General features: G+C 44.9%; 9 protein-coding genes and 1 non-coding gene across 15 annotated transcripts; 2 read left to right on the top strand and 8 right to left on the bottom strand.

The window, feature by feature from the left end:
• Nucleotides 1–3,659: 3,659 nt before the first annotated feature.
• LOC105898181 (solute carrier family 13 member 5) lies at nt 3,660–9,206 on the bottom strand. Its single transcript, XM_042708799.1, has 11 exons — nt 9,084–9,206; nt 8,639–8,775; nt 7,844–8,237; nt 7,595–7,788; nt 7,329–7,451; nt 6,843–7,052; nt 6,424–6,521; nt 5,561–5,676; nt 4,990–5,151; nt 4,550–4,687; nt 3,660–4,436 (listed from the first exon to the last, which is right to left on the bottom strand). The coding sequence occupies exons 1-11, from the start codon at nt 9,180–9,182 to the stop codon at nt 4,299–4,301; spliced, it is 1,809 nt and encodes a 602-aa protein (XP_042564733.1). The 5' UTR covers nt 9,183–9,206; the 3' UTR covers nt 3,660–4,298.
• Nucleotides 9,207–14,427: 5,221 nt separating this feature from the next.
• Nucleotides 14,428–18,961, bottom strand: LOC105898222 (rab proteins geranylgeranyltransferase component A 2-like). Of its 3 annotated transcripts, none has more exons than XM_012825241.3 (2): nt 18,829–18,961; nt 14,428–16,581 (listed from the first exon to the last, which is right to left on the bottom strand). In XM_012825241.3, the coding sequence occupies exon 2, from the start codon at nt 16,565–16,567 to the stop codon at nt 14,528–14,530; it is 2,040 nt and encodes a 679-aa protein (XP_012680695.2). In that variant the 5' UTR covers nt 16,568–16,581; nt 18,829–18,961; the 3' UTR covers nt 14,428–14,527. The 3 variants fall into 3 exon arrangements, with proteins under 3 accessions (XP_012680695.2, XP_031429044.1, XP_031429043.1); XM_031573184.2 differs by lacking the exon at nt 18,829–18,961 and adding an exon at nt 18,328–18,409; XM_031573183.2 differs by lacking the exon at nt 18,829–18,961 and adding an exon at nt 18,076–18,268.
• Nucleotides 18,640–23,923, top strand: slc46a1 (solute carrier family 46 member 1). Its single transcript, XM_012825242.3, has 6 exons — nt 18,640–18,921; nt 19,475–19,866; nt 19,999–20,459; nt 22,207–22,290; nt 22,502–22,658; nt 23,186–23,923. Exons 1-6 carry the CDS (start codon nt 18,640–18,642, stop codon nt 23,250–23,252), a joined length of 1,443 nt encoding a protein of 480 aa, XP_012680696.1. The 3' UTR covers nt 23,253–23,923.
• A 202-nt stretch (nt 23,924–24,125) lies between these two features.
• On the bottom strand, nt 24,126–29,683 carry sarm1 (sterile alpha and TIR motif containing 1). Its single transcript, XM_012825219.3, has 8 exons — nt 28,417–29,683; nt 27,680–28,298; nt 27,301–27,513; nt 27,011–27,102; nt 26,571–26,897; nt 25,984–26,173; nt 25,741–25,862; nt 24,126–25,568 (listed from the first exon to the last, which is right to left on the bottom strand). Exons 1-8 carry the CDS (start codon nt 28,869–28,871, stop codon nt 25,454–25,456), a joined length of 2,133 nt encoding a protein of 710 aa, XP_012680673.2. The 5' UTR covers nt 28,872–29,683; the 3' UTR covers nt 24,126–25,453.
• Nucleotides 29,684–33,432: 3,749 nt separating this feature from the next.
• On the top strand, nt 33,433–36,715 carry vtna (vitronectin a). Of its 2 annotated transcripts, XM_031573182.2 has the most exons (9): nt 33,433–33,586; nt 33,823–33,942; nt 34,205–34,804; nt 35,088–35,227; nt 35,335–35,491; nt 35,582–35,734; nt 35,887–36,125; nt 36,159–36,426; nt 36,523–36,715. In XM_031573182.2, exons 1-9 carry the CDS (start codon nt 33,526–33,528, stop codon nt 36,642–36,644), a joined length of 1,860 nt encoding a protein of 619 aa, XP_031429042.1. In that variant the 5' UTR covers nt 33,433–33,525; the 3' UTR covers nt 36,645–36,715. The 2 variants fall into 2 exon arrangements, with proteins under 2 accessions (XP_031429042.1, XP_012680666.2); XM_012825212.3 differs by having other exon boundaries at nt 35,887–36,426.
• A 2,066-nt stretch (nt 36,716–38,781) lies between these two features.
• scarf1 (scavenger receptor class F, member 1) lies at nt 38,782–56,046 on the bottom strand. The gene is made up of 11 exons (XM_031573181.2): nt 55,561–56,046; nt 54,652–54,713; nt 54,142–54,243; nt 47,243–47,777; nt 45,009–45,227; nt 44,661–44,789; nt 44,255–44,358; nt 43,904–44,018; nt 43,458–43,582; nt 40,478–40,615; nt 38,782–40,160 (listed from the first exon to the last, which is right to left on the bottom strand). The coding sequence occupies exons 1-11, from the start codon at nt 55,824–55,826 to the stop codon at nt 39,010–39,012; spliced, it is 2,946 nt and encodes a 981-aa protein (XP_031429041.1). The 5' UTR covers nt 55,827–56,046; the 3' UTR covers nt 38,782–39,009.
• A 156-nt stretch (nt 56,047–56,202) lies between these two features.
• Nucleotides 56,203–65,192, bottom strand: rilp (Rab interacting lysosomal protein). Of its 2 annotated transcripts, XM_031573180.2 has the most exons (9): nt 64,490–65,186; nt 63,522–63,645; nt 62,779–62,900; nt 61,247–61,429; nt 60,790–60,959; nt 60,429–60,551; nt 59,157–59,255; nt 58,839–58,870; nt 57,786–57,857 (listed from the first exon to the last, which is right to left on the bottom strand). In XM_031573180.2, exons 1-8 carry the CDS (start codon nt 64,838–64,840, stop codon nt 58,864–58,866), a joined length of 1,179 nt encoding a protein of 392 aa, XP_031429040.1. In that variant the 5' UTR covers nt 64,841–65,186; the 3' UTR covers nt 57,786–57,857; nt 58,839–58,863. The 2 variants fall into 2 exon arrangements, with proteins under 2 accessions (XP_031429039.1, XP_031429040.1); XM_031573179.2 differs by lacking the exon at nt 58,839–58,870 and having other exon boundaries at nt 56,203–57,857; nt 64,490–65,192.
• Nucleotides 65,193–65,508: 316 nt separating this feature from the next.
• On the bottom strand, nt 65,509–83,177 carry prpf8 (pre-mRNA processing factor 8). The gene is made up of 43 exons (XM_012825225.3): nt 82,972–83,177; nt 82,156–82,275; nt 81,898–82,066; nt 81,611–81,775; nt 81,268–81,486; nt 80,495–80,707; nt 80,280–80,405; nt 80,085–80,190; nt 79,795–79,985; nt 79,559–79,678; nt 79,248–79,437; nt 79,034–79,153; nt 78,709–78,843; nt 78,464–78,593; nt 78,152–78,348; nt 77,763–77,969; nt 76,624–76,787; nt 76,375–76,501; nt 76,049–76,241; nt 75,733–75,920; nt 75,246–75,484; nt 74,969–75,115; nt 74,632–74,842; nt 74,385–74,501; nt 73,981–74,228; nt 73,501–73,680; nt 73,111–73,246; nt 72,785–72,954; nt 72,273–72,402; nt 71,026–71,172; nt 70,730–70,890; nt 70,438–70,629; nt 69,990–70,227; nt 69,712–69,840; nt 69,476–69,589; nt 68,954–69,127; nt 68,640–68,833; nt 68,188–68,427; nt 67,927–68,068; nt 67,643–67,783; nt 67,021–67,160; nt 66,527–66,729; nt 65,509–66,194 (listed from the first exon to the last, which is right to left on the bottom strand). Exons 2-43 carry the CDS (start codon nt 82,262–82,264, stop codon nt 66,040–66,042), a joined length of 7,017 nt encoding a protein of 2,338 aa, XP_012680679.1. The 5' UTR covers nt 82,265–82,275; nt 82,972–83,177; the 3' UTR covers nt 65,509–66,039.
• Nucleotides 77,247–77,377, bottom strand: LOC116221964. Its single transcript, XR_004164385.1, has one exon. It is a non-coding gene; the product is annotated as a small nucleolar RNA SNORA2/SNORA34 family (small nucleolar RNA).
• Nucleotides 83,178–84,252: 1,075 nt separating the features above from the next.
• On the bottom strand, nt 84,253–115,367 carry ulk2 (unc-51 like autophagy activating kinase 2). 2 transcript variants are annotated; one of them, XM_012825226.3, is made up of 27 exons: nt 114,207–115,367; nt 111,804–111,896; nt 111,635–111,676; nt 104,314–104,346; nt 102,626–102,662; nt 100,503–100,676; nt 100,180–100,253; nt 99,971–100,072; nt 99,592–99,650; nt 99,236–99,318; nt 99,041–99,091; nt 98,795–98,880; nt 98,286–98,457; nt 97,807–97,867; nt 94,692–94,841; nt 92,525–92,670; nt 92,047–92,130; nt 90,966–91,237; nt 90,657–90,835; nt 90,230–90,339; nt 89,712–89,846; nt 89,098–89,309; nt 88,625–88,803; nt 88,149–88,267; nt 87,509–87,666; nt 87,257–87,392; nt 84,253–87,036 (listed from the first exon to the last, which is right to left on the bottom strand). In XM_012825226.3, exons 1-27 carry the CDS (start codon nt 114,294–114,296, stop codon nt 86,972–86,974), a joined length of 3,102 nt encoding a protein of 1,033 aa, XP_012680680.2. In that variant the 5' UTR covers nt 114,297–115,367; the 3' UTR covers nt 84,253–86,971. The 2 variants fall into 2 exon arrangements, with proteins under 2 accessions (XP_012680680.2, XP_012680681.2); XM_012825227.3 differs by lacking the exon at nt 89,712–89,846.
• Between the last annotated feature and the right edge of the window lie 3,424 nt (nt 115,368–118,791).

The raw sequence follows: 118,791 nt of genomic DNA, 5'->3' as shown, positions 1-118,791 counted from the left end.
ACACACACACACACACACACACACACACACACACACACACACGCAGAGAGAGCAAAGCATTCAAAAATATGATATTCTATTGACGGTGCCAGGTTTCATGTCAGACTCCATTTCCTCTTCTGGTCCCGTCCCACCTTGCTAGTCCCTGACATGTCCATGCGGTCACGGCCAGCTCTGTTTCCTCCGCACTTTCCACCACTTGATGGACGTGTCTAATGGACTGTGTGCATCTTCTTTTACACTTTCATCCATCATATAATTAGGAGAATTTCACTCCATTTGTCTACCCTGCTTTTTTCAGGGGGTTTGTGTGTTTGCCTGTGCAGATGGCCCTCAAAGACATACACTGTACACAGAAGAGCAGTGTGTGGAGAAGTACAGAAATGCAGTACAGCTGTACTGTCCACTGTCCAGTGTCCAGTGTACAGTGTCAATGAGTCACACTCTGCTGCCAAAGGATGGGATGCAAGTGTTTATCATGCCATCATTTGACTGTGAAACTTCCCTGTCCAATTCATGAACTTATTTGCATGTAGTGCTCAGAAATGGTTCAGGAGGTAATGACAGTCTCCCAGCGCCTTTGGGCAACGGGTGATGCGATGCCAAGACATACTTGTGAAGAGAAAAATACACACTGGCCTGCGGGTAGGGTTAAATTGATCCAGTTACCCAGATTTGTTACTGACACTGCACAACAGTGGGAACGGCCGTAGAGCTGCGTTCTCCTTAAACATCTGTCGTGTGCAGTGGCAGCTGTTTGAGGCAGACACAGGGACAGAAAGACAGTGACACAAGCGGTCACTGGTAAATGCAAATGCTGGACTGCAATTATTCGAATAATCCCCCCAGTGGCACTTTAGCATGACTATAAGAATTAGAAGGATTAAATGTTATATTTACATTTCCTCACGCTCTCTTCTGGTAGTTTTCTGATACTGTTCACTCTCTTCTCTCTCTTTTTCTCGACTTCTTTCTCTCTGGCTGCCTATCTCTCTCCTTAGGCCGTGCGCTAGCCTGAGGCAGCAGTGGAGCCCTGGGAGAGCGACCTGTTGTGACAGGCTTCCAGCACACACTACTTAAACCTCCAGCGCCCGGAGTCTATTATCTCCTGACAAATGAGAAAAACACTCTCATTTCAAAAGGGACACCGGATACTCCTGAACCATCCCGAGCACCAACCTTCCCCCATGTGGGACTCTCGCCAGACATCGCTGCCCCGGGACTGGACACCCTCTCCCGGCCGTGCTCTGCGCCGCTGCCCCTCTCCCAGACACCTTTGTGCCAGGTGTAGTAGTCACACACCTATCTAACTCTGATGAGGTGTAAGTGATGCACAGTGTTGTGTATTGTGAAACAGCTCATTTCAACACAGTTGCATACAGTATCAATTTAAATGCTTCTACTTTTGCGGTTATGAAGAACAGACCTGACTGGAATTATACATACTGGAAATATACCCATAACTTTGCTCCAATAACTATCCAATACACAACAAAGCCCAACCAGTAATTTCCAATGCAATTAAATGTCATAGGTACATCCATGCCTCTACATTTACACATTCAGCATACAGTCAATATATACATCATAATAAGACAAGTATTAAAATATATGAAAATATATGGCAGGTGATGAGAAAACATACCACTGTTAGCTTGGCTGCCCAGTGATTTGTTGATTAATTATGAAAGCTCTTGGTTCTGCTCTGCTGATATCTTAGGAGCCCAATGTTTTAACAAGATCCTCAGTGAGAGATTCTCAACAACAGTCCTACCTTTGCAGAGGCAGCCTCTTTTATATGTAGACTGACAGACAGGAAAAACAACTGAGCGAAGAGGGATTGTGTGTTTATGTATGAGTGTGTGTGTGTGTGTGTGTGTGTGTGTGTGTATGTATGTAAAAGAGAGAAGTAGAGAGAGAGTGAGTGAGAGAGAGAGGTGAGGGGGTGGGAGGCTGGGAGTATGCAACTCACCTACAAATGAGTTCTTACCCTCCCAGTGACCAACCCCTAAGGTGGTTATGAAAGTCATGTTCTAATAAAAAAAAGCAAGGATGAGGATAGACAACCTAAACCTAAAAATTAAATGAATTATGTCTTCTTTTACAGTTTGACAGCTGGAGGCGTGCACTGGAATGTGGCTCTTGTAGCTTGGAGCTTTGGTACGGTGAGAAATACAGTTCAGAAATATAGTTTTGCCACTGCTGCTAAATAGATGAAGTATGCTTATCGCTAAGTCATATTCAACATAACTTGTGTAGATTGTCATCTGCATTATATATTGCAGGAAATTCAAATTGGATCTGATCAACAAAAGCTCTGTTAACTCACAAATAACAACACTGTCCTTCCTTCATTTCCCTGCTGTCCAAGTAACAAGAATGGCAGTTGTCGTTGCTGTTTCTTTGATTACTGTGTTCTGCAAGTTTTAATGCACAGAGTTATTGAATGTTATTCATTAAAGTGCACGAATCACACATGCACGGAGTTATTGAATGTTATTCATTAAAGTGCACGAATCACACATGCACAGGTGGACATACCAGAGAACACCTGCCAAACACACTTTGACCACCATCGAGCCTTTCCTCAAGTACCACAAAGCCAAAATCACTACACCATGTAAATGCTCATCACCATTACGCTGACTGGAATGTGTGTGATCCTCATCTTAAGCCGTACTGATGATTTATGACCTTGTAGTTTAAAGTTTTTAATGAGGTGCAGTGATTTATAGCCCACTCTATGGGCCTTAAACTCCCATTTAAACATGCTCAGCCGCACAACTCAACCCATTTCCAGCAGGTGCCTGTTTAGGGCTATTTGCCATATGTTGGTCAAATTTTTTGGCGATAACTACTGGAAATATTAATAGACTATTATGTTAATTTCACCAGAGGTGCTGCATTCAAAGCCGACATGTCCTCTTCTGTTGTCAGTTCTGAAACGCACAGCTGTCCGAAATGCCACATGAATCAGATTAGAGACACTGAGAAGAATGCACATCCCTTCGGATACCTGTGTGAAACCTGCTACCACTCGAGGGTACAGTATTTAGACAATTACAGTATAGTTCTCTTTCTTATCGGTCTCTGAGAGACTGTGAAAATCTTGCCTTACCTGTAAACAATGCTGCAGGTCAGAGCGTCAACACACCCTCTGATAAGGGCAGGGGTACACTGCGAATGCCAGATTCTCACTCACATACACTACCTGAACCCAGTTAAGCATGAGATGACATGTTACTGTCAGGAGACAGATCTGGTGGACACTCTAATGACCCAGGGCTCTGCTGCCTGCTAAGAGCTGGGTTTCCTGGCCAGACTGTCACCATGGTGACCACTATATCTGCATGGAGAACCAATGTTGATCCCAGTTTATTGTTTTCCCTCACTTACAGTTTGGTACAATTTGGTATATGCTGACCTCTTTGAAAGGATTTGCCTTCTGGTTACTTGGGTCAATCCAAAACGACGGGAGTACATATCTTTGTAATCCCGCGGTGGACATGGGGATTGAAGCCTGTCATTAACTAGTCACATAGGAGAATGACAAACAGTCGTGTATTATGATGCAAACTAAAGAAGAACAAGGGGCATTTATCAATACTTCACATGCAACTGTGAACACCGTTACAGTGCACTTTGGACAGTTTTGGACAGTTTTGGACAGTACAACATCAAATGATAGACAAATGTTGATGAGCACGAATCAAAAAAGTTTTTTTTTTCTAAGACAGGAGAAAAGTGCAGAGATATACGTCAAATGTCATTTATTAAGCAGACCTTTGCCAGTGGTATCTGTGCTGTCCACATGTTGAATGTATGGCATATTGGATAGCCAACTGAAACAAACCACTTTGCTGTGTTTTGGGATCCAAAAATGGATCAAATACTTTCTCCACAATTTTGCAGTAAAGAACTGATTGACTAAAAAAGAATTTAACACTGTGACAGGGCAGATGCAGTCAGACTGGCGAACTGCTACAACCTAACTGCTTTTTAAAGTTTCCCTTTCCACCTAGTAACATATAACATATACAATACATATGGAAAGTCCAGAGATGAAGCCGAGGGCAAAGGTTCCCTTTTCAGAGCACAGATGAATTAGCACAAGTTGAGCACAGCACCTATGGGAGCAGCTCTGCAGACGGGTTTATGGGTCCAGAGTGCAGGGGCCCCTCAGGCTTAACCGAAGCCAACGGTTCACAAGTCTCATTGTACATTGAGCGTGTAGCTTCGCATCTCTCATGCCGTCCTCCCCCTCTTCTCCACTAGGGGCAGCAGAGCACAGCAGAGCATCAGGGCTGTGATGTGGTTGAGTTGGTGTTGGCCCACGTTGGAAATTCTTTCAACTGGAACATCGCCACACCCCAAGTGTTCAGGGCAAATTGGACGCACAAGACACCCAAGAGGTTCAGCACAATCCCAGCCTTTGCCTGTAGGTAGGTGAAGAACAGCACAACATACAATCACAAGTTACAAAAAGCAAAGCATGTGGGTGCTCTTCTAATTGAATTATAGATCCAGAGAAGCAGTTCAGATGCTTTACCATGTCTATGACTTTGAGGTTCCCGTATGAGAAAGCAATAGCATTGGGTGGGGTAGCCACTGGCAGCATGAAGGCCAGGGAGGCGCAGATGGTGCTGGGCAACATGACGTACAGCGGGTGCAACTTGATGGCAACAGCCTAAGGATGGACAGCACATCATAGCAAATATAACTATAACTATCATGCTTATTATCATCTATTGTTATTATAGGATAGCAACTTGATGGGAACATTAAGGACCTTCATTAAGTTCACTAAGGAGTGGAGAGGGTTTATGAGCACTATGACATATTCTCATTTAACGGTTAACCCTGACGTTTCATAATTATCACAATGTCTAGCTGAGAGTCCTCGGTTTTCTACTGATTTCTGCTAAAGTCAGGCCTTTCTCACTATAGTGCTTCATCAGCTCTCAGAGCCTCTGGTCCATATCCTCTTACCATTGAGGCCAGTATGGGCAGGAAGAGAGTGGTGGTGGCGGTGTTGCTGGAGCACTCAGTGAAGGTGGCGATGAGCATGCAGATCAGGAAGGCAATAGCAAAATCTGGAACGTTCTTCAGGGGCTCCAGGGTTTGTCCGAGCCACAGAGACAGTCCAGATGTCTGTGTGGAGAAGCATCACGGGATGTCCATATTCAGTAGGGTTCATAACAAAATGCAATGTTGCAGATGCAGTTGAGATAATGGTGCATAATAAACTTTTCGAGAATGTCCTCATAAGACAGAACATAGAGACTTATCTGATTGTGTTTTAACTAATATATAACTCAATGTAAATCATTTACCTCAAGTATGTAACAGTCACAAATGGTATAGACAGACATGAAACTCAAACTACGTTTAAAAAAAAAAAAACTTGGGAGAGTCATGTGTCTTTAGGCTGGAATCTATTTAAAATGTACCACTCCAGCTCTGGCAATTGGCTAACAGGCAATTTAAAATTACACTGCAGCAGTAGTATTGTATTGGCCCTGCAGTATTACACTGCCTCATTAGGAGAGAAGGGGTATACCTCACTGCCGCGGGCCAGAGCAAAGCCCCCTCCCAGCAGTAGGAGGATGTTCCAGGGCATCTTCTCATGGACCACCTCCCAGTTCAGCAGAGCTGGTGGGGCCTTCTTGCTTTCTCCTACATGATAAATCACAATCTGTCATCATTATCTTTAGTGGTGAGAGGACTGTTCGGGGGGACTTCAGAATGATCCCATCCGTCATGTACAGCATTCCAATCAGCCGTTTCACAGAGCAGTTCTCTGGCTTGTTTCATGCGGTGCATTACAGTTCAGAGGTTCACAACATGATTCGATCAGTCATGTAGGTCAGCGGTTAAGGTGAGTGACAATCAAGGACAACGGCCAAACACCCTGGGATAATGAATCATAATCGTAACCCAAAAACATTCTCATATACAAAATAAAGTTATGTGTCTATAAAATGCAACCTGATTGCTACAAAGTAATGAAATGTACCAGAAGACTGTAGTTTCTAAGCAATGATTGTCCAGTAAACAAATAAATGAGAGGAGAAATGCTCCCATGTAATTCAAGCTGAGTTAAGTGGTGTCCTTCAAATGAATCCTGGTGACATCCCTCCAGGTCAAAGCTATTTCTCAAATGTAAGTAATCCTAACAGGTAGCCTTTGTTTGGTAAACAGAGCACTTGTCAATATGATAAAGTGAATTGAATATGAGCTTATAAATATGAGACAGAGAGAGTTTGAAGACTTCCTTGAGAGTATCTATCCAAGCACTGGATACATTTTGTAAAATAAAGCACTCAGGGACACTTTTGGTCAACAAAGTCTCAGAAGTCTTCGGGGAAATCATTGGTACTGTGAACAAGTGAGTTCTCAAAGTCATCATACCATTCATATCACCTGACCTGCCCCCGACACAGAAGCACCTTGGCAACTGTGAGGGAAGGACAAAGAAGAGCGTGGACATGAAAATGGCGACAGTGCCATCGGTGACATACCTGAAACACAAGACACCGGGTCATTAACACTTAAACACCCCATGCATGAGCGACATAGGAATGAGGTGAGTACATGATCCTCGCAGCTTGTGATTGATTAGAATACTGATATGACTTCTGAATATCCATAAGATGGGAGTTATTTCATGGATAAGAGACACTTATAAAACAAAGTTATTGTTTTATGAAATGTGATGGATTTGATGACGACTATAGCAACACGCAGTATTTCAAAAACATTGCATGATTTTGAAACACTAATTTGTATTATTCACTTTCATGATTAAATGGTGTTTGGGGGTGGGGTGGAGGGTCACTTACTCCTTTTCTTGGTTGAAGAGCACCGTAGCCCAACCAGGCATGAAGCCTGGCTCTCGGGTGAACCAGAGCAGCACCAGCAGCACAAACACCAGCAGCACATTGCCCTCCGCATAGGTCATATTGCCAAGCTTCTTGTATTCATCCTTAATCACCTGGTACGCCGCCCTGTCTCCTTCAGATTTGGATCCACATCCAAATGATTTCTTGAGGCTGAGGAGTCATACAATGTGCAGTACCAACCAATTAAGGATCAAACATAACAGGTGCTGGTTACACTTTATGTCTGTGACAGGATTTTTAAGTAGTGCGATTAAATGTGTGGCAGTAAACATCCAGACATCCTAAACATCTTGGGTTTGTGTTATTCTAGGCACTCAAGCAATCAAGCTATTTCCTCACTATCTCTAGTCAATCTAAAGAGGTGGATTAAGCTTGTTGTTCTTTCTTGTGAAAAGTCAATCCAGCCATTGACATTCAACTACATACTTGAATCCCAGGTACATGAACTGAAGCCAAAGCCAGGAGATCACCAGCATCAAGACCATATTGGGAAAGCAGAAGCCAAACCAGGTGGCAAAGTTGATAACACCGCCATTGGCTGGAAACAGTCTTCAGCAAGAGAGAGAGGGAGGGAGAGAGAGAGAGAGAGAGAGAGAGAGAGAGAGAGAGAGAGATTTTAGTCGAAAAAAAAGCACAGAGGTATTCTGACAAGTCGTGGCATATTTTTGGCAGAACACATAAATGAATCTCACTCATCCATCTGTCCCTTGAGGATGAGGTTGGGAGTGGTGCCAGTGAGGGTGGCAGTGCCCCCGATGCTAGCCGAGTAGCACACACACAGGCTCATTCCCTTTGACAGGTTGGTGTAGTACTTCTCGCGTCTTAGGCGCCTCTCGTCAGCACGGGTGTATCCGTCTTCTGCGACTTTCTCTGAAGTCAAATCAGCCTGAGATTAGTTACCTCTAACACACCCAGTCACTGTGAAGAGTCAGTTATCAGTTCGATCTGAGGAAGAATAAAGTTTTTCCAACACACTTCATCAGCATATCCTTCTCTTTTCTTAAAGGAGAAGATGACTGACGGGCCAGTGATAACTGCGACCTGTTTTCAGGGCTGTACAAAAAATCAGACTGAGCACCTATAGACATCCCAAAAACACACCAACCTGGTAGTAACAACCTACCGGTGGTTATGCCCTTGTCCTCCTTTGTCTCGTCCATCTCAAAGCCCTCGTTGGCCCGGCCGCTCTGGAACTCCTTCTCGTCCGCCTCGGCCTCTGTTTTCTGGAGCTGAGCCAGCACGGCTTGAGCAATGGGCAGCATCATGGCTGTGGAGGCCGTGTTACTGATCCACATGGACAGGAAAGCAGTGGTGCCCATGAAGCCCATCATTAGCCTACAGGACAGGAGAGGAAAGAGAAGAAGAAGGTAAGGAAAGGGAAGAGGAGGAGAGGATAGGGGAAGAGGAGGAGAGGATAGGGGAAAGAGGAGGAGAGGAGAGGAAATAAAGAAAAGAACAGCAAATGAAATGGAATGGAAAGTAAAGGATTGAAAAGGAAAGGAAAGGAGCAGGGAGAAAAGCAGGGGAGAGGAGAGCAAAGGGAAAGAAAAGAAAAGAACAGAAAAGAAAAGGAATCAAAGAACTCATTTCAGGACAGGAGACGATTTGACAGGAGAGAAGCCGGGAGACGGACAGGATACAGAGAGAGAGAAGGGTAAAAAGGACACCGAGAACCAACAAACAATAAAGGGCCCTCCTGAGCTATCTCTAGGACAGATAAGATAGCAGCCACGTACAAGGCTGGTTTCACCCCGACCAGGAGCAGCACGCGGAGGGCGATGCGCTTATGAAGGTTCCAGTTCTCCACAGCAATGGCCACCAGCAGACCCCCGATGAACAGCATGTTGGAGTCTTTCAGATACTGGACACACACCTAAAGACAAGCCACACACACGATTACTCATCAGATACTGGACACACACCTAAAGACAAGCCACACACACGCTACTCATCAGAAGCAGCAAAAACGGGTACACATTGGTCATTCAAAGTTCTTTACAAATGAGCAGATGAAAGAACCTACAAAAACAGGAGATTGGAAAAACAGGAGATTAAAACAGTTAAAAGAAGATAAAAAAATGTAAGATTTAAAAGCCCATTCATGATGTCCATGAATCAGTTGTGAAGAAGACCCCCGGAGATGAAGGCACAGTGTTGCCCGGGGGCTTGAAGACAGCTCACCTCTGAGGACTCCATGATCCCCATGAGGGGGAAGAGGATGACGGGAAGCAGGGCAGTGACAGCCAGAGGTATGCACTCTGTGCACCAGTATATGGCCATCAGGATGATGGCAAAACCGCATTTCGCCTCCTGCAACACAAATCCCACACTCTGTCAGAAGCAACGCTTACACATGTCACTTCGAAGACACCGCGGTGGGAAACCACACAGGAACTTGATTTCAAGTCAATTACGAGTGATTTGATTTATGAAGGGTGCTTTATGTCACAGCTCATGTCTATATGTAACTGCTAAACACTTTAACGAATTTCACAGAGCCGCTTCGGGCCTGTTATTACGGGGTTTTATGATATTATTAGTACACCCAGTACATTTCAAGTGAAAATATATGAGTTACTGTGGCTTTCCATTTGAACAAACGTAGAATGTGATCAGCCATTAGTTATGCCATCAATCTTAACCATTCTTTACTCCTAGCTTTACAAAGTCATTTTTGTATACTCAAATTGTCAACAAGAAGACATTTGAATTCAAAGTTCAGATCTAACTGTGACTTACAAACAAAAGCGGATTTGAAAAGATGTCAGGTGAAAAGGCTGTAGAAATAAGATTGGGCCTATTTTTCCTTTGTGCTGTGCTCCTGTGACATCTGATTATTTACTTAACCTTCCCTAATATTTTTAAGAATGCTCCATTATAATTAACTAGCCAGAAATAAACAAAGGCAATGTTATCCCTCAGTCCAGAATTTAACACACGCATGTTAATTCATTTGTAAAGGTCTTCAATTAGCTTAATATGAGGCACATAAAAACCTTTTTGATCATGTTACTGCAAGACATTGCCATACTTGTGGAACCAGTTAAAATGTTTGTTTTTCAAAGAAGTGGTATGCATGTTCTCACATACTCACCGGCCTATCAATGACCAACGGTAAGGGCAAAATCAGAAGCGGTGTCACAAAAATGATCACGTAATTGCGATAGCTCCACAGCCATTTCAAACACCCTAACATTGCTTTAGCTCAAGAAGAATTCACCAAGAAAAATTAAATTAACATGGAGAAAAGGTTTGGATAATTGAGGATACGACCACACTGTTGTCAGACAGAGCAGCAGATAAAGTTGGTGTATATATATATAACGCACTCTGGCAGAATTAAACATTAACCAAGGGGGGCTGACAAATAAACAGAGTGAACAGTTTGAAAAACGGATGAGAAGATAAACAGCCAGAGGGAAGATGAAGAAGGGGCATAGGAAGAAAAAGGAGGAGTCAGAAAGAGGGGAAAGGTGGGAACAACAGTAGAGTGGACAAATGAGCAAAACATTTTTTTTTTTAAACTCAAGAGGGCTTTGAGACGGTTTTAAAAAATAAACTGTAGAAAGTCATTTTGAGGACAAAAAACTGTTATGACCTAAGCAAGTTTTATGACTATGACATTCATGCTTCTCTACATTCTTCAACTCGTGAATCAAAGTTTCATTAAGTCTTAAAATCCCCATGCATTATATTTGACCTAATAACAATAAAAACAACATGCAACAGCACGATATAATTAGGATAATGCCATGTTTGCACAACAAATGATAGATAGATGGCCATGATGATGAAAACATTCATGTGACATAAATCTTTTAATTTCACTGCTGGTGTGTCCACAAGGCAAAGAGCAATCACTAATCACTATAAGGCTTGATGGAATATTTCCAAGGCAGTAATTTGCCACATGTCAGGGCTGAACCAGGCTCTCTTCTGAGCATACCCATTCTGAGGGAAAGTTACATAAAGGGGACTGTTTATTGCCTCAGACAACCTTGGGTTGTTGTGAAGTAAGAGCTCAGCAGAAAACTCCTGAATACGTTAACTATGAACCATAAAAGACAACAGGAGGGATACAACCTGTGTATCAAGTACTATTTTGAATCCCCTTAATTTCATTTTTTGTTGGTCTATTTAAATGTGAATTAAAGTGTATCTCTTTCTGCTGGGAGCTTTTGCTTCAGGGACAAGTTTGGGCCTGATCTGGTGAGCGTAGATTGTGGAACGGTGATGAGGAGCAGTCATTTGTTCCAGACTAAAAATACATTTGTGTGTAGAATTAAAGAAAATGTCAGCATTATGAGAGCAGCCACTCTGTCTGTCACCACACGTGAGTGCCAATGAGTAATCTCTATTAAAGTGGCTCTAAGGAGTCTTGGTCCAAAACTAGCGAGCTAACCATAAGGCAAGCACAAACCTGGCAAAGACCAACATCAGCACAGTTGGCACTGAGAAAAGCTTGCTAGCATGCTAGCTGGTCTTTTGGTGACATAATTGGCAACGTCATGCTGTGAGGTCTTTTCTTGAATTTAGGTGGGGTGTGCCGTCCCCGACCACAGAAAAACGTAGTACATAGCCTGAAGGGTTAGTGGGAACAACAGGTGTTAATCTGTCCTTTATATGAACATATACCATCAAACGGAATCGGAAGATACCAAAACCAGTTGCCCATTAAAAACAAAAAGTAGGAAATTGTTGCATAGTGTTGCTTTAAGTCTTTATTTGTCCATGAGGAAAATCCTATTTTCAAAAAAATATTAATACTAAATGACAGGATTATTAATTTTGACTCATTAAAATATTATTTAAGCAGAGCAATCCCCTGTCACTGACCAAAATTGTAGAAAAAACATTTGTGGACTGTATGTTCAGAATATTATTGCCACTGGCATTTATTTGTATTTCCCTGCATTAGTTTGGGTTGCTACATATTTATCTTCACACAAACCCAGTACCGGCCAAACTAGTTCACATTTGTCATAACATGGTGGCATTTACAAGATCACAATTATTTACAAGACTTGTTTTGACAGATAACGCAAACAGCAATAACTGGAATCCACTACACTATAGTGAGTCATATTCTTTGATATTTTGGATCCTATTCATCACCACTCAACATCTTTCATCATGATTTTCAGAAAATGTGGCAACCCACCATGCAGGCACATTTGATCTGTCAACCATGGCAAGGCAATCTGTGTAGAAATTGAGGAGTATTTCAGGAGTATTTACCAGTCCACATTTTCACGGAGGGGGTTGATAATATTTCTATTCCAATATGACCATACCTGCGAGGGACAGTGTGAACCATTCAGGTGCTTCAGAGCAATGAAGACTGACTACAAACACAGGAGATGAAACATCATGAAAAAAAAAAATCAAGACCTGAGGTTGAACTACACAAATCATATTTAAATTGGATTTGGACCTTCATCTTCTTAAATATCAAAAAGGTTTGCTATTTTATTTGACTGTTTTCCATTTAGTTTGTTTTATCTTGTGTATATATTACTTTTCATCAAGAGAAAAACTCACTCCACATCCAATTAATCCAACTTTAAGCCCTTCAACCAATTTAGACCTCTGATAGGTCTTTGGTCTATGGTATCACCCTATAAAAGCTTCATCTCCGATACAAACATTTGATGGTAAAGATACAGACTTTATTATATTCAAACACAAAAACATACGTTAAATACTGGGTACATGCACAAAACATAGAGAGAGACAAACAGTTTTATGATATTGACACTTATGGCTGAAGACTTCCTTAGGTGTGTAACACACAGGTGTCCTGTGTCCAATAAATATTGTGCTTGCAGCACAGAATATAAATGTATGTGAAACCCTCAGAATTAGATACTGAAGGTATACACGAATCTCTTCAAATGAATAAATACTACATATCGAAGCGAACACAGTGCATCTTGGAGAGCCATCTAAAATGACACATACAGAAAACAAATTGATCATGTGGTTAAATATTATTTGCCAGATGCCAACTGCTTGGGAAAAAAAAAAAAAAAACACACAACAAACAAACAAACAACTGAAAAAGGCATGGGAACCAAATATGTTGCACAAGAACCTTTATAATGTTTATGTCAGTATTGGAGTTCAATTCAGCAAATAAATGTTTGTTTCAACTTAAGTACGGCCACCAAAGTAGGCATACTTATTTGTAAAATGATAGTCCCACAATGTATAGATTTTAAATGTTTAAAATCACAAACAGACAGCTGAAAGGATCTGTGAAGGTGGCAACAGACTTATTGACTTGACTCAAAGCTTTCTCACAGATTCACAGATTCCCCTGAGCCAAAACAAACTACAGCTGTGCAAACCACAAGTGGTAACCTGAATCAACACATGCCAATTATTCAAATCAGCTCAACTGGATGAGCCACAAACCCTACCGGGTACAGCAACCAAGGGAAACCGCTTGAATGACAACGGCACTTCAACTAAAACGTATCATGTTTCTCTAACATTGGTTTCAAATGGACAGGATACCACTCCTTCCATGAAGCAGGGATTAGCCAGGAAGTGATCTCAAAGTGACCTCCACAAAATTGAATGAGAAAATAAATGTCATACTCATTTCATGCATTCTTCTTTTCGGCTGAGTATGCTGAAAGAGAGGAGTCTATCATTTCATTGACGAAGCTGATATTGGGCAGCAGACTGAGTTTTTAGAATCAGTTGCGTGTGACAGCTCCAGGCACCATGGCTGACAACAATATACCCTGTCAAACAAGAATAGCTGTGAGAGAGAAAAACTGTAAACAAAGAACAAAAGGCCTTCTGAAATTTATAAAATGTGAGAACTATGCCCAGACAGAAGTAAAAAAGAAAACACATAAATAAAAAGGCAAAATGCAAAGAGATCAGACCCGTTCATAAACTGTTGACATTAAAACCATCAAAGATATTATGATTCCTCCAAATCCTCAGTAATTACTTCAGGGAGAGTAATCAATGTGGCTGGTAAAATGGTACTGCAAGACAAACTTGATTTAGCAATCAAGGGTCATGTCATCTATTCTGTATGATACTCTTGTGTAACCAAGCATGTCTTTGACTCATTTTGAGTACATACAGTGCGAAGATCTACATGGGGTGTACATATTTTGATATAACTGTATATACCTGTAGGTACCATTTTTAAACATATTACTTTGAAAACTGAGCTCCAGGTCACAGCTGGGTCATGCAAGTCTTGAAGCTTTTCTTGTGTTACTATATGTTTGTGTTACGTCCTCTTTTTGAGGCAACTGTGAGTCACTGCTTCTGGTGACACTATTTCCACAGTGGGGGGGGGACTTAGGGCAGTGGGTGGGCGGCTGGTAAGGCGGTAGGTGGGGGTTTGGCGGTAGGCGGTTGGTGGGGGTTTGGGTCAGTGGGTGGGCGGCTGGTAAGGCGGTAGGTGGGGGTTTGGCGGTAGGCGGTTGGTGGGGGTTTGGGTCAGTGGGTGGGCGGCTGGTAAGGCGGTAGGTGGGGGTTTGGCGGTAGGTGGGGGTAAGGCGGTAGGTGGGGGTTTGGGTCAGTGGGTGGGCGGCTGGTAAGGTGGTAGGTGGGGGTTTAGGAAGGAGAAGTTTCTGAATGAAGAAGAGTGAGGTTTACTCTTCAGATGGTGAGGCGTCCTCTTTCAGAGCCTCTTTAGGCGTTTCCTGGATGGGAGCCTCCACTTCTGCCGCCTCCTTCTCAGACTCGGGGTGGTTCTCTAAGCCATCAGCCTCACTTTGGAGAGGTGAGCCCTCAGTCTTGGGGTTCTCCTCGAAGCCTGAGCCCTCCCCCTGGGGTGCCACTCCTTCATATATGATGTCTTCAGGGTCGGGGGCAGGAGGGCAGAACTCCTCCTCTGGCAGAAGTTGGCGGAAAATCTTCTCAGCCAGCTTGACGGAGTAGTCACACCCCAGGTTCACGTCGGGGCCTGTGCAGACATGCACATTGCTGGGCAGGTCAAAGCCGTTGCTGCCGTCCATCCTGGAGATGTCCAGCATGTTGAAGTACATCGCCCACATCACTGTCGGTCGGCCGCTCCTCTCATCACCCTCTGCAAGTTCCTCGCCGGGACTGGGGGGCACATAGAACATTTGGGCGATGAGAGATTCCAGGTCCTCCCGGGCGGTTCCTTTGGAGGAGCAGGTGAGATGCACCAGGAATGTGCCGGGCATGCAGGTCATAGAGGAGGAGCAGAGCTCGACCACGTGCACAGCTGGACCACCAGGCTCTAGAGGAGGGGCCGTCAACAGGGAGATCTGTTGGTCAGAATCAGCGGGCAGCACCGACCTGTCCGTGATGAGGACTGCCCTAGAGATGTGCCCCTCCTCAGTGTTCTTCCACCGTTGCCTCACAAAGCTGTCCTCCACCACAAAATGGCTGCAGCTGATTCGCTGCCCCTGCGTGTCGATGACAGCTTTGCATCCGTTAGTTTCCTTGTCCACGACCAAACACTGGACGGAGTGGCGGAGGCAGTAAATCCCTCCGAACACGGCACTCATCCGGCAAAAGCACTGCGGTATCTCACCTAGGCCATACAAGGGGAACAGGAAGGGTGTGTTGCCGTAGCGACCCAGGCAACGCAAGAAGTGCTGAGTGGCTTTGAGGCCGTCCTCTGTGCACGTCTCCTTTGTCACCATGGCGATGGAGTGCAGGACAAAATGCTGAAGGTTCTCTGTGAGCTTCTTGGTTTGGAGGAACTCCCAGAATGGCTGGTCAGAGACCTCCTGGTACTCCTCAGGATGCTGCTCGAAGTCCAGGCAGAAGGTGAGGAACTTCATCAGCATACGCTTCTCCACCATGGTCAACTGCTTGCTGGCAAACACGTCTGCCCGAGAGCAAGGCACCTGCTCCACTCTGCCCTGGCGGTAGGTCAGGATGCGGGTGACTATTTTAAACTCTGTGTACCGGCTGACCTTAGACTGAATCAGGAGATCAACCAGGCTGCCGCGAGAGTAGATCAGCTTGGACACCAAGTCAATGTTGAACCTGCGGCCTTCCTTCACGAGATCAGCATAAGTTATTTTCTTTTTCTTCACCTCCTTAGCTGAACTTGGTGGGCCAGCTGTGGTGTCCTCCTGTTGTTCCTTCTGCTCTATTTCCTCTGATTGGCCGGCATCTTGCGAGGCCCCTTCCTCTTGAACACCACATCCGCCATCTTCCTGGGTGTGTTGAGTTTCACCACTGGTTGTGGTTTCCTGTGTGACGTCAGGACTGGACTCCCCCTCCCCCTTCCCCTTCGTTTCCTCTTCAGGTTCTGTGGGTGAAGGTGCTGCAGGAGATAATGTCTCAGTCGCTTCTTCGTTTTCCTTCACCTCTTCTTCAGCCTCTAAACTGGCATAGCAGGAGACCTCCAAGTTGGTAATAAAGGAGTCATCAGCGCTGAGAGGCAGAACCTCCTCCCCATCTTCCAGTGTCTTCCTCCACTCCGCCTCATCCTCTGTGCTCTGAGACCCCTGCTGACTCTTATACTCCTCAATCCAGGACAGTAGGCTGTTGAAGTTAAAACCGGCCCATTTACTTGAGTAGTAGTTCCGCCGGTCAATGTGCAAGACCTTCTGCCCCACCCTGGAGCATGCTGATGCAATGATGGACTCCGTGAGGCCAGTGCCAAGTATGACAACATCAAATTCAGATGGAAGATTGTCGGATGCCATCTTGAATTTAAAACCTTTGACAAAGACAAAGATTAAAGAAATCATTACAGGATGTTATTGTACCCTACAAACTCCAATACAGTGCTATTACATAACACTAAAATTAGATTTTGTAAGGGGAAAAGATACAAATCAGATTAGGTTCCTACGAGATTGCCTAAATCTGCATTAAGCCTTTAACATGAGCAGTGCTAGGATTTAGTTTGTTCTTCGCCAGCCAGTAACATATACAGTATACAACATAAGTGAGTACACCCCTGTAAAATATCACTTACATGTCAAATGATTCACAATTGATTGTATCACCTCTCAATAGTTGCATTATTTCTAGGTTGACAAGTATAGCATTTCCTGTTCTGAACAATCAAAAACCAATGCTTAAGAAAATACTGTTGAAAATACAGACCTCAAAGTAAAAACTCAATGCAACAAAAGTGAATTCAGAAAACCTGTGATCATTGAAACTAAATTGAGTACACCTCTCATTTCCAATTAGCCTACTTGCATGCACATGGTTATAAAATGACCTGTGAACATCACAACTTCCTCACTCTTGGACCTATGAGCTGTGTCTATCTGGATAATGACTCCACACGGGAAAAAAATGCCACAGGAATTGAAAATCTGATTGTGAGACTTCACTAAGATGGAAAAGGATACAGGAAGACTGGTGGTGACCAACTCAAAATCAGTTTAAACACAGTTGCAGCAGTAATCAGGAGGTATAGAACAACCCATATTACTACTAATCAGAGCCACTATGGCCGTCCTCCTAAAATGACGCCATGGACAGTGCGCTACTTACAATCTAGCTCTGAAAAACAGATGGGCAAGTGCTTGGCACAGGGGTTATCAATGGAAATCAAAGTTTCTGTGACCACTCGGACAGTGCGAAGGACATCAACCTATATAGACGGCGATTTGTGCCAAAGAGCATGAAAAGCCTGATGACTATTGGGAGCACATTCTTTGGTCAGATGAAACCAAGATCATTTGTTCAGCTCAGCCGGACATTCAGAGATGGCACCATGATTGAATGCCTGTGGATATACCAAAATACTGGCTGACAAGATGGCTCCAGAAGTCTCAAGAAGCTTGGCAGAAGATGAATATGCTAGCATGATAATGATCCAATACACACTACCAAAATCACACAAGAGTTTCTAAATGAAGAAAACTAATTATGTATGCTGCCTGACTTGAATTCAATAAACGACTTTTTGAGTATTTTGAAGAGAAAAGTAGAGCAACGCAACCCCTACAGCAAAGAGCAGCTGAAAAAGGTGGACATACGAGATAAAAAAAAGATTGGAATCTCAGAATAATGAGGTGCAGGCCTGACTGTGAGGCCTGTATTTTTAATATAGTACATCTAAACTGTTAGCTTTAAATTTGACACAATAGCAAATACCCTATTCAACTTAGGAGTAATGCAATTAGTGTAAAATGAAACAATTTTAAATCATTTGACATTTAAGTAATATTGCACAGACGTGTAGCCTACTCACTTCTCTTGTATGTCGACTACAACAGCGCCAAGGAACATAAAAGAGGGTGTTGACACGAAAGCATTTGATCTGCCCAAAATCTGCCCATTTTCTTAGGGCCCGTTCTCACTTTACATGAATAGGCTAATACAAAAAATATAGCATTTCTAGAGAGCAAAAAAAAACAAATCTTTTCAATCTCAGTTTACTCTACAAACTATGCTAACCATATAGTCCATCATATGAACGTGCATATAAACGAAATGGTTACACCATCTGCGTGCTTTTGTCCATGTCATGTCCACTTCCGGAGAGAAACAGTAGCTGGAGCGGTTAGCATATGGCACACGACCATCACGTGCCTAATTTTAGTTTCGCAAACACCAGGAACCTTGGACGGCTGCGTCGTCGTAGATGTCGAGCAATTTGAACATTTAGAGTAGTATAACGTAGCAAAGGTACAGGCAAAGTAGACACACTACGCTTTCAACATAGAGGGGAAATGCTTAGCTAACATTAGCTAGCCACAACAACCTAACAGTATTGCCAAACTGATTTCACTTTAAACGTCTGAATCAAAACGCCATGGAAGATTCTGACACCAATGCAATCCTTCCTGGCGGGGAAGATTCGTCTCAAGATAATTATAAATCAAGAAGAAATCTTTGTCTGACAGCTCCACCCTACTCCTGTCCATTTTCAGTGTCTGTCGAGCCTGTACTCTTTCTCTCAATGTTTTCATTGGCACTTCAAATGCCGCTTTGCACACAATACCTGTGGGATCGCATTAGTGAAGATCTGGGGTACAACGGGACAAAAACCGGAGGATGTAACAACAGCAGTGGGCCGCCCGATCCTCTCGAGAAGGTACGTAAAAGCAAAATCCTTGACGTCTCTGGTAAAAATGTAAACAAGCGGGATGGTTTCTTCTACGGAAGCCGATACAGTTCTGCATTCAACGACATTCACCCTGTTGCCAGTAGGAAGCATTACCAGTAAAGTAATATTTTCCCGTTTTCATAATTCCGTTTGGAATATTTTTGACAAAGATGAAAATGCTTTTACACCCACAATTATAGTATAACATTGAATTTGTTTAAATTTTTCAGTCCATGAAATAGATAGAAACAATTGAAACTAAGATAAATTCAATTCAATGTTATTTATATAGCACCAAAACAATCAAATGGTCTCAAGGCACTTTACAGAGCCAAGTGCCTGAACCCCCCTGGAGCAAACACAAAGGTAGAAAAACGTCCTGTTAACAGGAAGAAACCAGAACCTCGGCTCATAAAGGGGGGCATATTATGGGTGATAGAACAAGATGCATGAATGCACCAGTATACTGGTCTTTTAAACAATCTTTTAAAATAACAAGTCCTTAATGCAACAGAACATAACTTTTTTTTTCTTTTCCCAGGAGGTGGAGACCATGACGGCACACTGGAACTTGTACATCAATTTGGGAGGCTTTTTCGTCAGCCTTTTCTCTGCCACCCTATTTGGATCCTGGAGTGACTGTGCTGGCAGGCGCCCAGTTCTGATCTTACCCAGTCTTGGCCTGGCGGTTCAAGCTGCTGTTTATTTAGTGGTGCTATACCTGAAGTTGCCAGTGGCCTGGTTCCTCTTGGGTAGGTTCTGCAGTAGCCTCACTGGGGACTTCAACACTATCCTAGCTGGCTGCTTTGCCTATGTGGCTGACACGAGTGACAGAGTCTCCCGCACGTTCAGAGTGGCCATACTGGAAGCCTGCATAGGTGTGGCTGGCATGTTTGCAAGCATCATTGGGGGACAGTGGCGACGGGCACAAGGGTATATGCCCAATTTTTCCACCTTTAATTAATATCTGTAGCTGATTTTGACAGGAGATTTCATTAAAAGTCCAACAAGACATACAAAGTATGCATCCTCAATAACAGTTTGCATTTGTTTGTCCTGTTTAAGGTACATTAACCCATTCTGGCTGGTCCTGGCCACCAGCCTGGCATCTGCCCTGTATGCCTACCTCTTCGTGCCTGAGTCTGTGGTTCCCGACCCTGGGGCCAGACTGCTCACCACCAAGCACCACCGGGCCGTCGTCCACCTCTACAGCACCCCGGGGCAGGGGGGACGCAGGCTGAAGCTGTGGCTCTACTCCCTCTGCTTCTTCATCGTGGTCACTGTACACTTCGGCAGCCGGGACCTGTACGTGCTGTACGAGCTCAGCGCCCCTCTGTGCTGGGGCCCGGAGTTGATTGGCTATGGCTCGGCGGTGCAGCACCTGACCTACCTGAGCAGCCTGGCAGGGCTGAGGGCCATGCAGCACTGCCTGGAGGACTCCTGGGTGGCCATCGTGGGTCTGGCCTCCAACATGTGTGGGCTGGTGGTCATCTCTGTGGCCAACACCACCGCACTTTTGTTTACAGGTATAATATGGTCAAAGATACTGGGTGGCTAAAAGATGCAGTCTGCGATTCTGGTGAAAGTTTGTCGATATTTGAGCTCAACAGCTAATCAAATTACACCCCCTGCTTATCTGCTCCTGAAGAAATGTTTGATTGGCTGGAATTGTTTGTAGCTTGGTCCGAGCCTCTATGTTTGTTTTCCACTTACAGTCAGGACAGGACAGAGTTGTGTAGTCACAAACGCCAGAGGGTGCACACTGAATGGACAGCTAGGAAAAGACCGTGAGGAGCGATCAGCTGAATTTGCCAAAAAGTGTATTGGATTAGAACTGCAGACTGTACCTTTAGTATGCTTATTTCACTCATTCGGCTTTATACAGTGTCATTTCCTGTTGCACTTCTTATGATTATGAAGTTACAATAATCCTATTCACTTTTGTCACTATCCATATATTATTCTTCCAATGAGATAAACCATTCTGATGGGAAGATACATCATTAAGTTGTGTTTGGTTTGATGGAGGATAAACACAGGCGTAGAGAGATCATGATAACCGATGATTATGCCCCACCACTTGTTGACTTACAAGTCAAAGGAACCGAATGTTTGTACTGCACTGAAGGTAAATAAATGACTTCACATTATCTACTGTTATCTCAGTGCAGTGCATGGCAGGAAACTCAGAGATAAAGCCGGATCTGAAAGAGCAATAGACCCACATGTTTTTATGACTCGGTTCTTTCAGTGCAGGCTTTCCCCATTAAAAGGCTCATCCAGGGGTAAAGCTCAAGGGTCAGGTTGGGGAGTGAATTCGACTAAAGTACTCTTTCTGTCTGTTCTGCCATCTAGCGTTCTCCCTATGCTGAAATAATGAAGCTTTTGGGAATATATAAAGGCTGCTAGTTGAATTTTTTTAAATACAATACCTTCAGTGGACAGGCTGGATTGGCTGGTCAAGAAACAGCCAATCAGGAACCGCACATTTTAGTTGGTGAAAGTTTGGAAAGGAGCACTTGTGCAGAGAGACTGCTGCTAAGTTGTAAATAGATTGTGTAATACATTCTATACATTTCTGTTAAATACATTCTATACATTTCTGTTAAGTAAATTCTATACATTTCAATAGTGTTTTTTGTGTTTGCAAGACTGTACAAAACACAGTCAGTAGATCAGACCTTTGGTCGTTTTTTTTAGCTGTTAAGAATGTTACTATGTGTTTGGAAAAGGAGGGGGATGTGATTGAATCCCAAAGTGCTCTCTCTGACTGGAGGGGAACTAAGGCCTGTTCTAGTAGGTGCCAATCACCACAGGTTGTCCGGTTAGAACAGAAAGATGCCAAAGTCCCAATGAAGATGTATTTATTCACACACACACACACACACACACACACTGTGAATTCCTTGAATGAACCGTGAATATTGAATGTCATGAACCGAGGAACACTCGTGCAGAGAGACTGCTGCTAAGTTGTAAATCAATTGTTGATAGATTGTATATATCTGAATTTTGTTTTCTTTGTGTGTCCCGTTTGCATCACTGTGTGTTTACAAAACACAGTAAGTAGATCAGACCTTTGGTCGTCTGTTTTATCTATTAAGAATGTTACATTGTGTTTATTGTGTGCATGGGAATCATGTTTGCAATGTCGCAGCTCGCTCGTTGTTTGTATAATGGTGGAATGTAGCAGTGTCCAGAAATGTTTGTCCGTGTTCCATCCCTGTATGTGTTTTGTAAGCAATGCTAACACCCTTAGCATGTGTTTCTCAGGCTATGGACTCGGCTTCCTCTTCATGGCTTCAACTCCAGTTCTGCGATCAAAGCTCTCCAAGCTAGTGGACCCTTCCGAGCAAGGTAAATGAAATTGTGGAAACATTCATTTTAAGTCAAATATCAAGTACTTTCAGTCAAAAAGAATTACAGATGGGTGAACTTGCATATGGTGCATCCACCCAGCATTGGTCAAGAGCACTGTACTCTTTCGGCTTGGACTAGATCTTTGAATTGTGATTGGTACAGGACATTGGTTCATTACTGAGGTGAACTAACACCTGGTTGTCTGCAGGAGCTCTCTTTGCATCAGTGGCCTGTGTGGAGGGACTCTGTTCCCTGGTGTCTAACGGAGTCTTCAACTCCCTGTACCCTGCAACTCTCTACATCATGAAGGGCTTTCCCTTCCTCTTCGGGGCTGTACTACTACTTCTTCCCGCTGGAATAATTGGGTGAGGAAATTGTAACCCTTTTGTGCATAAACTACTCACAGGAGATGTACACCTGTCCATTGTAGTGACAAAATGATTGAATAGCACTGTCTGTACACCACATTCTCCACTCCACTGGTTCTCCTCTGCATATTAAACATTTCAAATCAACCACTAATTAAACTATTGGTTTGGCACTCTCTGTACTCTCTCATATGTATGTAAATCAGTGGTAATCAGTGGAATGTGTCTGTGTTTTTACTACATAGATATCAACAGTGTGCCAATTTTTTATTTGGCTTGAATTTCATGGCTATGGTTCCTGATATTTATTGTTATTTGGGGTTAAGACTGTTGACTCTCTCTGACTGCTGTTGAATTATTGATCCTATTGAATCAGTAATGCAATGCCGAATTTACATGTTGACTTCCAAGATAGTCAAGGATAACTGGGTTGTAATTCAAGCACATCTATTATTTTTTCCTGTAAGATGATTGCTTGTTGCCTGGGTGAGGGAATCGGAATGACTGTGATTATGACATTCCAGGACACTCCGTTGCCAGCAGAGGAGGACGGAGAATGCAGAGAGTTCCGGAACGTCTCCGGAATGCTAGAGTGGAGAGTGTTCTGCAGAACTGAGTGTCTGTCAAGCTCAGGTATGTTAGCTCTGGGAACCAAACAGCGGTGCACTATTGGATAATAATAGATAGTGGCTGACTGATGTTTAACCACACAAAAGGGAATGTGAAGCTGCTCCAAACCAATGATAACTTTTTTGCACTTAAGAAATGAAAATGGTGTGTATATGTTTGTGCATATTTGTATGTGTGCCTTCATTTTTACACAAAATTCTGCCATCATTTTACTAATCATTTACTTTTAAATAACTGTAACGATTGAATGGTTACAGTTAAAGTTTGTATTTTGTATTCCAAAATGTGAAGGTCTAATGTGAAGGTCTTACCACACTAAAAATAGTCTGGTCCTCTCACTGAGGTGTGTAATAATGGGATTAGACATACAGTAAACTATATACCTTTCCTTTTGGTAGCCTGCAGACTCGAGATGAAAACGTACTTGTTTATTATATTCATTGTGAATTCATTAATTAATATTTATTTTACAGTACCTTTATCGGTAAACAAAATCAGTAACATTGCGATTAGGGTCTAGACATGTCATCAGCACATAGACAGATTGCCTGTTCCTCTCCGTAATCCCACTTTGTGTGCTTATATAAGACTGACCCGCCTGAACTATGTGAACTATCGCAACACAACATATGACTGACTGACCGGGGGGGGGGGGGGGGGGGGGGGGGTGGGGGGGATTGTACAGAAGGCCAGTCTGTGTTTACCCACAGTGTGTAGTGGCCAACTGACCCACAGGGGGGTGATCAAATATCACATGCTTCCTGTTAACCTCTAGTGTGAACTGCTGACTGCAACCTGTGTTTACTTGAGATGAAAACAATGAAGACAATGTTGTAATGTTGAGTCTGGCAAACACTTGATCATTTTTATTACCTTTGATTTTTACAGCATTGTAAGATTATTGAATGTCCAAGTCCTATCTTGTATTAAATTCTATGCACAAACCATCGTCAATATTTGATCTTTATATGTGACAGACAAGAACAACAATTGTACATTAAGGCAACAGAATAAACCCCAACATAGGCAAAAGCCAATAACATCAGGACAGTGAAACTGCAGTGAATCCCCCTGACATATTATGTCAATAAGTGGTATTGTCTCGTGCCTTAAGTGTCTTTTATCTGTACTGGCACTTATTTTACACTGCGACACAGACTATCTACATAGCTAGAGTTGTCCAACTCTGTGGTTGTACTGCAAAACTATATGGTGTGGTTCATGTAGGCCTGTTTCTTTCTTGGTGAATACTGCATGTTTTTCCATTAACTGATACGTTTGAGCATTAGCAGACGACAAATTAGTAGATTAGTAGATTGACATGACGATTTATTTTCAGAGTGATACCGACCTCCTTAGTCATTGTTACTGCTATATTTTATTATATACACAGTTTTGTTTTAAGGGCAATCCCTATGCATTACACTCAAGTGCCTGGTAAGTCTGTTATATTGTGATTACATGTAAGCTATGCGTTTCAGAACTTCATGCCTCTCATGTTTAAATAATTCCTTCATATATCGATTGACTTTGCGTTTCAAACTGATATTATTCCTATATTCGCAAAGCAACTTCTAAACCCCCATCACATTTTGAACTCCAATAAAGAGGATGGGATAGAAAAGCATGCTGGCTACAGTCAAGGCACCTAAAATAAAATATCGTGTTCATACTCACACCCTGAGAGGTAGGCAGCACATCCTTCTCAGATCACCCGAGGCAATATGAGTGACAAGGTATTCGAAGTGTTAATCTAAGAGACTGGACCCCTGAGCTCTTCATATTTGACCTGGCCTAGAGGCCAACCTTGAACTAGAAGGTTAGTAGGACTGAAAGCCAAAGGTGGAACTTCCAGGATTTGATCCCCATTGGGTTAGATCAAGTGTCTGTATTTGCCTAGTAATACAACTAAGAGGCAAATAAGTTGAATGAGCTAATGAATTATTAAGTACATAGGTAGGGGTCAAAACACGGGGGAGTTGTATTATCTGAAGCTGGCCTCTTTCATCTCTGCTAAAACTCATCTTGTTAGTTACATGCAGGTAGACAGAGAGGCGGATTCGAACCCAGGGTTCATGGAAGGAACAGGCTTGATGCCACAGAGGCCACACAGACTGAATCCTGGGCCATGTGTACCAGGTCCTGGTGGGCCACCTTTGGACCTATTCCTGCTTTGGTAACTCTGGGTCCTTGGCTTTGTCCAGCTGGTCTTGGCTTGGGCTCCCAAGGAAGCGGAGGATCTTCTCTATGGTCGCCTCCTGATACTCATGGGACCATCTGTGCATTTGAAAACAGAGGGAGTTCTCATCGCAAAGCTTGTTCACAAGTAACACAAGTTATCTTTCATGAAAAAAACAAAGAGGCTGTATAAAATAATATAACAATAAAGCATATGGAATGAAATACATAGTTCGTAATGTAACATGTTTAATGTCCAAAGTTGACTTACTTGATTCCATTGAAGTTGAGGATGGAGCTCATATCATCTGGTAGTGTCTTGGGATCAGGCCACATAAAGTTATCTGTGACCGGAACAATGTTCTTCTTCCCATTGAGAGCTGTGACAATCTCCTGCACGGGTTAAGGCAGCCTTTTAGTCATTTTAGCAGATATCCAGATGTCACATGACGTAACGATAAGATGAAAATGAGATTTAGGAGCGCAATAAAAACCACCACAGTCCCCATCTGACCTTGTGCACCCAGTCCTTCATGGTCACATCGCTCATGCATTTGTCCAGGGCGTTGGCTGAGAGTACCAGGATGAAGTTGCGTGCTCGCTGCACACTCTGGATCAGTTTCTCCTCAAAGCGGCCAGCCTCCAGCTTCTCCACGTCGATGAACACACTGTAGCCACGGAGCTGGAGATGCACCTTCAGCAGGCTACGGAGAGGGAGCGAGAAAGGGAGAGAAAGACAGAGGGAGGTGCAGGAGGGAGTCTTGAATAACCAGTAGTATCATAAGAAGCACTGATGATAGCCATCCTCTGAATAGGAAGTCTATACAGTATAACTTATTTCAGTGCATTCCATGACATTAAGTAACTAATTAATACAGCACCCATATATGGTGTGAAACCAAAGTGATTCCCAGAACTTGCATAGGTGATGATGACAAAAATGTAAAAGATGTAAAACATCCCGTGATGAGGATTTAAAGGGAAAAAATATGACATAAAACAGGACAAAATGATAACAAAATATAAAAAAGAAAGCAGCTCCAACTATGGCCATTGCCAACAAAACATTAAACCAATTCCCCAGTATGTCCATCTCCTGACCTGGCCAGCTGGGAGCCAGTGGTGCGGCGGTAACTGATGAAGACGTCCGGCCCACAAGGCTGTGCATCAGTCAGGCAGGCCTTGTTTGGGTAGCGCAGGGAAGCCAAGATTTTGGCCCGGTGCACACCGTTCTCTACACTGCAGTCGGTCCTGAGCTGCTCGTCATTGATGTGCAGGATGTTTTTGCGGTCAACCCCTGACTGGACCAGGCCGTATGTGTACTGGCGAAAGCGTGGGTCCACGTCTGCCAGCCAGTCGGCCAGGTTGTTGGGATCACACGTGGAGTAGTTGGCATACATCTTGAGGACACGGAGATCTCTCAGAAATCTGCGGTCACACAGACACAGCACATACGGGTGTAACAGCTGTTGGACACGGTTCTGTACAAATGAACTCATTAAAAGGGTCCACAGCACATTTGAGGGACTGCAGGTAAGTACCTCTTGCGAGTAAGCCCTGACGACATGCCCAGATCATTGCGGAGGTCTTCGTCTGTGATGTTCAAGAGCAGGTCTCCATCCACCTGCAACTCCTGAAAAGGAACCATGACAATGATGAAAAAGCCATGGTAGCAAACAACATCCCTGACCTCCCTACTGATCAACAGCAACTATTTGATATCCCCCTTGTTTCAAACGTCACAAACCATTGGACATGTCCAGCTCAACACAACATGAGAGACTGGCAGAACAGTAGAGAGGAGGATAAATTCAGTCTCTGCTGCACAGACCTGAAAGCGCTCTGAGTAAGAACTGAAGCCAATCTGCTGGAGCCATCTTTGCACCTCCCCACTCTTCCAGTTTGGCACAGAGGAGAGGATGCGGCGTGGCACCTCCTCTCCCATCATGCCCAGGGCTCGCTTGGCAAGAGAGCAGGCAGTGGCATTACTGGAATACATGGCAATCCTCTTCAGGCTCTGCACTGCTCCAATCTCCTGGAAAATCTGGATGAAGATATACACCAGATGTGGTGTGTTTTAGAACAGATCATTGTTATTACTACTTGTAACACTTTTTAACCCCAGTTCCAGAGGAAGTCGTTTTCAGTTTCAGCAGAAACACCATGTTACAATTCACATGCCACGGTAGTTGACTGGAGCTGGGGCTCACCTTGGTGTTCCGCTGGCGAGATTTGATGCTGGTCTCCACGCACAGGTAGAAGGCGGCGATGCACTTCCCCTCCAGCCGTGTTCCATCCAGCAGGGGCAGCAGCTGCTGCAGGTCGGCGGCTGTGCGGCCCTGCATGCAGTCCGTGCTGTCCAGCAGGCTGCGGGCGAACTCGTCCGGGTCCAGCGAGGCGATGAAAGGCTCCACCAGTTCCAGCGTGCCGGACTTCACCACCTCCTTCTCGATCTCCTTGTTGTTGGCCAGCAAGGCCACGGCCAGGCAGGCGTAGAAGCGGATGAGCTCGTCCTCCTTGGAGAAGGCCAGGGGGAAGAGCCACTCGGCCGCCTGCTTCTCGATCATGAGCCGCTGGCACCGGTGACCTCCGTACATGGCGCAATTGGACAGCGCCACGGCACAGTGGCGCAGCACGGTGGGGTCCGTGCCGCGGCACCAGAAGAGCAGGGCATCCAGGGCCCCGTTGGAGATGAGCTGGGCGGACGTCTCCTCCGTGTGCTTGAACATGTGCTCCAGGATGCCAGACACGCTGCGGGCCAGCTGGGCATCATCCTGAGACCGGGTCAGATTCAGGATCACGCCCAGACCCATGCGTGTCACGTAGTCTCTGCACAATGTGGAGATGTCATACTTTGATTAGGTCTATGCTTTTCTAACAAGCTATCACTTATACATTTGACAGGTCATGGGGATAATGTCACCTGATGATTACACGAACATCCTACCTGTTTTCTGCCACCAGAATCTGCTCCAGTAATTTGGCCGACTCATAGGTGATTTCCACTGCAGGTGTCTGGAGATGCTGCAAGAGCACCTCCAAACCACCATCCAGTCGTATTCTGTTGCATATCTCCTCAGCAACATGGCGTCCAAATTCAGGTAAAACCCAGGCTTCCTCTACCAGCTGATAAATCTCAGCGATTGCTTGACGGGTCTTCTCCAGATCGGAGGTGTCCTTGGCTGATTTTAACGTTTTGACAGCTGATCGCAGTGCTGGCAGAGAAACATCTAGCATTGACTGGACGTCAGCGCTGATACCCGGTGAGACAGCCCTGATGTCAGGGCTTGATTTCCGGGTTTGAAAGCGACTGACATATTCAGGGACCGTGAGTCTCTCGGAACTGAACATTGAAAAATATTGGCAGAGCTTGCTGATGTACACGACGAGAGATAAGAGCATCTAATGGGCTAACTGTTTCCACTAGATAATCGTGTCACAGCCCTTTGACACAGAAACCAACGATAATATGGACTAATATAACGCATTAAAAATGAATTACTTTGGAAAAGAATGCATCACATAGCCTCACTAAAAATGAAGAGATTTTGCCTGGTTCTGATGCCTGCAATACGGGAATTTGAATAATCATCACAAGGAAACGCTTGTTCGGAATCGCAGGCCCATCATCCACCTGATACCAACCTTGCTGTTGTTTACCTCTTAATTTTGTCCGTCACTTTAACCAATAGAGTCCATACGTTACCAAATAGCACTGATTAAGATCCAACCCACAATAATAGCAAGTCAGAAAGCTGCCCAAACGTCCCAGCCGTTCCTCACAATTCGGATTATGATATTCAATTATGTCTTCGGAAGAATAGAAAACAAACAGCTGAATATGACTCCCTCTTGCTAGCACTAGCTCACACAAAACAAAGAAAGCTTCTTAGCCCTCAGTCTTGGCCAGTGTCTGTTATTTCTTTAGAAGACGCCAAAGACGCGAATTGGCGACCCTTGATATCGTTTTTCAGTATAAACTAAATATAGACACATTTCTCATCGTTCTGCACACCAAGCATCTCTGAGCATCCTCCCCGCTAGGACCGCCTTCCAGTGATACTTTGGCCCTGATAAAGAAATCTCCCTCAGCAACAGAGCAGCTGAGCGTCTAGACATCCCCATATCACGTTGTTGCCCCCAGCGGATGGCTAAAAAGTTGCAGCCCAGTTAATAGCGAGCGTGTTAACAGCGCTCAGCGTGGAAAAGTGTGAGAGGGAGTTAGATCTTTCAGTGGCATGTGGCATGAGGAAGTACATGCCCACTGGCATGAGGCGGGACATGCCACTGATCCGCCAATCAGCAGCATCGACTGTTGACAGTAAATTGCACGAACGAATACTGAGCGAAAAGTGTTTACAGGATTAATTTAAAGTTCGTGGTTAAAATGTTATAACTAATAACTGTGAATCATTCTATTGGTACATACAGGGAGGTGATCCATGGGGTCTGCTGAATATGGGGGCAACCAGGTGACAGTCACATGGCAATCAGCTGCAAAGATGTCAATGTTTAAAAAGTATTTTAGGTATCAGTGTGGATGTGAGCTAAATATGCTGACTTGAGTGTTCCAAAACTGTTAAAAGATCTTTGCTACCTGTTGACTAGCCATTTTTTGTAGAAGCTGGAAGCACAAATTCAGCACCTATGGGAAAAAAGGGACACTATACCACAAAACACTGTACTACACTGTCAAATTGTTAGTATGTCATGATGTCCTTACGTTTCCGGCAACTTCTACAGGATTAGCAAGTGTGATGAAGTCCTTTCTTGTTAATGCAATGCGATCAGTGTATGCCACCTCCTCCTCATCACTCATGCCAAGAGTGTTTTGGAGCTGTCAGAAGCTTTTTAAACATTTTATACAAGTTCAACATTAACTATGTACAAGTACAAGACCACATCAATGTAGTCATCAGCAACCCTTCACCAGTTCATATTCATTCATATTGATACCTGTTCATGCTGGGACAAACTCAGTGGCTTGCTCCACCAAGATTTGTTCGGAACAAAACTCCTGACAACTTCTGGAGTGGGTTGCCCTACTACCATTTCAGGAGAGAGGGGTGAGGTATCTATACAACAAACAAACCACAAATACACACCAAAAAATTATGAATTATGAATGTTTTTTTAGGCAGAAATCAATTTACCCCAAAAGAAAAAAAGATTACCGTCTGTAGTTGCAGCAGGTACAGCAGTACCTGGTAGGCACAAATAGCAATTACATACTAATTTCACAGACAACACAATGTCTTTCCTCAGTCCAACTGTTTCCAGTGTAGACAATGAATATTTCTGATAAATAGATAATGCAAAAACAAGTACCTTGTTCGCTAAACCTCAGGACATTCTGCCAATGCCAATGGCACCTTTTCATCTCCCCCTCCACTTCCACATTAGTAATTCAATGCAAAAGTAATTTATAAGTTGTTTAAGAATGCGGTTTTTAATACACTCACTACTGCCACTGGATACAAAATATATGGCATATTTTAAATGTCGAACCCGCATGTGCTCTGCTGTGCACATGACAACTTGTCTGCAGTACTTGCAGTTGTCTGTGTCTCCTCAGAGTTCTTCCTCTGAGGTAAACTCAAAGCATGTAACTGCACAAACGTTGTATTAAACACAGGTATTACAATGTACCACAAAAATAAACCTTGCAAACTCAAGGTATTCTTACCTGATAATGAAAGGTCTGGAGCGACTTTAAACTCCTGCACGGAGACAAATTATCCAACATTGAGAGATTTGGCCATGCAATTGGCTGTCAACGGTCGATGCCGCTGATTAGCGGATCAGTGGCATGTCCCGCCTCATGCCAGTGTACTTCCTCATGCCACATGCTACTGAAAGATCTAACTACTGGAAAGTGTCCAGGGCTTCCCCCGGTGCCCAATTCCAGGGAGTGGGGCAATAGTTAACCATTTGGAGTTTCTACAATACTTTGTATTTGCTCTGTAATCAGAGATCCTATAGTTTTGTGTTACCTGGTGACTGTACAAAGCAGGACATCCCTGAGAGACCTTCCAAGCACAACTATGTCTGCTCGAGAGGCTTATGACAGTAGGCTACATTTGGGCTAAAAGTGTAAAATTATGCAAGGTATTTGTTTGTAAAAACTGTTGACAGTGAGAGAATGTTCAACTACGGGTAAGAAAAGTGGGGGATGACCGGTTTATTTTTATTTTCAATGATTCATACTTTCTTCTGGGTTGTTGCAACTGATGAGTGATTCACTAGTAAAAGTGAAATGCTGCATTTGGGCCCAAAAAGGATATCCTGACATTCCTACCAATACAGTGGCACATAAAAAGAGCTTTACATATTTAGTATTGAGTTCAGTTTGTGGTCTAACACATACAGTAGCTATGACAATATAGTACATTTTGATATTTGTAGCATACTAAGTTAATTCCCTCAGTAATAAGTAGGATGCCCACACCAGATGTTATCTATATAGCACTACTACTACAGAAATGCAGAAAGTATGTCATCTGAAAAAGCTGGTGTGTGCCCTTTTAGGAGGGGTTTGTGGATAGCACAACCGGTTCATGAAACGCATGTGACCATTGAGTTGCACAGTTTATGACTTTAGCAGTACATGTCTTTGTCTTCAAGGTTGGACCAATGTTTTTCAGCATTAATATCCATCACAGGCATCAAAATGGAGAAAACCACCAATATACAGTGGATAAGGCTATTGATGTCTCTTTTCTGTTGTCTTCATTTGCACATTTGGCATTGAGGAAATCCAAAAATAACTTTTAACAGGTAATCAGTAATTGTATCGGAATACATTTTTAAAGTAATACTCCCAACCCTGGCTATATGTTATGCCTTGTGGTACTTGCTGCAGGCTATTCGTGGTCATGGAGTCCAGAAGGATGAATAAAAGATCTATGGCACTATCAGTCACTGATTGATATGTAGGTCATCAGTATTGTAACATACCTAAGGATTGCAAGAGCTTACAGCTCACCCATAATGACCTGTTTGATTTGACTTAGAAAACATTGACATTTTTTTTTCAGAAAAGCAGACAGTTCAGAAATAGTAAGTCAAATTAGTTAATTAGTCAAGGCTTTGTCAATCGCCCTAAATGTGCAGGCTTGCAAACTGCACACTGAATTGTGTGAGTAAAAAACATGTTAAACCAGAAGGGGAGGGAGAAGGGGAGGGGAAACAATCAGAAGCATGGCAGATGAAAGCATACACGTATTAGGATAAGCATGCTAGCGTACATGTGGTAAATGTACACAATAAATACAAACATAATATGGTATATACATGATGCATACAAAGCTGATAGAGGATAAGTTGGGGAGAGAGTATTCATGTGTTGTAGAACAGCTTAGTGGGTGTGCTCGTAAGGTTACTATTACAAGGGTAAGTAGAGTAATGGAACAGAAAACTATGTCAATGGTGGCAATTATTTACATTCCAGGTAAATGCTAGCACAGAGTATGGTTTGGAATAAGTACATGACAGTGTAGTGGGGGACTACAGCAGCATCCCACAGCGAACATAGTCTACACTAGGAGGGGAAGAAAAAGACAAAATGAGTGGGTAGAGTATGGTGGTGGGTAGAGTATGGTGATGAGGACTATGGATATGGATATGGTTATGACGAGGCAACACACGCTGCATGCTGTACCCAGGATCCATAAAGGCCCTCCTTCACAGTAAAACATCCGCTGTCTGTTGCCCAGTTTTATTGATATTGGAAATGATATATGTGTTTAGTTGTGATGAGATTAAATGAACCATTTCGTTACTGGAGAATTTGCTGATTATATTCTTAGCATTTGTTTTATTCTATCTTCACTCTGTCCTCATTTGTGGTCTTTCCCTCTTATACACACCAGTATGTGTACGTTTGTGAGTGTGTGTGTGGGTGTGTGTTTAAAGTTTGCTATTGCAACATATGTGGAAAACAAGCTTAAGTAAACAGCTGGAGGGTGAATGACTCTGGACCCCAATGACCAGCCATGTCCAACATAGATCGCAGCAGATCCTCCAGCTTTAGCATTTGGACAGACAGGCTCTCACCATGAGGCCAGGTCTTATTCTACTGGCACTGGCGGTGCTTTCTGCTACATGTCACTCACAAGGTACGTTACCATGCTTTTAAACCTAATCACCTTAAGAGATCGACCTGATCACTCATATGGAGAGCAAATGTTTTGGTGTTCACATCACTGTGGTTATGACAATGTGCAAATGCAAAACCTGGAGTCAGTGCAAACATGTTCCCTGTGAAAATCATCCAAAGAGCATGATGGTCCTGGGAAGATGATTATGAGGTTGAGGTTGTTTATTTGAACTGCTGTTTGTCCTTGTGCATCAGAGTCATGTGTGAACCGCTGTGAGTATGGCTTTGATGCTCGGAAGACTTGCCAGTGTGACTCCATGTGCAGATACTACAAGAGCTGCTGTTCGGATTACGAGACCGCCTGTCGTATGCACAGTAAGACCTGAGTTTTGTCAATCATTTTTGAGTTGCTCAGAGTCTACAGCATCTGAAGACTATAACTCCTCACAATATTTAATGTACACAAAATAAACGCAACTAAATATGGATAATGCAAATATATTATTGTGCAAGAATACAAAGAATATAATATCAAAAATATAATATCTCACTTCTGTCTGCATTTGATCTGAAGAAAGAGGTTGAAAAATCAATCTTGTCTGATATAGTAGAGCTAATACTATCTCCCTTCTTCTAGTCCGTGGAGACACATTTGTGTTTGCTGAGGATGACGATGAGCAGATGAACACCACTGAGGGCACAGGGAGGGCCCAATCACGAGAGAGGCAACCAGCCCCCTTCAGCACTCCCATGGCTGCCACAGAAGCAGGAACAGAAGCAGCCAGCACAGCAGGCACCACGCCACGCCCCACACACGACTCCCCTGAGAGTGCAGAACATATTCTTGCCACCGTTGTTCCTCCAATTACCACTGATGATCCAAATACCACTATTGTAGCTGCGCCAAGAACCACCGATGTTCCAGATATCAATCATATAACTGCGCCAAGCACCACCGAAGTTTCAGATATCAATCATATAACTACGCCAAGCACCACTGAGGCTCCAAGTATCACTGCCACGGTGCCAGGTACCACTGACATGTTTACCAGCACTGATCATGACCGAACCAGTCCCTCTGCTGCTGCCATCACAGAGATCCCACCTACTGAGCAAGAAACTCCAACTCCTGAGCCAAAGCCAACACATGCGCTAGATCCGGATGCGAATGCTTGTAGTGGCAGAGCCTTTGATGCCTTCTTGCAACTAAAGAATGGCACAATCTTTGCATTCAGAGGTGAGTTTGAATTAATGTTGTCAAATCAGAGATACCCAAGTGTAAACTGTGGTGCTCGACTCAGTTTCAACCCTTGAACTTGCAATGTTTTAAGTACCCTACTAGCTATGGACACATAGGCAGTGCGTCATCTAGGCTAACACAGTTACCACATCCTAATTACCCTTGTGCTCATTTTACGAGCTAACTTGGGAAGGGGACACAGAGAGTCGCAGTCCTGTTGAACCCCCGATTAAATACACCTTCAGAGTGTGTGATGTGACATACGTGTCTGTGTCCCCAGGGGAGTACTTCTTTGGGCTGGATGACAAAGCACTGCTGCCAGGCTACCCCAGACTCATCAAGGATGTGTGGGGAATATCTGGACCCATAGATGCTGCCTTCACCCGCATCAACTGCCAGGGCAAAACATACATCTTCAAGGCATCATATTGATTGTCATGCATTTTTATCCATGTCATAATCCATGCAAGATTTATAAATCAGACTATCTGATGCAGTTATGTAACTGTGTTTCTTTCAAATTGAAGGGAAATAAATACTGGCGGTTTGAAGATGAGGTGTTGGATGATGACTACCCGCGAGACCTCACTGTAGGGTTTGAGAAGATACCTGATGATATAGATGCTGCCTTTTCTACCCCTGCACATGGCCACCATGGCAAAGAGAAAGTCTACTTTTTCAAAGGTGGCGTAGACTTCTAGAAACCAAAAGCACTGATGCATAAAGTGAAGTGTTTCAGCCTGTTTAAAACTACTCAATTGACTCCTTTTACAGGCGATCAATATTACCAGTATGAGTTCAAACATCAGCCAACTCACGAGGAATGCATACAGATGTCCTTAAGATCTCCCTCTGTGCCTTTCCTTCAGTACACCAACATGTACTATGACAGCTGGGATGGGCTTTACAGCACCCTCTTTGAAGGATGTAAGTCAATTACAATGCTTTTTTAAACATTTGATTTTATCTATTTATTACCTTCATTTAGCTTAAACTGTCAAATGAATTGACATGCTCTGACACACCACACTGCACTACTCCACAAAAACGGCTCTGGTTTAAATCTCTTGCTGTTTCAGTCCCAGGGCACCACCATGGTCCCCACTTCATTAACAAGGACTGGAAAGGGCTCAAAGCCCCGATCGATGGCGTGATGGCGGGGAGGCTCTATATCGCCCCGCGACCCCCAGGAAGGCAGTACCCCAACAGGAACAACAACCAGCAGCAGTGGGGGCAGGACTGGGACCAGCAGTGGGTGCCCCGGCGCAGGCAGAACCGCTCCCCGCAGTGGCAGCCCATGGCCCAGTGGGGGGCGAACATCGGGAGGGAGTTCGCTGAGCGAGGGATGAACATCGGGAGGGAGTTCGCTGAGCGAGGGATGAACATCGGGAGGGAGTCCATGGGGAGGGGCCGCGATGACCGCTTGCGAGACATGGAGGACCGTCGGCGAGACGAAGCGGATCGTCGGCGAGACGAAGAGGATCGTCAGAGGGACAGGTGGAGAGACGACCACAGGAGACGATATGACTATGATTACCGACACGACCCTCGGGAGGACTACTTCCTCGACATGTTGCGGAAGAGTCAGCCGGTACAAAGTGTGTACTTCTTCAAAGGAGGTACGAAGTCCCATGAGATGCAATCACAAAATATTAGCAGTACTGCTTTTTGAATGAGTGTAGGTTCAAACCTCTTTCTTTTCATTTCTTATTCAGATAAGTACTACAGAGTGGATCTGCAGTCTAAAAGAGTTGACCCAGCAAGTCCTCCATACCCAAGGTCCATTGGCAAATACTGGCTTGGGTGTAAGGAGAAACCTGGTGCAGAGAAGAAGTGAGCCCGAAGAGGGAAGATTACCACACATCAAAGACTACATCACTGACAAATAAAGTGATCGAATGTACCCTTCTTTAAGAGCTCAAGCCAGTATTAATCCTTGATATAATGTGGGGCAGAATACAGCTACAATTGTTTTAATGAGTTATGAACCAGTGGGCGTCAGATATGGTGATCAGGTGGATCTTAGTGAGATTTAGTTTGTTCTTTCTAAAATATTGGGATTTCTGTCTGTTGGGCTTCCAGTGGTTGATTTCCACTGCAGCTGGAAATCAATGTCTCTGACCTACTTCACAATACTCTTGAGCAAAGTTCATGCAGTTCATGCAGTATGCCCATTACAGCAAATGCGGTCATGTTTGTCCGTTGAACAGGTATATGTGGCAAAATGTGTTGAAATGCATGCCAAAACTGAAACAATACCTCAGTATGCAATCACAAATCATTCTGTGAGTGTACTCATAGCTGTTGGGTGCAACCCTGACAACCACAGGCAGATGCAAGGTCTGGATCTTATGGTAGCCAACACGGTACATGGTGATTGATTTATAGAGCAGTGCCTTCGTCTCCCTCTCTGGTAACCCTCTGATATTGGCATGAAGTCAGAGATGAGCACACTTGTCCTCGTGCACCCTGGAAACCGCACAAGTACAAATCAAAATAAGATTTGCATGTAACAGAAACGTGCATAAGTGTGTGGGGTGTTCCAGCATGCACGGTGTGTGAGGTGTTTCAGAAACACTACTTGGCACAGTGAGGTCATGCCAGTGTGTGTGTGTGTGTGTGTGTGTGTGTGTGTGTGTGTGTGTGTGAGAGAGAATGCCAGTGCTTGCCCTAAATTTGTAATTTCTCTGTTAATACTTTACAAGTACAATGGAGTCCACTGATATGGAAAGGAACGTACCGTAGAACAGCCTTTCTGAACTGGTGGGACATGGAATCATTCTGAGTCGCAGAGTGTGTTTGTTCCTTCAGAACTTGAATGACTTTTGTAGAAACTACACGTACTACGAGTGTAAGAAATAACTGTATATCCTGTGTGAGAACATTAGATTCATGGTAAAGCAGCTGTGACCACCAAACGCTGGTCAGCATAATCTCCAAAATGGGTATCTTATCATGGTAACAAAGGAAAGGTCCCCGCACTGGTATTGCTCAGACACCTGGAAGCAAACTGAAGTGTCAGTGACTGCAACCAATTATAGTATGGGAATTCGAGTAGGCCATTGAGAACCATCTCAGGCAGCATTTTTCCTACAAATTGGCAAGCAATCCATCCTGCGATTTCTAAAAAAAGAGGGGAATTGGTGAATAATCTACTAATCTTCTGTTTCAGGAAATCAACACATTTAAAACAGTTTAAGGACAGGGATCATCTTCTTCTTGTCTTCATTACGTAATAAGCAGGAGGTGTCTGGCTGTGGATCAGAATTGGTCGTCAGTTCACCGTAGGCTAATTATTGGTGTAATGGCTATTACAAATTCTGAAAGAACTCGATGAGTCAGCTGGTGGTTGGAGGCACCGTGCATCAGCTGCAGACCAAGCACTAATTTCAGCGCTAGCCGTGTGATGTGTGGCCTCTGCTGCTGTCGTGAGAAAGGTCACACTACATGTCCTCTGTGAGACGAGGGTGTGGTTGAGTAAATGAAAATACAGCAAGGTCTCAATGTTAAAAAAAACCACGACACTTTACAGTCACTAAATAGAGAGATACAGTACATCTGTGGCTTCTCAGCATCGAAGACTCCATTAAAGGCAAGCAGCTTGTTTCTCAGCCGAGCTATTGGTGTGATGAAAGTCCCTACCTAGAAGCAACTTCCTTTCCCTTCAGACACACATATTATTTTAGTTCTCTTAAGGGACTACATTTGTAAATATAGCGGCTGTACACTGATAGGGTGTGAAGCTGTACCTGTGAGTTACGTTCTGTGGTTTTTCTGTGGTCTCATTTTCAAAAGGGATCCTGCCATGAAAGGTTTGGGAACCACTGCACTAACCTCTCACAAATAGCTTCACACCACTGAAGGATACGCAACAACCTGCTCAACATAGTTTACAAGGGAACGTGACACTAGCTTACAGGCTTCATGGGCTTATAAGATTGACTTGGGGCTGCAGTCTCTTTACTTTGGGTTTATTTGGCATTAGTAAAAAGCGATACAGCAGGTACATTAAAAGCGGTATAACTAATAGACATTAATCACTCAATGAATTCGCAAACCTCTGTTACAAGGCAGAAATTACATTAAAAAATGAAGCGTACAACGTAAGGCTGACTTGTGTTAAATCTCTGACTATATGTGAAGCTCCATGACACCAAGTACCAAGAAAAAACAATGGGAGAATAATTAGCAAAGGAAAAGTGTTACCAGATATCATGGATAGTTTCATAATTGGGACTACTATCATTGCTTTCATAATGCATGACATTTTCATACTTTGGTCCATCATCTTCACAGGCCACAATGACTTCATTGGCGATGACTTCCCCCAGGTTGGCCACACTGTGTGCCGGTCCCACAGTCAGGTACCCATCCTCTCTTGGAGGATCTGGGCTGCAGGCTCCTGGCTCAGCCCGTGGCCCCTCCCTCCCCTGCAAGACAGGAGACACCCACTCCGGGACACTCTTGAGGATGGAGGACAGCGGCCTCTTGGAGGTGGCGCCCTCCAGTGGGCTGTCGCTGGAGCTCATGGGACAGGGGGAGCTGAGGGATGTGTGTTTCCGACGGCTGGGCTTCCTCATGGGCACCGCAGCGGGCGGACTCCCCCCTCCAGCTTCCACCGCCTGCTCCCACGCTGCCGCCCGCGCTCCCAGCTTCCTCCGCGGGGGCTTAGTGATGGCCTCTCCGCGGGCCTTTGGCTTGCTGGCTTCATCTCTCTGCCTTTGGATACTGCCCAGCCGACGCAGCATGGCCTGCACAGGCCCCTCTGAGGTGACCTCGGTCTTGGACCCTCGTGAGGCTTTTCCTACAGTCACGTACACAGTGGTCACCTTATCCGACCCACCCTCTGACTGGTGGCTGCCAGTCGGGACCTGAGCTTGGGCAATCCTCTTGGCTGTGTTGGACAGGGTGCGCCGCCGGTTGCTTCCTGGTACGGCGAGGGTGTTACGGGAGGGTGTGGCGGTATACCTCCCGGCCTCTGGGTCTGCCGGATCTTCAGTGGTACCCTGCTCGTGCACGGGGCTCTCCCCCCTCTCTGGCTCCTGTTCAATCCTCTCCGTCTCGCCCTCCCCCCGGCCCACCTGGAGGGCTGAGAGCATGAGGACCCCCCAGGGGGATTTGGGCTTGCGGCTGACGACCGGGAGCTCCTGGGCCGAGCCGCGGCGCTCCTTGGGGCTGAACTTGGTGCCTTCTGCGAAGGAGACTGACGGGCGCTTGGACTTGGCGATGCTGGAGGTGCGCGGGATCCCAAAGGCTAGAGACATGTCCTCAGAGCAGAAGGCTGATGGGTCAGGGAACATGTTACACTTGGAGCTCAGCTCCTGGAACTCCCCTCCCGCTATGGTGGAGATATCTGGCCAAAGGGCAAGGATGAGGATAGAGGACGGGTCAGGAAGAGAGCTGTCATATACCACTGAACAGCCATTATGATTCTCAAAGCAATTGATTATGATTACCAATCAAAGCAATTTTAAATACAATTCAGTTTTATGACCAGACAAAAGGTATATATACTGAACTGTGTGGTCCTATATACAGAGATACAGTTATAAAAAGCTATGGCTAGATAAAAACTGTTACGTGCAGAGGAAGGTTAGGAAGATTTGAAAGTAGTTTCATAACTGTACATTAAGTACAAAGATAGACAAATGAAAATGTGTTCCTATCTACCTTCCCTGGGTGGAACACAGTATAAGGCCTCTCCCTCTTCTCCATCGTCACTCTCAAACGAGTTGTCGGTCATCCAACCAGACGAGGGCGGCTCAATGAAGCTGTGGTTGAACGTCAGCTCAGGATCGTGGTGTGACACTAAAGGAACCAAAGAGTGTCTGTCCTCAGAGAGGAAAAACCAAGACCTCACTCTGCACTCTGGCTCTACAAATATGCGCCTTTTAAAAATGACATTAGAAATTTATACCTGAAAATTGGAAAAACAAGCAGTGTTTTTGGTATGCAATTACTACCTAGAAATACTTAATTGTTGAAATGATTATTTTCATAAAAGCCACAAAGATGTCAAAATAATTGGTAATTTGATTTGTATTTTGAGTCCGCCTACAGAGACTTCACAGATGGTTTACTGAAATTCAAGTTTACTAACTATCATCTAATTGTTCACTGAACATCACCTTATCCACACCCAACCGCTAACCCTAACCTTAATCATAAATTGTAGTTAACAGAGTTTCAACAGATCTGAGCATCTGTAAATAGTAGGGCTGGGCACGTTAACGCGTTATTATTGCGTTAACGCATCAATTAATTAACGCCGACAATTATTTTATCGCGCGTTAACGCAGGTTTTATTATTTATTTTATTATTGTAAAAGTCTGTTGCTCACAGGCTTTTATTTAGTAAAAGTCTGCTGCTGACTGCTGCGGAACCGGAAAAGAAAAGAATGGGCATTGCTGCTGTCGGCAGAGATAAAGTATTGACCTTTGATTTATTCTTTAGGAACCATGTCGATGTCTGATTTTTAATGTTGTGTCACGTTGTTGAATTTCAAGTTCAACATTAATAGCGATTGAATTACACTTGTGTCGGTGTAATCGCTAGCAGTAAATAAACGTTAATAACTTGAATGACTGATTAAGGATATATGTTACACATCACAAACACACGTAATCGATGTTTTTTGTGTGATAATTAGGTAATAGGTAAGCTAAAAATTACAGTATATTAGGCGAGCTAGTTGACCTAGCTAGCTATACAGTGTTTGGGCAGCTCAAGGTTATGGTGTGTTGGTTAGCTCAAGCTTAAATTACAGTATCTTAGGCGAGCTAATTGACCTAGCTAGCTATACAGTGTTTGGGAAGCTCAAGGTTACGGTGTGTTGGTTAGCTCAAGCTAGCACTCTCACAGTATCTTACGCAAGCTAATGTATCTAGCTAGCTAGCAATTGAATTACACCTGTGTCGGTGCAATCGCTAGAGGTAAATAAACGTAAATAACTTGAATGACATATAAAGGATATATGTTACACATCACAAACACACACAATCGATGGGTTTTGGGGGAAATGAGGCAATTGGTTAGCTTAAATTACAGTATCTTAGGCGAGCTAATTGACCTAGCTAGCTATACAGTGTTTGGGCAGCTCAAGGTAGCTATACCTATATGCTATATGGTTGGTTAGCTCAAGCTAGCACTCTCACAGACACACACACACAATTTTTGGGGAAAATTAGGGTATTGGTTATCTTAAATTACAGTATTTTACGTGAGCTAATTGATCTAGCTCTGTACTATACGGTGTTTGGTAAGCCCGCTGTCAAACGTAAGATGTCGACATTGCCTCTGACGTCCCGGAATTAACAGTGCTAGCTTTGTGTTTGGTCATATAGCTTCGTAAAAGTTCGGTTAACAAGTCACTTGTGTGTTTAGTTGTATGACTTCGTAAAAGTTCGGTTAACAAGTCAATTGAGTATTGAGCCGTATAACTTCACAAAAATAATAATAATTTAAAGAAAACCGATCGTTTAAATGTCAGGCGATCAACATAATTTCTCAACGATAAAGGTAAAGGTCCTGTTATAAGCCAATCAAACGGAGTAAATCACCCACTTCCGGTTTCAATACGGATCCTGTAGGAAATACGTTATCTCTGCCGACAGCTGCCATAGACATATATATATGTCTATGATTGCTGCGACGTGCCAACTCGCCGCCATCTTGGGAAGGTAAAGGCTGGACTGTAAACAAACGCAAGTGAACGGTGAAGCTAAGGTGGAGCTGGATAAAAAGCGCTATAGCGTTTACATTTCTCAACCGATTTAATTGAGTCGTTTGTATATTCAAGGGTTTATGATTTACGTGGAGTACCAAACAAAGTTTGGTCTCCATGTTACTTAGAATCTCGATAGTTCGCCATAGACATATATACATACATGTGATAATTGCAACTCATTCAACGAAACAGACAGTGGAGGGAGGCTTCGGCAGACTACGTACAGCAGAGTAACTGCCAGCAGTGAACATAGACTGGTTATGCTGCTCCCTGATGAAAGTAAAATGTTTCTGCTGTTACCTCAGAAATTGCCTGTTTTAATGATATGATTGTGGCTCAGGATTTTTTTGCCCGTTTTTTTCTTTTTCATAACGAACAGGATAACATTAATGCCCTGGCAGTGGCAATGAGCTTTAATTTTGTATTTGCTTTAATAACATTGTTTAAGTTGAGATTTAAAATGAATATTTTATTTAACTGCTACTGTATTAAAATGCTGATGTTAAAAGTGTTTGCACAACAAATGTTATGGCACTTTCGTTCATATGGCAGAACATTTAAAATAAAAGTGCGCTATACACTACTTTTGAATTAATTTTGGATTTTGCGTATACAAATGCGTTTAATCGTGATTAATCAGGGAAATCATGAGGTTAATCGCGATTAAAAATTGTAATCGTTGCCCAGCCCTAGTAAATAGTCTTTAGGAGACCATCCAAATAAAGCGTGACCAAATTAATTACATCAAAAGACCCAAATCATCAGGTTACTAGATTATAGGTTACTACATAATTATGTCTCCCAAACTGATGAAAGTTGGTATAGTAGTGTAGTATAGTATACACAGCATGATCTCTCCATATCACTGTAAGTGATCTCGGTGCTAAGTGTGATTGCCAAAAATGCCACGTGTAACAGCTAACCTGTGACTCGAGGTAACCCTGAAGACCACAGGCTGATGCAAGGAATGGATGAGCCTACGGTAGCCAACACACTGTATACGTGGTGCTTCATTCGCAGGGCAGGACCCCTGTCGCCTGTGGCAACCCTTTGACATCAAAACATCATGAAGAAATCATGTGAGAACATCAGTTGGATCTCATACAGCTCATACAGCTCATATTCACTTCACTGGAAACTGCATGTGAGTTAAGATTTGAATAGAACAGAAACATGTGCGTACACAAATCAGGGGTGTGGAATGTTGTTCGTGCACTGTAATTAAGGTTCCATGGAACACTACTTGGCACAACTTGACAGAGAGCTCATGTGTGGTGTGTGTGTGAAAATACACAGAGAGAGAGAGATCGAGAGAGAGAGAGACAGAGAGATGACAGAGAGATGACTTTAGTGATTGACTAAGCCTCACCTCTCTTTCCCATCAGTGGGAGCCTGTACACAGCAGCAGCAACAGCAGCAGACCAAAGCAAGCAGGATGAGCAGCATGAGGATGAGAAGGCCCACGATGAGACCCACACGAGTACCTGATGATGATGCACACAGAGAGATATGCATTCGTGTACAGACACACCCACACACTTAGGCTAAACAGACCAATACAAATTCCTTTTTTGTAACAACTTCAGTAAGACAGCAGACAAACACATCAACTGTGACTAATCAGAATATCTTGACCTAGACTTGTCACAGCACATCTAATTGAATCTGTGTTAATACTGTACAAGTAGAATGGAGTCCACTGATATGGACAGGGACGGACCGTAGAGGCACACTCCTGTGTCTCCATGACAGGCCACTTGACCACAGTCACATACAGAGGAGCAGTTCACACCGTAGAGATGATCTGGACAAGTGCTGTTGCAGCTGCAAGGGGATTGAAAAAGACACACTACTCACAAATTCAGTCATTGCATTTGCGCCTGGTAGTTCATTTTCTGAACTGCATTTTCAGTACATTGCATAATTTGACTGAATGTACAATCGGAGACTGCATTCTATTTCTTACAGGTTCAATACAAATATGTTCATTCTACAATATGGTATACAGTAACTGAGTATTGTATGTTGCAGTACACAGTATAGTGTGTACGGTAGTATATTTCATTCTTATAGCTCAAACGGAAGTGTTGAATGCACAGGTTTGGCAGAACTCATGCCACTCTGACCTCTCGCCCCTGAAGCCAGGCTGACAGATGCAGTTTCCTGTCATGGGGTCACAGCGCCCATGAAGGCAGAGGTTGCACTGAAAGCGGCAGTCATCTCCAAACGTCCCGTCAGGACATGACTTGTCACACCTGCAGCAGTCAGACCAAGAAAAGACACGGACATTGTTGTGACCTTGACTTCCTGTATTGTTTTTTTAGTGTTACAGTCCTACATTTATGAACAGTGCTACACTGAGGTTTACATGCCATTCAGGCTGATGAAGTTGCATTTACGTGTCACACACTCAAACCTGATAACCTGACTTTGCGGTCTTAGGTGACATGTCTGGGCACGTTCTCTGTTCATACCTAGGACCAAGCCAGCCAGGGTTACAGTGAGAACACTCCCCTGTCACGGGATTGCAGGCTTCTTGGTTCTTGCAGGAAGGACACACCTTACGACAGTGGTCTCCATAGGAACCCAGTGGACAACGCTGGTCACAGCGTGTGCCGTTCCACCCTGGATCGCAGGCGTCACAGGAGCCGTGCACTGTAGAGCACGCTTGGCCTCTCACACAGTGACCACACCTGGACAGAGGGAGGCTAGGCGTTAAGCATGTGATACACTCAACATAAGATCCTCAGTACAGATTTAGAAGTCTACCAAAAATGTAGTCCACCTTATGCAAGTTCTCAAAAGATACGAAACACAATCCAGATGCATTTTACAGCACACACAGCACATATTTAGGGCCGAAACACACCAAACGTGTTTTTTAAAAACGGGACGCTAGCAAATGCATTGTTTCCTATGGTACGGCGCGCCTTGCGTGTGCGCTTTTTCTCCGCCACGCGCTGCGTCTTTCTAGCGGTTTTTAGATGCGCTTAAAAGTTGAACTATTCTCAACTTACCTTCGCAAGGCGCGGAGGCGCACCGCTCATCAATGTCACACTCGGCCCAGGTAGGTTGCGCTCGCAGCTCCACTTCCTATAGGCGCCTGGCAAAACAGCCTGGTGCCTCTGCGGCTCTGACGTTTTTGAAGCGTCTGCCGTTTTAAAAACGCGTTTGGTGTGTTTCAGCCCATAGGCTGTAACATGTCTAAAGCAACACTATGCAAAAACATGCCACTTTTTTATGTATGTTTTTATAGGAAACTAGTTCTGGTATCATCTTCAAATTCATTTTCATGGTATACAGTGTTTCTCCTAGGCCTGCGGCACGGTGTACGGAATCATGATATAACAGTTGATACAACAACTGAACAATTATTTTAACTGTACATTGAACTAAACATCGGAACATGTCTTTTTATGACATGACAAAGTGTGCAGCTTTTGTTGCTGCAGTGGTGTATCTTTCTGGGCTTCTGGAAGAACATCTTTTGAGATATTTGCGGCCTAAAATTCCTGATTTCGCAGGAGCTTTTCCAAAAAGTTGTGATGAAAGCTTTTATTTTTAGGTTTTTGTTGCAATGAAATTGCCGAAACAAGTAAAAGTTGCGATAAAAAGTTGTGAATTGTCCTCTTTGTAATTATAATTGAGTTATTTGTTGAAAAATAACTGATTAATAAACAAGCATTAATTCATCAAGAACAAAACGATTGAGAAATGGTCCTCTTAATAACCTCACCAATATGCCAAACAAAAGATTACCAGGACTACAATAATGTAGCAAAATAGGCTTTACTTATCCACAACTAAGTGCACATGTTGGCATTACAAAAGAACCAGTAAGACTGAGTAAAATGTTATGAATGTCTCAGCCTTCATATGAAAAAAAACAGCCTGTGTCACTATGATCTGTCTCGTCATCTGACGTCCTGCCTGTGTTTCTGCCGTTCTCATTCTATGCTTATCAATCTGTTTTGCTATCCTTGTTTATTTATTTTATCCGTATAGGTGTCGGTGTTCAATTTCATATATTAATTTAAAGTCGTCCAATTACAAGTCATCCATTCTTCAACACTAGCTGCTACCTTATCTTCAAACAGAAAGTAACGTTAAATCTCCATGGCAACAGCTCTCGAGGGTATGTGAAATAATCGGATTTATCGCTTCCTTCATTATTCACAGCAAAATAAATTATTTTCAATACAATTCATAGATTTATTACCAGACTCTATGTAAAAAGGGCCACGCACAACTCGCGGAAAATGATAAAAAATGGAAGCCAGATCTATTTCTGAATTTTCGGTGCGGACATGGGCGTACGTTCTGTTTCCACGTCTGTTGCAGCCATTCTCATTGGGCCTCATTGTCGACCCTACCTAGGAAAAGATCTCTGCCGGATTCATGAACGCCTGGAAATTTGTTTTTTAAAGCTTAAAAGTGTTAGTAGCTATGCACTGATTCTTAAGCCCAATTCGGTATAACGGTAGGGGAAACACTGGTATATGGTCATATGTTCCCACTAGCCATCCAGGATTTGCACTATGTAGTTCTGTGTTTCGGGTCAAATCACCCCGCGAAAATGCACAAAAAGATTTCACAGCACATTGGCAATTATATCCACAAAAGACACCAGTTAGCAAATGAACAATCCAGTGCCAACTGGACTGCTGGTGGTGTTAGCAAGGTTTCTGCATCACGCTCATCTCCTCACCTCGCCAGGCATCCTCTGCCATAGTGGCCGGGGCTACAGGTCTCGTGGCACACCGGGCTTTTGTACCCGGGCTCGCACACACACTCCCCACTGACGATGTCGCACTCCCCGTGGTCGAGGTCGCAGTTGCAGCGGCGGTCACAGCCCGGCCCCCACCAGCCCTTCAGGCACTGGCAGTGGCCCGTGTTCTGGTCACAGGGGGAGAGGTAGCAGTTACAGCGCAGACTACACTTCAGTCCCCAGTAGTCCCGCTTGCACACGCACTGCCCCGTCACCGGGTCACACGTGGACGTGCCCTGGGAGAAGCACTGGCACATCTTGGCGCAGGTGCCCGTCCACCAGCCCTCGTCACAGGTGCAGTTGCCGTGCAGTGGGTCGCAGTGGCCGTGGTGGGCGCACTTGCACTCGTGCTGGCACAGCGGGCCCCAGCGTTTGGGGTGGCAGGTGCACTCGCCTGTGGCCGGGTGGCAGCGCCCGTGGGGATGGCACAGGCAGAGCTCACGGCAGTCTGAGGCCCAGAACTCAGGAGGGCAGGCTGCACAAAGAGAGTGGGGGAGAAGCAATGAGCACACATCAGGGCTAACTGCAATGTTATACAGCAGGCATCTTTATGAAATACTGAAGATATGCATTATTGTAGCATTTTTGGTAGTTTGTATGGTGCATTATATTTACTGTTACAGTCAAGCCGGAACATCTGCACACCCCTTTCACCTTCTCCACATTTTATTACCTAACAGACATATTCTACAATAGATTGAGCTCTTTTGTCTCAAATTCTACACACAATAGCCAATAATGATATGCAAAAATATGCAATTTTATTTAACTGACAAAAATAGGTTATAGGTGTAGGTACACTGGAATTCGTCCATTGTGGTTGACTTTAATCAGTAACTTGTCTATGGGTTCCCCCGGAAACTACGTCAGGTTTTACCTGTCATAAAAATGTAACCTGATGCTTTTCTTAACCACGCCCACCTGAGCGTGGATAATAGCCGCATCTCCCCAGATGTAACTCTCTCTCTGTCGGCGCCCACCTGGCTAGGACCCCTCTCTCTCCCTCCGGGCATCGTCCGCGAGGAGCAAGCCTCTTGGACCTCCAACACCGCGTGAGCACACCGTCAACCAGTGAACAACCAACTCTCGTTGTTCTCACTTCTTACGGCCGACACACGCCTAAGATCTCTCAGTCAACGAACTGCTCAGTGAGACGAAGTAAAATTTAGCGAAAGCAGCTAACATTAGACCTGCTAGCTAACTCTACAGAAGGCAAACTGCAACGTTCTGAGCGATCAAATCCTCCGACCTAAACTGCAGTAAAACAGAGACATCACAGCAAGGACAACTTTCTCCAGCTACGGACGGCATCATCACTTCTGCTGTTTCAACATCGGACTCGCCAGTACGACCCTTTTCATAAAGGACTGGTAACTCTGACATTAACTGGGCATTTTAGCTATCCTAGCTATTCACAACCTGGCTAAGCATAAGACTGTTTACATGCCATTGTTCATGTGTTTCATATGTTTTGTTAATGAACGTAACTGTTTATATATTTTCATTGTTAGTTGGTAGTTGGCTTCGCCACACCATCTGGGTTATCGTTAGGATTGCTTCTCAGACACATAGGGTCTTGCATGCATCACTAACCATTTCCCTCTTTCCTAACATGGCATCTTAATCGCGCACGATTACATATACATTGGCCTTCACATAGCCACACACGCGAAGAGAATACTCGAACTTCGCGCTGCATATAGGCTCGTCCTTGTTCACATCACATGTATGTTCACGTACGTGCACACACATGCACGCGGAACTACGGTGATCAGACAAAGGAACACACACGCACATTCTTTCTGGCGCGCTCCTAACAGCGCAACCCCGAGCTCACAAGCTCACACACACACACTCCCTCTCGATTACACATACACCTATTCCTTCAATTCATTGGTTAGTTACATTTAGCTAGATTACATATTGTGTGTTATTTTCTTATCATTGTGTAAATAAATACTTTGACTACGCTGGTTTATTTAATGTTGCACAAGAATGGACGTTGCCAACCTCTTCTATTCAGAATTCTAATGACCTTCAACCATACTATTAGTAAGGTAACTTTGGTTGTAGTTATTAATTTAATTATTAATCAGAGTTCCAAATTGATAGTATAATATATTTTATGAGACTGATATATTTAACGAGACTGATTTGTGGATTATCATTATTTTGACCACGTGGAGGACACTACACTGACCGTGGTTACATGGATTCGAATAACTGCCTTAGTCGGACTGAAATCGCATTATCCGTTTCATGTAAGCACCTTAGTCGGATCGTAGTCGGACCGCACATAGTCGGACTAACACCCCTGGATAACTCGATCCGATCCAGTTGATAGTTCGACTATTGCGGCATGTAACGGTGAATTGGATAAGGAACTGGACTTTGCGTCTTTGCGCATGCTTGAGATCCCGCCGCCATCCTCCCTCCCTCCCTGCCAGGTCGTGACCCGGAAGACGAAAGAGACGATACGTTGTCTCAGCTGTTCATACTAATGACACGTTTATTTATGAATATCCTGCAGACTGTCTCACAAGCTTATTCTTGTTGACTATGAACAAACATAACAGAAGAGGTCCGAAGATATGAGTACCTTTACAACCCCTCCTTAAAAACGTATAAGGACGTTCAAATTACGATACTTATGTGGTGCCAGTGTTGACAAAAACGTTGACTGCGACTGTTTGGACAGAGCGCGCTAATTCACCGAACAAATACTTTCATATTAATTTCCCACCACTTGTTAGTCATGTCATCCATTCATATCGATGTGAATCAATCAATACTAATACATATTTAACTGTGATGTGTTTTTGTTTCATTTCACAACGTATTTACTGTATAATCAACGATAGCAGGTGCCCGCTTGTAAACAGTCCACATTTTATTTGCTTAAAACACACAGCAGTACTGTCAAATCAGAAAGCAAATCAGCTGTTAAAGGGCTGTTACCTGACCAAATACCTTTCAAACTCGGTGATAGTATTCACAACTAATTTGTTCTTCATTCTATCAAATATGATGAAGTGTGGTCCGCGACGGCCACAAGTAAATTATTGCGACATTTCTAACATACAACTCAGAACGAAGAGAACACAGCCAGTAGTAGCCTAATCTAATAAAGAGTTGTCTAATCTATTAACAAGGTCATGGATTGGTGGCTTAAGACAGGAACTATGAAAAGAAAATTAAATGAGAAAGCCTCAAACATAGCCTCATAGGGCATTATCTCGTCGCGGAGTTGCATTCAAAACACTGTGTTTTTCTCCCGCTGAGACAGCAAGATGATAACTAGGCTATATTCTGTGTTGTGTGACGTTGGATAATGACAGCTTTTAATTATGAAAAGTTGACTACTAGGATGGCTGTATTAATGCCAGTGGGCTAGCCTACTGTTGGTAGTGAAATACTGCGGTCAGTATGCGCATCGTTGTGTTTTGTGATGTCTGTCTGAGTGTGTGATGGGAGTATGAGGCCATGAACCAAGTCACGCATGGAGCAGGGTTCCAGATGCTTTGCCTTGCGCATTGTCATATCTATAACTAGCCTACTGGTACGTACAAAAGGAGAGCCCGCGAAAATCATGTGTGCGCTAACAATTGTCTGGCGCCAGGTCTTGGGTAGGAGGCATGTTGTTCCGGGGATATTTAGTTAAATGGTCCGCGAATTTTTATTGGCTAAGTGGTCCTTGGTCTGAAAAAGTTTGAGAAACACTGCTTTATAGACAATAACGATCATACACTCCCATTGCACTCAAACAACCACACTCAAACGAGGAGATATTGTATCAATTAGCCTATTAAGTACTGTATTTATTGATTGCAAAGAGTTCAACGTTACAGCAACATAACTTTGCTCCGGTCGCTAAATCTGATATATCCGTGTGCATCATCGCTCTCCCTCTCTCTCTCTGCCACACCCACCCTGTAACCTACGTGTTTATACATTATAGAAGCAAGACCATTATATTGTAACAAATCACGGAAGCGTGGTATATTTGTTATGGCTTTTTATTAAACACAACACACTGTCACAATGGCACGGGCTTTATGCCCACGAACAGACTGTGCTACCGTCACCCACCTGTATAAGCTCTGTCCCAACACAGAACAACGACATGTAATTAGAACGGTAAGGAACATATAGCCTAGGGAACGTCATGCATAACATAAAGTATAACAGTATGCGCCCGCTGCACGGCATTACGGGGCGACTATGCCGACACGTTATAATATTCTGGTTTAAAGTTAATGCTTGTGAAATCAGCTGTCACTCGACTATTACCTGACCAATACCTGTCAAACTCGGTCATAGAAAAATATCATGAATGCATATTTATTACGATGGGGAAACTATAAAATCGGAGTACGGACAACTAATGCCCAGCGTTGACGATGCAGATATAGAGCTGGAAACAGCTAAATGAGCTACAGCCCAAATGCAGTGAGCTTTATCAAGCCCTGGAAAGTTCGGCACATTTGCCCGTTTCCACAGCGTCTGCTGAGCGGTCATTCAGTACAATGGGGCGTCTTAAGACATATCTTACGAAGTACGATGACTGACAAAAGACTGACTGGACTTGCTCTTATGAATATTCACACAGATTTGGAAATCGACAGCGAAGAAGTACTTAAACAATTTGATGTAACTGGCAGAAGGGCAATGCGTTTTGGCTGTAACCCATTATTTGCGCGCGTGTGTGTGTGTGAATGTGCATGCGTTTCTCTCGCCTTTTATCTTTCACCTTTGAATAATGTAACTTATAAACACATCGGCCTGGCAGAAACAAACAAACAAACAAACAAACAACCCAAGAGGCAACACGCATTTCTGGACCGATGAACAGACGCGATTCATGCTCAATCAACTGTTGTTGTTATTGGTAGTGGTGAAGAGGTCAAGCGGAAAGGGCTGTATCACCACTAGTTGTAATAAAAACAGCGCCACCTATCGTATCGGATATGACATGCTTTCGGCCAATGATTCGATTTATTCACTGCCATGTACATTGGGATAATAGCACCTACCCTCGAAAGAAAGCATAGTCCGACTAAGCAAAGATTCGAATTATACCATCATGTAAACACACTGACTTTGTGTGGCGCCCCCTAGGTGTTCAACTTAATTGATCTGCCTTTGTGTTGAATGGTTGATGCCTGTCCAATCGGGTGAGACTACCAACATATTGTTGCTGTTGCAAGGACAGCACCAGTGTGTCTTGGTGGCCCTCGCAAAGACGGTATCACAGTTTACATACAATTGCACCCACATTCACCCGGCTCCTGCTCACAGGGTAAGTTACCTACATAGTCTGGTACTCCCATGTGAGGCTGGTACCAATTTCACCTACATAGGGTTTATATATCTGTACACACCCTTGGCCTAATACTTGAAGCTGTAACCGCTGCCAAAGGTACAGCAACCAAGACGTCTTGTGAAAGAAGTTACGAGGTTGGCTCATTGTTCATGGGCATTTTTGCCAATATTACTCTTGGCATATCCATGCAAGCTCCGTCGAGTTGGATTGGGAATGTTGGTACAGCCATTTTCAGCTCTTTCCACAGATGCTCAATTGGATTCAAGTGTGGGCTCTGGCTGGGCCACTCAAGAACATGCACAGACTTTCTCTGAAGCCACTCTTGGCTCTTTGTTTTCTTGGCTGTGTGCGCCTCAGGTCGTTGTCATGTTGAGCTCAGTCTAAGGTACAGTGCACCCTGGAGCAGGTGTTCTTTAAGGATCTCGGTGTTGGTGGTTCCAAACTTCTTCCATTTAAGAATAAGGGTGTCCACTGTGCTCTTTGGGACCTGTAAAGCTGCAGAGATTTTTCTATACCCTTCTCCAGATCTATGCCTTGACACAATCATGTTTCTGAGGTCTGCAGATAATTCCTTTGACCCATGGCTTGGAGTTTGCTCTGACATGCACTGTCAACTGTGGGACCTTATATAGGCATGTCCAATCAATTGAATTTATCACAGGTGGACTCCAATTAAGTTGTAGAAACATCTGAAGCAGTATCACTGGACTCACACGTACTCGTTGGAATGCGTTGATCCAACGGATGGCGGAGGAGGAGTCTGGCGCATGGGGTTGTGTTGATACCAGAGACGTTATAGTGAGATTGACAGGTCAACAAACCAATCATGCCACTAGCGAGCTGTTTACCTTGTGAGTAGTAGCATGATAACATTAGATAGGTGGCTCAGACACCTCGCAAAACCTATCAGACGTAATTTTCAGTTACAATAAAGGGGGTTTTACATTGTACAGTGTCTATTTCTTGGTAAAAAATCTAAGCAAAAAAAGTAAAACAAACAACTTTTAGGTACAAATACGACCATCTACGGAGTTTGGTCAGCCATCTTTTCTTTTTGAGTTTCCCGCGCTTTAGACGTGAGCTTCAGTGGAAACAAAATGCACCTTAGCTCACGTTTGGGTGTCATGTCAAAGGGTGTGCACACTTGTGTACATATGATATTTTACATTTAGATTTTTAATGAATTAGCACAAATGTCTGAAAACCTGTTTTCACTTTGTCATTATGGGCTATTTTGTGTAGAATTTTGAGACAAAAAATGAGCTCAATCTATTGTAGAATATGTCAGACTTTCCAGCTTGACTGTAGATTTACTTTAGGCAATTTTGCCTAATCTGTATGTACTATCATAATAATTAGTGTTTTCATCCAGACAAATTTGTATATAATGGCACATAAACAGCTCATTATATTATTGGAAAATCCTTAACACTCTCCTTTGTAAAGTGGGAAAAACCTCAATCTTCACACCCAGGGTGAATGATGGCATCTCAGACTACTGTAACTTTGGACTCACGCGTTTGGCACTGAGGCCCAAAGTAGCCAGGCCTGCAGCGACAGATGCCCGGGTAGACACACACCTCATCCTGCTGGCAGGCCCTCTCTCCCTCACACAGAGCTGGAAAACAACACAGGATCACACTGGGCCTCAGCTTCAAACTCATACACACACACCCACTCTCTCTCTCTCACACACACACTCACGCAGACTCTCTCTCTCTCTCTGAGACACACTCTCTCACTCTCTCTCTCTCACACACACACACACACACACACACACACACACACACACACACACACACACACACACACACACACACACACACACACACACACACACACACACACACACACACACACACACACACACACACACACACACACACACACGACAGTGCTGACATCTACAGGACTCCAGGAAACTAGCATCCCTTTATGTCTGTGTTTAGCTCTGTGCAAAACAAACGTGGTGGGAAGCACCCAAACAGAACAGTGTGAAACGACAGAGGAGAGCAGAGGCACTCACGGATACTACACTCCTCTCCCTGTGGACGCCAGCCATCACAGCACACCAGAGAGGACGGGTCCCTTGAAACACAAACAGTACCATCACAAACACACAGAGAGGACAGATCCCTTGAAACACAAACAGTACCATCACAAACACACAGAGAGGACAGATCCCTTGAAACACAAACAGTAACATCACAAACACACAGAGAGGACAGATCCCTTGAAACACAAACAGTACCATCACAAACACACAGAGAGGACAGATCCCTTGAAACACAAACAGTACCATCACAAACACACAGAGAGGACAGATCCCGTGAAACACAAACAGTACCATCACAAACACACAGAGAGGACAGATCCCTTGAAACACAAACAGTACCATCACAAACACACAGAGAGGACAGATCCCTTGAAACACAAACAGTACCATCACAAACACACAGAGAGGACAGATCCCTTGAAACACAAACAGTACCATCACAAACACACAGAGAGGACAGATCCCTTGAAACACAAACAGTACCATCACAAACACACAGAGAGGACAGATCCCTTGAAACACAAACACACAGAGAGGACGGGTCCTTTGAAACACAAACAGTACCATCACAAACACACTCAGAGCCCAAAGATTTAAGCCAGGGTTCTCACCCCTCCCCCAAGAGTTCATCTAGGTATGCAGTTGGGGCACAGATAGACAACATGCAGTTCAGAAACCCCATATGTAAGCCATCTGATCAAATGTAAGGAAACAGTCTGATAGCAGGCGCTGAATGGCCTCGTTTTGTACAAAATGATATTTTGAAGTTACTGGCATTTCCAAACAAAAGGAGGAGAGACGATAAGCAACAGAGAAGTGAAAGTCCCCTGATGGAATGAAGACAAGATCAGAGCAAGCAGAGAGACAGGCTGTGGCTACCTGTGGTCCAGGCAGACGTTCCGTCCTGTTGGGGAGAGTTTCTGAGCGGATCCGAAGCACACAAAGACCAGAAACCCGAGACCAAACAGAGGGAAGCCCATGGCCTCCACTTCAGAAGGGGCCTTCACTCCTCTCTCCAGGCCTGGTCTCCAAAGGACACCGGGCGGGGGGGACAGAATCCTCTTTGCCCCTCTCTCTGTGTTCACACTCCGAGCGTATGGTGTCTTGTGGGCCCGCAGTGTACTGTGTGCTCCAAGCTCGTCCATATCCTCTCCCTAGGCTTCCTGGGGAAGTGCAGGCAGCTTCCTCCTATTCAATAAGCTGCGGGGCTGTTTTAAGACACAATGACAGCACAGAATTCTGGGAAGGGGCGAGCAGCCTTTTTACAAGCTGAGCAACGGGGCAAGGAGAGCAGCCCCCCACCCAATCAGGTCAAGGAGACAGACAAGACAGACAGACATACACACACACATCAAATCAACCCCCCCCCCCACACACACACACACACACACACACACTAAGGGAGGTGTTGAGATTAAGCCAATTTACACCTGCACATGGCAACATCAGCATGGTATCCAAAAACCTCTAAAAATGTGAGTGTGGTTTCCGTTAACAGATACATCCAAAGAAACAGACCAATATGGAAATCAATTTCAAATATTTATTTGGTTTTGTTGCACAAAGGTTCCCCATGAAAACAAACATGCTTACAAAAATAAAACACTTTAAGGACAAGTATCCTCGGTGGCACAGGACATCTCCACTGGTCTCCGCCTGTAGAATAACATTACATTTTTTTTTTAAGTACCCACTGAAGGTTGGAGGGGGTCACTGGTAGTCATCATCTTAGCCTCCTCACACTGATGTCTCAGGGCACACGTGTGAGGTCTCATTTCCCCCTGAAGGAAACACACACTTCCTCTCTCTCTCTCTCTCACACACACACACACACACACACAGACTCAATCTAAAGGAAGTTCAGCCCACGGCTGGGTGCACAGGAGGCTAATGCCCTGTTGCCAACGCTCACTTAGAACATGGAATCATGTCTTTACACCACTGGTGTAGCAACAGCTGTCAAAACAGTGAAAGTGCTTCCAAGTTTAAGACAAAGTTTGGAATTCTAATGAGATCCAAAACTTGTCATGCATTCTAGGATGCTTGTCTAGCTGTTGCTAACGTTTTATTGCATTTGATTGCATTTTTCATGGAAAAAAATGCACCATTGACAAATTTAACAAAAAACAAATGCATGCAATATGTAGAAACATCAAGTAACGTTATAGTTTTTTTTACTGCGCCTACAGAATTATCATTAAAGTAGGTTAAAAAGCACTTTCATTTGTTGACAACAAATACTACACACTGCACCTTAGACATACAACATGAGAAGGAGCATACTGCATTCCCAAGGAAAGAGAGGTCCAGTTAGCAGGGATGGCACTGGGAAGAGCAATATCTGTACATTCTGGTTTGAGGGCATCAAGTGCTTACTGAGAAATAAGTACACTGTTCATGGGTTAAAATGCGCTAATAAGAAATAGCCCTGGATTAGGTTGATTGTATGCTATTCAAAACACCTTTAACTACGTACTGCAATAGAAGACATGTTACTCCGACAACATTTTTATGTGGTCAAACTGTGTAAAAATATGTTTTAATGCCCCCTTGTGTCCAATTTTGACATTGCAATTAGAAATGATACTTGTTTGTATCTTTGGTTAATGTTTGTAATAAAATATGTCTACAAAAATAGCTGCAAGAATTTAAACAATTTAAGAGGACTTAAAAATCAAATATATAGTATATACACTTTCTGTGGTATATTCCAAATACACCTGCCATATTAACAACACTGTTGCAAATCTATACCATCATGAAATCATTCAGAATACCCAATAGGGAATTACAATCCCCTAAAATACTGCCCATGTCAGTAATACAGGAAATACAATACAATGTCAGTAATAAAGGACTGACAATTATTATTGACAAATAACCTTTCAAAAAAGGTTTTCCAGGGAGAGTCTGGCTAGTCCCTGCATAACCCAACCCCTGCACTGCCTCAGTGTCTATACTGTGTAATCAAGAGGGGACACTTCATCAGGCATGTTGCGGAGGGGCAAAGGCTGAGATGAGAGGGGTGTAGGGAAGTGGGGGGTCAGGGTGAACGGCGGGGCTCTGCGTCCGCCTCAGGCTCCATGTCGTCTGGGACGATTATTTCCCAGGACGAGCCGGCGTTGTTAGGGCTGGGGCTCTTGGTGTGGCTGCCCGAACGAGTCAGGAAGCCAAACCTTAATGAGAGCACACGAGAGGAGATAACAGGCAAACCTTAATGAGAGCACACGAGAAGAGATAACAGGCATATATTAAGGCCAGAAAGATAAAAGGACACTTTTCCTAAGAGATAAACACTGTCAACATTAAAAGGAAATGAAAGTAATATTGCACTCGCAGCTAGAACTTGACACCGACCCAAAACATCAGAACTTCTGGGACATTGTTGTCTAGGCTTGCTGATTTGAACTTTGTTCACATAGCAGTGTATGTTAGGTGTGGAAAGACGTCTCTCTCTCTTTTAATACTGCCACATAACATGAACACTGCACTTCTCTGTAAATTCAGTGAACTGGCTTAGGTTCTCTTTTTCAAATGCCCTTGTTTGAGTTTTGGGTCAGCCTGTTCTAGAGACAAACCTGAGAGTTTTTAACAGAGGTTTTCCTGTGCCAAATGTTTATAGTTTTGATTGGATATCTTTTTTGTCACACTTCTGTTGCTATTACAATAACAATAATATTGGTTGTCTCATTCTGATTGTGAGCCAGGAAAAACCCTGTTTGAGGCTTTCTAAGGATCCTGTCGTGAATGAACTGAAATACTAGAAAGCACAGCACACCTCAATGACATATGACATAAGTTTTAGTGATGGATTACGACACTGACTGTGTCTGTTAATGCACAGTCCATATTTACTGTAGTCTGATGATGGTACAGTAAAGACTATCAAAGATGATAGTTTTAGCGTGGTTAAGATTATGTTTATTAGGATTATGTACAGTCTATCATGCATTTTTAATGGGTGTAATTAATGTAAAATGATTTTGTTTTCCAAAGGCTGCTATAGCTTAGACACAGCTATGGGATTTTACTACAGAAATCTTAAAAGAGTGAGTGTGCTGAAAATACAGCTTTTTGTTATTGGGTACATTTGAGTTAAATTATCAAATTGATTAAACTTGTTAATCCACATCCACTAATTATACTATGGAATTTACCAAAATGTTGAAATTGCTTCGTAATTTACAAACTGTCAAAGAAAGCAGGATTATCAACGTTGTAACCAACTGTGTGTTGGTAATACTTAAATAACCGGTGTATGTGTACATTCTGAAACATTTATAGAACAAAACATTTACCAAGAGAATATTTGCAAAAACCTCCTGTCAAAACAGTGTACTAGACCATACAGTCCAGTTCTTAGGAAAGAATACAGAGTTGAGTTTATAGCTAAGGCTGATCTCTTATGGCTGTTTTAATGGCTGCTGTCCATAAAAGGTCAGTGCATATCCAACTTTGCCCTTCCAAACACTTACAGGTTTCTGATGCGAGACTCTGGAGGTCTGCTGTCAGGACAATCTGTATCATTGTCTGCGTCCTTGTTCTCAAACAAAGGGCCTTTATCCTCCTCATCACTGCAGAGACGCACACAAACACGCATACACACACACACACACGCACACAAACAAGTACGCAATTGCATTTGTACAAGTGCGTGCGCACAAACACACATACACACACACACACACACACACACACACACACACACACACAGAGAAAGAGAGAGATATAGAGAGACAAACACATAGTTGAAGCAGCAGTCTGGGAACTGAGCAATGCCTTGAAGGCCACTGTAGCAGCCTGTTTTTTACGACCTCAGCTCAACTGAGTTCTGTTCTATTTTTTGTTTTTTTGGGGGGTCTGAATACAATACATTCAATATTTCAACATGTTACATAGTCAAAACAACAAACAAAATCAAATCTTCAAAATCATTTGATTTGTCACTGTGTTACTCATCCAAAAGTACCTCACAGTCACATTTGCTAGTCATCAACACACAACCCACAACAGAATAAATGTAAACATCTTTCAATACTCAATAGTCTTTCTCATTTTGACGAGAGTACCTAAAGGCATGTATGAGGGAGTCACTCTGCATACCTCGTTTAAACAATCTATCAGAGGAGCTGGTGTCAAACTTATGAACTTTACCTCAACTTCATTCTTGTCTGTGTTCCATTCCTTCCATTTTTTTGCATCTACTATACCAGGGTCTTTAGTCCATTTGTTATATATGTTTGTAGCAAAATAATAAGGATATAGTATATAGGGCCTACTAAATGTCTCTTTTTAATCCTATTATTTGATGTCCCCTATCTTAGATTGAACTCTATTTCTGAGAACAAAGCTACCTCTCAATTGCAAGTACTTAAAGAAATGCTATGTTTTTTAAGCTTGTATTTCTTATTTAGTTCTAAAAGGAAAGTACTGAGTTATGGTTTATAATATCTGATAATTTCTGAATTCCACAATTTATCCACATCTCCCAGCGTAGTTGGGCAGTTTGAATAGTTATTGATGGGTTATTCCAAATTTGTATATGTTTATACAAATGAAAAAAAAAATATTTAGGATATTTATAATATTATATATTATTATTATTATAATATTTTTTTTATTTTTTCCCAAGCATTTAATGTTGTATTGATTTCTAAATGTACTGTTTTAAATGTTCCCTTGGAGAAAAGAGCTTGAAGTAAACCACTGATGATGGGCTGATGATCACTGATGATGCTCTGACCCACCTGCTGCAGTCGTCTGCCCGGATCCCCAGCATCTTGGCCTTGATGACAGTTCTCTGCTTCTTTATGGCAGAGCGCACTGCATCCAGCAAGAAGCCTGGACACCTCTCATCATTCAAGATTTCCCTGTTGATGTGACCAGACATACCAACACACACCCAGCCATCGACACACAACATACACATACAAACAACCACACACACACACACACACCATTCAAGCACAGTGAGAGTGGCATAAGTGAAGAGAAGAATGTTGAAGATGTATTTACATATGGCCAAAAAAACATTTGCATTTCCACAACATTTACCGGCCACAGAGTGGGCCCAGGGGTGCACACACGTGACTGAATTAGGCCCCTCACCTCTGGTAGTAGGACAGCTCCTCTTGGACCAGAAAGAGGTTAGCCTTCAGCTCGTTACGCTCAAAAATCATGTCCCTCACTTCCTGTTTGGTGAAACACGGCCGGTTGGGGTCCTTCAGATCAAAGATCATCTTGTCAGTTAGGTCGATAGCCGGCGTAGATAAGGGGGACTGTCAAGAGAAAGACAGGTTGGTTAAAAGTTGGTCATTGTTTCGCTCAAACCAAATCATTGAGGTTATTTCTATCCATTTCAATTGCTTAAATAGAAGAGCCACTGGCATACTCAAATTATCATTAGTCAACATACTTACAATTGTTGGCCCATTTCATGGAAAAGATTTCAAAAATGTAAGAGATTTTAAAAGCGCACACCAAACAAAGCACGCGCAAACACACACACACACACACACACACACACACACACACACACACACACACACACACACAGCCTTCTTACTGTGTTGGCATTGGCCTTCTCCAGCTGTGTGGCGAGGCACTCTATCTCCTTCTGTTTCTCGCACAGGTCGGCCTCCATGTCGGCCTTACGCTCCACTGCACTCTTCAGCTGTGCCTGCATGACGCTCTGCTTGTGCCGCAGCTCACTGTTCATTTTCATGAAGCGGTCCAACTGCTCCTGCAACTGTAAGACAAAATACTCCATTCACAACCTGCACACACAAAACACTATACTGAGAATGACTTTTACTATTATGCATGTCAGTGAAGGTATTGATGGAACCGCATATCGATGTTTTCCTGTTCTGATTGATTGTTGCATTCAGGTTCAGGTTCTTGTGTGAGCATAGAAATGCTCACATGGGGGACTGATGGAACTGAATATTGCTATTCTACTGTTGTAAGAGACATGAACTAAGTGTAGCATTATTTTGTATCTGTAACTCATACCCCTGGATGTGTACTCTGTCTCACTGAGACCTGAACCATTAGCATCTATACCCCTTCCCCACAAATAGCCGCCTTCCTGCTATCACCCTTTGCCCTTTGCCCTCTGTTCTCACTGTCTCCCCTTCCGGCAATCACCTATGGGGTGTGGTCTCACCTCCTCCCCCCTGTATTCTAACTGACTCAATGGTATAAATGCCAGCACATGCTACCATCATAGATTCTATGAGTATTTAGACTCTATATATTTACATTGGTAGACAGTGTATATGTATGTCAATGTATATTTTTAGATCTATACAAAGAATACTATGACTTTATATCACAGACTGAGAGTAATGAATCAATATATTGATTGAGAGTCACTCAATGTATTCATAACTCATCTTCTGTGACACAAATACTGCATGATAAAGACACCACCTCCAGTCTGGCAGTCCAAAACCAATAAACACACAAATTATTATGTTATTACACCAGACAAACGGTTCACTGTTGTGTTGTTGAGTCCATAACGTGACAGTTCCTGGCACCACAACTCCACTCATCTCACCGCATGAAAGGCACCTGCTTTGGACACATTAAAAAAAGCCTCATGGCAGAGGCCTGTGGGCAGAGAAGAATGTGATCTTGCTCAGACATGTCCTCTGACTTGTTCTCTGTGGGTGTGTCTCTGCTCCAGAGACTCACTAGGCCTTTGGCCTGGGGTGGAGGCCTACCGGCAGTCCTATAAAGCACCTGCACCTTAGATGAACTCTTGCTTAAAACACACATCAAAGTGCTGGCTGGCACAACAACAAAGGGCTAACCTTGACTTTGTAGCGGTCAAAGAAGCTCAATCTAGCAAAGGCAAGGTCACCAGTGGGATCATTAATGGAGGAGGGTAAGTCAGTACCCAAGTTGTTTGGTTGTTTGGTTGTTTGTTTGTGTGAGTGTGTGTGTGTGTGCGTGTGTGCGTGTTTGTGTGTGAGAGAGATAGAGAGATTAGATGAGAATGTATGTGAGGAAGTGAGAGTGTTCATGAGAAAGTGTGTGTGTGTGTGTGTGTCTGAAAAACAGAGGAAGAAAAAGAGAGAAAAACCGTACCGCTTCCACCTCTTTGGACACGGAAGATATCTCCAGAGCTTTTGCACGAATCTCATCCCGCTGTTTGTCCACCACCTCTTTCAGTTTCAACATCACCTCACGCTCCTGCCGCTGTACACGGTCTAAAGACCAGGAAACAAACAACGGAAGAACCCTTCAACACCGGGACAGGACCCGACACAAATGATTCTCCATAGAACACTGTACTTCTCCAGGAATGGCATTTGACATTCACAAGTTATGGTCCAATGTGGCTGGGTTTATGCCTGAGTAAAACACAGCAGAGACAAAAACTAGCCAGCAGTAAAATGAAGCATCTGTTGCTAAATTGATGCCCTAATGTCTGGTAATTCAATGCAGGACGGGGCACCTCAGTCATTACAATTATAGAGGCCAATACAATTCCCATTCAAATTCAGGGTGGTAAATCAATTAGAAATGTGCCTACGAGAAAACAAGACAATTCTAGGTCAAATTCTCACATTTCAGCTCAAATGTAATTACCACACTTTCACTTTTCTACACAAACAACAATACAAAACACATGTGAGCAGTTCATTTTTTGTGGAGCTAGTGAAGGCATTGGTTTGGCATAGCTTACAGTACAGGATGAAAAAACTAAAGTATCATGGAAAGTTATATTGGGGTTTGTTTCCTCCAACAATGTGTACAGTAATTACAATAAGTAATGTGACTGTAGTTCTGCAGTAACAGTAACTAAAAGACAGAGTGTTCGTTCGCACCTTCCTGAGAGTGGGTGCACCTGATGCGACCCAGCAGCTCCTTGTTCTCCTCCTGCAGTTGACGCACCTGGTCCTGGACCTCCTCCATCCGTTCCTGCCACTTTTTCTCCTTCTGCTGCCAGTCCTGTGGGTAGGCAGACAACATGGACAGTGAAATCACCTCAGACTGAGCAGCAAGCTGGTAGTGGTTTAATAGATACATGGTTAAAACATAAAAACTATTTCTACAGGGCCTTATTCAAATGAACGAACTCCTATGGGGCAAAACATGAGGAATGAATTAATGACATTTACTTATGAGGAATGTGGAATTCCCCGTTTTTACACAAAAGGAAATCAGGCTGGATAATGATTTATCATGGCCAAACGGATCAAACCTAACCCCAGTTACACCAAATCAAAACTTTGGCCCATGCCCTATATAGCAATGTTGTCTCACACACAACTCTAGAAAGCTAGTCTGACACAGTCACAGCAAGTCTGACACACAACTCTAGTAAGCTACAAAAAATGGACATAATAATAAACCTAAACGTGCAGACTCCACAAGTGCAGTGCATTACACAACCACATTGAACAACAAGGAGTCACAACATTGTTACATTATGGCACTGCATGAAGGGAGGACCAAGTACCAGTGTCCAGTTCATAAACCGCTAAAAAAAAGTCTTCAAGTCTAGTGCACGTTCTTTAGTGTGGAACAGCTAAGGGGACAGGACAGTGCGGAGCGACACATCTCAGCAACGCGTTTCAGCACACTGTGTACCCGGCCCGTGCAGTGCCCCAATACTGCTCCAATGTCTCAAAATAACGCTTGTATTAATATGTTAAATCATGTTCAGTGTGTAATTAACAGACACGCCCAACTTAATCGTTGCACATACAACGTAAACGGCGTAAGGTGGTAGTGAGTAGGCGATATTAAAAGGATTAGCTAGCTCTTTAGCTACCATGCTAGCTCGTCTTACCCGCATTTCAGTGTTGTTGCCCTCCTCGCATTCTTTAGTCCCACGTTGTTTCTTCTGTTGTTGTACCTGTAGCGTCTCAAACGCCTTCAACAGTTCCTCCTCTTTGGATTTCTGTGCATGATTTCTCGCAGCAAAACATTCCAGCAGCTCTAACACTTTCACAATTTTAGGAACTAGACCCTCGGCACTCTCTTTACCATAACCGTCGATTAGTTTTTCTACTTCAGATCCAATAAGTTTGGCAATTTCATACACATCATCCACCGACAGAGTCGAAAATGTCCTCTCCATACAGCCATATGTCTTGCTGTCCTGTTTGTGTTCACTTATTCTTTCACAGCTCTTCTCCATTTCTGCCACAGTAGATATCCGCGTTTAAGAATCGAAACTTCGTGCCCAACTTCTAACAGCCGGACATATCATACCCCAAAAGGTGCTGGAACCTATACGTTACAACGATTGAGCGACATTTAACCCAGAGACGTCTAACGCACATTAAGTTTGGTTATACATCCACATTATTTCTCGATTAATGTCGGATATTATCAGGCACAGCGACGAAACGGCAGCAGCCAGCAGCAGCTTGCTTTTCCTGGCTAGAATGATTTACGACGTAATACACATGCGTAACATGAGACTAGTGTCCAGAGGAATCAAGCAAACGTGTAAAGAATTTCTGTTCTCTGGCGTATTTTGGTTCACTGGACCCTCCTTCTGGCCTGACCAATGCAACTCGAGTTCGTAGCAGAGGCACGTGTTCGCTTGCTCGGTCGACCGTAAAGAAATATCTGGGCCAGAGGAGGGAAATTAGCTGCTCTCTGTAAGCACCGAAATGGCAACACTGCCGTTCTATTTCTCACTGCACCAGCACGACGTTCAGCAAATACAAGAGCAATTCGTTTCTAAATGTGAAAAATACGAAACATTTGTATAGGTTTCCCACATTCAATTCAATATTTTCTTTACTGACTGAGAGAATAACCATTATAAAGATCGAGGAAAACAAGTGCAACAACCAATGTATTTATAAAAGTGTAGATCTTTATTTTTTAACCCAAACTACAGTGACCACAATGGATGCACAACATAGCTACAGGGTATAGACAAATTACAGTTGGCTTAAAAAAAACAAAAGAGTAGTTTCCATGTTTAATCAGGAAAAAGGTCACTGAATAAAAGAGCATTGATTCCTTTCCCACAGAGATACTAGGCATCTCGCCCATTAGCTAAACACATACAAACATCAACTACAGCTGAGGGTCACACAAAAAAACACAATTTCGGTGGTGCGCGCCAAATCATATGGACAAAAATCATGACCATGCGAGTCGAATCAAGCCACCGTATGTGAGCTGGTGAATAGATGCAAGTTAAAAAAGGTAAGAAGATCAACTGAGAGACTCGAAAACAGGTTCCCGAAGCTTTGACCTAACTGCTCACACAAACAACAAAAAGCCTTGGTGAGTGACTGGGGTTGCCGTAAGTCTAAGCCTCTTAGATCCTTGTTGTTGAATATCAACAGTCGGTGCCTGGAGCGTATGGCCTCGGCCCTATTGGTACATGTCCTCCCGGTCGGCGTTGTAGATCTCGCCCTCCTGCAGGGAGGCGAAGTTGAGGAAGTGCGAGGGTCTGTGGACCTCGTGGTAGAACTCCTTGGGGTTGGCGAGCTGCAGGTCATACTTCATGTTGGGATCGTGACGCACACCTGATGAGGGGGAAAGGAGTAGAGATGAAACAAAGCACAGACACCTACACCAAGAGCTATATCTAATTTTCATTGTAAGAGGAGGATAAAATCACAACTTGGCTATCCCGCAATGCAAGTGGATATGCAACGCAAATATGTGCTTGCCCACTTCCACTCGTCAGCTGCAATCAAGCAATACACCATTAATTGTACACACGACCACATTAGTGATCGGGTGCCCACATTTGATCAGATATCTACAGATGATTCCCAGGACAGTCTCAATCATAGGCGCACGGGCCAGTGATATATCCACCTCCGTAAGGCCTTGTGAGGAGACATGAACTCACCCATGAAGTTGTAGTTCCAGGACACCTGTCCAGGCACCATGAAGAAGCCAAGGAACCGATCGGACAGGAGCATCTGGACCCTCTCGTAGTGAGAGGGCAGGTAGCCCTTGGGGTTGTTGCCCTTGTCTGTGTTCTGCCTGCCCCACTCATATCCACTGGGAGTCAGCTTGTAGGCAGTCAGGGTACAGGAGCCAGGGGTGAAGCTAAGGCAAAGAAAAGATGGAATCCAATGACTAAACTGACTATTTATTACTTAAATCATTTCTTAACTCAAAAACTTTTCCAAATATCCTAGATGACAATGCAGAAAAGTTGGACATATTCTACTTATCCAATTATGCAATGTATAATCTTTGGGGTAACGAATTTCAAAAGTGTTTAAGGGATTTTTCAACCTGGGTCTTATTTTGCTTTGTTAAAAAGTGTCTAAGATTCCTAGCTTCTATTGTGAACAACTCCTTCAAAAGAACGCGGTTTCTCTGAACTGAATATACCTGCAAGTGATAATGATGGTCTTCTCTCCGTCCCAGGACGGGTTGTCAGCCATGACCTTGGCGTGGGTGGTGACATCCTGTGGGGACAGTTGGGGCGACTCGTTGGGCTGCGTGTGGATCCAGCCAAGAGGCTCCATCTCCTACACACACACACACACACACACACACACACACACACACACACACACACACACACACACACACACACACACACACACACACACACACACACACAGAGAGAGAAAGAGGGTGGCGTACGTCAGACACAGACAGTTGAGGTCATAGCAAACACACCCAGGCAGATGGAGACTTCGCCTACACATAATGAGTACAGTGGTCAGCCTTCTCAGAAAGGACTATTTTTCCAGTTACTTATAATAGTCTCTTGGGGTTATAATATGGCAAGTGATACTGTAGTCAACTGAATTCTGCCATATAGTGGGGTTAGCCAAGTCCTGTATTCCTTATGAGTGCCCTTTGGAGCCAAACTAATCTTTTCATCTGATTACTTCATTTCTGCCGTACATTACAGGGCCCTATTCTAAACTCACCTAAACAAACATCAAGTGATCTATAAGCCCTATAAACTACCAGTCTGCCGGCACATGGACGTGATTTTTACCTTGAGGTACTCGTGCCCGGGCAGCTGGTTGGGCAGGTGCACAGTCTGATGCGTTCCCCACTGGGGCACCATCACAATGCAGCGGATCTCCTTCACCTGGGGGTTGTCTGGAGGGCTCACACCGTACAGGTAACCAGCAATCTGTGGGGAAGATAGGCACAGGTCAGCAAGTTCACCTCATACACTCCACACTAAACTGTCTTCAGTGTTGTATGTATAAGCGTGTACACTGAGAGCACTGCACCGCGGTCTACGAGGCCAAGATGGCGGTTTGTTTTACTAACCTGGGCCCGAAGGTCAGAGATGCAGATAAACTTCTTGAGAACATTCTTGGGCAGAATGTAAGTGTAGCCAGTCTCTTTTATGTCATCCGATGACACGTAGATGTGGTTGGTTCGCAAGTGCAAGTTGGCAGCAGAAATGGCCCTAAATATGACGAGAAAAATGTAACTCATTTAGTAAACCAAACTGCAGAAAAAAACAAAAACAAAAAACAGGTGAAAACACAGGTTACTGATTCGAACTGATTCCTACTGAAACCTCACCTGACTCTCCATTCGGTCTTGGAGGAGAAGGTCTGGGTCTCGTAGTTGCTGGTGGTGGAGGTGATGATCTCGTCTCCGTGCTTGTTGACGGTGCGCGTCTGGGTGGCGGTCAGCTGGGACTGCTCCTTCGTCTGCTTCTCAATCTCAGCGATCTGCTGCCTCTGCTGAGACGGAGCAGAGATCTCCATACCCAGGATGATGTCCCTGATCTCAGACTGAGTCAGAGATGCCACGTTCACACTGGAAGACAGACACAGCAGATACTATCAAACACATGCTTCAGTTCATCTTAATAGGCAGCAAATATACACCATCAGGGAGAGGGCCAAAACACAAAACCATACTAAAGAGCAACAAATAGTTGCATAACAATAACTACAGCTGACTACACACATTCAAAGACGGTACAAAAATATATACACATTCATGACTACAACGTTTCCGAGACTCACTTGTTCTTTTTTCCGTAATCGGCAAGGATGAGGTCTTTGAGTTGCACCTCAACCTTGATCCACTCCTCGTCTGTCAGAGTGGGCCAGATATGGTGAGGCTCGGTGATGGTGGTCTTGTCTGGCTTCAGGATGACTTTGGCACGGTCGTTGTTCACATGGAGGGCCCTCAGGATCAGAATGAGACGTGAGAATGCCTGCACAAGAAACAAATGACACGCTTATTAACTGGGGAAAAGAAGGTGAGCACTTACAAGCCTTACGACAACTGACTGAGACTGTGCCATCCAGTCAAGTGTCTAAAGTGGTGGAAGTACCGTGTAGGAGGAGATGGTCTTCAGCCAGTCGTCGTAGAGGTTGAACAGGACCATCTGTGGCTCTGTGGCCTTCAGAATCAAGTCTCCGAACTTCTCCACCTTCAGACAGGCCTGGAAGGGAAGCTGGAGCTCGGAGCCCTTGATCACGATGTTGGGGAAGTCCAACAAGTGCACCTGAAACACAAAACCAAATAATGACATTCTAAGACAAAATGAGAGAGACCGCTTTGGCAGACTTGCATGAGGTTTGGGATTAAGTTGTGGATTTCAAACGATTGCGCTTCAACAGCAAAGTACTAGTTGTGGCTGTATAATCAGCCAACTAACTTGTGGGCATCTTTTCTCATAACCTCTATGTGATACAGTCAAAGTACCTAACTTAACATCAGGAATGTAAAACTCAATCCCCGGGTTTATTAACAAATCTCACCTCAAGCGGGTCAAGCATGCCCTTCCTAACCCCAAACCTAACTCACCTCCAGAGGGTCAAGCATGCCCTTCCTAACCCCAACCCTAACTCACCTCAAGAGGGTCAAGCATGCCCTTGCGGGTGACGATGATCTGTTTGGGCTGCTCCTCCACGGGGAGTGAGCGGATCAAGGCAGCCACTTCCTCAGCAGTCTTCCACTTGGCCAACTACAGGTACACAACACAAATCAAGAATTGGGTTTGTTGTGTCTTGTTGGTATGATGGACCTTCTGAACACAAACCAGAAAAGGAAACAATCGATTTGAAAAAGGAGAGAAATCACAGGTACCTGTCCCAGACGTTTCTGTCCTGCCCACACAGACGTGTGGATGATCTTCAGGAAGAGCTGTCCGGTTCTCGGGTTGAAGATGAAAATGGCTCCATTGATGGGCTTTGTGGTCAAGTTACCTTCAAACGTCTAGTGAGAGAGAGTGGGTGAAATACTACCATTAATTGAGTGTTATAACCAATCAACAAGTTTAAAGTTGATTAACAATAGAAGTATGAAGACATCACATGTATCACAGGATGGTTACTGATTGGGAGAGCAGCATATGTCTTACTCACCTTGTGGATGGTGACTCGGTACACATTGGTGTCGTCCACAAACCAAATGATCTGGTTGGAGAAGAGCTCTCCGTAGTTCTGTGAGGACAGGTAGGGCTCAGTGGGCTCGGAGGAGTAGAGCTGCAGACCCTTGCGGATGCGCTCCCTCAGCACATACAGGGCGGGGTTGGCCTTCATGATCTTCGCCATGGCCTGCTGGATCAGTGGCTTGGCTCCTGGGAACCAGTTTCCATAGGCACTGCAGATGACAAGGATCAATACAGACTAATCAATAATAAAGTTTGAGCAGAGAAAGAGGATGTAACAATGTAATAATTTACTTGTTGATATGTTAATATTCACTTCATCAACAAGGTTTAGGAACCAACCGTTTCTCCATTTGATGTCGATGTTCACTCTCTATGTATATGCATGTGTAAGACCCCTTGAACTGTTACAAAACACTGACCTGTGCAGATTGTAGGCCAGATCGATGGCAATCAGCACCCCAGTGGGGGATGGGTAGATACTCATGTTGTCCGTGGTGTAGTCCAGGAACTTGGCCCTGGCGTATCTCTCGATGTCATGAGAGTCGTAGTCTCCCCAGCGGAGCTGGATGTCGATCCAGTACTTCTGAGTGGTGGTGCTGTCCATGACATCCCTGTAGGAGAGGGAGTACGAGGAAACCATCAGTTTAAATCCATCACAAACTACACTGAAGCTGTGCTATGAGGTCTCAGTTTCACACTGTGACGACCTACTTTGAGTCTGCCAGCAGAGAGGGTCGGGAAACGTTCCACTTGTAGGAGGCGAAGAGCAGAATGTCGGCGCAGGACGAGTTCATCTTGTAGGACTTCCTGGGATGGATGGTCTCCTTCTGGACAGTCTCAATCTCCAGGGCATCCAGCTCCTGATCAAACACCTGAAAGGCACAACAGAAAACAAACACTCATGAGATCAACAGGCTCTAAAGCTCAAACCGTTCAGCAGTGCAGAGCTTGTATTGAATTTACAGTTTTTTTTCTTTGTTTTACATCTGGGTTTGTTTTTCCTTTACCTGACAGAGATCCATGACAATGCTCTCGTGAATCTTCTGCCACAAGTGAGCTCTGAAGATCTGAATGAGGGAGATCTTGAGGGTTGGGATCTTGCCGTGCATGAAGATTCCAGTCAGATCCAACTGCACCTGGAAACCGACATACACCTAAAGGGGGAAAACAAGAAGCATAAGCCTTTACATTTAGTCATTTAAATTTACATTTAGTCATTTAGCAGACGCTTTTATCCAAAGCGACTTACATATGTGAGACTTACAATGTACCGTAATTTCCGGACTATTGAGCGCACCTGAATATAAGCCTCACGCACTGAATTTTTTAAAAATAATTATTTTTAACATAAATAAGCCGCACATGTCTATAAGCCGCAGGTGCCTACCGCAACATTGAAACAAATTAACTTTACACAGGCTAAAATGAATATCAAAACTAATACAATAGTTAGTTTTGCCAGTTAGATAAGTGCACTGTTGCTTTAAGAGCGCACAGTCGCAAGAGTCAATCAGAAGCTAGAACGTTAGATTGAAGACAGACGCTAGTTTGAAACCAGTGAGCTAAAGAACTTGAAGACTGGATTTGTATTGTTGTAAACTTTTATTTTATTTTCTAAAGTGTTTTGAGTTGTGTTCTGTCTACGCTGGTAGACTGAGGTTATTTTGACATTAGTTAAGTTATTGAGAGATACTGAGAAATCGCGTGGAGCTAAGCATCCATGCGGCTGCATCCATGCTAGCATCCTAGCTCCACAAAGTCACCGTAAACACAAAGCCACCGTATACAGTCACAGGTATCATAATCCATAAATTAGCCGCATCGTTGTTTAAGCCGCGAGGTTCAAAGCGTGAGAAAAAAGTAGCGGCTTATAGTCCGGAAAATACGGTATATACATTTACATTGATGGCACACTGCACATCAGGAGCAATTAGGGGTTCAGTGTCTTGCTCAAGGACGCGTCGACAGCAACTAGCAACCTTCTGATTACTAAACGACTTCTCTACCTACTGTACCACTGTCGCCCCACTTTTATAAAGTTTTTTTTTTTAATTATTATTATTCCTAGCTCAGATTAAAATGTCTTGCCCCCACTTGGGCTTTTTGGTAATGAGGCCTTAATAAAGATTGTATTTAGCAGCATTTAGCAGATGCTTTTATCCCAAGCTACGTACAAGGGAGAGAAGTAAGCCTTCAAGACACTACAAGAGATTGTATGGTTTTAACTGTATGCAACACAGATGGCATGACCTACATTGGCTCTGTTGATGGTAGGGGACCACCAGAGGGTGAAACGTCGATTGGGGATTTGGTTCAGACCAGACCTCTGGGCGTTGGTCAGCTTCTTCCATTTCATGGATTCTTCAAATCCACTGGCCTTTTCCCTGTAAGATACAGAAGACATTATTAGGAATGTGTAAAACTGTAAACCTCAAAATCTACACAAATACAATCTTTATTAAGGCCTCATTACCAAAAAACCCAAGTGGGGGCAAGACATTTTAATCTGACCTAGGAATAATAATAATAAAAAAAAAATAAAAAAAATGTTATAAAAGTTATTAAGCAGCACAGGGAGGTCAAAATGTTTGTGAGTTCACATAGCACTGACAAACCAATTACACACACTTTTCCTCAGCAATGACAGCTACAACTCTGCTACAATTTGAGGCAATGTGAAACATGTCACCAACCCTGCAGCCTTGACATATAACTTCTGAGAAAAACAAATTTCACATGTCCTTGCAACCCTCCGCTTGCACTCACCAGAAGAGACCCTCCCAGGTGGGGAAGTAGGTTCCCTTGAAGAGCGTGTGCTCCAGGATGCCTTCCACGCCACCTAGGGCCTGGATCATGTCTGTGCGGTAGTTATTCAGGTTCCACAGCTTGCCGTCGTGTCTCTGGTGGGTCCACCAGAAGGGGTTCTGCTTCAGGACCTGCACAAACATGTCAGAGGGTTTAAGTCCAAGTAATGAACACTAACTTTCATCTGATGACACATAAGTTGTAGAAACGTTCTGCCTTCATACAGACTCCCTTGTTAAGTTGCCATGCTCATTTAATGCAGATATGACATTGGTAACGGCCTTTACCTGATACTGCTTGAAGTCGGTCCTGACTCTCCATCCCTTGTCATAGGCGAGGGTGTGTCTGTCTTTCTGGAAGAGGGTGTTGATTCGTGGGATGCCTCGATCCCATGAGTCCTCCAAATCCTCCAGGGTCAAGCGCCTGTGGAACAAATAAGCTATTTAATTCCACAATTCAGGTAATTCCAGTAAAGTTGTCAAGGAAAGAAAAGAAAGGGCCTATCCTTTGCAAAGATGAGAGCAAGGTACTGTGGATGCAACAAACCAGAGGGAGAAAAATCCAATAGTTTATGCAAACTCCCAGCAAGTACATACATGGACGAAACACTGACACATCCTGCCATGAATCTGCTGTGTGTCTTGACCACAGCCAGTGCAGTGTTGTTTACGCAGTACCTGTTTTGGGCAATGGCCTCTTGTCGCTTGAGGGCGTACTCAGCCCACACCCTCTGGGAGTCGATGAACTCGCTCTCCCACGGCTGGATGTAGCGGTACAGATTGGGGATCAGCTGGTCCTCCTCATGGCTCATGCCAGAGCGGAAGTGAGTGATGCCCACGTCCGTCTGTTTGGACCACCTGCAGAGAGCACCAGGGGGCACAGGCAGGTCAGTCCCAACACCCCTCACAGGAGCTCTTCCACACATTTAACACACAGTATGGCTGAAAGGAATTGCTATTGCTTTTTTTTTCTCTTAACAATTCTCTTCAACAATTACTTATAAGTAAGTCACTTTTAGTGTGGTGAGTACGTTTTGTGTGGCAAGTTTGAGTAGGAGAAAGACAACTAAAAAAAGACAAATAAATTAAATTAAACAGAACCTACATTCAATAACGGGTACATATTAAATGAACTCTGAATGTAAGCCTTGTCTGTACCTGAGGTCAGACTGGGGAATGAGCACGTGGCCCATTGACAGCATGCCCAGGCCTCCCAGCTCTTTGGGGGTGTAGAACACCACAGGAGGGAAACGGCTGGGCATTTTGGAGTTCAGCCCGATCTTGATACGGGTCTGGATCTTGTTCTCGCACTTGACCAGCAGGTCCAGCAGCTCCTGGGTGTTGACCACAGCCTCACGGAAGTAGGTCATGAGACCGATCAGAGCCGTGTTCCACTTATTCACGATCTGAGAGGAGGAAACAGATGCAATACAGAAAATGATTAAGATGAAAAGGCTTATATTTTGGTGGTGGAATATTTCCAAACCCAGGCATGGATGTTTATAAGCATTTAAAACACCTGAATTTCACATTTATTTGTGTCATTTTTTCTCCCATCTCACCTTAGTGAATGTGGTGGATCCGGAGGCCATGAGTATCTGACGGACTCTGTTGTGGAACCTCTGCATGGACTCATCATCCACACGCAGGAAGCACTGGGCCGTCCTTTCTTTGGTCACCTAGATAAACAATGACAATAGTACAGACAGAGTGAATAATGGCACATGGTGAACAACCAATTCAATCCCATAGTCATTGCAAACTTATTCATGACAATGCAGCTCAATTTATTTGTGATAGTTGTCTTGCCTCATTCTGCAGGTTCCAGACTCCATCTTTGTGGGTGAACTCCTCGTAGCTGGTGCGGCACTTGGGCAGGATGCGGCACTCGAAGCCACACATGTTGAAGAGCAGATTGGGGTTGTCTTTGCTGTAGACCGACACGAAGCTGTTCTCCCACTGCACGGTGGTCACGGAGCGGGGCAGACGGTTCTTGATGTCCCAGAAGACAGCGCGACCCCTGGAAAGAAATGTGTGTTTGTTAAGTACCATCAGTAACACAAACGCACATAATCATAGGAAACTCATGACATGATGTACTGACTGACATGGGAGATTCCAGAGAAGTCTTTGTGGTGATACTTACAGGTTGACGTCGTGCTTCATCAGCCTCATCCTGGCATCTCTGGGCCAGCACTTCTTGTTGTTGTAGCCCACGATGTTCTCATTGTTGGGGTCGGGGTGCTCGGTGAGGTACCTCTGAATCAAATCTCTGGCATCATCGGCAGAGAACCTGTCATTTGAAGACAAGAACGAGAGGGAGAAAAGGAGAAAGCGGGAGAAAAAAGTAGCTTCGTTAGATTTGAAGGACTACCGGGCACTGGGTTCAGAGAGGAAGTAGATGAGCACTGTTGAGTCCTAACCTGAAGAAGATGTGGATGCGGTCGATGTATCTGCAATAGAGGCGGATGGGGTGGGCTGCCTCGGTGGCTGTGTCCTGGAAGCTGAGGAAGTCGTTGGGCATCTGCGGGGGTCCGGCCATCTCGCTGGCCCGGTGCAGACCCAGCACCAGCAGGTCCATCACCAGCCCATAGTACTGGACGATGAAAGAGGCGAACTGCAGGCCACGGATGATGCCATACGAGTTGGTGTGGTTCATGTCCTAAGGGGGGGGGGGGGGGGGGGGTCAACAAATATGATGCACAATCAGTCACTGGTCTTATGGCTAACAAATTCACACCGGAGAAGAGATTTTAGCACACGAAACAAGTTTCTTTTGAACTCTTCCATAGAGAAGTTTTGTACTCTTTAGTTTTTTTGTTCAAAGTAAAAATTCAAAGAGGATTCAAACTCAACTGGCCTCTTAACATTATAAGAGAATATGCACAAAGTTAAGTCTGAACAACAAACCTTGTAGTTGATGACCACGTTGTTCTTGGCCGTCATGTAATCAGCGATGTTGTGGTCGACGATGAGACGCAGCAGCCTGTTGAGCAGCGTCAAGTCGATCTTCTCGTACATCTTCTCGTAGCGGGACTCCAGCATGACGTTGCACTCTCCCTCAGCAGTCTCCCACACATCCTGCAGGTTGTTGATTCCTAAAGGGGAAAATATCAGGCAAAACCTCCATTAAAATTTTAACACGGCATACAACCAGGTCCTTTTGTAATAGCCACCAATAGCAATCTTACTCTGAACAAGTGCCACTAAAATCCTCAAAACCTACCTTGGCACCACTTGTAGACCAGCAGTGGGGGGGGCTCTGTGTCTGCAGGCTTGATCCAGGGAGGAAAGAGTCTGCGCTTGTCCGCCTCGTACCAGAGGTACTGATCCAGGTAGGCATCAGTGATCTTCTCCAGGGGCTCCACGTCATACACGGGCACCAGGTGGCTGTACAAGTCCATGAACTCAATGCCCACCTACAACCATGAAACACAGACAGCTACAGCTCAAAACAAGGTGGTGTAATTCACACTACAAATCCCTCAACCACCTTGACAGTGACGTCTCGAATGGTTTCATGAGTGCTTTAGTGTGGGCATCTTTATTTACCTCTTTGAAGGCTCTCTGTGTGAGGAGGTGACGCTTGATCCTGGACAGCGCCTCGTGAGGGTTATCGTAGGCCTGCTCGATCAGACCCAGCTCCTCACGCTGAGACTGGTTCAGCCTGGACTTCACACTGCACACACACAAATAAAGCATTAACCAGACCACCAAAATACAACACCCACATATATCTGTACAGAGAGAAAGAGGGGGAAATCAAAGGACATACGCCCAAGGAGGAAGTGTGCATCATACCTGTAGGCTTCCTTGAGCCTTTCCAGGGCCAGGATGAGCAGCTTGGTGTCGTGTTTGTAGGAGAGGGGAGGGAAGGGGATGGGGGAGAAGCGGCGGCTCTCGAGCCAGTGGACAGTGGTGGTGTAGATGGCCACGGCCTCCTCTGCAGTGATGTATGGACCATCCTGAAAACACCACCCCATGTCAGCCATGCCAGTAACAACACATGATAACACATCTAGGACATTTTCATACAATGTATTTTTTTTTTTTAATAGTTCGCCAACTTAAAATAGTTTAATAGGTTACCAAGTTTACCAACAAAAGATTTCAGCTTGAAGTCAGCTTGAAAAATGTGTTTATAATGAAGCTAAATGGGTGAACAACAATTTCCTGAAACTAAATGAAGGCAAAACAGAGGTCCGACTGTTGTGAATAAGCACACATAAAGAGGAATTTCAAGCTCTGCTAGCCTATCAAATTGCCCGTTGTAAAAAAAAAAAAAAAAAAAAAAATATCTGGGTGTGATCCGTGATTCAGAGTTAACTTACATGACCCACTTAAAACAAAAATCATAACACAACAACAAAAACACTTCCCAGGCCTTCCAACATAAATGGAAAGAAAGTAGAAAGTTGCAAAGAAATTGTTACTTCCAAATGAATAGATTTTTTGGATTAAATGGGAAAGCCAACAGACCATTGGAAGAGTTTGCTTTGGGCCACAGTTTGAAGCCAGTAGCTACAACAAGCTACTGGCCTTGATTCAGGGCCTCCAATGTATCCTTTTAATCTAGCATACTAAATAAATTAAAAAAAAGACAACTATCTTTTTTCTAAGAAGACCAGGGTCACCCCAGGTTTTTTTGTTTGTTTTCGCAATGAACAGCTACTGCCACAGAAGCCCTGTGCTTCCTGCCCCATTTCTCCCAACTCCAGACACTGCCAATACCCCGTTTAATCAAGTGTGCCCTGTTCTATACAAATGAGCACTACTGATGGCCAGATGCACAACACACAAAACCACCACCAACTTCCTTCATTGAACCATCCAAGAGCCCAACCACAAACTCATCTCCCCCCCCCCCATACTCCCCAAAGCTGACAACAATCCTTTGTTGACGAAATCCCTCTGTCTGCATTGGCTGAATAGAAACTAACCTTCAGGTAGTTGTGCTGCCTCTCCTGCTCAGCCTTCAAGTAGAGTCGGGTGAGGCGGCCCAGGTTCTTCTTGCAGACAGTCTTGTCCACAGTGGCGCCTCGCCTGATTCGCTCACGGTTGTAGTGAGCCGTGTTAGTCCACCAATCAGCTTTGGCTTTCACGTAGCGGAGAATCATATTCTCAATTGGAGTGGGAAGGCCTGGGACCTGGGGGTGGGGGAGGAATACAAATAAATAAATAAATAAATAAATACATAAAAATCAGGGGCAACTTTAGCATGAGACCAAGATAACAATCTTCATATTCTGTGAGAAAATTCCAAAAGACTTCCTAAAACAATTGATTTATTTGCCACGGGTGAAACACTGGATATTCCAACAAGCCTAACCTTCCATGGAATGTTGGCTTTCCAGCATCTCCAGGACTCGCTGAGGTGCTGCAGGATGGTTCTGGCCTTGTTCTGCTTGATCCCCTCGGGCATCATGTCTAGAATGTCGTGCATCACGGCAGCACGGAGCTCCAGGTCAAAGTGGGACTCCACACGCTGCTTGGTGACAGTCTTCGCAACTCCCTTGGAGTGTCGGCCTAGAAGACACATCAAAACGTCAGTCAACCGGTCGTATCTCCACTCCTACACTTAAGATACAGTAATACCAATGATAAATATCTCCACTTATTGAAGTAAACATGTGATGGTTACCCTCAAACTGCCTGGCCAGCAGGTTTCCAAGCCATCTCTCCAGCAGTGGCGTTATACCCCTCATGAAGAACAACCAGACACGCCACCCAGGAGCCCAGAATCCACAGCCAGGGCCTTTGCCCACCGGTCCCTACAAGCAAACACATCACGACACTTCACACAGGGTTTACCAGACTCTTCCCTATTTGAACAGGTCAGTACGCCTCAACATCTGTGCAGGTCATAACCCTGAGGCCTGTACTCACGGTGTTGAAGCGGTAGTAGATGAGATGCTTCAGGTCCTTGCACATGCGGATCTGTCTCATCAGCTTGTACTTGTAGCGGTACATGCCCGTCAGCTGGCCCACATGGGCGAAGATATACTGCAGGCCGTCAGACAGCTGCAGATAAGACACGACAATGAGTACGTGCAACGAGAACCATGACCATGCTTAAAACAGTGAGAAACTATGTTTGAAATACATTTTGAAAAATGGCTATAAGTGTCTAGCCTTTGGCTGCTGGCTTACAAACGAACTCGGCGACACAACTCCTAATTTAAAACAAATACGATCTCCGAGAGAACCTTACCTGGAAAGCGTCAACGTTGCCCAGCCTGTACTGCACGTGGCTGTCCACCACCAGCTTGCTGAGGCGAAGCACCTCTCTGCACAAGTGGAACGCGTTTCCGAATCTGGACTTCTTACGTTCCTGTGGCGGTGAAAGACGAGCATGTATGAGGACACCTGACAGTCACACGAAAAACCTGAGCTCACGTCGACTCGTCTCATTGTGGACAACTCACCTTTGTGGTCAGGGTCTTGACGGGCTTGAGGTTGAAGTTGTAATCCAGATGCAGGTAGTTGAGGTTCTTTCTGTGAATGAGCAGGTTCAGCATGTTGTAGCCCTGCCTGCACACCTGCAGCCCGACCTCCACCCAGTCCAGCTTAGTGGACTGGAAGAACTTGGTGGCCTTGAAGGAGCGGAAAAGATACCTGCAAGGGGAGAATCACAAAGGAAATGACTCAAACACAAAATAATTGGTTGCAATTTACACTTAACAATAAAACAATTATAAGTGGCAGAGCTGGCCTTTCATTTCCCCCCTTTGTTTACCTCTTCTTCTGCGCCTTGGGTGGCCTGTGTTTGAGAGCATTGAGCACGTAGTACTTCAGGAGTTTCTGGTACGAGACTCGAACCTTCACTGGCTGGCCTGCGGGGCAGTGCTCCCGGTACCTGGAGGGAGAAGACACAAGTCCCTCGTTTATTGTTGGTGTAGGAGTAACTCAGGTAAGACTTTAGACCGGAAGTTGTTAGTCAAGAACTGATCCTCCATCTTTCATTATACCCACCAGTTCTTGATGAGTGGAATGTCGATGGCACGGCGAGTTCTGCCAGAGCGCAGGTTGAAGGGACGAGGGGCCCAGAGAAGAGCGATCCCATTAGCAGTGTTGTCGGTGTAGAGTGGGGTGTCTTTGAGGAAGGGATCCACAAACTCAGGCAGCTCAAACTCCTCGTCGTCCTCAGGCAGGGGTTCCTGGCTCTGTTGATACCAAATTGTACCAATTATCATCAACATCCTTTTGGCTCATGACCAAAACCCAAAGATGACACCCACTGGGGAGTTAATAAAGTTTCTTACCTTGACTGAGTGTCTGTGAGAGATGGGGTTGATGAGTGGGTCAAAGTAGAAAGCTGGCAGATCAGGGTCCTCTGTCTTAATGAACACCACATTTGGAGTGTGGTACCTACAGACAGATTAAAACAGCTAAATTAAAATCATCCTGACCACTTCCAATTGAACAATGAAATAAGCCTAAAAGGGGCCTTTACTAACCAGGTGAGATGCACATGGTGGGGCAGGTTGTTGTACAAGAAGGGGAACGCAATCTTGTACTCTGTCCTGATGGGCTGCCGAATGATGATCTTGTTAATGTCGTTGAACTCGTTCCAGTCCTCATCCCTGTATAAAAGTTCAGGAGAATTCATGAGGCACACTGATGCCAAGACATAAAACACATGCACCTGGCCGAAGGTGGTCTTCATACTCACTGGAGATTGATGTCTCGGACCAGGGGCTCAAACTTGGGACCCCCAGGGATAGCCATGTTCAGGGCTTTGGATGTGAAGAATGCCTTCAGATCAAACAGGTAGAAGTAGTTTCTATCCACCAAGTCAGTCAACAACTGATTGGCCAGACGATACAGGGTGGACATCATCGGCAGAGTGAACTGCCACCGCCTGTATGTGGTTCCATTCACAAATCTGTGGGAAAAGTGAACGAATGGCAAATAAACAAACAAACAAACAGGCAATAAGACAGTGTTCATTTGCTCAATTAAATTTTATTAGTATTAATAATTATCAGTACAATGTAAAATGAAAAAAATTCTGTTCATTATGCCCTGACAAGTATGAAGGAAACAGAATGGCTGGCACTGCAAACAACCCAGATCAGTTTGCATCGCAAAAGATTGTTTGTTTTCCTTTTTAACCAATCATTCACATGCATAAATCTGTACGCACAAATACAAATTCTCAATGCATCTCGCTCATTGGATGTTTATTTTTTATTTGACCTGCTCGGTGCATGTCTGCACAAAGGCCAGTTTCCAGTTTAACTAATGTGAGCAAGCCAACATTCTAATACATCTTGTTAGGTTAAAAAGGAACAAAACCATCAGGTCGCCTCTCAAATGAGGAGTGCCTCATATTCAGGTGAGAAGGAAGAGGGGAGATAACCTGTGGAACTTCTAAATTCTTAAAAGAAAGTAGATAGTAGTAGATGGATCAGAAAGACTTTTCAGTGTGTCACATCGACTCACTTGGTGTTGTCTTTGAGGGGCTGGTGCTCGTAGAACCACTCCACACAGGGGCCATCCTCCTCTGTGTCCAGCTCCATCTGAATGGCCTCCAGAGGCTCAACATCCAGGATGTTGTCTGCGTAATCCAACGGAGGCTCCTCATCATCGAAGGGTGGGAAGCGCATGCGCTTGAAGTGCCGTCTGTCTCTCTTCTCACGACGCATCATAATCCACATAGTACTACAGAAACGCACAGAGAAAAATGCTTTCACATAAACCATCGCCAAAGCGAGCAAATCCTTATGTTCAGAGATAAAGATACAATAGAACACACGGTAATGGAAGATCATTTCACCACACTCACCCCCACTGTGCTATGTAGACTGGCTCAATGACCCAGGGGATCTCATTGACGAAGGAGATGGCTCCAGTGATGTGATAGAGCACAGGAACATCCCTGATCTGTTCCCATGGCATTGGCATGTTCTCAAGCAGTTTCAGCACTGCGTGGGGCATGTACTTCAGTGCCCTACACACAACACAGAGAATAAAGATGTTTCCTAAATTGTATAATGTAATTCCAAACGAAAAGCCTTATTACACTAAAATGTGTCAACATTCAAGTCAGAACAACACATTCACATTGCTCACCCAAGATAAACTCTCTTGTCATGACGAAACTTCCTATTGGTCATGTCACCATGATCCCTTATGATTTTTCGTACGTGCTCTGGAGGCATATCTTCCTTCTGCGCATCCACAAACCCAAATTTGCGCTTCTCGGAGTAGCGCTTTGCCTGCAGCTGCTGCCATTTTCGTGCTGTTTATAGTTCAGAAACAAATACTAGAGTCAGCACTCGGAAAAAACGTGCAAAGTGCAATCAATGTGCATATTTCCATTACACTCACCTTTCTCTTGCAGTTTTTCCTCGGACATATAGTCTGGTACCTGGGCTGGAGGGGGGATGCCAGGAGGCATTCCACCTGGTACACCTCTGAAGGGGAAAGCAGCTGCCATTGCCGCTTATCCTAAAATACATAATTAAAATATAACTTAATACAAACGGCTGCGCTACATAAGTCGCTTCTGATGGACAAAGTGTACATGCTCACATCTTAAAACATAAAACACATTCCCATCAACCGACCTCCCACACTAGTGAATGTTTTCGTTGTTGATGCAACGGTACAACTGATTTGGCAAGCTAGCTAGTTACCTAGCAAGCCAGTTACCTAATCAGCTACCTACCGACTTAACGATACAATTTTAACTGATTCAGTTATTAACTAGCGAACATTAGAAAAACACCACAACTTAAGCCCTTTAATTTCACGAAGCCAATGTGATATTTATTACGTAGTTGGAAAACGTTGATGTGCCACTTGTTCATTCTACCTTACGTTTTCAAGACTCTAGCTATCCACTTAACGTTAGTTGCCACTCGGTGACTAGCTAACTACCTGCGAAAATACAACATTGCCGTTGGGGTTATCATTGAATGGCAAATTGGGTCGCCAACATGTGGGTCTCTACGGCTCATTGTTGGGTGCCTTTTGTAACACTTAAAATAGGTTTACCACATGAACTTATCTAGATAGCTAGCCATGCTGGATTCAAATGAACTATTCAGGAAAAGCCAGCAGGTTAGCAAAGCTAGCGCGAGCTACATTGCAAAACCAAACCGTATTTGTTTATACCACGTGCAAAATGAAAGTAAACCTTACCTTCAACTCCAAAGTAACTTTCAGAGTCGAAATAACTGATTATACAGTTCCCATATACATTAATATCCCCTAAATTTCTGTTCAGTTGCTCATAAGACTGTTTTCCACGATTTCCTGCAATGGTCGCTTTGTCGAATGGCGCACTGATTGTCGTCGGTCTACGCACGTTGCGCGTACACTCTTGTTATTCCCAAAGGCAAGATACGTTTCTTGTGTGCCGAAGCCCTATCTGTATGACTGGAGACTACGACGAATGGTAGGACAAAAGCGGTATTTACGTAACTGACGGATTCCCGGATGTTCAACCGGAAGTAAACGTACAAACTTCCTTAGTTTGCTACTGTGGTCACAGTGCGCATGCGCATCTCTGCTTTCAGGTTGATTTTGAAGAACTAGCCAAAGCTTTTTTTATTGATTGATTGATTTTTTCCATTTTTTATTTAACGACTTGTATATTCAAACAGCATGGATCTAACATCTTCCCTAAACAAAAAAAAGAGGAGGTGCATATAAAGAACTACAGGGGATATCAAGATGACTATGGCTTGGTTTGTAAATCATTCTTCAATTATGTTAGAAAGTTTCACTAGACGTTTAGTTTTGATAACCTTAAGGGCTTTTATGTAAGAAAGACTCTTTATGAAATCCACAAAACCTGGGGCTGACCTTCATGTAAATACCAAAGTGAAGAGGGGGCTCTGAAGCTTTAACCATAGGCCGAAACAATTCACATTTTCATCTTTCAGTCCAATTTTTACCTTATATGTGCAAAAAATAATAATTGCAGAACAAATAAGCCTATCTGAATAATATTAGATTAGTCAACAAAAATGAGAAGCCAACGTTTATGCTTGCAACAAAAGGTTGTAACATCATTTCGAATCCACTTAAATCTTTACTTTTTATAGTGAAAGTAGGCCTTTATACAGTATGCTACTAGATGACCTAAGATCACTGATTGACATAAAACATGTTTTAGACAGTTCAGTTCGTGTTTGTAGCATGAAGGTGTAGAAGTCTAACTACAGTTAGCCAGGGCTAATGTTAGAATTCACATTGCAACAATCACAACAAACCCTTGCAAGATGAGGGACTGCTTGATGTAGCCTAATGGAAACTATGATGATGATCTATCAATAATTAATTTGGTCACATGAACTTTGAGAAAACAAGAAAGTACTTTGATCACCTTAATATAAGTGCTGCAGCTTATATGTCATCACTGCATTTGAGACAATTTTTTAGATTCTAGACTGAAAATAAACACACTTCACATCAGAGTTGATCCAAATTTCCTTTTTAATAAACAAAGGCTGCATTTCTAAAGTTCCATACAGAACAAAGAGAGATGCCCCTGGTGAAACACACATTATCGATTAAAACATCAACATTTTTTAAAATTGAAAACAGGAGCTTAGAAATTCAGTTGCATCGGATGGTCTCCTTAGTATCTTACCATGACCATGGGAATCTATGCATTCAATTGGAGCAGGGAAGGCGCTATAATGACAGGGTTAATACATTCTACAAACTCTACAGGTACACCATGTGCTCAGTACCAACAGTTTATTATACTACATCCTCTGTACACCAGTCCCCTCAGACACATACAAGGTAGGAGTGTGGCCTAAGACTACAGAGATATGCAAGGATTTGGTAAAATTACATAAGAAAAAGCACAGAGCAAGACATACTTTCTCTGTGTGGTTGTAAAGGCTTTTTTGTAGAGCACTGGCGCTCAGAAGGGTCGGACAGGAGAAAAGTCACATCACAGGAGCTCTGATATGTCTATTGAACATACAGTAGACCACTTCAGGGCCCGTGGCCCACCACAGCCAGTCTGCAAATGGACATCAGGGCTTATTCACACATGTACAGAGAGAGGGCACTACCTTCTAAAGCACTCAATGTACTCAAGACGTCACGTCACTGGCCTTTCACACACCTCAGAGGTGCCATTATACTAATACAACAGTGAGCACAGCGGACCAGCATCCATGGCGGACTCCAGGTGCATGCTGGGTAGTCGTGCCCAGTTTCATATGATACTGACTGTTTGAGAATTTCTTAAAGATCATCTCATCCTGCACCTCAGGCAAAGAGTCGCAGTACAGGAGGAGATGTTTAAAGCTGCCATGCTGTTGAGCCAGAGGTATCTCCCTTTCATGTAGGCCTCTGAGTTTGAGGAAAACCCGTGGCAGTAAAAGGGTAGATATCAAATCTCCATACAAAACAAACAACAACAACAACAAAAGTGAAATAAAAACATTGTGCTGTTTATGTGAGGCACGGCAACCAAAGTCTCTGTTCGCCGATTCCATTCTCACGATGTGCTCACGCACTCACTCGAGAAAAAAATTATAATAAAAAGAGGAAAAACAAACCACATGCACAACATACAAATATGTACACAGGTTGCAAACATCAAAATTGTCTGAAAAAATTAGCTACAGTATTAATACGGACATTGTTTTTTTTTATTTAATTTTTTTTAAAGCATGTTTCAGTTTTCTTTTAAGTAACTACTCAAGTATTTTGACCACGCTTTTTGTCTGACCCTTTGTTTGTCCAAGTCATGGTGGGACTGAGCCCCTATGAGAAAGTTTTTTTTTGTTTTGTTCTCAACAAAACATCTGATCTTCACTAAGCTCCAAGGTATTGTTTTAATCCTGTACAACACCAGTGATATGGATGACGTGTAAATGTGTGGGTTGAGAGGAAGTGTACACCTGCTCTGTGTGACAGCGCTCATGCAGGTCCGAAGGTAATGAGAGGGAGAGCTGAGAGATACTGGAGAAGGCAGGAGGGAGCAGCAGGAGGAATCCACCCAATCACATCTCTCTCCTTACTCCTCCAGCCAATCAGCTCGCAGCCTTCACATTCCCAGTATTACAGGGAAAGTATCCTCCATGTTTAATTGATTACATATGTATATTATATATCATTTATCATTGATAAAGTGCTTCTGTGTAAAAACAATGAAGAAGACTAATTACAAATCTACAGGTTCCTTTGCTCCTCAGGGTTGCTGCTGTGATGATGTCGTTTGCCTGTCCAAGTGAGCTTTAGTGCATTTGGTGTGTATGAATTTCAATTTCAGCGCATGTCGGTTTGAGAATGTGCATGTGAACGTATGTGTGTGTGTGTGTGTGTGTGTGTGTGTGTGTGTGTGTGTGTGTGTGTGTGTGTATGAAGTTGTGTTGTGTAGGCCAGTCTGACAGCTATGTGATTTTAAAAGGTCAGATAAGCACACTGTTTTCTGTCTTGCAGGAAAACAAAGCAATCTGGCCCGGTGTAACAACATTTACCAACAGCAAACCTTTACAAACACCAATAAATAATGGCAACAGAATAAAGTACATAGTAAAAACAATATGTATAACAAGGTGATTTGCATTAAAAACTTGAGTCTTGATCATTGATTTCAGTCTGTGTTGCGTTTCCCTCATATTTTTGTCCATTGAAGTTTGCGGTAATAAAAAGAGAGAGAAAATAAAAAGCTAAAAGTTGTGATCTTTTTCCTTCTTCGACCAGTTCTTTAGTAGATGATGAAAGTTGCTGAAAGTGAAGGAGACAGCTTCTTTCACTCATGTGCCAGTCCTCTGTCTCTCTCTCTCTCTCTCTCTCTCTCTCTCTTTCTAAAAAGTCACCATTGTTGCTGTCGTCTTCATCTTTGGTAGTGAACCTGTGCTCTTGCACAAGCAAATCTGTCCGTTGTGCCACTGAAAAAAAAAAAAAACTACTTCTTGCACCTGTGACATTTTATGGGGAAAAACGCTAAAACGCTAAAAAGAAAGTCTAAAATCAAAACAAAACAAAACAAAACAAAATAAAATAAAATAAAGAAAAGTGCTTGCACTGCTACAAATGAGAATGTGGGCTTGTCCTCTGGCTGCTGTGAGTGCATCAGAGAATGGTCCCGGTCCAGGGAGAGGAGAGGAGAGGAGAGGAGAGAGGGAGAGAGAGAGCGTCCATCTCTCTGGGTGTGGCTGTAGCGCTCCTATTCGTACAGTGTGACTGTGCAGTAACACAGAGCTGAGATCCGCCGATCCACACTGGCCTTATCTGCACGGGGGGGGGGTGTGACACACACAAGGAGGCGGAACATGACATGAGTGGAATGAGAAAGAAGTTGAAACTTTTTGATGTGTCTTCTGATGGTTTTTCCAATGCTGTTCTTTATGTTTCTAGTGTAACTAGTGTTAGTAACTAGTGTTAGTGTGCATAGTGTGAGCCTGAGATTCAAACAGGAATAAATGTGTTTGATGCGGGTTATGAAACTCACACTTTGCGACGTTCTCAATGTCTGCAGGGTCCTGCAGGACCTTGGAGAGCCCCTCTAACAGCATGGCTGCTTTATTGTAACGGTAGGCAATGTCCTCTGTCTGCTGAAACATTTCATCCAGGGCTGCCGCTTGCACCTGACAGAGAGGAGAGAGAGAGAAGGTGTGGAGGGGAGAGGAGACAGTTTAGACACACACAGAAACACACACATGGAGGATAACATCGCAGGTATGTTGCCATGACGGACTCTTACCATTTCTACAGCGTGGTTGTAGATGAGTTTCTCGGCCGTGACGCTGTTGATCTCGTCCACGAAGCGCTGCTTGTCCGAGAAGAAGTGGTTGAGTTTGTCTGTGAGGCGGCGGCACAGGGAGATGCAGCTCTTGTAGCGCTCATTCAGGCTCTTCACCACTAGGGGGACAGAGGAAGCGGTTCCAGTGCGTTACACAAGAGCAGTCTCAAAGAGTTCTTGCTAAAGGCGAAACGTTCTTGTACATTCAAGAACTAGACGAGCATGAGACTGGCTTTTTTATATCTTGATTTTTTTTTAATAAAGCAGACAGTAAGTATGTCAGCTTTTTTAATAAAAATAGACTCTCACAAGTACTCAAATGCGCTGACACAATGAATACAATGTGGAGAAACTCTGAACAACCTATTTCATTTGAATTGTTCCTATTAAATATGGCTCCAGTAGGTTTAGAGGTGTTTAAACGTTTCTTTTTTAGCACTAAATTGAACACACACACTGCAGCTGTGAAGCTGTACCAACATTACCTAACTTAATTTCCCTCAGCACGTGCTGCTAATTTAGCGGTCGCTGCACATTTAGGGTTAAACTCCCTCCCCTCTACCCGGCTCTTAGATGGGCTCGTTGAGGTTCGGTAACTCACCTTGCTTGACAGCGCTGGAGGGGTTGAGCTTTGCCGATTTGATCTGAGCCTTAGCCAGGTGCAGGGAAGAGGCCAGGAGCTGGGCCGCCTTCATGTACAGCACCAGCTGCTCCACTTGCCTGTGGGGAGACCAAGGAGAGCGCACACATGAAAAAGATTACAAAAAAACCTCCCACACTTCAGCAAACACAGTCAGCACTAATGCGGTCTCTAAATCACTAAAGCAATGTTCCACCGTCTACGTGGTGGAATTGTAGAACACTGACACATCGGTTTTGGCTAATTAGCTACATTAGCATTTAATGATTCATCACTTTCAAAGCAGGGATGCAACGCTTTTTACAGCATTAGCACTTGTGTGGTGATCATGATTGCATGGTTGAATGGTGTGTGCAAATGTAGTGAATTTAAATTTGCTATGGAAGAGGATCTGGCCCTCCTCTCTCCTCTCTCTTTTCTCTCTCTCGCTCGCTCACCCCCACTCCTTGCTGAGCTGGCTGATCTGGTCCACCACCACGCTCTCGTGTTGGGGGTACAGCGAGGCTGCCGACACGCCCAGGTCGGCCCCCCCCGCCCGCACGGCTGCGATCTCCAGCACGCAGTCGGTGAAGGAGAGCATCATGCGCAGGTGCATCAGAGTATCCGTGTGCTCCCTCTGTGAACACACACAAACAAAATCACATTAACCTTTAATCCAGACAGGCTTCAGCTACACAAATTGTCATGACCTTACTGATCGCATACTTGTCTTTCATCTTCAAATCCATTTCACTTTCACAAATGTCAATAAAACGCTTCAAGCTATTACTCCATCCTCCAAAAGGACACTTAACTTGTATAATTTAAAGTCTTCTTACAAGATTTGAAGTAGCACAGTACATCTTCAACATCAACCTCTGCCATGTTCACCATCACCCTTGTTAGTGGCAGCACTCTTGCCATCTCTCACCTCCATGAGGGTCTCCTCGGGCAGCTCGGGGGCCTCAAACGTGATGAAGCCGTCCAGGGAGGGCGGGGAGGTGCCGTAGGGGACGTATCGGACGCCACTGGGGGCCGCCTCGGCTCCCGGGGGCGAGGTGCCGATTGCCATGCCGGGCGGAGAGCCCACGTAGATGCGTCCGCTGGTGGAGCACAGGGAGCCTGCGGAGCTGTTGGAGCCTACTGGAGACACAGGTGGAGGACAGGCAGAGGAGTCAGCACAGGGGACAACGGTTACAGCCTCAAGGTAGTCTGCTGAATGTGGTTTGAGCAACTATTCAGTAGCTGGCCAGTGGCAATTGCACATATGATTCTTTCACACAGTTAGTTAGGTAGTCAGTGGGGTCACACAGTAGGTGGTGCCATTGAACATACACAGTTATGGGACTCGCAGAACACAAACAGTAACTAATCGGTACCCCTCGAACTTTGTTTGCAGGACACCCCAGTTTGTGATTCAGTACTGTGCAAGCTAACGATCGATGCCAGTGTGATGTGTGAGAGAGCGGGCATGTCCAGTGCCAGTCAGCCAGCCGGTGAGGGAGGCCAGGCCAGGCCGGGCATGGTTAGGTTGGGGCACCTCACCTGATGTCGTCCGCGGCCTGGTGCCCAGGTGACTACAGGTGGGAGGGGTGCCGCTGTTGGGGGGCGAGCCCACGGTGAATAGGACGGTGCGAGGACTGGCCCCACCAGGGGGGAAAGCGTACAATCCTGCAGGGGCTGAGGGGGCGGGAGGAGGAGGAGGGAGGAGGGGGGGGGGAAGCACACACACACACACACACACAGCCTGTCACTCATTGGGTCAGGCAAAAGCACACGCCCATACACAGCCAGTCACAGCCAATCACAAGCCACAGCACAGCCCCATGCAGGCCAAAGGGTTGGCGAGGAAGCTCAAGCATGTGCATGTGAAGCATGTCACTGCTGCATCATCAGTGAGGTAATACTGTTACAGTTCTTTCGCTTTTCACACTCTATGATGGATGAACATTTAAGAACACTAGAAGTGGATATTTCCAAGCAAGAGAAACTCAGGTGGCTGTTTAAATGTTAGCATGGAGGTAAATCCCTGAGGACGCAGAGGTGATGGTGTGGGCTGTTACCTGTGTCCATGGGCCTCTCCGTGTTCAGGCTGTCTGTGCTGCCCTGGTACTGCTGGCCACCCAGAGTGATGCGAATGGGCTGCTCAGACAGCCGGCCCGTACTCACAGACCTAAAGCACACACACACACACACACACACACACACACACACACACACACACACACACACAATACAATGATTTGTCTTACAGAGAATGAGAGAGAGAGAGAGGGAGAGGGTGTAAGCGACTTATGTGTTTGTGTTAGAAAAGGAGTGTGAAGTAGTCTGTGTGAAAAACAGGGACACTAAGATTGTGTGAAAAACTAAAAGATCAAACAGTTCAAACAGAAACAGACATTGGAACATGACAACTGAAAGAGTTTCGAGGAGAAAGCTGGCATGTGAAGGCATCCAATCGTAAGTGTGAAAAGCCAGCCTGACACTCACCTGCCAAACGTGGTCCTGCTGGCCTCTGGGGCGGACTGGCGCCCCCCAGTGCCGGGGGAGCAGTGGTGGGCGCAGAGGTCCCGAGGGTCAATCAGGGATTTCGGAGGGGTGGGGCTGTCCGCCAAGGCCATAAGGTTGCAGGAAGCTTGAGTTTTAGGGATTTTGAAGGGGGCCGTTGTCTGTGCGGGAGGTAAAAATGGCGCATGTTAACTGTATGTTAAATGAGACCCATACACTGCATTTTTTACGCTAGTTACATAGGACTGGCCAATGAAGGCTTGGGAGCATGGGAGGGGGGGGATCACTTACCTTTGTGGGGGAGCCAATGATAGTGGGCAAGGGTGATTTTGTTAACCAATCAGATGTGCGGGGGGAGGAGCCCAGGTGTTTGGTGGGGGAGGTTCCAAGGTTGCCGGGGCGACCCATCTGCGGGGAGTGACTGGTGGGGTAGGCGTTGGTAGTGGGGTGCACAGGGTCGGAGAGCTGCTTGTGTAGCCTCTGCTTGTTCTGGTAGGCGTCGGTGGGCGTGTGGTTGCCTTGGAAACGAGCTCCCAGCAGCTGAGAGGGTGGCACTGGGGACCCTGGAGAAAAGAGTGGAGTGTCAGACTGACAATTGGATGTGTTTTTCCATCATGGTTCTAACATGGTCAGCGCTTTTAAAAGCTAGGTTCACCTCTGAACCACTAGATGGTGATATTGTCACTTAACAGTCAGCAGGCCATTCAGCCTCCTGTGGTAATAAGCTGGACCTGGCACAGATACCAAGATGGGATCTGGATTTCTTTTAAAAGGCCACGTTCAGCCATGTTAAATGTCTTGTTCATTTACATTTCTGCAGAGGACAAACAATTGCCTCAATAGTCAACAGTCAACAAACAACAGTCTCCAGTCTTGTTCTGTGACTGACTGATTGATGAGCCACCGAGATGAATTTCAGGGGTACGGGAGGGGAGTGCTTGGGTTTACGTAACGCCTTTTGTTCCTTCACCTCACTATGCTGCCCCAGTTCTGTATCTAGATCAATCAGCTCCGAACAGCCAGAAAGGCAGGCGCTCCTGGTGTAAGACTGGTTGCCATAGCGACCACTCCAGGTCCCCGGGCAGAATGACAGTAACACTCGGCGAGGACCGTAGCGGTGGAAGGCTAAGTTGGAGGCAGCACAAAGAAGGCTGGTGTGCGTTTAATGGGACCACAGGGGAGGGCAATAAAAGCACCTGCCGCAGAGCTGGAGACAAGCCACCACAGGAGCCCACTGGAGCTGTGTGTCAATCAGAGGTTGTGTGCACACACACACACCAACTCCCAAATAGAGACATACAGATATATAACACACCACCCCCCCCCCCCCCCCCCCCCCCACCCCACACTCTCTCGCTCTAGCAGGACTGACCTCCTGAGGAACTGCGGCTACGTGCCTCATGGCCCTGGGGGTGTCCGCAGCAGCAGTGTCCCAGCTGCTCAGGGATTGTGCCCACTGGAGAAAAGCCAGACAGACACACACACACACACACACACACACACACACACACACAGACACACAGACACACAGACACACAGACACACACATTAACACATAAGCCAGGCATGTCACAGCAGTGAGGTTAAGAGTTTGTTATGAGCCATCAACAGGCACCGGTGGATAACCCCACAAGTTCTTCGATAAAAAGCAATCATTTGACAAGCAAACAATTTAAAGGCACTCACACATATCTATACTATACTGTGCAAACATTTTAGTCACCTTTGAAACAATGCTATAAAGTTAGGATACTTGACATGAACAGCAAACCAAAAATACGATAAGATAATAAAATAAGATAAACATAAACATTCTGTACAGTACTGTATATAAACTTTGGTGTTCTTACCGAGAGGGGACGGCGAGTATGGGCGGGAGCTCCCGGTGGACAGGCGGCGGCCGAGAGTCTGGGTCACCTCGGCCGAGCTGGGCGACCCCGAGCCCACTTTGGGGAAGCCCATGGGACTGGTGTTGGAGCGCCGCACGGTGCCCGACCTGGAAGCAGACGCAGACGTTTCGGTCACCGTGCCAACCAAATCCAGACACAACAATGTCACTTGTCTAGACACGTTCCGCCGGTGACTTTTTTTACACCACAGGGCAAGAACCGCGATCAGAAGGGCGAAAGAAGCGGTGTGACGAGCGGCAGCTGTTAGTTAGTGAGGAGCGCGAGCGTCTCATTCACGGCTTTCCCTTGTGCTTCTCCTGAACTGCCTAACCTCTCCGCCGGTCCTGCCAAGACAAGCACTGGTGGGTGTTACGTGCAGAGGTCCTAAAATTAAAAAACATGACGCCATCGCTCCTCGTGAAAGATCATCTGAGAGCTGCTGAACTCCACCCCCTCTCCACACACACACAGACACACACACACACACACACACACACACACACACACACACCTAACCCCCAGAGACTGAAAACAAGCATGAATCATGAGGAAGGGCGGCGCGCGTGTGTGTGTGTGTGTGTGTGTGTGTGTGTGTGTGTGTGTCTGCCTGCTGTTTCCCCTGTGTGGCGCCAACTCTCTGCCCTCATCAGAGCACTTAAAGATAGATCACTAAAATAGGAGCTAGCGCTAGCCTGCCCATGCTAGCTCAGACGGACAGAGTCTTTATTAGAGACTGTCATCTCTCTCTCTCACACAGAACAGCCGAGTGAAGTGGGGTGGCAGTCTGTGGGCAGGGCACAGTGGAGTGGGGTGGCAGTCTGTGGGCAGGGCACAGTGGAGTGGGGTGGCAGTCTGTGGGCACAGTGGAGTGGGGTGGCAGTCTGTGGGCACAGTGGAGTGGGGTGGCAGTCTGTGGGCACAGTGGAGTGGGGTGGCAGTCTGTGGGCAGGGCACAGTGGAGTGGGGTGGCAGTCTGTGGGCAGGGCACAGTGGAGTGGGGTGGCAGTCTGTGGGCAAGGCACAGTGGAGTGGGGTGGCAGTCTGTGGGCAGGGCACAGTGGAGTGGGGTGGCAGTCTGTGGGCACAGTGGAGTGGGGTGGCAGTCTGTGGGCACAGTGGAGTGGGGTGGCAGTCTGTGGGCAGGGCACAGTGGAGTGGGGTGGCAGTCTGTGGGCAGGGCACAGTGGAGTGGGGTGGCAGTCTGTGGGCAAGGCACAGTGGAGTGGGGTGGCAGTCTGTGGGCAGGGCACAGTGGAGTGGGGTGGCAGTCTGTGGGCACAGTGGAGTGGGGTGGCAGTCTGTGGGCACAGTGGAGTGGGGTGGCAGTCTGTGGGCTCAGTGGAGTGGACATGGTGAGCATGGGGGTGCCGGGTGAAGGTGCTAACCTAACAATGCTAATCTCTTTAAGGTGTCTTCCACACAGTGGGCCAAACCCCCCCCCCCCAAGCTGTCTCTGAGGCAGCTTTATCGCACCTCCTTGGACAGCAGACACAGTCTTTTCACACACACACACACACACACACACACACACACACACACACACACACACACACACACACACACAAAACTCCTAGACCTTTGTCTTGGCCTGACCCCCACTGACCCCCACACACCCACACACTCTCCAATGCATTAACACAATTACACGGCCACTAAAGGAGGAAACAACACAGCATCAGATGCTTCAGGAGGAAACTGATGCAACACCCTCTCAATACCTGTCCTGCATTGAAAAAACGGTGAAAGGTCACAATAATATCGGCAGTTGAACCATTTACTGACCAGCGTTTAAAAAAAAGCTAACCACAGGGGACGTGGTGCTTAAGAAACTGCCTAATGCAATGCAACAATAACGCTTTCACAAAACACCGCTGAGGGAACACAGGAGACTTTGTCACACATCGACCTCTTGATCTCCTGCTGGTAAATGGTAGTTCCTCAGAGGGGTATAAGTAAACATCAAAGATACGCCCAAATGTTGGGCTCCATACACTGAGGTGTCTGATGCTTATACGAAGTGACTTCATATCATTGGTCTTTTCAAACACATGCATTTACCAGACCAAACCAAGACCATTGTCAGTCCCATGCTTCACCAGAGAGCACGTGGAAACACAGCAGCCCTTACCTGGGGGAGCCATAGAGGGTGGTGGTGGGACTGCTGGAGAGATTCTGCTTGATCCGCTGGTAGTTGCGCACCTGCGTGGGCACAGGGATGGGGGTGGTCTCTGCCCGGGGCGACACCATCGGGGGCTGTCCGGGGGTGGGCTGCTGCTGCCTGGAGAGGCCAGAGAGAAGGGCTGAGATCCAGTCGGCATGCTTCTCAAACAGCTCAATCACCATTTCCTCTCTGCAACTACAGTCCTTTAAGACACTGCCTTTAGGCTTAAGCTTCTGCTCTTTGTCATGTATGGCCTATAACTTCAGGCACTTCCTAAGATTAACATCAAGCTTCTGTTCAATGTCCAGTTTAGCCTATTTCTGTCGAGACAGCAGACTTTGTTGTGTTACTAGAAAGTTCTTTGTTGTGACTGTTACAGGCGCCAGCTCAGGCATGTTGCTGTTCCTGCTCAGTAAGGCCAGCCCAGCCTCCAGTGGGAGGGCCCTCTGTGTAAACACAGAACACACTAGCCAACCAGGACAGACGGGGGAAGGGGCTCTGCCTCTGGAGCACTGAACTCTATTGAACCAATGGCACGTGCAGGGCCCGCCCTCTGAACTCTATTGGACCAATGGCACGTGTGGGACCCGCCCTCTGTTCCGTGGACCAAGGAAAAAAAGTCAGCTCATTTGCATTCCTTTGTTTCCACACCGAGAACAAAATGTCTTGAAAGACTCGAGTCATGTGTGGGTCATGCATGTAGGACTAAGTGTCTTTTTCTGAAAAGCAAGGGGGGAAGTGGAGGGGAGGGGGAGCAGCGAGGGGCCCAAAGAGGGGGAGACACTGAGCCTGACGCGACAGACGGTGGGAGGGCCGTGGTAAGGAGGGAGAATTATGTAATGAGCAGGAGGGCCCGGAGCAGAGCGAGAGAGGGGAGAAAGCGAGTACACGTGAGCCACGCGAGGCATCCAGCAACAGAACACAAACACAGCGCGGCACGGCACCAAGAAGGGCTTCTCTTTGTTCGCCCAGATCCCAGAACCCTCCCAGGACACGACAAATGTGGAACATTGGCACACTGAACACCTCAGCTAACACCCAGGCTCACAGACAAAAGGAAACATTGCGGTGTGTGTTTTTTTTTTTTTAACCACAAATTCATCATCTGAATCTACAACCTCATCTGTGCCTTTGAACAAACTACTTCAGAGTACAGAACAATGAGGTCGTCCTTAACAAAAGCACTGTTTGTAGGTCAAAATGCAGACAGACAGTTTGTCTTATTGCTGAGGAAGGGCTTAGTTTAAGGCCGAGTTTGCATTACTGGTGACCCGCTTTTGTCTGCCCCGAGGACGGCGGGGGGGACTGGGAGGATGGCAGGCCATTGAAGCAGTTCTAATTAAAGCAGGCCTGGAAACTCCAGAGCCAAAATGGTGTGCAGGAGGGGAAAAAAAACAAAAAAACAGGCAGAGAGAAGCCTGTCGTTCAGGAGCGGAGGCTTCTCTGGCCCCGGCCCAGCGATGAGGCAGACACAGAGACAGGCTCAGACGCTCAGCGGCAGTAGGCTGCGCCAAAGGTCAACCACACTATCCAAAACAATCTGACAAACACAACACAACTCACTGGATATGAAAGCTATGCTAGCTGTGTCAAAAACAGAAAAGAAAGAGTAAAACATGAGGAAGCTACAGAGAGAGAGAGAGAGAAAGAGAAAGAGAGAGATAGAGAGAGAGAGAGAGAGAGAGAAAGAGAGAGAGAGAGAAAGACAGGGACAAACAGGGAGATGGAGGCATCTGTAGAGGCTCCAAACAAAAGCTGGGTTAGTTAGGGTATACTTGAGGGACATGAGCGACCTCAAGAGAGATATGGAAAACAGTGTGATGAGGGGGCAGAGAAGTTTGGCACGTGACACAGGGAATAGCGTCTCGCCGCCGGGTATTTAGAGACAGACACAAAAGGAGAGGGGAGAGAAGGAAGTGGCTTTGAAGAAGTGTGGTGTGTGTGTGTGTGTGTGTGGTGTGTGTGACACCAAAGCAGAAAAACATTCAACTCAAAGTCAACAGCTCGCAGGAATGTCTGCCACAGGCACTCCACCACTCACGGGAAGGTCATGTGAAGTTGAAGTTTGAAGAACGATTAATCAAAAAAATACTTTCAATAAAAGCTGTCTATACAAGCGCACTCTTCACCAACTGTCTCTCACTGGTGTCCTCGGGCCTCTATGCCTAATTCAGCACCATTGTGTATTTAGCAACAAACCGATACCTTGGCCTGTGGAATTTTGAACAAGCGAAACAGAAAGGCCACCAAACGGCGTGCGTGTGCGTTTATGAGTAAACAGTGTGAAAATGAGCTCACACACACGGGCGCATATGACACTCCCACAGCCACAGCTGCTGGGTGCGCAGCGGGACGACACCGTCGGGGGTCAGACACAGTCCTCATCATTTGGGCGTGTGACGGGTGGTCTGGGGGCTCGCACCTACTCGAGGAGAGGCCACATTCACAGCCTGCTGCTTTACACCCGCAAAACAGCCAACTCCCCGCTCCAGGTCATATTCCTGTTTGGGAGCGTGCACTTTCCCAGGGCTCTGTAATGAAATCCTCGAGGGGGGTGGAGGGGGATAAGGAGGGTGGGGAGAGAAGAGAGAAGGGAAATGATAGGTCCGCTAACGTTGTAAAATCTAATAGATCAAGGGGATAATCCGTACCAGGCTCTCCTTCGCTTGTTGTTATGCAGCAAATGAAAATCTCTTTGCGCAACACCGTAATGCCCCGTTAAGAGTAAAAACAAACAGACGCCGCTGTGGTCATAGGACTTAATGGCGGACTGGATTAATTTTGTTTGTGTTTATCCTGTCGCTAGGTCCACCAGGTGAGAGTGACCCCCCCCACCTAGCAGCTGAGGTGCCGTGCAGGCAGACGGCCGACTACCCATGCACGTCTCTTACTGATGTTCGTGTGGTCCGACCTGTGCAAACAGCGCTTAACTACGTGACAATAAATGCCTCCGTGTTAACGCCACGACCAGGAGTTGTGTTCAACCGGAGCGAGAGAGGCACGGCTTTGGGCAGTTAGCGTGCCGGTGTGGAAAGTGATGGTGACAGCGGCGGCACGGCGCCGCGGTGGAGCTAGCACTCACCCGCCGCACTGGAGGAATTCACTGGACGGACGGCGGCCTGCCATTCCCATGGGCACGTCGTCTGTCGGGGGTAGGGGGGGGGCGAGAAAAAGAGGAAGCAAGAGGAGAGGTTAGCCAGTGTGTAGGGGTGTAACCAGAGCTGTTATGTATACTGTGTACAGACACACACACACACACACACACACACACACACACACACACACACACACACACACACACACACACACACACACACACACAAACACACACAGACATCATAGCACGTGTGTAAGGGAGCGGCAAATCAGGCCATACTTTGTTGTGCAGGCTTCAGCCTGTTCTACACTGTCAAGTTTGTTTACTCCCAACAGTGTTCATTTGGAAATGTACCCAGACTCTCCTAATATGTCATGGCTACACCCACGCTTGGAGTTCAAGCAGCTCCAGGCCTGTGTGTGTTCATGCACGCTGGTGTGGCATTAGTGTTCCGAGAGACTCACAGGCCAGCTCTCCCGTGAGGTGGGGCACCAGCACAAAGTCGTCCGTGTCGCAGGAGGAGTTCTTGCTGCTGGTGCTGCCCCCCGACTCTTTGGACAGCTGCAGGTAGTTGGGCGGGCCCAGGGGGGGCGAGGACAGAACATCCTCCGGGACCGTCTGCATGTCCGGCAGCGACTGCAGGGACAAGAAAGCACACGACTGAAGTGGAATAACCAGGACCAAATGAATAAGGAATCAAATCGAGTAAAACACTTCGGTGCAGTGTGCCTTTTCCCCATGGACACCTCTCCTTTCGAATTAGTATGTACTGAAAAGGCACACTTACCATGACTGCAGTTATGCACATTTTGTGCACACTAGTAACACGAAGACTCAGACTACAGCACACTATAATGCAAGCAATGAACTAGCATAGGATGGTAGAGCAATCTCTGCTAGTGCAGTGACAGTCTGCAGAGCACACAGTGCACGGCCCTTGATAACAGGAGCCATGGGGAGCCGCTGTACTTACAGGAGGCGAGACGTAGCGACAGGGCGAGCTGCCACAGGAGCTGTCTGATACAGAGCCAGGGAGGTTGGGCACAGGCAACGGGCAGGCTGGTACAAACAGAGACACAAGCAACTAAATATGAGCAACGATTTATTTTAAACAGACATTAATGATTCATGAAAGACAATACAGGATGCTCTTTAAGTAACCTGTAACAAATTTGAGTTTAAACACAGAGAAATCTACATCTGCCTTCCTCCTATTTACATTTTTTGATGGCTGACACTGGCTCCAGGAAAGGGTGGCTGAAAAACGTGTCTGTAAGCAAGCAGAAGAGCACAGAACAGAACACACATGTTACAGCTGGATGGACCTCTCGCAGTCTCACTTCTCTAAAAGAATCCAGGGACACACAAACAGCCACACGGGGACATCAGAGCCCAGAGCAGAGTGGTCACTGACCAAAGTCCATGCGGTCCTTCTGGTTCCTCTGCAGCAGGCCCAGCAGCAGGTGTGCCAGTGGAGGAGACGCCTCTCGTGGGATACTGCAAGAAGGGGGAGCAACCAGACCGTTCATGCCGGGAGAGGGTCATATTACAATACTGCTAATATGCACTGGGCTCCATCAATCATATCTCTCCGTGTGATGGCACTGACAAATGCAGTCATTATCTTGCTCTCTTTGCATTGCGTGGGAAGATCAAAATGAGCTCCTCAAAGCGGTTTGTTATTACTGTACTGTGATATTAGGAAACGGAGGCGGAGGACAAAAGCCATTAGAAAAAGGGGGTCGTCAGGGCAGTGTGAAAGAAACCTACTTTGGCACCAGGGTCCTATTCTTCTCATAGAACATGCGCAGGTCCTGGGGGCTGTTTGCCTGTTGAGGGAGGACAGCTTCGGGTTATTTTGTTATGTGTGCAGAGTGCCGTCGTCATCACGTCATCGTGATGAATTCACTCTACATTGGTCACTGACAGGCCTCACCCTTATTGATTCAGTAACTGCTTTAGGCCAAGGTGACTTCCAACAAAGTCAAGATATATTATCTCAGTAATTTGAGTCATTCTTGAAGAAGAAATTTCGATGATAAAGGGTAGAATTTGACACGGTTGAAAGAGACGGTGTCCAAATATAAAAAAAGCTAAATGTGAGAGGACCGCCATGTGAACAGACACACGACTTTCTACTGTCTCTTACCTGGAAGGGTGGCTTTCCCACCAGGCACTGGTAAATGACTGTCCCGATGCTCCACAGGTCAGCTTTGGCATCATAGTTTTGGGACATGATCACTTCCGGGGCCTGGCAAAAAAAAAAAAAGAAAGAAAGAGGAGAAGGGTTAAAGGTCAATTTGAAACAAAATGGCTGCTAGCCAGCAGACTCTCTCACGCGCTTGCACACACGCTCACCATGTACATGGGGGACCCGCACAGGGTGGCTGCCATCATGTTACTCTGGAGGTAGCGTGCGAAGCCAAAGTCAGCTGAGGGGAGAAACAAAACATGTCTGTGTTATTATTAGCAACATGGCTATCGTCTGAGCGCCACGGCTTTAACACCAGGGAGGGTATGGAAACTATGCCACGACTGCGTACGGGGACACAAGCCAGAGTAGAAAATAAAACAGCCACTATTAATATTGTACAGATCAAATGATTATTTGGAGATTACAAGGACAATCTGTCTAGTCGGTGAGGGCTGTTGGTGCAGTGCATGTTTGACTCGCTAATTACCGATCTTGATTCGGATGCCGCTGATGCTAGACCTCTTGCGTCCCACATAGGAGAGCAGAATGTTCTGGGGCTTGAGGTCGCGGTGGATGATGCCCTTGCTGTTGAGGATGCGCATGGCGGCGGAGATCTGCTGCAGGAAGATCCTCAGCGTGTCCTCGCGCAGGGTTCCCTTGGCTGGGGGGGGGGGGGGGGGGGACAGAACAGACACTCATTGGGATGGGTTCTTTTTCCTACATCATTTGCTTACACATTTCTTACTCATTCAATTCAATGTTTTTTTGTATTGCTCTTCCCCTCATATTGTTGATTGCATCTGGCCACACTTTCTTATGTGCCGTGATGAGTTCAATTATTTATTTTTGGCCCACATGCCAGGCAAGCACCAAGCAAGTATTTAATGCAAACTAAAAAGTGCTGACGGGAGACAGAACCTGCTGACGGGAGACAGAACCTGCTGTCGCTCACCCTTCAGCAGGTCTGGCTGGGAGTGATATGGTCAGACCATATTGCAAAAAATCTCTGTCACACACACACACACACACACACACACACACACTTTTTTAAGGCTTTAATCACCAGCCTTGCATTTCCACTGATGCAACCACGGCACAATTGAAGGAATCCGAGGCAGCTGGCACTAGCCATCTCCCTGCCATGCTACGGTTCCCTAAAGCTGTGTGTGACTCCCCCCGTGCTCACCGCACCAGTACAGCCTCACACCACACCAGTCCAGCCTCACACCACACCAGTACAGCCTCACACCACACCAGTCCAGTCCAGCCTCACACCACACCAGTACAGCCTCACACCACACCAGTCCAGTCCAGCCTCACACCACACCAGTCCAGCCTCACACATCCACACAGCTGTTATATAACCGGGTTGTGTTATTGTGATCAACTCATTGTTTCCGAAAGGACTGGAGAGGTGGATTAAGAGTGAATTTCTAAATCCGAGGGCCTTGCTGAATGATGTTGTTCCCGGTTCCCCCCTATTTGCCACTAAACGTGCCTAATCTGCTCAGCTGTTAAGAGGATTCCCACCGCTGCCTATAATGGCTCCCAATGTAAATGGAGCAATTACATTCACAACAGATCTGATTTGGATCACAATGGATCTCATTGGGATCACAATAGACTTGTTCTCATCTCTTTACTACCACACTTCCCCCAAACTCCACTGTTGGTCCCAATGGCAGCACCGTTGTGTCACGGTGGCCCCTGTTGTATAATGCTGCTCAGGGGTGCCCAGAGACAAGCTGTACCTTGTTGCACGATGTGGGAGAGGGTTCACCTGCACAGTCACTGCACTGATAACAGCTCCAGTCAGAGTGTGTCTGTGTGCATGTGTCTGTGTGTCTGTGTGCGTGTGTGTCTGTGTGTGTGCGTGTGTGTGTGTGTGTGTGTGTGTGTGAAAGAGAGAGAGGAAAAACAAAGGGCCAAGAGTCCAGCAGAGCCCCGTCCCAAGAACATCCTGTTCTGAACACTGGCGGCAGGAGCCAACAGACAGGAGACCATGTCCATATTATGACACCTTCCAAGTCTATTTGCTATCAATAGTCAAACTGACTTCAGTTTAAAGACATACTCTACCTCAGTCCTTTAGGCAATCACCTTATTTTTCACACTTGCAGTTCCTGCAGGCATATCAGCATAGGGGTCAAACTGTAGCCTCTGAGCTCTATGGGGTTGGTCAGGTTGTGTCCCCATGACAACAAATTTGCCTGGTACAAACCTGCTGACCGCTGGTATTGCTCAATGGCTTGTTTGGAAACTTCTGAGCGCGTGGTATTTGCGCTTCAGGAGAACAGGAGTTTTATTTAATCATGAGGTTTTAGGAAGCAGCGCAGCCCTACTGAGGCAACATTAAACAGAGGAAGTGAGCTTTGATTGGCCACCGGGGAACCAGGAGGAATGGTGCCGACTGCACTGCACTGCACTGGCACTCAGCCCAGGCCGCCGACTCAATTCAAATGTAATGAAGATCTACATTATATCAGTCTAATTAGAGAGCAGGAGCATACACCAGCCAGACCAGTCATGAAAAAAATAACAACAAAAAAACCCCACAGAAAATGCTAGTCTGTGTTCATATTAAGGCTGAACACTTTGAGAAATGCTTACCTTGCAAGTAGTCTGCAAGATCGCCTCCATTGCAATACTGTGGAGAGAAAAGCAAAAGAAAATTGCAATTAATTACCAGACTGTGCCTTTGTGTGTTAGCCTGTATGTGTGTGTGTGTGTGTGTGTTATTCTGAGTGTGCATGTTAGCCTGTGTGTATGCGTGTGTGTGTGTGTGTGTGTGTGTGTGTTATTCTGAGTGTGCATGTTAGCCTGTGTGTGTGTGTGTGTGTGTGTGTGTGTGTGTGTGTGTGTGTGTGTGTGTGTGTGTTATTCGGAGTGTGCATGTTAGCCTGTGTGTATGTGGGTTAAACATCACATTTCTCCTCACACCATCTGACAAAGCTGGGATAATGGCGAGCTCATCTGTTATATGTAATATGGTGAGGTAATGCATCATAGCTACTGAGACTCTCTGCTCCACCACAACTCATCAGGGATGGGGGATGGGGCTGCAGTCGCCCCGCTACACTCCCAGCACTCACACGCACACACGCACGCACAAGCACACACACACTGAACACACACTGAAGCCTGTATCTCCTGACCACTAATTACTCCAAAGGCCACAGATCTATGAGCAGAGATGTTTTCTTCAGTCACCGTGTTTTTTTCCATCTTGTTTATATGCAGTAACAATCTGTGTCAATGGGCAAATGAATTTCATATTTTAACAAATCTGTTTCGTTTAGCACGAAAAGCATCAGTCGAGCAGAACAAATAGGTCGACATGTTTGTGTACAAAGTCTCTGAGGCTCAGAATAAGTGACCCCACACACACACACACACACACACACACACACACACACACACACACACACACACACACACACACACACACACACACACACACACACACACACACACACACTTTACAACATGTTCTAATCTTTTCCATCACTAACAATAACTACTGTCACAACAGGCTTGGAGTAGCACCCAGGAGAAAGGCCTGTTTGTTCTCAGTGAGACCCGTCTCTCCCCAGAGAGCTACAGGCAAGTAGCAGTGTGGTAAAGTCAGCCAGCGCAGCGTTAATAAGTCCCCAGTCTGCCTTAGTGCCACGGCACTTTCGCTAACCCTAAAAAAATTAAATAATAATTAAAAAAAACAACATAAGGCTGGCTTTCCTTTCTGGCAAACCAAAGAGGGAATCTATAGATCTAAAAGTTCCTTGATGTGCTCGAAGTTTAAATCCAATCAGGCCCTAATCCAACCGGTGATGCTCTCACCAGGACATCCCTGCAGCCCTGCGGCACCTGTGTGTGTTTTGGAAGGCAGGTTTCCATCCACTCATATCTTATCACCAGGTACAGAGTGTACCTCTGGCCTAATGGCACACACTAAATATAGGGGGCAAATAAACAAGCTTTTGCATTTTTTGTTTCTAGAAGAGCGTTCTGAGAATGTGTATTTATAGAGGAGCACTTGAGTTGTCCAGACTTGTTTTTCCTTCAGGCACTCCAGTGTTGGGCAACACGAGTGACCAAGGCCAGGCAGCAAGCTGCTGAATCGTCCAGATCATGTGACTTGAAATAGACACTTATAACACGAGCGGGGATAGGAAGAGCTTGACACAGCGAATGAGAGAGGAGAGTGAAAGAGAGAGACAGAGAGAGACAGACACAGACAGACACACCAGCTCAGCATGTGACCTTTAATATTGATTTGTGTGCTGACAAAGCCAACTTACCTCCATCACCAGGAACACTGAGTTTGGCGTTTCCTAGAAGATAAAGACAACAACCGTTAATTCTTTCATATTTCATCACATCTTTCAGAATTCAGTGTTGAAAAGGAAGGTGTGCCAATGACACATGAACCATTATTTCCTATTCAAATGAACCCGATGGGAATGCGGTGCTTGCCAACTCCACATTGCCAGCGTGGCACGCATGTTTCAAAGATACTGAAATGATGCCAAGGTATATGTTGGGCTTCACTGACACACTAAACCTAAAGTCCTTGAGGTCATGGGCCTGTAGAAGGTGCTAATATGAGAAGGAGAAGGCTCTCACTACTGAGCCAGGGCTGACCTAAACAACTGCAGGGTAACCTCTCTGAGGAGGTTTCAGGGTGGAGATGTTCCTAGAAGGAGGGAGTGTTTCTAAAGAATCAGCAGGAAATGGATCCAAGGGGTGCCTATTGCAACAAACAAATGAGGTCGAACTGGTTTAGTGTTTTAAGTGCCAAAATGTCTGTCTTACAGAAAGATATTCAGGTTGTGATGTACAGCAGGATTATATGATAAAATGTAAATTGCCAAATCATTTCATACGAGAGGGTGCATATGTGCACAGTCCAATGCTTAGCGACCGCAGCTAACCCTCAGCACCACAGTAGTGTGTTTGCAGTAAGGGCCTATCAGATTTCTAGACTCTGCACAAGTTTGGGGGGGGGTGTATGTAGACCTGCTGAGCCACAAAACAGCATTAGTGCCCCGCCTGTCATCACCAGCACCAACCAAACTACAGTGGAATCCTCTGGAAAGAGCTAGTCAACTGAACAAAGTATATACAGTATGTTCAAAATGATTAGTGGATTTCTGCTATGCTGAAAATGAGGACAAACATTTTTTTTGGGTGTCATGAGTTAAACTGACAAGCCCTGTGACAGTTTGTTTTCCTGTACTGCCTGTTCTACACACCGGGCACATGACTCACACACAGAATGATATTGCGGTTGTGGTCTGTGTGCCCATAAATCGTTCTAGTTGAATCGAACCAAGTGCACTGCCTACAAAGTATACTGTAATCCATCTTGGCCCCCCTCTCTTTTTCTAATCTCTTTTCTTTCTCTCAGGGTTATTACAGACTTTGGAAATAGCACTTCATCTCAGCGACTGGCGAGGAAAGCCTTCATCACTCTCTGATAATGACTTTCCAGATAGGATCCATCAAGCAGCCGAGCTCTGGGCTTTGACCGACTCCGCTCACTCCATCCTGTCGGCCTGACTCCTCCCTCCGCTCACTCCATCCCGTCGCCCTGACTCCCCCCTCCGCTCTCCCCCCTCTATCCACCCATCCCTCACTAGGCTTCCCTTCCCACAGCAGTGGCAGCCCGTCAGCCCCGTCAGCCCCTCCCACCCCCACTCCCACCATCCTGCTCTCTGAGCTGGGATTCTGTAATGGGATCTGGGATGCATGTGGGATAATACACCCCCCCCCCCCCCCCCCCCCCCGCCCCAGCCCAGAGGGCAGGATTACATAACGTGTTCTCTTCATCCCAGCAGAGAAGGGGGAGGGGTAGTGCTCTGAGGACTGGACACAGTGGGAAGGGTTGAGGCCGCCCGTGCTGGCTGCCTGCCCCACGGGGTGGCTGACCGTGGGCGCTGCTTATGCGTCACGGGCCACGTTGCACGACCCCGGTCACCCCTTCTTCTCCACCCCCCACAGCTTGCTGTCCTGACCTGACACTTTTATTTCAGCCAAGCCATTCCACCGTCCTTAACTTGGCCTTAACACCCTGCCTGCTGCCTTCTTGAGCAGGGGTGTCGCATGCAGGCTGATGCCAATGGCAACCGGGCGGGTGCCATAAAGAGCCTGCTATGCGCGGTGCCCGTTTGCCAGGCCCAGGCAGCTCCGAGGCGGAACCACACGCTGGCCGCGAGAGGAAGAAATGGCCTGATTTTTTTTTTGCCGTTTTTTTGGCATGAGCTCAGTTTGGCGTGAAAGCGCTGCTCATTTGGTTTCCTGTGTAATCGCTCATGTGTGAGAATATTTTCCTTAATCGCATTTTTTTTTATGCATTGACATACAGGCTTTCAAAAAAAATTGATAAAAAATACCACAATCTGACACACAGTGTTACTGAAGGCAGAGAACGAGGCCGGTTAACAAAACTTTTGGACTTTGGACATCTGCAGTGATGACAGCCAGAACAACAATGTCCCGCCCAAAAGGAAAAGAAAAACATTCTGCTGACATAATAGAACGTCATCCATGAGACTGTGACAATCCATTATCTGTGAAATGCTACATAATAACAGAATGTTTCACTTTTATAACATTGGGTTTGATTCCAGTGGAGGTTTTCTTTGTTATCTTACAATGTTTGCCTTGTATCAAAAAAGTGCAACGTGCAAATATGTTTGTTTTTTCCCCATCAATCACTAACCGTGACAAACAAACAAACGCTGTTTTGTAAAACCATAAAACAGGAGCGAGGTGCACATATCAAAACAGGGCCCTTCCTTTCTCCACAGCCAAGATCTTGAGTCCCCCTCCACACATGGCGTCCTCAGTTACATAAATGAAGGGGGGGGGGGGGGGGGGGGCATGAGAACTTCTGCCTAAGGCTTTGGGAGAAAACATTCCATATGTGTGCAACCAGGACACACTGGGCCTGCAGCCTACATGAATCCAGGCCTCAATTCTTTGAACTTGGCTGTATACAAATAACCCCCTTCCCACCCCACCCCACCCCACCGATTACACACACAGAACTGTTGTCCTCATGTGTTGTTTACAAAGCTGAGTCGATGATGATTGTGGGGATGACAGTTTCCATTCTGAAACTCTGTAAAAAATCTCCTATGCTGATAGTGAGAGAAAGAAAGAAGAGAGAGAGAGAGAAAGAAAGGAGAGAGAGAGAGAGAGAGACCCTTGAACCTACAGAACCAAGAGGCTTTGGCACAGGATGTTTAGTTAGCAGGCACGGGACATTGACAGGGAGTATTGGGGGAACGTGATCAGCCGTCCTGCCTGCCAGCTTGTGATGAAGTTCACTCATGACCTCTGTCCCACTGCTGTAAACACGCACGGGTCTAACTGCCTTCAATCCCTAGGTTGCCATCAAGTACATTCAGTGTCAATTCTGTATTTCAGACACATTTATTGCACTGACACTGACTGAGGCAGTGTGCAGTGATTGTGGGACTTTCACCTTAGGAGGTTCATGGAAGTTCAAGCAGCTGTAAACAATAGAGCATAAACAAGTGATCCTGTCCTCCCCACTACCAAGAAATGAGAAATAAAAACAAGGGTTTGGGGAGGGCTGGAAGGAGGGGAAACTCCTCAAAGCACACATCCCAAATCACAGGACAAAGTGCAGCCGATCGGAAGAAAAGAAAAACAACACACAGAGAGAAACAAACAGGCAGTCACTTTCTAGGAAAGAAGTGGTTTAGAATGTTCCACTAATCGTGCCTCGCAGGGGCCAAGCCAGTCCCCCTTCATTCTTCAGCCCACTCCTCATTTAAAGTCACACACACACACACACACACACACACACTCTTATTCAACACCCCTCTCGTCATTCCCTTCCCACTCTCCCCCTGAAGAAGAGAGTCCTGGACAAAACAAACAAGGTCCCTCTCAGTCAGGACATCGTGTTCTACAACAGGAAGTTCAGGTTTTTATGCTGCTTTGGAGTGTCTGCCGAAGAGGCTTCCACTTACTGCCTGGTGCACATGTGACTTATCAAACTTCATCAACAAACATGCCTCCTGACAAGCTCACTCTCCCCCTCTCCCTCCCTTTCCATGGCAGCTGTTGTTGGGACTCCACATTACCCAACAGTTCATATCAACAACATCTTGCGCTTTTCCAATCTGGAGGCAGAGCTATTATCCTCTGCTCTGTATGAACAGGACTCCTCGGCAAAGTCACAGACAATGGGCACCTATAAAAACAACATACTTTATGACGTTTTAACTGCAGCGCTACTTCAAATTGCTGTGCAGCAGTTGGAACAGGGTTAGCCTGCAGAGAGAGAGAGAGAGAGAGAGAGAGAGAGAGAGAGAGAAAGAGAGAGAGAAGAGAGGAGAGAGACTCCTCACACCCTGTGATTACTGAGCTGAATAGAAACTGCGCTCACTGCAGGATTATAATTAAGACAGCTGAGGAGACCGCTCCTGCTACCTACTGCAGGTTCCCCCATTCACAAAAAACTCCCAGCCTCCCACCAGAGTGAGGCTGGCCTGTCAGCGAGATGCTCGTCAGTGGAAGTGGCTGTGAACATACATCTGCTGAGTGAATCACTCTCCCTGTACCTCCACAATTGATCCGATTTGGTAGCAGGTAGGCAGGCCAGGGACCTGCTGACGTGATGTGCTGCATGAGAAGGATGTATGTGGGAGATGGAGTAAATAAAAGAGTGTGTGGGAGATGGAGTGAATGAAAGAGTGTGTGGGAGATGGAGTGAATAAAAGAGTGTGTGTGTGTGTGAGAGAGAGAGAGATAGAAGGGGGGGGGGCACTCTATGTGCCAATGCATTAAGCCCTCAGCCCTATATTTGGAAAGCTCACAGTGTGATCGGAAGATTTCCTCTCCACGCTACAGAGACGGGGAAAGGCCAAGCCTCCTGAGTCGACCCTCTTTAACGAGGCAACCATCGGCGTTCAAGGTTCAAAGACGAAAAGAAAAAAGAAATCCTGATCGCATCAGTGCCTAATGACAGTCGACCATAAACAGGCTGCCGTGGCCTAATTGGGCCCTGCAGGGATTGGCGTCGATGAACAGCGGTGCTCCGAGCGGGCTGTCAGGCAGCGCAACGGTAAGAAAAGGTCACGATCACAACCCCGCGATCTGAGCGCCAGGCCTGACCATGGGAGCGCCAATCGCGTCTAATGCCCTGCCACTTTAACTCTGCCTCCAGCCGGATGCCACCACGTCAAGCCTGGCTCGTTAAGGCACCAGCGCACAGGATGAACTCCGTGTGACACCTTTCAAGACAAACTACGTCATTTGCCTTCAATCTTGGTTAAATTAGTACTGTGAACTGTAGCTGTGCCCATGTCATGCAGTACAGGTACAGACAGTTAATCAACGTTTCAGTCATTCAGTGGGGAAAATGGAATAGAGTCATGCCTGCATGATCCGAACCCCAGCCTAAACCTTCAAATGACAATCAGAAGATGAGTGCTGCTGCTAACACCTATACTTATGTTTCTCCCTCACCCCCTTCAAAACCCCATGCACACCAATTATGTTTTATGCAAAACACCAAGGCGTCTTTCCTGATCAAACATGCTGAGTACTGTTTATCACAAAAGTTGTGGCTACTGTGAGCTTCCGGCAAAATTTCAGGTGAAGCTCTATATTTAATGTGAAGGGTTTAAGGGAAAACACTGTTACCTCTCAAATTTTGACTACCACTCAGTGTAAGGGTGTGTCTGGTGAAATGGCACTGTGGTCAATCAGAAAATGCTGTTATCTTTAAAATGTGATTTGCACATACTGTGTGTCAGAAGTGGCCTCAATATACAGTATATACGGAATATACAGTATAGTCTACACGGTTTTAACATCATACTTTGTTGTGCTGTTGTTTTCACTACTCCCTAATTCTCCAGTTTCGTCTGAAGTCAAGTATTCAGTTAAGGGAAACAGTCATCTTTATGTTCAGTACAGTTTAGCTCAGATTAGAAACGCAATTGAATCAAAAACACCAAAACTCCAACACTACACAGCATCTTAACACCGTATAAGCCACACTATGGGTAGCTGGCGCATTGCGTTGCATTGTGTTGTGTTACAGAAAACCTCCATCCCTCACAAGCCTGTCAGCTGCACACGTTGAGGTATTTATGGCCCTCCAAACAGTTACGTGACCCGGCATGTGTTGCAGCAAACGAACAGATGGTGTTCTGGGCTACACCATTACCAACACACCACCACCTCCTCTACCACCCAGCTGACCACTTTCCATTACTAACGAGCCACACACACACACACACACACACACACACACACACACACACACACACACACACACACACACACACACACACACACACACACACACACACACACACACACACACACACACACAGGCATCCAGAGAACAGCAAACAAAGTCTGCCAGGTGCAGATAGGACAACCCTCGAAAGTAAAGCCTTTCAGCATTGATGAAGCCACCCAGCGCCCTCCTCCTCCTCAAACCCTTCAGCAGCAGATTATTTTAAGACCAAGCCATGCAGCTGGTGGTGCAGGGGGGGGGGGGGGGGGGGGGGGGGGGCGCCACACGAGAGACAATCAGGGTCCACTTTCCTTGTCTGTGGGATGACATGCATTTGAATTAGGGGAACACACTTCAACACCAGTTCATCCCTCCGAGGTAATGAGGGTGGTGCTATTGGAGGCTACAGCTGACATTCAGCACTATTCTGCTTGGAGCAAAACCGAGCAGAAAAAAATGTAAATAATAAAACTCAGTCGGGCCGCCTTGACTGGAATGTTAATATCGACTGTTTCTCCCAGGCACCGAAATGAACAAGGGGCTGGATCACATCACACAACCGGCAGAGGGCCGTGGTGGGAGGCTTACGTAAAGCCAGGAATCGGCACGCTGTGTGGGCACCGCAGGCCACTCCAGAGTCATCCTTTCAAACACAGGCTGGACCTGTGGCCTATTTTATGTTTTTCTTTTTCCACCATTCCTCCATCCCCCTCAAAGTGAGTGAAAGGAGAAAGAGAAAAGGAGCGAAGAAGGGGGCCGGGTAAATGTAACTGAGGACAATCAAACCCACGCATAAGACTGAAGAGACTGTAGAGGCAGGCCCCTCAAAAGCCTCTCTCTCTCTCTCTCTCTCTCTCTCTCTCTCTCTCTCTCTCTCTCTCTCTCTCTCTCTCTCTCTCTCTCTCTCTCTCTCTCTCTCTCTCTCTCTCTCTCTCTCTCTCTCTCTCTCTCTCTCTCTCTCTCTCTCTCTCTCTCTCTCTCTCTCTCTCTCGGGGCCTCGCTATAGGAGGGGTCATGAGCCATCACGTGAGAGGTGGGTCTTATGTAACAGCAGGAGCAATGGCCTCAACAGCCAATCCCAGCACCAGGTTAATAGTTAAAAATCACTGTCCTCTATAGATGAATTCATTGTGCAGCGGTGTCCTGTGTTTTATTTATTTTTTAACCAGGATAAGGAGCATATCAGAACCTGGCACCTAGTCTGTATTGATTTTAGAAGAACATTTGAACAGGCTGGCTACCGTTTTGCTATAATGCCAAGGACAATTAGTGAGCATACAGTGACCAAGGGAGGGGCAAATGAACACGCCAAATACAATAAACGAACGTATTACCTGTACATCATAGAGGGCAACAATGTTTTCATGCTGAAGCTCCTAAAAAAAAAACAAAGAACACATATATTGTCACAAATCTACTGCTTTTAAAACAATCAATAAAACATGCCACATTAGGTGTTTGTTAAGCATAAGAAATCCTTAAATAGATAGCAAACAAAAGTACCTTCAAAATTTTTATCTCCTTGCCAAGCAGAATCTGAGACTTGCTGAGATTCTTTTTGTTAATGCTCTTGATGGCAACTTCCCAGTCGATCTTCTGCAAAGATAAAGAAGAGGAAGCAGTTAGGAAACAGTTAGGGAACAGCTGCATTCATCTCACGCATCTGACTCTTTCCACGCAAACATTTTAAAGGTGCACAGGGATGTGGGTGAGTGAAGCATACATGAAGCAACATTGACCTTTTTAAATAACTTGTTTATTAACATGTGTGCAGCATGCCCACAGTAGCCTACAATTACAGTGCCTTCCATTTTACAAGTAAGGCTTGAAAAAAAGAAAAGACCGCATTACACACAGACAGACAGGAGGATCTTTTGGCCTAAATTTCAACCCCCTTAATGAGAGACATCCCAGGCAAGCACAAAGCAACAAGATATGCTCCAGCTCACACAAGACAAGATCTTTGTAGGCTACATCTGCTATGAGCGTGCAGCCTTGCTAAGGGCATTACAGCAGACCGAGGTGGTAAAGTGGTCTTTAGGCCTTGAGCAATGGCAAAGCGACCGGACTAATAACAGGCAGAGGAGAGAAGCCCTTCCACAAAGCCACGGGCCCTACAAGCAGATAATGGGAGCGTGAGTTCAGCTTGAGGAGAGGAGCCTCGGTGTAGAAATCTATGAATAGAGGTCTGCTTTTCAGCTAAATCTAGGTTAATAGGAGATGTTCTTGCGACACACACTCTCAGTGCAGAGCCCAACACACACACACACACAGTGCATGCAAGAGTGGCAATCTCCGTCCTATCCACCCGGGCCTGCCTAGCCAAGCGTGACGAGGCAAAGCGCAGTACAACATTCATGCAAAAAAAAAAAAAAAAAAGGAAAAAACATTGACCCCCTTTCCAGCTGGGTTGAGAAGTGGAAGCTGGGGAGGTTGGGGTGGGGGTCTGCATCTCATCAGCTGAAATGGGAACAGGGCTAAGAGGGCCTTGGCACAGACCAAAGATGAGCAGGCATCTATGACATCTGACTGAATCACAGCCGGTTTAGACTGTATCAGCGTGCCATTTTTGCCAGGTCGGGACCATTAACTGATCAGTGAATACCTTGCCCATCAGCCTTTCTGGATAACGGACATGTGGTACATGACATATTTATTCATCTACACGGAAAAGGAAAAAATATATCCGGTAAGCCACATTCAGACCTGGCCTTGTCCTCTTAGTCATCTGGTTTAAGTATGAGGCAATCAGTCACCCTTTACAAGCGCCAATCATCTCCCTCTCCAGTGGAAATAATCCTATAAATAAACACTCTACAGATGCAATGTTTATAAATACACCTCATCACATGCTGGGTTCAGGTTTGCTCATAGGCATGAAGCAACAGGAAGAACACGCATGGTGAACCTATAGCTCAATAATGCCAGAAGCTTAATAAGCCTAGCTAATAAGGCAGAAACTGGGCATAATGTGCAAGGTCTGGGGTATAAATCGTCACATAATCTCTATGATCTAATTTAGCATGCTAAGCAATCATGCATAGGTATTGCATTCAACTAAGGGTATCGGATCTGGGCTACTCTCAATCCAGATCTGTGTACTAGGAGAATGGGTCCTTTGCCAACTGCAGCACCAGCACAAATGAACCTCATTGTGCTATGGCTACCATCACCTGAATACCGATTGACTAGCCTAATAACAATTTTCCTGGCTCAATTACAGGGACTATCATGCCCGGGAATCTCGTCCGAGCTTGACATGGTCCAACATAATCTGTGCTAACAGCTGTATGCCTAAGAGTTATGTAATATGTTGCAGTAAGAATAGAAAGGAAATGCTTCAAAATAACATTTCTCTGATATCTTTCATATTCCAAATTCTGGCTGTAGCATGGTTATGATCAGATAACAACACGTCTTCAGAGTGAACCTCCACCAAAGATAGAGGTAAACAACACGACATAAGCCTTCTACGTCACCGCGCTGGACCGAATGGTATTTGAGTCACAGCTTTATGAATGAATGGCTCGTGTGTTTCCAGTTCTGCTAGATGCATACTGAAATGTGTTCAACATGGACTCCATCGCACATAGTAATTCCATGTTGACAACGCCGTTCTGGCATAAGCTTTGCTTTGAAGCATTTATTTTGAAATTGGTAAATTGCTGCAGGTGTTTTGTAATATATGTGGTAATGCTAATAGCTAGTGTTACAATTTCTTCACTGACCCAAGACCCATGATTTTTCAAAGTAAACAATTGATACACATTTGTATCAATACACATCATGCATGCACCATTTGCTCTGCCTCTGGATGCTCAAAACCACAGAGCAGGGTCAAACGGGCTGAGGAAATATAGGTTAGTCCATGTTAAGAAGAGAGGAGAAGAAAAAAAAACATCTTACTTTTTTATGTCGTCCTTTGAAAACGACGGCAAAAGCCCCATGTCCAACTAGGTCCTTTCTGCTATATTCAAAGTCTCCCACCGTCTCCATGTTTTAATCAGTGTCCGAGGAAAGAAGCACGTTATAGATGATGATGCTTGGCTGCTCGGTTTTCACTGAGCTCACTGATGTTATTTGGCCATTGAGCGACTACAAGATAGGTCGCGAGTTTAATCTATTCTGAAGCTCTGTATAATGTATCATAGCTTTGGAAGCGATGCACTGTGGATGTCTTACTTAGCACCTTGGCTTTACTATTTATAGATACCTTCTGATATTCATACTGTACTCAATGTTTGTCAATCAAGGTGGCATAATGGGCAGCGTCCCGCTGTCATTTCATGACACAATTAGCTAGTAATCAAGTCACCAGCCAGAAAAGCTAATGTTTTTATTGAGTTACAGGCCCTCGTATGTCAACTCTGTCAAACTACATGATGTCAGTTAGCGTTCCTTATTCACAAACAAAACACCACTGTCCCTGGTTATCTGGCAAACTCAACTGACATATTTTGCCATAGGGCTAGTGGAAGCAGCTAACGTTTACGTGCTCACTAGCTAACAACGTCTGTGCCCATTACATACAAATAAGGCGTTGAACTGAAATGTTTTACGATTTTCAGATATATCTTGCATAAGATGTTCTATCCCGTCAGCAATCGAGGTAAGGACACGAGAGACCTTGGAATCGTCGAAGAATGGAAGTAAGGTTGTCACAATGACAAATTGACCTCCTCATTCTTGTGTTATCTTTCCCAGTATCAAGAGGTTCTGTCACAGAAGAGTCTAATTCTCAATGGAACTATGACGTCCGCATTACAATCTTCTTTTTAATCCAAAACTGGAGCATCTCTTCGATGTATTGTTGTTTGATTATTCTTTTCAACAGCTCCAGAGGTCCACTTGAGAGAAAGGACCTACTTGTGTGTTACGATGATTCAGCTAACATTAGCCAGACTAGCTTGCTATTTCCCGTGTAGCAGTCGATTTTTTTTGCAAATCTTGTGCTCCAGCCGAGCGCCTTAAACACGTCTGTGACACGTTTGTGTCTGAAACATTTTCGCATGGAACACCTCTCTCAGTGCTGCAATACAATGGCTCTACCCTTGTGTGAACGCCTATTTAAACGTTTCTTCCGCGAAGGCTGTGGCACACCTTCCGCAGGGAAATATAGTCCCTAGTATGACGAGTTGCGGTTTATACATTGTTTTTATTTATTCAACAAGGTGCACATAATTAAATCATGAATGTGTTTTTTTTTAACAATACATTTAGTCTGAATTTAAATCATACTGTAGATGTAGACTCCTTGATTAGGCCTACTTAGAATATCAAAGCCGGACAGAATTACACAACGAAAATAACATGGGCAAAATTAAACTGTCTTATAAATGATTGAACATAAACAAGAGCGAAGGGAAACAAAAGCTCATGTCTAGGAAAACAAGACATTGCCGAGTTAGTGCTATATATGCAAACTCAAACTTTTTTGGCATAGAAATAAAAGGACAATTTAACTTTTCTTAACTTATCTGGTTTTATGTTATCTGGTCTAATATGATGTGCTCTGGCTATAGCCATAGTCTGGTTTGACCTTGTTTGGATTTAGACTATTCAATATGCCTGACACTAGCTTAGAGGCAAGGAAAAACTAATTTAACCAGAAGAACTCCTGAAAAGAACCCAACTCATATGACCACTGGCTATCCACCTTGTGCCAGTTCTGACAAAGAATGGAGACAGGGGTGGGGGTAGGAAAGGAAAGGTGGGGAAAGAACAATGGGGGAACCAGATATATGTGCATCAGTTGATACATACAAACATAACTATACCATTAGCTTTATAAACAATCTAGTCAGGTAAAATTGTATCTAGTCTGGTAATATCTTGTTTGAGCTAATTTGGTCTGATCTTATCTGGCCTAGTCTGGTCATATGGTCTAGTCTATTTGGTCAGTATTGCAGATATTGACAACTAGGAGGACTAATATACTATCAACTCAATGCACACCCCATCAAATTACTTTCTCTGGAGAGGTAAACTATCTTGCGCCATCTGGTGGCAATTTGTTCCTCAAGTTTTCTAATGAAAAGGAAGGAAAAATTGGACAAAAGACACTTACATGTCTGTGTGCGTGTGTGAGTATGCATGTGTGTGTGTGACCATGTAGGCAAGTTTTAACTGTCAATCAAAACAAATGTTTTGTTTGTGCCATACTTTTAAAATTATGGTTGTTTAGGCTATTTCTGTGATAATTTACATATATTTACTGATAATTTACACTGATGAATAACTGTGCTTTCTAATATGCTTGTAAAGGACTAGCCACACTAAGTATGCCATTTTGGCCAGGACATTTCAAGCATCAGCTAGACTGAAGTGACATGAATTAATGAATGAATGAATGAATAAATGAATGAATCATGTTTGAATGAATCATGTATAAGTAAGCATATAGAAATACAGGAAATTTCATGAAAACATGTAAACCTTGACACCCTTTCCAGCACATAAAACAAGAATCTACATTAGGGACTTTATTTAAAACCTAAGGACAAGACATTGTGTATCTTAGCCAACTAAAATGTGTGCACTATTTTGGCTGGTTTACTAATATTTCAACAATATTGTGCACACGCTTTAAGATCTGTGTGCACGTTCAATAAATTGTGGGCACGTTAAAGTAGATCGAGTTTACTTGAACACTAGAAAAAATGATTGGGCCATAATTAAGCACATCCAAATTTAATATTTATTCAGGAAAATATAAGACACAAGTCATTCGGAAATCCCAAAAAATTTCATCAAAACATTGGCTGTGTTTTAATTCTGTTTTTCCTGATTTGTCTGTGGTTCAGCTTAAAGACATGAGACTAGTTCTGTTTTTTCTTTCTTTAAAAAACAAAACATAAGTAATATAATTAATAAAATCAGCAGTTACCAAAAGACTAGGCTACTGAAATGCTCCCTGTTGCTGCCCTACTAAGTTGAAATTAAAGTGGGGTCAACTGGTTTGACATTTGCTAATCACTAACCACTTATCCTCAAGTACACATCTTCTCTATCCAAAGGTGCATTACAGACCCTACCGACATTCATTACACATAGGCCTAACACACTACACACTTGAAAGTGGATGGATTGCTGGTCTTATGGAACAACTTGTCATCCAAGCATTTTTTCCTTCCTTCTTTCTTTCTTTCTTTCTTTTTGAATGTTACATTTATTAAAGCCATTTGTGAACCTCCCTGCATTCATTTGTGGATTTTTGACACTCTTCTGATGCTGCTTGATTCACAAATGCACCCCCACCCCCCCCAAAAGGGCATTCTCTGGAGCTTATCAGTTGTCTCTTACAATTTCAGCCAATCACATAAACGTAAGTCCGAGGGCATCAAATGTGACCACACTGCATTACATCTGCACAGTTTCCAGGTGTGTGGACTACTACACTACAACAGACATCTGGATACAGCTGATTACACAAAGGGGAATCCATGCTAATGGTGTCTGGTAGCTGCCTACTAAGTGGGAATATAACGTGATTGAACATGCTTGAACTACGAATATTTGAAAGCATGGCCAGTCATCCGACCTGCCGTCTGAAGCAGGTTGCTTTCCCGAAGTAGAGCTGCTGCAGAGGGCACTCTAAACCGCTGGGTAACTATTGGACTAACCCAAAGCTGGGTCAACCTAGTCCATCCAAATTGGTTAACGTTGCTATTTTAACCAAGCCACTGGACCAACAATGTTGGTGTAACCCATATGAAATACAGGATTACTAATACCCAATGTCATCTAGAGCAGTGGTTCCCAAACTTTTTACAGTGCCGTACCCCTTCAGACATTCAATCTCCAGCTACGTACCCCCCCCCCCCAGTAGAAAAAATAAATAAATCCTTTTGGTGAATTCCGTTATTTTTTTTTCGTTTTTGTTTTGCCTCATTTTGTTCACCATGAGGTAGATTGATGGCTTAAAATGAGTGAATAATATGTGCCACAATTGACCCAAACCTTCTAAGGTTGTTGTTTGCCAGCCATCAACAGAACAGAAGAGTAAAAAAAACATTATTTGCAGGCGATTGGGAGGATGAGCGAATTAATTTTAACAGGCCGTTGGACAGGGGGGCGTTGCCAGAGCGGAGTTCAGCACAGACGTGACATTTTCTCAGTGGTTTTGTTTTTTAATTAATGCTTGTTCATCGTTGCGATCGTTGTTGTGTTTATTAGAAAGAAATACAGCGTTGCATGGCAAAATACAGGGGAATTTGGGCGATTTTGATGCACAAAATTATGTTTCCGTCTGAAAGTTGCAATTCTGTTTCAAAGGGTAATTCCGTCCGTTTTCCGTTATCGCGGAAATTTTCTCCCCGCGTACCCCCTGAACCACTTCGCGTACCCCTAGGGGTACGCGTACCCCAGTTTGGGAACCGATGATCTAGAGATGTAGTAGCATGTTGCTCCCGAAGGAGGACGCACTATGCACAACTATAGGGTAAAGAGCCTACAGCTACCATCTCATTTTTTCTTTGAGGTCTGGAAAACG

Source organism: Clupea harengus, chromosome 9, assembly GCF_900700415.2.
Source record: "Clupea harengus chromosome 9, Ch_v2.0.2, whole genome shotgun sequence".
NCBI lineage: Eukaryota > Metazoa > Chordata > Actinopteri > Clupeiformes > Clupeidae > Clupea > Clupea harengus.
The sequence above is the reverse complement of the archived record's forward strand: the minus strand, read 5'-3'. Positions and strand labels throughout refer to the sequence as shown.

What these genes read in the sequence shown, in the direction of transcription:
- prpf8 (XM_012825225.3), bottom strand. Translation starts at nt 82,264, where the DNA reads ATGGCAGCTGCTTTCCCCTTCAGAGGTGTACCAGGTGGAATGCCTCCT. An exon ending in GTCCGAGACATCAATCTCCA is followed by an intron (nt 80,406 to 80,494) that starts GTGAGTATGAAG and finishes ACTTTTATACAG; the next exon opens with GGATGAGGACTGGAACGAGT. An exon ending in CACCATGTGCATCTCACCTG is followed by an intron (nt 80,191 to 80,279) that starts GTTAGTAAAGGC and finishes ATCTGTCTGTAG; the next exon opens with GTACCACACTCCAAATGTGG.
- rilp (XM_031573179.2), bottom strand. Translation starts at nt 64,840, where the DNA reads ATGGAGAAGAGCTGTGAAAGAATAAGTGAACACAAACAGGACAGCAAG. An exon ending in GCAACAACACTGAAATGCGG is followed by an intron (nt 63,646 to 64,489) that starts GTAAGACGAGCT and finishes GCCTACCCACAG; the next exon opens with GACTGGCAGCAGAAGGAGAA. An exon ending in GAGCTGTCCTACTACCAGAG is followed by an intron (nt 60,552 to 60,789) that starts GTGAGGGGCCTA and finishes TCACATCAACAG; the next exon opens with GGAAATCTTGAATGATGAGA.
- LOC105898222 (XM_012825241.3), bottom strand. Translation starts at nt 16,567, where the DNA reads ATGGCATCCGACAATCTTCCATCTGAATTTGATGTTGTCATACTTGGC.
- scarf1 (XM_031573181.2), bottom strand. Translation starts at nt 55,826, where the DNA reads ATGGACGAGCTTGGAGCACACAGTACACTGCGGGCCCACAAGACACCA. An exon ending in CCTGGCTGGCTTGGTCCTAG is followed by an intron (nt 44,790 to 45,008) that starts GTATGAACAGAG and finishes TGACTGCTGCAG; the next exon opens with GTGTGACAAGTCATGTCCTG. An exon ending in CACAGGAGTGTGCCTCTACG is followed by an intron (nt 44,019 to 44,254) that starts GTCCGTCCCTGT and finishes CATCATCATCAG; the next exon opens with GTACTCGTGTGGGTCTCATC.
- vtna (XM_012825212.3), top strand. Translation starts at nt 33,526, where the DNA reads ATGAGGCCAGGTCTTATTCTACTGGCACTGGCGGTGCTTTCTGCTACA. An exon ending in GACCGCCTGTCGTATGCACA is followed by an intron (nt 33,943 to 34,204) that starts GTAAGACCTGAG and finishes CCCTTCTTCTAG; the next exon opens with TCCGTGGAGACACATTTGTG. An exon ending in TGTGTACTTCTTCAAAGGAG is followed by an intron (nt 36,427 to 36,522) that starts GTACGAAGTCCC and finishes TTTCTTATTCAG; the next exon opens with ATAAGTACTACAGAGTGGAT.
- slc46a1 (XM_012825242.3), top strand. Translation starts at nt 18,640, where the DNA reads ATGGAAGATTCTGACACCAATGCAATCCTTCCTGGCGGGGAAGATTCG. An exon ending in CAGTGGCGACGGGCACAAGG is followed by an intron (nt 19,867 to 19,998) that starts GTATATGCCCAA and finishes GTCCTGTTTAAG; the next exon opens with GTACATTAACCCATTCTGGC. An exon ending in CACCGCACTTTTGTTTACAG is followed by an intron (nt 20,460 to 22,206) that starts GTATAATATGGT and finishes TGTGTTTCTCAG; the next exon opens with GCTATGGACTCGGCTTCCTC.
- ulk2 (XM_012825226.3), bottom strand. Translation starts at nt 114,296, where the DNA reads ATGGAGACGGTGGGAGACTTTGAATATAGCAGAAAGGACCTAGTTGGA. An exon ending in CGGCATCCGAATCAAGATCG is followed by an intron (nt 100,254 to 100,502) that starts GTAATTAGCGAG and finishes TTCTCCCCTCAG; the next exon opens with CTGACTTTGGCTTCGCACGC. An exon ending in TCATTGGCTCCCCCACAAAG is followed by an intron (nt 90,836 to 90,965) that starts GTAAGTGATCCC and finishes CCTCCCGCACAG; the next exon opens with ACAACGGCCCCCTTCAAAAT.
- sarm1 (XM_012825219.3), bottom strand. Translation starts at nt 28,871, where the DNA reads ATGCTCTTATCTCTCGTCGTGTACATCAGCAAGCTCTGCCAATATTTT. An exon ending in CTCGCCAGCGGAACACCAAG is followed by an intron (nt 27,514 to 27,679) that starts GTGAGCCCCAGC and finishes ATCTTCATCCAG; the next exon opens with ATTTTCCAGGAGATTGGAGC. An exon ending in CTCAACTTCAATGGAATCAA is followed by an intron (nt 25,569 to 25,740) that starts GTAAGTCAACTT and finishes TCAAATGCACAG; the next exon opens with ATGGTCCCATGAGTATCAGG.
- LOC105898181 (XM_042708799.1), bottom strand. Translation starts at nt 9,182, where the DNA reads ATGGCCATATACTGGTGCACAGAGTGCATACCTCTGGCTGTCACTGCC. An exon ending in GTCGGGGTGAAACCAGCCTT is followed by an intron (nt 8,238 to 8,638) that starts GTACGTGGCTGC and finishes CCTGTCCTGTAG; the next exon opens with GCTAATGATGGGCTTCATGG. An exon ending in TTCATGTACCTGGGATTCAA is followed by an intron (nt 7,053 to 7,328) that starts GTATGTAGTTGA and finishes ATGACTCCTCAG; the next exon opens with CCTCAAGAAATCATTTGGAT.